We start from the raw sequence: 130,986 nt of genomic DNA, 5'->3' as shown, positions 1-130,986 counted from the left end.
GTTTCCTCTGCTCATGTGCACGCTCCATTGTCCCAAAGGACCTTACTTAAACAACACAAGTTGAAAGATGAAATGGTTAAGAATTTCAAGATGGTGACAGCAGAGTATCCAACCAAGTGAAGGGCCCTCTGGATGTAGGGTTCTGTTTGACTGATCAGGCTGCATGCCTCTGTAGCCGGATGTGCCTCAAGGAGACATGGTACTTTACACCAAGACAATACTGTCTCTGGGAGGTCAGTACAGGGACCAAGCCTTATTCTCATGGATTCCCCAGCCCCTCATATGTTTGTATACATCAAAACTCAGTCCAGCAATTTTTAGTATTTCAAAAAAGAAAAAGATAGGGCCCCTGGATGGCTCAGTCGCTTAAGTGTCTACTTTCAGCTCAGGTAATGGTCCCGGGGTCCTGAGATCAAGCCCTGGGTTAAGCTCTTGCTCAATGGGGAGCCTGCTTCTCCCTCTCCCTCTTCTGCTCCCCCAGGGCTTCCGCTCTCTCTCTCAAATAAATAAAATATTTAAAACAAACAAAAAAAAGACAACAGGCTCCCAAATGGAGTCACTTGTGCTAAGCCCATGTTGCCAAACCGGTACTTAATAATTAACTTAATTACAGTTTCAATCTCTTCTAGGTTGAACCAATCAATCTGGAATTACCAGATTACCTCATTACTAGTGAGGTAATCTGCCTGACAGAACTCTGCTGTCCCCTAAAGGAAAGTGACCTTGCCTGAGATATCCACTTTTTGCTAGTAACTTTTGTCCTGCTCTCTTCTGCTTATGAAAGTCCCCCATTTCATATAGCTCTTCACAGCTCCTTTGTATCTGCAGATGGGATGCCGCCTGACTCCTGAATAAGGCCAATAAGAGCTTTAAAATGTACTCGGTGGAATTTTTTTTTTTAAAGATTTTATTTATTTATTTGACACAGAGAGATCACAAGTAGGCAGAGAGGCAGGCAGAGGTGGGCAAGGGGACGGGGAACAGGCTCCCTGCTGAGCAGAGAGACTGATGCAGGGCTCTATCCCAGGACCCCCAAGACCATGACCTGAGCCAAAGGCAGAGGCTTAACCCACCAAGCCACCCAGGCACCTCTGTAAGGACCTATTTAGAAACTGCCCCTGCTCCCCTTCCCCCAGGGGATTTACTTGGAAACAAGTCCCGGAAACCAGCTCCAGGTAACGAAGCCCAGATACAAGGGTGGGTCAGGCTAGGTGGAAAATTCAATCAGTGGGGGGGGGGAATACACACTGTCTCCCTGGTTACCAAGGAGTATGGGCCCCACCCTTTGGGAGCCTTTGGGCACCAATCCCAATCAAGGTGTAATAGGCTAGTTCAAATGTCTACTAGGATAAATTGTAACTCAATTGGTCACCTAGCATCACTGTGGAGTTTTCTGTGTGTGTTACAATCTCATTGGCCACCTGTGCTTGGCTAGGCCTGACCGCATGGCCTTTGCCCTTAAAAGCTAGTCTGTGAAACAGAGAAGGGTCGCCCTCTCTTGTAAGAGGTGCGTCCCCGAACGTTCGGTTAGATTCTTGATGCTTGGTGTGAAATACAGCTTTGCTTGACCTTCGCTTTATATCAGTCTCGCTTCTTTAATCACGGACCCATTATTGGGGCCTAACACCCCTCAGTGGAATTTTTAAAAAACATTTCATTTTTTATTTAGAGCCTGCAGGAGCAGGGGGAGGGGTCAAAGGAGAGGGAGAGAAAGAATCTCCAGCAGACTCCTCACTGAGCACAGTGCCCAATGGGGGCCTCAATTCTATGACCGACCCTGAGATCATGACCTGAGCCAAAATCAGGAGTTGGACACCCAACCAACTGAGCCACCCAGGTTCATGAAAGAGCCATTTGTCTTTGTGCAAAGATACTCCAGCATTTGCCCCCAGTTCTTACTGTGCATGGCCTCCTGAGAAGTTCTCAGGAGGACATCTTGGCGGTGGTCCTTTTCAGGACGCTCTGCTGAGCTCTGCAGCACCGCCCTCTGCTGGCAGCCAGCTTCAGTAAAACGTAAAGCTGGGGATGAGGTCAGGGCTATGAAAACTTTCACTTTAACTGCAGCAAATCTGGTTAAAATACAGACCCAGTCAGTAGGTCTTAGGTGAGGACTGAGACTTTGCATTTTAAACAAGGTTCTAGGAGATACTGTTGCCCTTGTCCACAGACTATTTTTTTTAGCAGGAAGGTGCAAGATGTCCCTGAGCTCCCTGGTTCTGGGCCTGTTTTCTCCCACTTCCTGCCCTGCTCTGCTCCTGGACACCACCCTCCTTCCCTTCTCAACTTAAAATGTCCAGTGGGACATTTGGTCCAATGGTTCCAGCCGGGTTCCCACAATCCCCAGGTGCACCACTATGGCACCAGCTTGTCCCAGAAGGCCGCCCAAAGTGACACATAGAAGGTTTGCAAGACAAAGAGCTCCTGAGAAGTGAGAGAATGCAGCCTTCATATCCTGGTGGTGGGAACTGGGCCACTAAATTAGACCTGGACCCTATGACCTATGAGCTCATTCATTCCCCACCCATATTTCCCCAGCGCTGGGCCCTAGTGGGTACTGGGAGCTGCTTAATGAGAGCTAACGTTGACTGACATCATCAATGTGCCTGGCTCTGTGCTGAGCAGTTTACCTGAATGTGCTCTTTTAAGGAATGGCTATGGGTATTGGAAGAAGAAATGTTTCCAAGCCCCCCCCCCTTTTTAAAAGATTTTATTTATTTATTAGAGACAGAGCACAAGCAGGGGGAGACAGGCAGGTGGAGAGGGAGAAGCAGCCCTTCCCTCCCCTGCCAAGCATAGAGCCCCATGCATGGCTAGATCCCAGGACCCTGGGATCATGACCTGGGCCAAAGGCAGACACCCAACCGACTGAGCCACCCAGGCACCTAGGGATTTGGAGTTAAGATTTTATTTATTTGAGAGAGAGAGAGGGAGAGTGTGTGCGCGTGCACAAGCAGTGGGGAGGGGCAGAGGGAGAAGCAGATTCCCCGCTGAGCAGGGACTCTAAAGTTGGGCTCAATCCCAGGGCCTTGAGATCACAACCTGAGCCCTACACTTAACAACTGAGCTACCCAGGTGCCCCAGGGATTTGGATTTAAATGACTTCCTTGACCCTGTTAATTCTACACAATTCTTACCAAGACCAAAGCAATCTTAGAAAAATCCCATCCCCCATCCTTACTTCTTACCCGAGGAGTAAGTATCAACCTCCTGCAGTGCCTTGGAGCTAAGTTCAAGGGCACTGGTTCAAGTGGCAGTCTCTCTACCCAGAGAGAGGTGCTTTCCCCTCCCCCTACCTGCTGCTCTGGCCGCCCCCATCCCTCAGAAGACTGCATGAGGGGGGAGGGGACAGATTTAGTCCAGAGCCACCTGTGTCAGCTGCAGAGTGGTAACCACAGGCCCCTATTCTCGTTCAGCAGCTGCCCTGCCTCTCTCCCCCCACTCCCCACCCCGGGGTCCAGCTGAGCCCGCTGTGGCCCGTCGCCTTGGGCAGTCTCCTCCCTGACTTCAGCTCCTAGTCTCTTCTCCTCTCCTCCCCCATCTTCTCCCTTTCCAAAATTCTGTCACCTCACTTTCTGTTCCCATCATCTTCCCATCTCTCATTTTTTCATCCTTCTGGTCCACATTATCCTGGGGATTGTTTCTGTCATTCCTTTTGCTCTTCACCCGGACGTTCCTGCCTCTGATGTCCCATCTGCCCAGGAGGGTCTGCACAGCCCTGCCAGGTGATGCCTTGCCTGGTTTCTTTCCTATTTCCTATTTGTGAAATAGGAAGTGTGGTCCCCCCAGTAAATGCCTTCTAGTGCTGTGACTTCTGTGCCTGGGGTCCAGCTCAGGCAGAGCTCCCTTTGGAACAGACAGCACCGCAAACACACTGGCTCATTCTCTCAACAGATATTTTAATGTTATTCCAATGCGACTTTCATGCCTCACATTCAGAGCTAGGACAAAGAGACCTCACTTCTAAAGAAAGCTACAAATAATCATGGGTGGTACCACCTCCAGGGGGCACTGAACGGATTTTGCTACCCAGGCAACCGTCCAGCACTTCTCCTCTCCACTCTGATGTGGGACACAGAGGCAGAAGAAAATCATTAAAATTCCTTACCTACTGACAAGCCCTTGAAACAGACAGAGTGGCTTTCCCCTGAGGACTTAAGTGCCCTCACCTTGAGGTTTTGCTAAGGACAATCCTAGCCTGACCAAGCCCCTACCCCAACAGGTCCCACGAGGACCCTGTAAGTCTACTTTCTACTTTAACAATTCCTTTAGGAAACTTTATCTCTAAACCTCCAAGATAGTATCGAGAATCATTCCCAAGCGTAGGGCCCACTGATACACATCTAAAGGGTCTCATGAGAAGATTTTTATTACTGGTAATAAATAACCTTTCTCCCAACAATACCTAGCCCCTCAAGGTCCTGGAAACCTTGCTTCCAAAAATCCTTGGAGACTTACATCATCCATAATCCCCTTTATCCTCACCCACTGCCGAGTCCACCCCTACTCTGCCTTTAAAAACTCTGTAATCTGGTTCGGGGTCCAAGTCCCCACTCCACTGTGTTGGGTATACTTGGGCCCAAGCTTAAGCTTGTCAAATAAACCCTCGTGTGATTGTATCAGTGTGGGCTCCTTGGTGGTCTCTCGGACACAAAAACTCCATAACAACTCCATCTAAACAGAGGACTGGGGAGGGAATAGAGAAAGGGAACCATCAGCATCGCAACTGTTGCATTTGGGAGAGACCTGTGACTTTTCCCTCTCCTCCTCACAAATGAGGTGCCCTTCTCATGATGTCCATTGAAAGGGGCCTCTGCAAGCGCCACTTGGGAGATTCAACATATGCCAAAGACGTGGATACTAATGTCTCACTTCCTGGCCAGGCAGTGGGTCTGCTGATCTTCCCTACGGTGAAAGTGTGGCATTGGATGGGAGCACATCCTTGACTGGAATGGCAAGGATGTTGTTTTCCCAGAGGACGCTGCAGACAGCAGCCAGGCTTCACAAGGTAGGTGGATTCCAGTGGCAAGAGGGAGCTGCATCACCAGTGGGAGCTGAGTGGAGAAGAGAGGACCAAGAGAGGCCAAATCAGAGAACCTCTCCCATAGCAACACCGTCTTCAGTGAAGAGCTCCCCACCCCCACAAACCTTGCTGGGCCCCTTAAAGCACTTACAGGTGCTTCACAAAAAATCATATTCAGGTACATCTGCAGTGGGTCAGTATCCACCAGAGAAATAGAAATGACCGACAGCCGCCAGGCAACAGTTGGGCTCTCTCCTCCCCGCCCTGAGCCACTTGAGAAGCTGGAACTGGATGAGGTAAAATGGGAGGGTAGGGAGCTTAGGTCATACTTCCCTCCCTAGTACAGAGTTTCTGGACCATGAGATAAGCCTGTGCTGGAGTGACAGGAAGAGGTTAAAAGGGAGTTTTACATCGAACTGTACTATTAAATTACTAGAAGTGATAAAAATGAAACCGAGGGATTTTCCCAAAACATCCTTAAGTGACAGAAGGCCAATTTGACATAGACTTGATACTGGAAGGAGCAAAAAGATCATTCTTTGATGTTAGCTCCCAACCGAGTTCAGAATATTTTTGAAAATGTGGTTGTATTTTGGATGTGTGTGTGTGTTCATAAAGCGCTGCTATGAGTCAAACACAATCTTCGATTTAGTGCTCAGAAAGAGAGACATGGTTCTTGCCTTCATGCAGATGATATTCTAGTCTGGAAGACTGCCCTAAGGAAAGTTAGTAATTTAATTTCAGTTAAGACAGTGCTACAGGAATTAGATATGACAACTTCCAGACAGAAGAGCCAGTAAGGACCGAGCTGAATCAGGAAGATGGGATCTAGTTTTGAGGGTCAGGGAGAAATTCCCTTTGGAATAATCAGAGACTGAGAAAATGAGCAGGCATTAGATTAGTCAGGGGAGTGTGTGTGGAAGAGGAGCCCTCGAGATGGAAGAAAGGAGCATGAGACAGGGATACTCTGGAATTAAAAAATAACCTGGTTGCTGGAGAGATTTGAAAAAAAAAAATCCGAAGAAAGCTATATTTCTTTTTCTTTCTTTCTTTCTTTTTGGGAGGGGTGGTCAAGATGCTTTTTTTTTTCCCCCTCAGTGTTCCAAGATTCATTGTTTATGCACCATCATATTTCTAGATGCCAATAGAGAGCCATCTTGGGTGGTGGTCCTAGAAAAATAAACAAGTTCTCAAAGAATTGGATGTTCCTTAGCATAATAATCCTGGGACTTTCATTTCACAAGAGTCAGGGTCATATCAAAGAAAATCTTCGTTTTCCTGATAGGACTGAGCCTGTTTATTTCCTAGGAAAACTAGTGAGAAAATTAGCTGCAAAATTTCACTGGCATGGAGACTTGATTTGTGGTCTCATCCTTTAGACTACCGTTTACTTTTCCTTACTCCCAAACCAACTTTGATTCAGCAAAGGAGAACTGCAGTCACATCAGGCTAAAGCCAGAGCCTCTGTACTTGCAAAAGGCAAGGGGTGTGTGTGTGTGTGTGTGTGTGTGTGTGTGTGCAAGATACCCAAACAAAAGAGAATTTCATTGAAGGGTTTGGGAGTAACCGGGAGAATTGAGGGGAAAGTAAACCCTGGTGTCTAGGTAGCAAGATTTAGTGGGCAAATTTTTAGGGTTCCCCATCAAGATGAATCAGCTGTAATTATTTTCCAGACTTGTGACACTGCTTTGTGTGCAAATTCCTATAACTAAGCACTGTTTCTTCTAAAGTTCCCTGGGCTTTCAAGATCTACTAGGCGATTCAATAAAGAACTTTATTTGCATCCATGGTAGAGAGGGCATTATTTCTCTAAGAAAAACAGGAAATACAGGAGTTACTCTGGAAAAGGCCAGTAATCCTTTCCAATCTCTTGTGAGGGGACTGGGAGAAGTAAGGTTGGAGGAGAATCAGCACCCTCCTCCTTGTGAATCTCCAAGTAATTAACAAAGATAGTTATTGGTAACAGATCCATAAGCCAGGACCTACAGAGACACTGCCCTAATTCCCACTTCCCACCTCTCCGGCTTTGCACCAGCAGATAAAAAACTGAATTCAGGAAAGCCTAACTCAGGAAAAGGAGGGAAGCTTTGCCACTCCTGAGATATAGGCTGAGATCAGTGGGTCTGGGAAGGCTGGAGAAAGCGTGGTAGGAGATGAGACTGATGGGACTGTAGTCATACAGGGTCTTGGGAATTTTATCCCAAGAACATTGACAGGCAAATGATGGGCTTTCAGCAGGGAAGGTGCATAGCCAGATTAACAGTTTGTAAATGGGGGAGCCTGGGTGGCTCAGTGGGTTGAGTGTTTGCCTTCAGCACAGGTCATGATCCTGAGGTCCTGGGATCTGCCCTGATCCAGCTCCCTGCTTCCTGGGGAGCCTGCTTCTTTCTCTCCCTCTGCAGCTCCTCCTGCTTGTGGTCTCCCATACATGCGTGCGCTCTCTCTCTCTCTCTCTCTCAAACAAATAAATAAAATCTTTAAAAAAAAACCTGTCATCTCTTTTTTTCTCAAACCAACAAACATGATATTTAGTTGGCCATGTTGCCATTCATCTAAAGGTTGCATTTCTCAATTCCTTTACATGTAGATAAATTTTAGCCATGTCTATACAAGCAGAAATAGTGTGGGATTTCTGGGAATGGATAGGAAGATATTTTCCATTCTTTTTTCATCCTGTTTTTTGGGACAACAATGCATGGACGGAGTTTCAATAACCATTTTGAACCAGAGCATAAGGGCCATGATAGAACCACCATATCCTAGAGATATCCCAGATATCCTAGAAATATACAAAATATTGTTATACTGAACTAAACTGCCTACCTCTTTTTTTGGTTGTTGTTGGGAGAGCAATAAACGTGCATCTTGTTTAAGGAGCTCTTTTTCATTTCTCTTTAACTCATCTAGTCTCAATCCTAACTAGTTTTCATGTGGACTTTCAAGTAGATTTACCCACTCCCCAAAAGGAAACAACTAAAAGTTATAGCTAACTCTTGCACATAGAAATCATGCCATCCATACAGTCTTCTCTGAGTTCTGTCAACTAAACGATGGTTATTTTCCCTTGAGTTCTCTTTTTTTTTAAAATTTATTTATTTATTTATTTTTTTAGATTTTATTTCATTTATTTGAGAGAGAGAGACAGTGAGAGAGAGAATGAGCGAGGAGAAGGTCAGAGAGCGAAGCAGACTCCCCATGGAGCTGGGAGCCTGATGTGGGACTCGATCCCGGGACTCCAGGATCACGCCCTGAGCCGGAGGCAGTTGTCCAACCAACTGCGCCACCCAGGCGTCCCTAGTTCTCTTTTTTACAGGTCAATCTTACTTTTGAATAGAAATTCCAAATAAAATATTACCAAATTGAATTCATCAACATAGTAAGATATGCTATAGGACTTATTCCAGGAAAGCTAAGATAGTTTAACTTTTTAAAAAATCTGTTTATGCCATAAGTGACTCTTGATCTCACAAAACAAACTGAGGGTTGCTGGGGAGAGGGGGGTGGGGTTATGGACATTGGGGAGAATATGTGCTATGGTAAGTGCTGTGAAGTGTGTGAACCTGGAGATTCACAGACTTGTACCCCTGGGGATAAAAATATATGTTTATATAAAAAAAATCTGTTTATGTAATTAACCACATTGGCTAATTAAAGGGGGGAAAGCAGAAATCACTTCAATAAATGAAGAAAAAAGGTGAAATATTTATGACAATTTAAAAAAATCAACCTGTAGCTGAGAATTCTCTTAACCTGATAGAATTTCACACATGCACACATACCCACACATGGTACACACACATGGTATGTGTTAGCAAAAAAATGGCAGAGGAAGGGCCTCCAAAAGCTCTCTCATCAATAAAATCAATGAGAAAAGAGGGATAAAAGAATCAGAACCAACTTTTTCAAAATTCTAGAAATGAATCAAAGGCTTATAGAAATTCAGAGAATCTTTATTCAAGAAGAATGGCTGAATCCCAGTAAGAATAGTGAGTTTGTGGTATTTTAACTTGCCCTACACCCATCCTACTCTGTCTAGCCTCTCTCTTGCCTTTAAAACCAACTACCCACAATTATGGTGAAAGCCAACAGTATGGCAGCCACTGGCAGGGCCAAAAGGGGTTGGACCTCCTTTGAAACTTCACTCTCAGAGAATTGTCATTGTTTGATCTATCTGGTGGTTCCTTGAAAGACCCACTTGTGGGGCTGTCTTTATTGGACATGACTGGGAAATGGCAGTGTAAAAGCCTTTATCCTGGGGGTGTTTGTCAAACACAATTAGAGGCAACTGATTAACTTTGCAGCTCTCTCAGGTATTGGATAATAGTTCTCTTATTCTTATTTTTCTGTGGAATCGAAAAAAAGAGAAGAAAGCTTCCATGAATAACAGCTAGGTAGGGGTTATAGGTTGGCTATAATTCAGCGGGGCTCTGCCCCACAAATGTCTTTCCATTTCAGTTCCCAGGCAACAGGAGCAGCTTCTTTCTCTGTTGGGCTATTCTCTGATAGAGGGTATGAATACAGAGTAGAAGGGTCTTTTCTTAAAACTCAAGTTTGGCTGTGACATTTTCATGATTAAAATCTTCAAGGATAGGTGCCTGAAGGTGACTATTAATCCCTACATGACTTGGCTTCTGTGAATTTCTTCTGTCTAATTTCTAGCCTGGCCCCTCCTTTGCATCAATGCTGCAAGCTTCCTGAACTACTTGTAGTTCCTCAAATTCACGCAGCTTTTGCTCAAGCTTTTGTATTTCTTGGAATCTCCCCTCCCCCACCCTCCTTCCTTGCCCAAAAACTCCTACTCATTTTTCAAGATTCAAACCAATTGTTGCTTCTCCAAAACCCCAAAACCACTTCTTAGGGATGACACTCTCTCCTCCCCCATACATTACTTCTTTATATCCCCTGTGAGATGGAGATGATTATTACGGAGAAGACTTGGAAATCATCAGTAGGGAAACCCATAAAATTTGTATTTCCCCGTATTTTCTTCAGTCTTGAAAGACAAAGAGAGGGAAGTGAAATGCCCAAGGCCATATAACAAGTTACCTGCTGAGTTGAAGCTGGAAGTCAAAGATGTTTTCTCCTTCTTTTGGGATTTGCTGATACCCACTTGGGCACTCTGTAGGACTTGACATATTTTCTCTCCTATGTTCATATAGGTATCCTGGGATTCTCTCAAATCCAGGACCACTGAATCTTGCAAGACTTGCTAAGATGGCAACTTTGGAACACTTGTTGTTACCTCAAGAAAGCCCTGAAATGAGTTCCACTTTTAGGCTTATACCTGACGTCTAGAACCACAGTGGAAACCTCTGGAAGGCTGCATGATGTGAGGGAAAGAGTGTAAACTCTGGAGCCAGACATCTTATGTTTGAATTCCAACACCCACCAATTGTCAGTTTTAGAACCCCAGGAAAAGTAAACTTTCTAGACTCAGTTTCCTCTGTGAAAAATTGGATGCTCTTTTCATCTGGATTAAATGGGTTAAGAGTAGATAGATCTTGGTAGATCATTCAGCACAAGCTCTGGCATACAGTAAGTACTTAGTATTAGTTGCCTTCTTTTGTCTCATGCTGCTCCCTCCTCTTTCCCAGGCATAAGACTTTAATTTGACTGAATGAAAACAAGATCTCTTGGCCTCACTTTTTGCAGGTGTATAATAAGAAGGAATTGATTATGTGCTTTCTGTACCCCAAATAATATCTCTTTTCTATTTTTCTTACTTTTGACAATCTTTCCTTCAGGTCTGTGGACACGGCAAAAAGCCTGCCCATGGGTGTGACTTACATGACAGAAGTTTTGCTCTCAGAGGAAGTAGAGGGGAGTTGGGAGGTACCTGGGGAAATGCAAATTTGTGGCTAAGTAGGAGTTCCCTGGGTCTGATGATTTCCAAGATGCTGCTGAGGTATAATTCCAGTGATGACTGGAGAGGAGAGGCCAGTCCTGCCTCAAACAATGGTTGTAATTAGCGTGTCTATTCCATAGATATTTTTAACACCTACTGTATGTAGAGTATTGTTAGATTGGGGAAATATGCATATAAATAGAGCAAAATGAAACTTGGGGGTGGGGTGGGGTGGGTAGATTGACCTAAACTAAGAGACCTGGTTTCTGGTCATTGCTTTATAAAAACTGGCCATGTTGCTTCTGGCAAGTCCCTCAGTAGTAAGTGTTAACCTCTAAAACACGGCTTTCTGATAGTGAGATGAAGGATATGGAAAAATAGCTTCTAAGGTTTTGTGTGTGTGTGTGTTTCCACAGATTTATAACTTCTCTGAAATTGAGCTCTGTATATTCAAGTACTCTCTAGAAATTTCTATCTGGAAGAACCATAAACACTTCAACTGAACATATCCCAAGCCGACAAACTAATCTTATACTCTTGCTCCCAATTTTTTTTTTTAAAGATTTTATTTATTTATTTGACAGACTGAGATCACAAGCAGACAGAGAGGCAGGCAGAGAGAGGGAGAGGAGGAAGCAGGCTCCCTGCAGAGCAGAGAGCCCGATGCGGGACTCGATCCCAGGACCCTGAGATCATGACCTGAGCCGAAGGCAGTGGCTTAACCCACTGAGCCACCCAGGCACCCTCTTGCTCCCAATTTTGACCCAAAGTTATCTTTACCTCCTATAGAGACTGATAGTGTTATACTCTTGAAGACTATACCACAAATCTAAAGGTCATTGTATATGGGTTCTTCTCTGTCACACCTCATGTTCAATCAGTTGCCAAACTTTACCAAATCCACCTATGAAATGAGTCTCCAATGGACCTCCTCCCCTACCTCACTGCCACTTCTTTGATGGAGATTATTATCTCTTCTAATCATCTTCCTATCTGTAGTTTTACCTAAATCTCTCCCATACTGTGCCTGAAGTGATCTTACTGAAGGAGAAATATGGTTACTCACCTGCTTAAAACTTTTGGTGGTTCCCATCAAGAGGATGAACAACTTTCCAAGAATGTATTTAATTATTTATGTCTGAAAAAGAGTTTTGATTAGGTGGAAGGAGGGACATTATCTGTTGCTGGAAGGTCTCAGTTCCCTTGGTAGAGTATCCTTAGGAATGAATGAAAGACAAAACAATAAGGAAGAGAAGGGAACTAGCAAATATTGATGCCCATGCTCTATCAAATACTGTACATTATATACACGATGTTGTTTTACCCCTTGGAAAATATATGAGACATTTAAGCTCAGGTTCCCTCCGAAGCAGGCTCTGAGATGGAGATTTATGAGCAGTAAGTGCACTGAGGAATACTTGTGAAATCACCTGTGGGAAATGAAGGACAAAGGACTGAGCAGAGGGAGAAGTTGAACTCTGGAAGCAGTTGGAACAAAGGCCTCAGCTGACTATTTGAGGTGTTCCAGAGCCGGAATGGCCCCTAATGGCTGCTCCAAATTGAGGCATGGGGACTAGACTTTTATACCCTTTCAGTGACCAGATGACCAGTTGTTAGATGTAGGTGGTGCTCATGGACGGAACTGCCAGAGGGTGTCTCCCAAGGAGACTTGACTGCAAGCCATCAGGCCCTGATTCTTCTGGCAACTGGGAATGGTTGTTTTGGTTCTCATTCCCGAGCAGCATACCCTAACATCCATTACATGAATAAACTTGTAGTGCACTATTTTATAGATGGGAAAACTTAGTGTCATCAAGAATGTGACTTATGCCAGATCATGCAAGTAGTGAATGAAATCCCTGTAGTTACACTTCACATTTTTCTGACCCCATGCTCCTTTGACTACAAATATTTCTGCAATTAGAAAAGCCTTCATTGGCATCGGGTCAAACCTGAACCCTTAGGGACTTTGTATGGCACCATAAGCTATCACACACATTAATCATTAGAGGAAGAATTAGAGCCAACCCATAGTGGAGCCAAGTATTTAAGGACTTAGAGATTTCTGAGAACAGACAGTGTAAGTTTCAAGATCTGTGGGACCTCCAGGTGAAAGCCAGGACACGCAGAGCAGGACCATGCTTATGGAAGGCCCAGCATGGGTCTTTGTAGAGGACTGGTAGCTGGAAGAGCCATCAAGGCAGCAATCACAGACGTGGGAGCTGGTGGACAGAAGTGAATGGCAAGCTAGAGAGCACAAAAGACTGATGATAGTGGGACCAAGGGGAGGGTGGAAAGGGCAATGGAGGCAGTTCCTAGAAGACAGAAAGTACCAAAGAAGTAAAGGGTCATAGATACTTAATGATAAATACATTGGGATATGGTGTGCAGAACTCAGAAAGAATGATGAAGGCTTTGCTAAGCAACATGTCTCCCAGGCCAGTGTGGCAGGAGGTGATGGAGCTTATATCCAAGTGCTATTCCTGTTCCTTATTTACTGTGGGACCTCAGACAAGTTATTAGCTGTCTATGACTGTGTTTCCTCATCTGTGAATTGGGGGTAGTAAGGTCTAGATCCAGGGTGAGCTCATGGGAAAGAGAAGCTGTTTCTGTTGTGGAATTCTCATATTCTTCCATGCCCATGACATAGCATACTTATGTGAACAAGCCAACTTTAGAACCCAGGCTCTTAAAGTAAATTCTTGTATTTTGAAAAGTTCCGTAAGCAACATAGGAAGCACTGTGATTGCCCCTCTTTCTCCCAGCTTCTATCTCAGTGTGGAATGGTGGATACTCTGGGATGTGGGTACACATTGGCAAAAGCCCCCATGGGAGGTACTAGCTGGAAGGAAAGCTGAGAAGGACAGCCAGGTATCAGGGTACCACCTGAGCCTGCAGGGTTTTATATTCCAGCTGCTTGCATCCAGACAAGATCAGAATTTAGCATTTTAATGGCCTTAACCCTGGTTCTATTATCAGAACAGGGAGCTGGGAGCCATCCTTCTTAAAGGCTATACAACAGAAACAGAAGCCTGCTCTCAACTGACTTATTCCTTCCTAGAAAAGAATCTCAGGCTGGAACCCAGGGCTTGCCGTTTTAACTCTGTTATGTTGCTTAACAACGCAAACAGTTAAACTAAGGAAAGAAGCCTTTGTGTCCAGGTATGGTCTATACTGTCACCCCATGGAACACCTTCTACAGTTTAATGTTTTGAACAATTTTGGCAGTATCGTAGCCAATGAGGTTTATCCGAGGCGCGATTATTGCTAATTGAACAATTTCATGATCTTCTTTTACTCTCTTTTCAAGGCAAGATAATTATTCATACAATATTCTTGAAGAAATCCTTGTTCATTAAACTAGGAAATAGCATATAATCATACATTTTTATGTATTATGTTAAATAACAAAGAACACAAAAGTGTGTGCAGAACTGTGATTTTAGTTACAAACATGCTTGTGGAAGGGGTAGCCTACTGAGGCAAGAGGGAAACTCATGCCAGCCGTTGCTCAGGAGGGATCATGGCTTCCACGCCGGGCTCCAGCGTTTTGACCATGACTGTTACTTACAACGATCCCAACTACCAGGTGTTTACTTAGGATGACCCCCAAGAGGCATTTTTTACTTGAAACTTCATAATACAGCAGAATAAATTGAGGTGTCCAACCCATCTCACAGAGAACTCTACAGGTATTTTTATAGTCACGGTTAAATTAAACAATAACTAATTACTATGGCGTGTAATTTTGATCTCAACTTCAAATCCTTCCACACGTAGATTTTGCGAAACTGAATCAGGTGTGGCTAATGGCTCAGTTCACATTTTCATTCTGTTTCACATTTTCTCTTCTGATTTTTGTGTAATGGTACAATTCCTGTTAGGCTTTACATGCTGATGTTTTTCTTTATGAAATGTGATTTTCTGTACCGAGATGTTCAATTCCTTTATAACAGAGTTTTTAAATACTTGTTGCAGAAAATTCACCTCTCTGCCTTAAATTGCTAAAAGTTTTTAATGGCCTATAACGTGCTTCGTCTCTAATTTATGCCACAAAGCTACTGTTGTCTCTCATGGGGAAGCCCAGGAACGACATCCATTACCAGAGTGCCCATAGCATTCTGGTCCAGTCTCTGAGGATTGTCCCTGATCTTGACCATAAGGTAGTACTTCCTGTGCATCACCTGCTGCAGCTACATGGGGTTCATCATCGAATCACTCATCCCCACTTTCAGGAAATGATGAAACCGAGAGATACCAAATTCAAAATGGCCGCCACATGTCAAGCTCCGAGCTGAGTGCCTTACTTGCACTGATGTCATTTAGTTTCCCACAACCCTGTGAGGTGTTTCCTTATCTTGATGTCACTGATGAGGAAAGAAAGGTTCAGAGAGATTGTGCAACTTGCCCAAGGTCACCCGACTTATAATTAACAGATTGGGTACTTGAACCCAAATGTCTCTGACCACAAGTGGAGTTCTGAGCCAGACTACTCTAGGGCCTCCTAAACAAGGAGTTGGAGATATACAAACTTGAAAGCAGTTGTAAAAAAGGTAGAAGATTATAGAAGATTTTACTTACTTTCTCCTTTAAAAAAAATATTTATTTTAGATAGAGAGCAGGGTGAGGAGGAGGGGGAGAGGGAGAGAGAAAACCTCCAGAAGACCCTCTGAAGAGTGCAGAGCCTGACCCGGGGCTCCACCCCAGGACCCTGAGATCATGACCTGAGCAGAAATAGAGAGTCAGATGCTTAACTGACTGAGCCACCCAGGTGCCCCTCTTTCTTCTTTTTAAAATGTTCAATATGGTATTATATTCGCAATTTTAAAAAGAAGAGACAGAACCCTAATTTTAAAAAATCCCATTTCCTACATTTCCCACTCTTAACTAGAAATATTATTTGATAAATTTATTCAGGTGGTTGATAACTAAATGTGTAAGTCCTTGTTATGCTTCCCTCAGTAAGGGATGTTGAGAATCATTATATTTAAAACTGACAGAATGTTTTCCTCATGGTTAGCATGGGGTCAGGCAAGTGCATGGAGAAGAGGAAGATATTGGACTTCCTTGCTGTGTGTCATCCCAGGGTATCCCCATACTGTCCCTCTCTTCAGTTATGCCAACTAGAGTTCTTCACTCGAGTCCCCTAGTCTACAGCTCCATTTTCCAAGCTGCTCAAGTGTCCTAGCTTTTCCTTCTTCCCTGGACTTATTTCAGGTCAGCCTACATCATTGGCATGTCAGTGCAGGAATCCCACTACATTCATGGCTTGTGAGCATCTCAGAAGTTCATTCAGTGACCCATGGGGCATTCAGTCCTCCTCCCCATCTGTCTTTGTCTCTCAGGAATGTGATCACTGGTTAGGGACTGGGACTACTCAGAAAAGAATGAATCCTTTTCTTTGACAAGCTTTGCAAGATGAGTGCTCAGTGGACTTGACAAAGAGCCTTCTAGAACTGCCAACGACGAGCCCTTAGTTTGAGCTTTGTATGAAGGAAAGAAGAAGGCTGACCACAGTCATCCAGGATTTGTAGCATACTTTGCAAGTTATTGTCATTTTATAACTCTATCTAAGAAGGGAGATCAGAGCTATGGGAGGCAGCTTTTGGCACACAGAAAAAGTTTGAGGTTGGTGACTCAACAGCACTGTTGCTGGTTCCTAAACTCGGTTCCTTCCTAGAAGGAGTGGAATTGCGTGGGCATTTCCCTCTCTGTAACAGCTTATGCCAGTAGAAAGCAGGCCAGAAAACTATATGGCTGTCATGTAGGATAATTTGGGGGATACTAGGAAGGACCCCCAACCCTACCAAGAATGTGTCTCAAAGAGCTTTGGGGACTGTGGGACAAGAGAGACTTAGTCTGTCCAGGGCAGGCCCAGAAGGAAGAGATCCCCACATATTGACTATGGGGTCTGGAAGGAGGGCAGGAGCATCAGTGGAAGTGACAAGAGTTTGGGGAGGTAACCTCAGATTACAGATGCCCATGGATATCTCTCCTCAACCTCTAGATTCTAGTATTCTGACCTGGATCTGAACCCTGGAGAAGGTGCTGATGTAGGAAACATGTAGAAGACCTCAAGGAGAGCAATTTCAGCCTTACAGGCTAGGAAAAGGCCAGAAGGCACTTCCAGTGGCATCTTCACAAGCCACACTGGGCCACGTCCCCAGCTTCCCTTTCTGAGCCTTGGTCACTCAGTACATCCATTTGCTCAGGCGGGTGGCTACTGGCATGAACATGTTGGGCAAAACCTGGGTCTTGGTCTGGGATAAAGCCACCGCATAACCTGGTTTCCCCACTCCCCCAACCCCCAATGCCCTTCAACCCCTACAGGCCCTACCCAGGAGGGCTGTCTGCTCCACTGGTCTGCTCAGTCTCTGTAACAGACACCTGTCCCATGGGCTTCCTCATCTCACCCAACAGAGCTGAGCTACGGTGCTTTTTCCAGTGATTTCCCCGGGCTGATTTTAGACTTTGCAATCAGGTCTCCTAGGAGATGTTTCAGAATTTGGGGGAATTTTGTATTTTCATTTTGGTTTTGTGGGGTTTTTATTGTTTTTTAATTGCTTTATTTATTTATTTATTTATTTAGAATTTTTCTTATTCCAATGGAGATTCTTATTATGGGCTCCAAGAAGCCAGGTAGTGTGCTCTGCCCCTGTGAGATCCCTCCTTGTGTTGCTGGCTCATGTTATAGGGACCTCTTTGGCCAGAGGTCTTGATGAGCACAGTCTTAAGCTGGGAAGCCAAGATGTTCAGGGGCAGCCCAGACACAGGCACTTTCAGGCAGGTCACTCTGCAACCCTTGCCATAAAGGGTCATGAGGGAAAGTAGCAAATCTTAGGGGGATGTTACACCCTTCTGTTTAGGAGATAATCTCAATGTGCAGCCTACCTTAGATCGGGGAAAGGCTCTTTTCTATAGACATATGGTCTTCCTCAATCTCAGAAAGGGGTTCCATAAAGCCAAAGGGAAGGAAGTGCTGCTTTGTCACCAGTGATGGAAGTCAGGGGGAGGAAATACTGGACAGGGTTCTCCTGTCGCCCATACCTTCATTTGTGCCAAATGTTCCATGGATAACAGGCAATTGCCTAACATGAGCCCAAGGATTAGTTAAGGTTCTTGCCAAGTGTAATGGAAGTAGTATGGTGAATGGAGAGAGCAGAGACTCTGGAGTCAGGTAATGCAGGATTTGAATCTAGTTCTTCCATTTTGGGCACTCTGAGCCATTAGACAAGTTATTTAGCAGGTCTGTACCTCAACTTGTAAAATAGTGATAATTATACCTGCTTTTTCCTATTATAAAAACTAACAAAATAACATAGGTGGAGGCTACAGGCACCCAGGGAGTTTAATTAGGAGGATTTCCTTCCTCCTTACTTTCTTGAGTATTCATGGGGATAATGAGTATACTCCAGAGAAAGAGAAAGAGGTTTTGACCTGGAGACAGGGTTTCCAAGTTTTGTCCAGTCCCTGCTTTCCATCACCACCAGATCTGCTTCCTTGATAGAGCTGTTACAAACATCAAATAAGGTAGTGAATATGAAGAATTTTGAAAATGGACTTATGAGTGTGAGGCTTTATCACTTGTACCTCTTTAGTTGTGAGTTTGTCCAAATCCGCTCTTTATAGCTGATGGAAACATCTTGGTGTACCAGATACAGTACAGGATAGACTGATTTTTGAATGTTGAACCAGCCTTGCATGCCTAGGATACGTTCCACGTCGTTGAAACATAACACTTTTTATACATTATTGAATTCAATTGGACAATACTTTGTTGAGGATTTGTGTACCTATGCTCATGAGAGATATTGGCCTCTGGTTTTTTTCTTGTGATATTTTTGTCCAGTTTTGATATCAGAATAAGTTAGATATTGAATAGAATAAGCTAGAAAGATAGGATAGAATGAGTGAGTTAGTATGCATTCTGATTTGGAAGGTTATTTAATTGTTGGTTCAATTTGTTAATAGAAATAGACTTATTTAGATTGTCTATTTCATCTGTGAGTTCTGGCAAATTATGTCTTTCAAGGATTGATCCGTTTTACCGATGTTATCAAATTTGTGGGCTTGAAGTTGTTTGTAGTATTCTTTTATTGTCCTTTTTTTGTCCATGGGTTTGGTAGTGATGCCCCCTCTTACGTTTCTGATATTAGTAATCTGTGTCTTCTTTTTTTTTTTTTTTTTAATTTATTTAGCCCGGCTAGAGGTTTACCAATTTTCTGGTCTTTGCAAAGAACAAGCTTTTGCTTTCATTGATTTTTCCCTATTAATATTTTGTTTTCAATTTCATTGCTTTCTACTCTAGTTTTTATTATTTCTTTTCTTCTGCTTACTCTGCACTTAATTTGCTCCTTTTTTTTTTAAGATTCTATTTATTTATTTGACAGACAGAACTCACAAGTAGGCATAGAGGCAGGCAGAGAGAGAGGAGGAAGCAGGGTCCCTTCCAAGCAGAAAGCCTGATGCAAGGCTCGATCCCAAGACCCTGGGATCATGACCTGAGCCGAGGGTGAGGTTTTAACACACTGAGCCACCCAGGCGCCCCTAACTTGCTCTTCTTTTTCTAGTTTCCTAAAGTGAAGGCTTATATTGATTTTAGGTCTTTTTTCTTTTCTATTATATGCATTCAATGCTATCCATTTTCCTTTAGGCATCACCTTTTTTTTTTCCTGAATCCTACAAATTTTGATAAGTTGTGTTTTCATTTTCATTTTGTTCAAAATACTTAAAAATTTCTCTTGAGATTTCTTCTTTGGCCCATGTGTTATTTGGAAGTGAATTGTTTAATCTCCACATGTTTTGGGATTTTCCAGTTGTTGTTTTTTTCGTTGGTGTTATGGACTTCTATTTTAATCTCTCTGTGGCCTGAGAGCAGACAATGTATGATTTCCATTTTTCCAAATGTATTAAGATGTGTCTTACAGCCCAGAAGGTGGATTATCTTGGTGAATGTTCCATACGAGCTTGAGAAGAATGTGTATTCTGCTGTTACTGGGTGAAGTAGTCTATAGGTGGTGGTGTGAATTTAGTGGTGTCCTGATTTTCTGCCTGTTGGATCTGTCCATTTCTGATAGAGGGATGTTCAAGTCTCCAATGATGATAGCAGATTTATCTATTTCTCATCATAGTTCTATCAGTCTTTGCCTTATATAAGGCAAGCTCTGTTGTTAGGCACATATACGTTAAAGATTGTTATGTCTTCTTGGAGAATTGACCCCTTTGTCATTATATAATAATTTTGCTCTGTCTGAAATTAATATGGCAACTTCTGCTTTCTTTTAATTAATGTTAGCATGTTTTCTCTTTATCCATTTACTTTTAATCTTTATGTGTCTTTATACTTAAAGTAGGTTTTTTATAGATGACATAGTTGGGTTTTATTTTTGTTTTGCTTTGTTTTTTTTGAATAATATTTCAATTTATTGTCATAGTTAGTCTGTGAATAAGACATGTATTTAGGGCAGATAGTTTCCAATCTGCCCTAACATGTGCCCACATATCTTCACCTGGAAAATGCAGCATTTCAAGCTTCAGTCAGAGTAGATTATTCCTTTTTCACTTTCACAACTTTTTTTTTGCTGCTGCCGGAAGTCTTCTTGTCATTTGTTTCGAATTCTGTAGTCAATGCATCTCTCACTGCTTTTGCACAGATCTGGGAGTTTCAAATGTAGCTGAGTCCAGTCTGTCACCAGTACACCATCATGATGTCTCAAGAGTGTGTGCCTCTGGCCAACTTGTAAGGACATATCCATGGGGAGCATTGTGGGCAGCCCAGCTACAGGAAAATCAGGCCTGAGCAGCAGAAAGGACAAGGCTCTGGACCTGCCAATCCTGCCACTTCTTGCCCTGGTCTACCTCTCTAATGGCCCCTGCTGTCCACCAAAAGCCAATAGGATCTTGTTTTTTGATCCATTCTGACAATCTCTGTGTTTTAATTGGTTCATTTAGACCATTAACATTCAAAATGTTTCTTGATATTGTTAGAATAACATTTACCATATCTGTTACTCTTTTCTATTTGTTGCCCTTGTTCTTTGTTTCTATTATTGCCTTTCACTCTTTTTCTGCCCTTGGTGGTTTAATTGAGGATTTCATTTTCTCTCCTTAGTACATAATCATACCTTTTTTTTTTTTTACTTTTTTTTAGTGGTTGCTCTAGATTTTGCAATATACATTTACAACCAATCCAAGCACATTTTCAAATAACACTATACTTTTCATGGGTAGTGTGGGATCCTATGTAAGAAAATAATCCTAATTATTCTTTCCTATCCCTTGTATCATTGTCATTCATTTCACTTATATATAAGCATTCAGAAGCACATATATACATAAGAAATATACATAAGCACACATAATTGAATACATTGTTATTGTTATTATTATTTTGAACAATGTATTATCTCTTAGATCGATTAAGAGTAATAAAAATAAGCTTTTATTTTTATCTTCACTTATTCCTTGTCTCATGCTCTTTCTTTCCTTATGTATATCTGAGTTTCTGACATATATAATTTTCTTTCTCCCTAAAGAACTTCTTTGACTATCTCTAACAAGGCAGAGCTATTGACAAAACATTCCCTCAACTTCTGTTTGTCCAAGAAAGTCTTTGTTTCTCCTTCACTTTTGAAGGATAATTTCTCAGGATTTGGAATTCTAGGTTGGTGGGGTTTTTTCTTTCTCTCAACTCTTCAAATATCTCACTCTATTCTCTTCTTGCTTCCAGTCACTTTTTTTTTTAGGTTAAAGAAATATGCAACATCAAAGACATATATTGCAACCTCATTTACTGGTCAGTGACATTAGTGACTTTTTGCTGATTAAGATCGTAGTTGTTAAATCCTGGAATACTACTTCCTCAAATTCTGTGTTCTATTCACAACATCGAGGCTACAGTCATGATATACTTTTAAGTTTGATCTGAATTATCACCTTTTCTTTATCATTTTCTTACACCCAGAAAACCAACATAACATTCAACCAGAGCTGGTATGATAAATTCTATCATCTGCCAGTAGGCTCCCACCCTGGCTGATTTCAAGCTACGAACATGCTGTCATTGAAAGTAATACAGAGCCCATATGATACCTGGTATTTTATTTCCACCATAGAGATACAATAGGTGTAAATGTCCTCAAGACCATAGATAATAATAAAATGTTGTGAACTAATTAGGAAGTAATTCGTTTGAGTTTTCCCCTTAGTTATTATTCCCTCATCTACAATTAAATAAATATAGTAAATTCATATAAATCGAATTCTTAATAATGGTAATATTTATCAATCACCCAGCTTGTAAGATTCCTGAAAATTTAACAATCAGCTCTCAGTAGTTGGTACATACTGGCTCCCACACCCCACCAGGTAGTATTTGGGAAGGATGCTTGGGTGTTAGATGAGGGAAGGAGAAAAGCAATGAAGATAAAGGTTAAGTTCCCATATATCGCCAGGTCTTGTAACCTTAATTTCCTCAGGAAGGCCCATTGGAGAGTGCCTCTGATCTGTTAAAAAATGGTGGTTTGTTTTTTTTTTTTAGTTTTTTTTTTCATTTATTCATTTGAGAGAGGGAGAGACAGAGACAGCACAAGCTGGGGGAGGAGCAGAGGGAGAAGCAGACTCCCTGTTGAGCCAGGAGCCAGATGTGGGGCTCAATTCTAGATATGGAGATCATGACCTGAGCCAAAGACAGATGTTCAACCATCTGAGCCAACCAGGTATCCCTAAAATGGACTTTAAAAACAAGAAGCTGACCTCTCAAAATCTCTTCCTGAACACTGGTAAAAGTATCTTTCCAGTATTTTCATTTTTACAACTTAACTTGTGGAAAAGTATGTCTTTCTTCTGCCTGCTTTAGTCCCTTCCCCTCTACAAAAAGTTAGACACAAGCTCTGAAATGAGGGTACCCCCTCTAACACAACCCAGAGCTCACTAAATTCTACCACACTGCACCATCTGGGAAGTTGGATTTCTGCCAGCTGACCCGCCCTTGCCTTCCCCATGTCTCTGGGGCTTTGACATCAGGACCCGACTGCGTGTGGAGGGGTTCTCTGAAGTTATGGAGCAAATCAGATATGAGACATAAGAACTCTTCAAAGTTAGTCATCCAAGTTCAGCCTTGAACTAACTGACCCAGATCTGACAAGCCTCCATTTCTTCTTTCCATTCTAAGAAGGGTTACCAGACAGAACTACTAGGGAAGGCTAGGGTTGGGGGGGGGGTCAATTTCTGCTCAGGGCTGGGTTTGCTGAACTACTTTCCCGTCTTAGGCAGTCTGAGCATTTGACACGGACTTCTCGGGAACAGCAAAATGATTTGAAGCCTAAAAGGAGATGAGCAATCTCCGACACTCAGGCAGAAAAAGTCCCAGTGATACAGGAAGCCATCTGGTTCCTGATGCATAACTAGGCGGCAGAGGCACCTCTGCCTGACACGGACCTCATTCCGTCGTGGCGTCTGCAAGCAGCTGTAGGGCTTCTCACGGGTTCCCTTCCCTCTCTTCGCCAGCTGATGGATCCCAAGAGGCTTCTCTCCTTGAACCTCCTGCTGTTTCTCTCCCTGGCTTTTGAGCTGAGCTGTGGAACAGGTGAGTGTTCATCTGTTTGAGGACGTGAGTCCCACCATTACCCACCAGGAGTCAGCCAGACCATGGTTGGAGAAAAGTCGCAGGGGCTGGGGGCTGTGGTTTGGCTGCCTCTCTCTCTCAGGGACTGGCTCTGAGTTCCTTCAGACTCTTTCAAAGAGGAAGGAATATTGTGGGTTCCTGGATGCCAAGGCTCAGCCCCACCAATCCTAGTTTCCAAGGAAACCAGGAGCCCTCAGCCAAAGGCACAGGTAACATTGCAGACCAGGGTCTCAGAATGGGACATTCTGGTCAAGGTTCTGGTTGAGTGGTTGTTTTTGCATCCGGCAAATACCCAGCCTAAGGGGCTGAGGTGGACCGATGGAGCTTGGGAGACGATGACTCCTACTTCCCTGCCCTTGAAGGGGATCCTCACACATGTGAGTAGCCCAGCCAGAACCACGGTCCAACAACAAGGAAGGGCTGTAGTGTAGAACTGAAGTGAAAACCTCAGGCATCAGTTGAGATCAGACAGTGGCTCCAGTGTGGTCATGCTGGCGGCGACTTTCCTGGAAGAGAACCTCCCAAGGCAGTGAGATGGGGGAGAGGCCAGGATTTCTGGAAATGCAAATTGGGAACTCTCAAGGGTCTGGGGAGCTCTGGAAGTGGGGCCAGACACACAACACAGGGTTTGGGGCTGAGCTCTGCTCTTGTCTTTCTGGTTTGTGTCCCTCCTGGAGGTGAGCTGAGGTGCTCTGTAGTAGTATCAGGGCTATGAGAAAAAGTATTTGAGAAAGAAAAACCATACAAGAAGTGGACTTTGGGCTCACTGGGAATGTTTCAGAGCCTGGAGGTTGGTTAGACTAGGGGAGGCAGTCCGGAGTGGAAGCGGTATTAGGGAAGGGGGGAAATCCTGAGGCTCTGGGTGTTTTGCACTTGGGGTTTTCAAGACCGCAAATCCATTAAGGACTTTTACAGGAAAAGTCCAGAGATACTCTATGGATGTCGGAGAGGCTGTGCATGGGATCTATCTTTTACTAGACTCCTAGATAAAGAGGACCTTTCTCGACCCCCATTTCCCTCAGAATCAGGCAGACCTAGAGCTCTTGCTTTCTGAGGTCTAGGGAAGGAGTGATTGAGCTCAAGGTTCAGAAAGCCAGACTGAACCACTTTAAGCCACCACAGAGAAAGCCAAACCTTCCCAGATGCACTTCATATGTGGCTACCACTTGGGGATATTTCTTAGTGACTATCAGGAGTGATGGGGTTGAACAGTGGGTTGGACTTTTTAAATCTCTGTGTTTACTTGCCAGCTAGCCAGCCTGGCCCACGGTGCTCCCATGGCACCAGGTGCTGGCAGCTGCTCTGCTGGAGGCTTGGCGGTCCCTGGTCAGCAAGAAGCAGCCCAGCTCCGTGGGGTGTGTCTACCCGACCTGCGGTGCCTGTCTTCCTTGCATTCTGTTTTCTCTGAAACACACACAAAATTTTTAGTGTTTTTATTTTTAAATACACACTCTTTTATGAAACCCCAATTAAACACAGATGGAAATGCTTTGCAAGTGGGACAGGTCAACCATGACAGTTACTCAACCAAGAAGTGCAATTCTTGTAAAATCAGGAGCCACTTTCCTTCTCATCTCTACTCAGCTTGCCTCCCAATTCCCTGTCAGAATTGTAGAATCAAAAGTCCACATGTCCCTTCCCCCAATAAAGCGATTTTTCCATTCCCTCAATGGCATTAAAAAAAAAATAGATTTTATTTTTGGAGAAATTTGGGGTTCACAGCAAAAATGAGCAGAAGGTACCAAGATTTCCCCCACTCCCCCACATACATACTTCCCTATTATGAGCATACCCCACCAGAGCGACGCGTCTCTTACAACTGATGAATTGCCCCAAGGGGATGTTGTATTCCTCCAGGTGGGTCCACCTCATTCACACACATGAAGGATAAGTGTGTGGGCTCCAGACTTGGCCCATCTTTGCTCACTGGGCCATTCTATCCCAAGGTGCTGATCGAAGCTTCTCAAAAGATTTAATACTGGATACTTTTTTCCTCAAAAGATTTAATACTGGGCTATAAAGCCATAACCTTCGCATCTCCAGCACCAGACTGGAAACCATGTCAGGGCTGATTGGTTTTATCCATGGATTAAGTTTAGACAATCCCATTGAGTAACTATCTATTAAGGACCCCTGATGCGGCAGGCATGGTGCGAGGGGTGGGGGAAGCACAATGAGCATCCACAGCCTCTGCCCAGGACCTGACCCAGTATCTGGTATATCAGAGTCCTTCCCCAAATGATTGTTGAATGAATAATAATAGTATGCAAAGCCTTGTTTGCTATATTCCAGGCACTGTCTAAGTGCTATGTGTATTATTCACTTAATTCTCACAACAACCCTAGGGGATATGTTATTATTGTTACCGTTACAATTTTATAGAAGAAGGAATGAGAGCCACAGAGACGTTTAGCAGTTTCTCTGTAGTTACACGGCCTGACTTCAGAGACCTCAGTAAATGAGCCTGGATAAACTTGTGTTTGGTGGGGGTGGGAGGGATGTTAAAATTTGTCTCCAGGTCCCATGGTAAAAATTAGAATATGCTATCTGTAATTGGAGCATGTAAGTTGATTTTAATTGAATTGAAATGAAGTGTAGGAATATTCAAAAGGTGAGGGAAGCTGATAAAACTATAGAAGGAAGTACAGGGCACATGGAAGTATTTGATCTGGATAGAAACTCCTTTCATCACCTAAGTTTTCATTTAGTTTTTTTGTTACCTAGTTAGTTTATTGCAAGAGTATCACACATACGTCTATTTAAAACTTCAGCAGTACAGAAGGGGATGCGATGGAGACAGGACAGCAGCTATTACCAGTTCCTTGTGTGTCTTCCCAAATATATACACTGGATTTTTTATAAGACTTGATAAGAGTATTCCTGATGAAGATATCAGTGTAGAAGTGAGGTGTTGCGAGGGTTCAGGGGGATGGCAAGTGGTCTGCTGAGCTTGAAGCCTGGGCTCCATAGCCAAGCGTTTTCATCTGCTCCCCTGGCAAGCGGGGAGAAGGGTCCCCATCATTTCCCAGCCACACTGTACTTCTCAGGGACGTTAGAACGACGAAACAGAGTACATTCTGATTTTGGAGAGAAGGGTTCTGAGGTTCTGTGTTGCCATTTGCTCACTCATTAAGTTTTTCATTCTCTTGAGCAGCATGGTTTTACTGAGTTTTTACTGTGTCCCAGGTGGGTGTAAGGACTCTAAGTGGACAAACAGACACAGTCTCTACTCACAGAAGCTTATTCTTGAGTAAGGGTGACAGGCAAAGAATCAGAGTTAAAAGGGCAAGGAGTGATATGAAGGGGACATAGTAAGGCACTGGAGGCACAAAGCAGGGAGGCCTAGAGGAGGCTAGGGTTCAGAGGCAGAGACGGGACGGAAGGAGTTAGTCAGGGAAATAGAGGGCAGTAACTGGCAGTCAGCCTGGGGCATGCAGATACAAGTCCTCTGACTCAGAAAGACTCAGTACGATCAAGGAAAGGGGGTGGGGAGAGAATGGCTCTTGGGAGTGCAGGTTAAAGAACAAATGTCTCTTCTGGGGCCTCGCTATGCTGTAAGAAGTGTGAGTCCTGGTAAGACCTGCCCGCGTCCTCTCCCTGAAAGCTACGGCAAGATGGCGTGAGCCCATGTGAGCGGGGCATGACCTGGCAGTGTAAGTGGGTGGTTCTCATTAGGTAGAATCCCATCTTGAGAAGAGTTGGCCACATGGGGCTCATTTCAGGAAAATATCCATGGGCCCATGTGAATCACCCTACTTTCTAAGTAGAATTAGCCTTGAAGAAAATGAGTTGGTGGAAATGGCTACAAATGTTTCCTCCAGACTCTTGAGCAAACAGGGTTGACTGAATCACGGCCCCGCTGGAAAAGTCGCATCAGGCCGTAGGATGTTTCAGGAGTGGGGACTCCACTTGAAGGGCTCTCTGAACCACTTTAAAGTCCCCACTTGTTTTCCACTTGTGCTTAGCTGGTACTGGTTTCTAGTACCCCTTCCAGAGCCAGCCACTCACACGCACTCAGTTGTGAGATCACCATTCTTCATGTGGGTTGCGGGGTGTGAGGGTTTCTTGCTGACCGAGTTTCAATCCCACTCCCTGTGCGTGAGTGTGCAGATACCACTCAGCCTGCCCTCTCATCTGTTCCTTCTTTTCTTTTTTCTCTTTCCCTTCCTATTTTATTTCATTGGTTTCTTTGGTGGTGGTGGTGGTGGTATGGGGGCCCCTCCCGATGCCATATTATATCCTCCCTTCCCCTCACTTCTCTTCATCGTTATGAGTCTCCACCAATCTCACCCTAATTTCACCCAAGTGAATTAGGCACCCAAGTGCCTATTATTTTCTCCCCATTTCTGGATCTCTAGCCTGATACTAGCTGGGCCCTTTATGGGCCTGTGTTGGGATTTCAGAGCATTTTGATATCAAGAACATCTGGACCAGTTTGTCCAGTTCTCCAACAACCCACGTGAGGCACAAGTCAGTGGTGTCCTTTCTAGGCAGTTGCACTATTCAAGCAGGTGATTTTGTTTTACTTCTCTGGCTTCCTTATCAACTAAAGCAATCTATGTTCTCTGAGTCATGGGTTCCATTTATGAGATTTAGCTTATGGGTAAGTTCAGTTACATATTGGGCAAAGCTAAATAAGAGAGATTTGAGTCAGGTAATATAGCTTTCTGCACTTATATTTTGAGCAGATATTTATTAAAAGTCTACCATACACCAAGTATTGTTGTAGGTCCTAGACACGAAATTACGAACAGAATGAAATTCTTCCTTCTGAAGAATTTGCAGCCTAGCCAGGGACACAAAAATAAAATAGAATAATACACGATGTATCTTCAGACAGGGGTAAGTGTGGAATCAGAAGGGGCGCTTATTTTGTATAAGATGGTGAGAACAAGTTTCTCAGAGGAGATAACTTCTTGAGCAGAAATCTAAAATAAAGTGAGGGAGTGAGCTACCCAGATATATAAAGAAAAAGATGTCCAGAGAACAGCAGAAGCAGAAGCTCTGATGTGGGGATGTTCTTGATGAGGTGTCTGAGCCAGTATGACTATAGCGCAGTGAGTGGAGAGAGAGGGCAGTAGAAGGGTCAGGGAAGGGACGGGGTTACTCAGAGTCTTTGAAGCCATAACAAGGCCTGTGGCTATTTCTTCTATGGTTGCTAGAAATCCCTGGAAGTTTCAAAGCAGGAGAGAGACAAAATCTGGCATAGGTTTGAAAGATGAGTCGGTCTACTGTACAAATGCCAGAAGATTGGTTGGAAGCCAATGGCCGTGCCAGGCTGTGACGACAGTGGCAGAAATGAAGGAGGTTGGAGGTGTTAGGATTGCAGACATATCGTGAAGGTAGAGCCAACAGGAGTTGTTGATAGACGCGATATGGCATATGAGAGAAGGAAAGGAGTCAAGGATGATTCCAAACATTTTGGTCTCAGAATCTGGGGGAGTTGTAATGTTGTTGGTGGGAGGGACTATGGAGCCAAGAGTTCCTTTGCTAAGTTTGCAATGCCCTTTTGACCTCCAAATACGGATCCATGTGGGCAGTTTGGGTGCGAGGTCCATCTCTGCAGGCATTCCAGAAGCATGTTAACCCACGCACCTGGATGAGCACGGCTGGGAGAGCAGGGCTCTGAGTACTGAGTCCCAGGATGCGCCCGTATTTAGAGATCTTTAAGAGCAGCAGGTTCCAGTCAGGGAGACTGAGAAGGAGTAGCCAATGAAATAGGAAGGAAACCAGGAGAGTGGTATTCCAGGGGTTGAGCGAAGGCAGTGCTTCAAAGAGGCAGTGACGAACCATGTCAGGGGCTCCTGAGAAAGAAAGACGAGGATGGAGGATAGACTCGCACTACGGCGCACACAGTGACCTTGATGAGGATGATTCCAGTGAGCGGTAGGGAAGAGCACCTGCTAACGTGGGTGCAGGAAAAATGAGTCAGGAAACAGAAACAGAAAATATAAACACACATTAAAGGACTTTGCAATAAGGGAAAAGAGAGAAATGAGGCAGCCGCTAGGGATGAACCTGGGGTCAGGGGAGGGGGTTGTACGGGGAAGGAAGTTATAGGTTGGTATGTTGTGTGTTGATGGAAATAACCCACAACATTCTACACCAGTAATAAAGCTGATGGTGCAAAGGGTGGGGGCTATTGCAAGAGCAAAGGCCTGAGGTGGGTGAGTGCTCCATGACGGAAGAGGCTAACCTTAATGGGGGCATAGACCATCCAGCTGGGTCGGTAGGAAGTTCTCTTCTCATTTCTTCTGCATTTCCAGTTCAGTGAGAAGCAGAGTCATCAGCGGAGGCCATGGGTTGGAGGAGAGAGGAGGTGTTAAATAGTCAGCAGTAGGATCCCTTACAGTGATCTGAAAGGGTGGGGTTTTGTGTGTGTGTGTGGTTTTGCGTTGTTGTGGTGGTTGTGGTTGTTGTTGTTGGCTCAGCTCTTTTGAAAAAGAGAAATAAAATAATTTCTCACCCTTGATATTAGGAACTATCTTATGGTCTTTTTGAGAGCAAGAGTTCCACAGTTTGAACACTGGGCTCACCATGCTCCTAGGTCCACGTCCCTCAGACTTTTTCTTCTTTTTCTGAAATGATGCTCTGTAGCCTTGGTCTCCTAGGCTCGCGAGCTCAGGATCTGTTCCAGTTGCTCTCTGACCTTCATACTAGGTACCCAGCGGTGGTAAGAAGTCTGGTCAAGGAATGGGCAGACCTGGCTTCTAGTCCAGTTACTGGTTATGTGATTTCAGGGATGTCATTTAACTTCTCTACATCTTAACTTCTCCGTGCCTTTACTATAAATCTGAGTTGATAGAATTCTCTCCCAGTTCAAAGAACCCCAGTGTCCTAATTAGTCTGTACATCTCCTTTGTAAGCAATTTTAAGATTTCCATGGGGATTTTTCAAACATTAAGAATATAGTAGGATTGTTATGACCATTCCTGTAGGCTACTAGGGACCTGGCAACCCCAGGGAGAGCCTGAGAGGAAGAGCGAGCACCTTTAATCTGTCACTCCTGATGCACAGAGAGGATGAGATTCTCAAAGAGCTCTGCAATCACAGACTTTCTTCTCCTTCCTCGCACAGGTGAGAGTTTGCTGAACTGCCCAAAGATGCCTGGGCAGTTGGGAAGCAGTGTACTGCTGCCCTTGGCATCCGGAGGCATAAGTAAGAGCGTGAACAAGAGCGTCCACGTCCTTGTCACCAGAGCAGAATCACCAGGAAACAGTGTCAAGAAGAAAATAGTTTCCCTGGATCTGCCTGAAGGGGGGTCTCCGCGCTATCTGGAAAATGGCTATACCTTTCATCTGGAAAACCTGAGTCTGGGGATCCTGGAAAGCAAGAAGGAAAATGAGGGCTGGTACTTCATGACCCTGGAGGAGAACTTTTCAGTTCGACATTTTTGTCTGCAGCTGAAGCTCTATGGTAATATTGGGGCTTCCGCAGTCTGCACGGGGAGGGGGGCACCCGAGATCATTCCTTACCTAAGATTTGGGCATCTCTCAGAAGCAAGGGTATCCAAGGTTGGGTGCAACTTGAAAGATCACCTAGTCCAGGGTCTTTAAACTGTGCTTTAGGAAGGGGTTTCAGAGATTCAAAAGTCTTTTTCATCCAAATCGCTCACTGATGGTCGTTGATTAGCACTAGTTAGCCCTACCCCATTTCCCAAAGACAAGGAACCCAGCTGCCTATGGACTACAGGGTCTGTGGCCCCAAGAGTCTCAATTTGCAAATAAGACTTGGTTTGAAAATAAGTTTTTCCCCCCCAATTTTTAAAATGTTTGAATACCACAGACTGAATCCCATCTCTTTTCTGTTGATAAGGACACTGAAATCCAGGGAGAAGTGGTTGGCTTGTGTTTTCAAGAGTCCTCGTGGGTGGTTCCCCACATGGGGGCTCAGGAAGAGGAGAGCTGAACCAACCCATGCACTGCCCGCACACCCCATGCGACCGCATCTACCTGGTGAAAAAGCACCTTATTCTCATTGAAACAGAGGCTCTAGTTATAAGGTCACTTAACTGCAGAGCTTAAACCAGAATCTAGGTACATCTGAACCCAAGGTCAGTACTTTTATGAGCCTCTTTAGCTGCCAGCCCTTCTGGAATGCACCCAGATTTTGTATCTCTTAGACCCAGAGACTCTTTGAATTTCCAGGAATCCTGACAACAGCCATGTGGGTTGTCCTGATTTCTCACAGAGAGACTTCCTTATCTTAGAGCTGGTACAGAGAGCCCCACCTACCCAGCATTTCTTTGAAATACTCAGGTGCCTACAGGAAAGATGGCAATACCCCCCTCACTCTTCCCCTAGTCCCAGCATCCCCTTCCTCCACATAGTTTATGCAGACTCCCCTCAGCCCTCTGCCAGGTACAGAGAGTTCTGACTACTCCAATAGTGGCCCTAGGGTTGACACATCATGCGTTTTCTAGAACAGCTCACTGCCTTTGTCACATCTTGTCACATAAACTCTTACCTTGGAAGATACAGTCTCTGCAACCATGATATTCTTCTCAAGTCCAAGAAAGAGGAGAGCCAGACAGCCTTGGGTTCTGATCTCAGCTTAAGTGATATTATATGAGACACTCCACCTCTCTGGGACCCCGTTTCCTCACCTGTAAAATGAGAGTACTTATAACTAAGGTTATAATTGTTGAGAAAGTTGTTGAGAAGATTAAAGACTATGATAAATGAAAAATTCCAGAATCATGCCCATCGTACAGTAGTTGTTAAATAAGTACAACTTCCTTACTTGCCTTGGCTATTTCATAGATTAGAGTGAGATCTCCCCTAGTCCCCTCCGCATACCCACACAGACCCACACAGACACACATACACACCTACACACACACAGACACATAGACATACACTCAGACACATACCCACCTACCCACACACTCCAGGTAAAACCCCACCACTATGTCATTCTTTCAGGTCTAGAGGTAATACTTTAGCCAATGACAATTAAACCATACAGATTAGTTTGCAGAAAATGCCACAGGTAAAAAACAGAAGATTGGGAGCATCACCAAGAACAAGTGGATTCCTTAACAATAGTGGTGGGAGGGAACCAGAAGATAAATGATTTTTCCCTATTTTGTCCTGAGGTCATACTGGGAAAGAGTATAGTAGAGAGAGAGGGATTTGGGGGAACCAGCAGATCGCCACAGCAAATAAATCACACTGCACACCCACAGGGAGGGGAAAATAGCATTAGGCTGTATTTTCTTCTAACAAGAAGGTCAAGTTAGAATCCCAGGGGGTTCACTTTGGTGATGGCTTCCTTCCTCCCCCTCTTGACAGAGCAGGTCTCCACTCCGGAAATTAAGGTGTTGAACTTGACCCGGGGGAATGGGAACTGCAGCTTGACACTGGCCTGTGACGTGGAGAAGGGGGACTATGTGGTTTACAACTGGAGTGAGGAAGTGGCTACTGACCCACTGACCCCAGCCAACAACAGTACTCACCTCCTGCATCTCAACCTTGGCCCTCAGAATGTCAACAATGTCTACATCTGCACTGTGAGCAACCCCATCAGCAGCCGCTCACGGACCTTCACCCCGAAGTCCCAGTGCAGACTAGAATCTTTCGGTGAGTGCCCTGGTGGGGGTGGGCGTGGCACATTGAGGATATGGGCTCAGTCCTCACCTGGATTAAATGATCTGCTCCCATAGCCATGGCCTTCACCTCGGTAAAACACTTTCCGTTTTCTCTATAGTTGATAAAAGCCTCCTCATGTGCATTCAGTGAATGTCCTCTGCTTATAACCACCAGGTTGGCATTGTGCTTGGTTCACACTTGAGGACAATGATAAGAAATAATGGAGCCAGATCCAGAATGCAGGCCTCCCAGTTGTGATTCTTCCTCTCCGCTCCTGTCTTGACTCCAAGCCCCACGGATAGCTGGGTGAGAGAGTGTAGGTGGCAGGTCCCAACTCCCTTGTCCATACTCCTCTAATGGTGGGACAGGTCTGCAACATCAATAAGTACTGTTGACCACCCATGCACAGAAATGGGGCAGGGATGTGATACATGATCTCTGCATTCCAGCAACACGTTCTAAAGATAAAACTTGAAACATTTGCTCAATAATGAAAAGTAGGATATAATGAAGGGCCACATTTTATGGAATGGACTGTGACTCTCATAGCAAGTCAGAAGGCCAGGGGAGTCAGCTCTTGGACTGAGACCTGGACTGTGAAGTTTGGGGATAATAACAAATCATATAGTACTCTGTTATTGGCCGAGCACTTTCTATGCTATGATCTCTTTTGATCCTCACAATAGCCATACCATATACGTTTTATCATCATCTTCACTGTTCAGATGAGGAACTTGAATGTCGTAGCATTTAAGTACCTGCTCAAGTTTCTTCAAATTATAAGCAGTAGAATCAGCACCTGAACCTAGACCTTCTGACTGCTCATTCTCTGGGAAGAACATCATTATTCTGCTATCAGAAGGAACAGAAGGCTGATTAAGTAACCATCTGAGGTTGGGAGCAAGATAGACCACTGACTCTTTTCAATAACAGATCCTGTGTCCGTTCCTAAAGTGGGTTCAGGGACATAAGGACCTGGGTTCTAGGCTTCAAAGTATTACTTATGCCCTGACATTCTCCTTCCTGCATCCACTACAGGGAACAGGAATCCTTCCAAGGAGACTTAAGCCCAGTGTAGACCTGGTGTCCATGGAGGAGGCTTTGTAGAGTTTTAGAAGGTGGCCTCCAGGAACTCTGACGCAATGCTGCTCTGTTTACTTACAAGGATAAGGTCACTTAACCTGTCTAAGACTTAGATTCTTTATCTAAAATAGTAACAACTGACAAATCTTAATGATTTACTAAGTTCCACTTAGGTAGCAACTCATTTAATCCTTACAGCAGCCAAATAGTATGAGTATTACCACTTTATAGCTGAGGAGAGAAAGATATCAAAAAGGCTCACATAGAGCAGGTAAGAGAGCTGAGCTGTCTGACCCTGGAATCCTCATAGGGGCTAGTGGAAGAGATAATACACAAAAATCATAGGGTTTTTTCTTGGGGGCACAGTCTTCTGTGATTATAGCAACCGTCTTAGAGCAAAGAAAGGTCATCCAGTGTTTTAGCCTGGCCTATCTCAAAAAAAGAACTCTCTTCAGCTTCTCAGTGTGGTTTAAGAAGAATTTAATTAGTGCATTCCAAAGTCTTGATAGGTCATGAAGCTTCACCAGGGGCACTTGGCTCAGGACAGTCTAAAGAAATGTGGAGATGCTCTTACTTACCGAGGCTACATGAAGGACAAAGTACACACAGCATGACCAGATTTATTGAGTATGGAGCAGGCTCCTACGAGGCGTGAAGGAACACGAAGAATAGAAACATGGTCCTATGATAAACCCCATCAGGATCTCCTGCCAGTCGTTAGGAGAAAGTATCTGACATGAGGCAGCCTTTTCACTGTCTTGGGCCCCTGTTCCGTCGTCTGTAAAATGAAGAGGGTGACCTAGGGAAGTTCTGTCCAGAGTCCATATTCTATGACTCAGTTTGTACTACATGCATAAGAAGTGCTAACCAAAGGTTACAATGAGTATTAGCCTGCTGGGGCTGCTGGGTCAAAGCATCATAAATGGGGAGGCTGAAACACCCAAAACTTATGGTCTCACAGTCTGGAGGCCAGAAGTCCAAAATCAAGGTGTTGGCAGGGCTGGTTCCTTCTGAAGCTGTGAGGGAGGGGTCTGTGTAGGCCCCTCTCTGGGGCTGGCAGGTGGCGGTCTCCTGTCTCTTCACTCTGTTTTCTCTTGAAGCATATCTCTGTTCAAATTCCCCCTTCTTATAAGAACATGGATCATATTGGATTAGGGCCCCCTCTAACTAGGGCAGCTATAACAGAGTATGGCAGACTAGATGCTTGAATAACAGAAATTTATTTTCTCACAGTTCTGGAGGCTGGAAGTCCAAGATCAAGTGTTGGCAGGGCTGGTTGGTTTTTGTTTTTTGTTTTTCCCCTTCCCCTGAGGCTTCTCTCTTTGGCTTGCAGAAGGCTGCCTTCTTGCTGTGTCTCTCCATGGTGTGTCCTCTGTGCATACGCATCCTGGTGCCTCCTTGTGTGTCCAGATTTCCTCTTCTTATAGGGACACTGTAAGATTGAATTAGGACCTACTCTAATGGCTTCATTTTAACTTAATCACATATTTTAAGATCCTATCTTCACATTCTGAGGTACTAAGGGTTAGGGCTTCCACATACGAATTTGGGAGGGATATAGGACAGCTCATAGCACCACCCTGCTGACGTCATTTTAACTTGATTACGTCTCTAAAGACTCTGCTTCCAAATAAGGTCACGTTCTAAGGACTTCAACGTATGAATTTTGGGAGGAACATAATTCAATCCATGAAACAAATAGAGATCCCTCTTCCCTGCCTGCAAGGACGAGAGACCACAGCACATCAGAAATCACATAGCTGGTCTGTGGCATGTCATTCCCAGTACACCAGGTTGCCTAAAGACAGAAAGCCGAGTTTTATTAGTTTATTGATTTGTGTTTGAAAATGAATATTACTAACTCTTAAAATACTGTGCTTAGTTTGACAAAACTCTTACTGAGCTTCTCCCGCATTCCCACATTGTGCTAGGGGCTGAGTCCACTAAGACCAAAAAAGACAGGATCCTTGCCCTGAAGGAAAAAGATAGTTTCTGTAAATAAATGATCTGAAATTGTGTGGTGTGATGGGCAAAATGGAAGTAAAAAGAAGGAACAATGATGGACACTATCTGGAGGAATCAGAGAGAACAGCACAGAGGATGTGACATAAACTGGACTTTGGAGAATAAACAGAAATTACCCAAGCAGGTAAAAGAAAGCCATTCCAGACAGAGGGGAAAGCAGAGGCAGCTGGGCCTTGTCCTGTATTATCCTATAGGCAGGAAGTAATAAAGCCTTTTAGGTAGAGGAGTAACATGATCAGCTTTGCTTTCAGAGAGAAAATTCAGGGGTGCAGACAATAGGTTGGGGCAGGGCAGAGGCAGAAGAAAGAGAAACTAGTTGTGGGGAAGAACCCCCATTGCAGGGATCTATCAAGAGACGACAAGGCCTGGACCAAAGCGGTGACCATGAGTTTAGTGAAGACTTCATACAAGGGACTTTCCTGCCTTGGGATGAAGTGGTGGGGTCTGAGGGTTTATTAAGGCTCTCCTCGCCGCGCCATTTTTCTAATGACACTTGCCCAGGCTCTCAGTCATAGATTCGTCCTTCTTCCAGCTGGCACGTCATTATTCTACAGTAAGAAACTTCCTCATGTCTGTTGCTATGAAGCATCTTTGTTGCAACGTCCAAGTCTTGGTTTCTACAGAGCGCCCCGGGGAGTCATGAGAAGCATGTTCACGTGGGTCAGTCGTGTATGACCTGCTGCCGTCCTTCATGACCATCTTCTGAAATAGTTGTATCTACGCCAGAATGAATAATACAAAACCTTAGGTAATTCAGCTGAAAGGGAATGCCCCTGGAAGCTCATCTTGAAAAGAGGGCCCTTTTCAGTAGATTAGCAGAAAGTTGGCTCAGCAAGTCTGGGTTAGCTCAGAGGAAGAGACAACTGACACCTACTAGTGAGTCCCAGGGGTTCCCCCTTTCTAACAAGGCCTTTCTAATAATGGGAGCACCCACTGATACAGAGTCACCCAGATGTTCCACACACAGAGGCAGGGCCCTCTTCATGGTACTCCCAGTCCGGGAAGCAACACAATAGTGGTAGGAGGATGGAGCCTGGTACCTCTCAGGAGCCTTGTCACAGGGCCACAGCTGCTGCGAGAGAAACTGAGATGAGTAATCCTTAGCTGGACAGCCATGTGGCTGGACAAGGTTTGCACTGCTGCTGAAGCATGGGGGTAAAATAGGCCACTGCTGGTAGCCTGTGTCCTACAGCATTGGGTGGGACAGGCAGGTGGAAGGGGTTTTCTGGGAACTGTGACCTCTGTGAAAGTGTGTGCTTGGATGGTCCCAGATCTTAAATTAGTGCATGGTTTGTGTGAGCATCTTTCCCCGCCCCCAACTCTGAGTGGAAGCCATCATCAACAAGAAGGTGTTCTTTTTTGAAGATGGCTGGCTTCTTCAGGTAGTGCCTTGCAGACCGCCTTGCTGACAAAACCACATGAAAGGCAGGAAAGAGATCGGCATTCTCAGACCGTTATGGTCGCATCTCGGATCTCCTGGGAACAAACTTTGTTTCTCAAACTTTTCTGTTTACTTCTTTATCTCCTTAAAGAATAAGTTTTGGGGACTTGAGGAGGAAGAGAAGTTTTTGTGTTTCTGTGGCAGTAGACACTTAGAGAGAAAACAGGCCCTCCAGTATTTTTCTTGGAGGCATGGCTACTTGTCAAGTTGTCACGGTTTAAACCACAGCCAAGAGGACTTAGGACCAAAGGGTGGGGACTCCTCGTAAATGGCACTGGAGTTCTCAGTCAGCCTCCTTGGTGCTTCTGGGAGGCTCCAGTGGGGGAAAAGGCCCCAATCTCATGCATAGGAATATTCAGATTGGGTTTCTTTGTGTGTGAACAATGGGGCCCATGGGCCCCAGGAGGACATTTCTCCGATTGCTGAGCAGCAGCATTCTGAGAGTCCTCAGTGAGGAAGAAGAGGGAGAGCTGGAGTCTTCTGTCACAGGAAACGGTGGTTTGAAAATGGGAACGCAGGTGGGGCTGAGGGCACAGGCGCTCCCTCTCTTCCTGGTTCCATTTCATTGTTATGAAGCATAGGCTAAGTAGGTCATCACTCATTCCCTTCCATTCCTGCTTTGGGCCTTTCAGAAGTGACCCTGCATTCCTTCTGAGACCTCCTGATGCTCAGCGCTGTGATCCTTCTTAACCGAAGGATAGAGGATACAGGATAGTCTTCCCCCTGGCTTTGTTCTGCGACTTCTAATTTAATTTACCTTCCTTCATCATGTGTTTATTAAGTGCCCCCTAACCCTACCTCATATCAGGTTGGGGGGGGGTGGTGGCAGAGGAAAAAAACCATAAGGAACAGGGTCTACCTTCAAGCATTTACAATCTAGGTGTGACTTCTATACCTTATTAGGTAGAAAAATATCATCATCTTAAGAAACGTCTACTAGAATTCTTCTTGCAAGGAACAGGGTACCTTACTTTAAATGTTAGAGGGCAGAAGGTGAGACCCTCCCCAAGGAATCCAGCCATGGGTTAGATGATTCTGTATGAGAAAGCGGACAGATGTGGCTTGTGCAGGTGTAGGAAGAGAAAAAGAGGGTCTGAGCATGTCAGACTGTGGACACCTGCCCAGTTCACCATGGAATCTGCTCCCTGTGACCTTCCAGCTTTTCAGTAGCGGATTCATACCCACAACATTTGTAGTGTCGGTGTTTGGCTCTTTTGTGTGGAAAGTGATGAAGGCACTGAGCCTTGCACCCAGGATAGCCCGGACTATGGCAAGCAGAGCCGCGCAAGCAAAAACTTGGAGGACCGCAAGGACGCTGTTACCAGAAATTGCAGGGATCGTGGGCAGCCTAACCCCAGCAAGCCATAAAGTACCATTTTGTCCATATTTATCCAATTTGTTAAGGGCATAGAGTTTCTGACATTCAGTTTCCATATGAACATTCTTATCCCTAGATACTAGTACCAAACAGATGAGCCAGACCACCCGGATCCACTAGATAGGGAAACGGAGTCATAAGCAAACAAGATGGGGCTGCAGTGTCCCTGAACACCAGTGAGGGGCCTCTCTGGATGTGAGATCAGACCTATCTTCGATCCTTCCTGTACTGTGCGCCACGTCCTAAGACAGCCACAGAAGACATAGCGGTGTGGCCTCTGGCCTCTGAGGGGCTAGCGGCTAGGTGGGGGAGTTGAGGCTGGTGGAAGGAGCCGGCATTTCTGCACCACGTTTGTCCTCCAAGCATTGCTCTGGGCACGTCCCATCATTACTTCCTTGGCTCCCTATTTTTTTTTTTTAAGATTTTATTTATTTATTTGAGAGAGAAAGAGAGAGAGTAAGAGAGCATGAGAGGGGAAAGGGTCAGAGGGAGAAGCAGCCTCCCCATCGAGCTGGGACCCCGGTGCGGAACTTGATCCTGGGACTCCTGGAACATGACCTCAGCCAAACACAGTCATTTAACCAACTGAGCCACCCAGGCACCCACTTTCTTTGCTCTTTAGAAAGACTCTGTGATCTAAATATTGTTGGGCTCCTTTTGCAATCAAGACTGAGGCCCCAGAGGTTATGAGCAGTCTGTCTGAGGTCACAGAGCTATCAAGTGGTGGGTTCAGAATCTGAATCCACCTATCTGGTTCCAAATGACCTCGCTGAAAATGGTCTACACAGCATCAGTAGCGTCGCAAGTCGGGTTCTAAGGCACATGACGTAAACCAAGGTGCTGCAGAGTCCCAGGGCGAGGGAAGAATGAGAGCTGGAATGGTCAGGGGAAACTGACACAGAGCAGATAAGGTTGGCCTGGGGTCAGCACTGGACAGGCCTGGTGGGCAGCGGAGGGTTGAGGAAGGGGAGGGGGCACAGCACAGAGGACAAGAACGGGCAGGCGTTGTAGGGAGGACGTCGATGGCATGGGCACCTCCCAGGGCTTTCCTTGCGGGGGTCCATCGCCATAGGCAAAAACCCAAATGTTGAGTCTACAGTTCTCATTCTGCTCAGTTCTGCCATCGGCTTTTCTGTGACTCTGGGGACACCTTTGAATCTCAGTTTCCTCAACAAAAAATTAGTGAGTAGGGTGAGAAAGCGCAATAGCTCCTTTAACAATTAAAAGCCTCTGTGGAGGTATTACTTAAATCTTGAACAGATTCATACTACTTTGTGTCCAAAGACTAGGAGAAACATTAGGGTTTATGAACTATGTCTCAGGACAAAGGCCAGCTTGCCTCTCAGGTTCAGCTGACAGGCAGAAGCTGGGTATTTATGTTACAGGACAAGGGTAGCCGATGGCTTTCATCCTCCTGACTCCCTGGAAACGACAGAGGGCTGCAGCACAGTCATTTTTAGTCCATGTGAGTGGGTGAGCCTGTAGCTTTGGTCCACTCTGTGAATATCTTGAGTCTGCAAGGACTCTGTTCTTCTGTAAATCACCTATTCCTTTTAGCTTCTCTCTCAGAAACCCACCCCATGTTTCCCAACAAGCAGGCTGATTCCACAATCATCCTTATAAACGATCCTGACACATTAATGTTAACACCTGCTATCATGCTACAGTTGACCCTTGAACACACGGGTTTGAATTGGGCAAGTCCATTTATACACAGATTTTTTGGGACAAAGAAAGTATAGTAATGGAAATGTATTTTTTCTTCCTTGTGGCTCTTTAACATTTTCTTTTCTCTAGCGTACTTTATTGTAAGAATACTGTGTATAATCATATAACATACAAAATATGTGTTAATCAACTATTTATGTTATCAGGAAGGTTTCTGGCTAATAGTAGGTTATTAACAGTTAAGTTTTAAGGAAATCAAAAGTTATATATGGGTTTTTAACTGTGTTAGGGGGCTCTGTACTCCTAACCCCTGTGACATTCAAGGGTCAACTGTAGTTAGATCCTTAATGCTATTACTTTACTTAGAATCCTGGTGCTTCAGGCTGACCCCACTGTTCATTACCCTGGGGTAACTCACCCTAAGCCCATAAGCCTTGATGACTCTCCAAGAATTCTGTCTTCAGCATTCAGCCACGTTTCTACCCACAGACCAAGCTCTAGTATGTCAAGGTCTCCGTGCCTGCTTCCTTTGCACAAAATCGGAGCAATAGGAGTAACTACCGTGTAGGATTATCAGGAGGATTAAAACCATTATCATACACAATGCACTAAAAATAAAACGTGGGCCACTGATGATGCTCCGGTAGTTGTCAGTTATTCACTCAGTGAGCCGAATGTCTTGTCTGCTGGAGCATTAGTTCTCATTCACTATTTTCCAAAGTACTGCTCCTGGCTTGGAAGGATTCAGTGAACTGCGCATAGGAGAGAAAGAAAAAAAAAAGTGGCTCCATGACTTTGCGCCTGACTGACTGCTGCTCTAGGACCTGTATTAAGCACCGGAATCCGAGAGGAAAACATACATGCTTTTCTTCCGGTTCAGGCTCAGTGGTTTCAGTACAGTTATTTGCATGGGAGGACAATAATAGCACGATTATGTTTATTTTTAAAAAACAAAAGTCAGTTGTTCTTCCTCCCAGCATCGCATGAGCGTGGTGTGGGAGTGTGGGGACAGCAGATGGAAGTGGCATGTTCTCTCTACCAAAACGGATGCAGGACCGCCCAGAGACTTAGAACCAGGGAGACAGGCAAGAGATGTTGACCTGAGACAGACAAAGATGAGTCTGATTTGGGGTATGTGGTCATCCAGGAGCAAATCAAACATTTGAATAGAAAAACCCCTATGGAAGCTAGGACAGTCCCATAGGCAATTAGGAAAGTCAACACGGTGAGAGAAATTAGGATAAGAGAAGGGGCAGGAAATCATCAGTGGTCTGCAGCTGCTGTCTGAAACCATCAGCATGGATGTGTCCCCTGAGACAATACAGACAGAGAGCACGGGGCTTGGTCTCTCCACTTCCGTGAAGGATGTTTTTAAACTTACAGTACTGTTGAGTTTGCCCTTTGACTTTTTTTTTTTTTTTTTTCAGAATCAACACAATGGGGACTTTATGCTGGGCTGTTCATAGGGGGCATTGTTGGTGTCATCTTGATTCTCGAGGTGGTAATATTGCTGTTGAGAAGAAGAGGTACGTGTCTGACAATAAAGAGATTCGTATCAGACTCTGCGGTAAATGGGGAACCTCTCCGCACAGGCAAAGATTTGCTTGCCCCATTCTGGCTCTCTGCCGGAAACATCTTTGCAATAACACTAAATGCACATACCTGGGACCTTGCTCAGTTCAGTCTAATTCAGTATGTCCTGAGCCTAATTAGGCCTTGGAGTTGGAAAGAGGATTGAGCCCCAGGGGTTGAATATGGGAGACATGACACAGGTCATTCACATTCACTATCACTAGCACTGCACGGGGGAAGGTACAGGATGCTGAAGGGGTCCGGCGAGACAACCTGATAATGTTCACCAGACATAGAATCCAGGGGACCCTTGGATCTCGTTCAAGAAAAGTTATAATTACGGACCTAAAGAAAGACGTTACAATAAGATGTTTTCATCCAAGGGTTGAAACCTTTCTACAATCTCTTTTTATTCTTCTACTATCCTTTTGAGAAGAGTAAGTTAGTTGTTTCTATGTGAGTTAGCAGTGGTAACGGAGGCACAGAGAAGCCACATGACTTGTGCAAGATCACCCAGCTTGAGATAGGAGAACCAGAACTGTAACTATGTCTCCCAAGAACCAGACCACGTGCCACCTGCAAGGCTCACGTGCCCCTGGGAAGACCCACAGCAGAGGGAACGCTCTTTACCAAGATTTTTGCACAAATTCTGACTCATCTTGGGAAACTGTACAAGTTGTGAGGTTGCTTAAGGTCAAACTAAAAAGTATGAAAGATCACCCGCGGGGTTGCCGTTAAGGCCCAGTTTTCCCCTTGCAGTGCCTCAGGGTATGTCTCCTGGCCTCTCCTCCAAGATGTCCCCTGATTCCACATCACAGGGCAATATGCTCAGCCACACTTACATCACCCACGACACCAGAGTCAGAAGGTCCTGCCCCCAGGCTAGGACAGGTCCCCGGCCTGGGTGTCCCCTCTCAGGGTGAGGACAGGACTTGGTCCTTACACCACCAACCTGATGGCTGATCTTATTCTCAAGTAGATCAGAGTTCTCACGTGTAACCTTCTCAAAAAAGCGCTTACCACAGCACTCTCACTGGGTTTGCTTGTGTAAGAAAGTCTAGATCACAGCACAGCCTACTTTTATCTCATTTCCTCCAACTAAGAGTTAGATGGGGAGGTGTGGGGGAAGGGTGATTCAGACAGAAACCATGATAAGAGCCTAAGGCAGTGGGGGCAGGGCACCCACATTTGGCTTGGAAAATAAGGAAACAGGGAGATACCAGGATCAAGAAAACAGAGATTAACGCAGCCTTGCTAACCCATCGAGTGTGGGTGCGGGTCTCCTAACTCACACTCTTTCCTCAACCACATTCTGCCCTTCACATGGTTGTGCTCTGAAGGGAATGGTGCCCTCCATCTCCACACAAATCCCCGTCACCCTCCTCTGCACACATAGCCATTCTTGTCTCCAGCCGCCCTGTATTCCTTGTAAACCAGGAACAGGAAAGCCTTGCCTCAAACCTGAGAGAAAACCTGTATTAATTGCTGTGCCCTCTGCAAGACTTTGCTCAAGAGGTTCTGTTGACACCTTCTAATGCTGTCCCCTCCAAAGTGCTGCCTGGCTCCGAAGGTTTTCAGATGGTCTCCCTGGCAGTTTCATATCCAGAATACAGTCCTTAAAACATAGGGTTTGGCATCAGACAAACATACATTCAAATGCAGACTTTGCCCTGACAAGCTGTGTGACTCAGTGAATGAGCTCTTCTCTGCTAAATGGGGATGGTATTATGGACTACATGGTGTTGTGGGGACGCATGAGTCCATACACAGAAAATACCCAATACAGTGGCGTCCATGGTTAGATGACGGGTCATGAACAGGTGTGTGAGGGACGGATGGATGAATGGACACAACACCCAAATCTTTTAATGGAGTGAAGGAACACGTCAATGTTTAAGCCCTATGGCCAGCAGGGGGCGGCACTAGGAGCAGCTGGGAATAGTCGTTAGGGCAGACGTCAATACATGACGTCCTGCTAACAAAGGATAACTTCGTGCTTCAGGACACAGTCCTGTGCACAGTCTACATCTTTTACGGTTGTGGTAAGAGGTCATCAAGGGCCCCAGAAACAGAGGGGTGAGAAAGCCGAGTGAGGCAATGCACGATAAGCGGGAGAGTACAAAAGGATAATGAGCCCTATCTCAGAGAACTCTGAATCCTATTAGGAGACAAGATATGCACATTAAACAGTAGAGATCAAAATAATTGGATGGCATTCCAATCGCATGTAACACATGCAGGGAATTTACTACGTGGCAGGCACTGTTCTAAACATTTTACAAATAGTATCTCCTGTGATCACCACAGCAACCCTGGGGGGGCAGGTACTTCAGTCCCATTTCACAGATGGAGAAGTTGAAGTAGAGAGATAGAGTAACTAACCTAAGGTCATGTGACACATATGGAGGTGGGGCCAGGTTGGGACTTGGCATTCGTTCCTTTGGGATTGCTTGGGGAAGGTGGGAATGTGGAGGGGGGTATAGACCACACAGGTCCAAGCAGAGTTTGCGGGCAGGTCAGGCAGAGATAAACACTGTGGTTTCTTTTCCTCAGGTAAAGCAAATCAATACCAGCCAACAATGGAAGCAAAAAGCCTTACTATTTATGCCCAAGTCCAGAAATCAGGGGTAAGTTCTATATTTTCTTTTGTGGGGTGGGCCCGTCCTGTTTCCCGTGGGATTCCTGGCCAGTCCACCTTGCAAAATGCATTAAACTTCAGTGCCAGATGGGACTATTTGTTACTTGAAATAGTGGAAATCACGGGGTAATCTTCTGGTCATCCTTGTCTTCATAAGGGAAAAATGAGGAAGCAAGAAGCACATGACCCATGACTCCTCCAGCCCTGGCGTTCCAAGTGTCTGTGGTTCTCTGTTACCAACCTCTCTCCTCTCTAGAGACAGGGGTGGAGGCTTGAGGGCAGAGGGAAGGTCCAGAAAGACTGCTGTCCGATGTGCTGGTCTGGAAGTGTAGGAGTTTGCAAAGCACCATGGAGACAGAGGACTTTGGCTGGGGAAATGGAGGTGTTATACAGGTGGAGAAGAAAAAGGCAAAGCTTGACTGAAAGCGACTGGACCAGGGGAGAGGGATGAAAAACTAGCCATGGTGAAGCTGAGGAACAGAGCTGTTAGAGGAAGAGGGAGGCTAAAGGAATATGGTTAGATGGGAAGATATTCCAGTTCTTCAGACACAAAGGCAACTCTAGGTAACCGTACAGGCCAGAATATGGCCATTCAGAAGACTCTAGGACAAATCTCTTATTTCTGCTGCCCCCTAGTGGCTTGGAGGATTTAATGCCTAGGCCATCACCACCTCCGAGAACCAAGCTCCATTTAAATACAGGAGTCCCAAGAGCGAACTCCACCTTTGCAATTACACATTTAGGTAACCAGTTTCAACTTTAGCATAATGCCTTCCCTATCTACTCTATCCCATGTTGTTCTTTTTACTGTAAACTATGACATATATCCCAGCAGTGCACCAGGTATAAATGTCAACTCAATGAATTACCCTATCGTGTTATCTACTAAAGCAGATCTTCCAACCTTGTTTTTCTCCAACACTTTTCATCTTGTTCCTTTATACTTCTGTACATATTTCAGAATCAGCTTCTTAAGTATAAGAAAAGGGAAAAATTCCTATTAAGATTGCATGGAATCTATAGATTTAGTTGAGGAGAAATTACCTCTTTTGGTACTGTGTACCCTAATACCATAGAAGTACCACCCAGATCAAGGAACAGAACATTGACAGCAACCCCCACAAGACCTCCTGTGCCCACCCCTTCATCTCTATTCTATCTCTCCTCACCAGACATATCACTATCTTGACTTCTAAAAATATATTTTAGTGCATGCTCTCTCTCTCTCTCTCTCTTAACTTTATAAAAATGGGATTCTATAGTATTTTTCCTCTTGGGTCTGTTTTTTCCCCTCCTCAATAGTACTTTCATGAGATTCATATGTCTTTGTGCTTGGATATAATGCATTCATTTTCACTGCTTTATAGAACATCAGTGCATGAATATACTGGAGTTCACTTATGTAGTTGACTATTGATGGACATTTGGGTTATTTCCAGTTTGAGACTATTATAAAAATTCCAACTATGAACATTCACATGTGTGTCTCTTGGTAGATACGTGCACTATTTTGTTGGGTATGTACCTAGAAGTAGAATTGTTGAATCACAGTGTGCATATTCTCAAATTAGCTAGATAAGGCCAAACTGCTTTTCAAAGTGAGCACACCAATTTGCTTTTAGGCCAGCTACACATTCTAATCAAAACTAGGTGTTATCAGCCTTTTAAATTTTAGTCATTCTGTGGGATGTGTCTTTTTTTTTTAAGATTTTATTTATTCATTTGATAGATATCACAAGTAGGCAGAGAGGCAGGCAGAGAAAGAAGAAGGGAAGCAGGCTCCCCACTGAGCAGAGAGCCCGACGTGGGGCTTGATCCTAGGACCTTGGGATCACGACCTGAGCCGAAGACAGAGGCTTTAAACCACTGAGCCACCCAGGTGCCCCGGGATGTGTCTTTTTATAGTTTTATTTTGCATTCCCCTAATTATTAAGGAAGTTGGATAATGCTTCTTTTATTTATTGGTCATCTTAATATCCTCTGTCTTCAAGTGCCTGTTCAATCTTTTGCCCATTTTCCTTTGGATTTCATGCTTTAAAAAAAAAAAAAGATCTTATTTATTTATTTGATAGAGATCACAAGTAGGCAGAGAGACAGGTAGAGAGAGAGGAGGAAGCAGGCTCCCTGCTAAGCAGAAAGCTGACATGGGGCTCGATCCCAGGACCCTGAGATCACGACCTGAGCTGAAGGCAGAGACTTTTTTTTTTTTAAAGAAAGAAGTAACTTCCTTCACTTTATTTTTTTTAAAAGATTTTATTTATTTATTTGACAGAGAGAGATCACAAGTAGGCAGAGAGGCAGGCAGAGAGAGGAAGGGAAGCAGGCCCCCTGCTGAGCAGATAGTCTGATGCGGGACTCGATCCCAGGACCCTGAGATCATGACCTGAGCCGAAGGCAGCGGCTTAACCCACTGAGCCACCCAGGTGCCCTGAATTTCAGGCTTTTTAAAAAGTGATTAGTATGAATTCTTTAAGTATTTTTAGCTTTTTGGCAGTTACATTTTGTTTTCTTTTTTAATTAAAAAAATTTTTTTGGCAGTTACATTTTAGCAGAGACCTTCACCCATTCTGTGATTTTGCAATTTGTCAGTGACACCTGATAAAGAACGGTTCTTAACTGCAGTGTAGAGCAATTCAGTAATCTCTTCCTTTACAGATAATGCTTTTTGTGTCCTGTTTGAGAAATCGTTCTGTACTGCTGGGTAATGATGATATCTTATCATTTTCTAAAAGCTGTGCTGTTTATCTTTCACATTTGTATCTGTGATGTACCTGAAATGACTTTTGGAGTAGGGTGTGAGATGGGTCAGGTTTCATTTTTCTTCATATGGTTGTCCTATCAGCCACATATTGAATAGATACCCCTTGCCCCTGTCAGTGCTGCCTTCATCACAAACCAAGGGTCCGTATACGTGAGGATCTCTGTATTGTTTGGTTCTCCATCCTGCACCCTTTGCCTGTGTGTTTGCGCTTGTGCTGGTGCCACGCAGCCTTTACAAATCCATCGTAGATTAGATTCATCACAAGTTTGATGTCCGGAAAAATGTCTTCTCATTTGTTCTTGTTCTTCATCAAGAGTTCTTGGCCATTTTCAGTCTTTTGCATTTCATATATATTTTAGATTCAGTTTGTCGAGTTCCACCTAAAAATCCTGCTGGCATTTTAATCAGAACTGCACTGATCACTTTGAGAAGACTATAATTACTTACAGTAATGAGCCTTTCCATTCACAGAAAAAGACATCTTTTCCTTCATGTCGGTCTTCTTAAATTCTCTAAATGATGTTTTATAGTTTTTTGCATAAGAGGACTTGTCCATCATAATTTATTACTTGGAATTTGAGCATTTGAGATTTCTGGAATACTATCATCAACATTATCTTTTTAAAAATCTTGAGTTTCTATATGTTACTGATACATAGAAATACAATTAATTTTTGTATTTTAACCTTATATTTGCAACATTGCTAAACTCACTTATAAATTCTAGTCATTTATCTAGAGATGGCTTAGATTTTCTCTGCACACAATCGTATCATCTGTAAAAAAAAATTACAGTACATTTCTTCATTTTCAAGTCACATAACTTCTCTTCCTGTTTTTACTGGCTGAGATTCTCTACCCAGTGCTGAATGGAAGTGTTAAAAGAGGCATCCTTGGATGGTTCCAAACCCAAAAGGGAAAATTTCAACATCTGACCATCAAGTATGGTTTTTTGCTGAAGGCTTTTATAGCTACATTTTCACCTGACTGAGAACATTCTCTTCTATTCCTAGTTTGCTAAGGAATAGATGTTGAATTTTATCAACACTCTCTCTGCATCTGTTGATATAATCTTCTGGATTTTTTATATTGATCTTTTTTATTTATCCGCGGAACCACAGTGATCTACAAAGACTACACCGCATTCACATTCCTGGAACAGCAATGATGTAGTCTGGCCCTTTTTAAATATTGCTGGGTCCTATTTTATTAATACTTGGTTGAGACGATGCTGTTACTGACCATTTGGTTTTCAAGTGCAACTGGCCTACCGTTTGGTTTTCAAGTGCAACTGGCCTACAATTTTCCTCTCCTGTGATGCCCCAGGGAGGTTTTGAACCAAGATTATGCTAACCTGACAAAATGAGTAGACGTGCAGGTTCATTTCCTAGTGCTACTATAACAAACATCTGCAGACATAATAAAGTCATTCTCTAACAGTCGTGGAGGCCACAAGTCCGAGAGAGAGGTGTGGGCAGGGCCATGCTCCCTCTGAAAGTGTTGCTTTGCCTCTCGCAGCGTCGGATGGTTCCAGGCACCCTTTGACACCCGTCGGCTGTAGCTACAGAACTTCTGCTTCCACCTCCACATACATTTCTTGTCCCTGTTTCTGTGGGTCTTCTCCCTGCCTGTCTCTTACAAGAACCCTTACAGCTCTTCCTGTCTCTTACAAGAACCCTTACAATCCTTACAAGAAATCACTGGATTTAATCCAGTGGGACCTGAGTTTGCAATCCTTACCTTAATTACATCTGCAAAGACCCTCTTCCAAGTAAGGTCACATTTATAGATTCTGGATGGATCTATCTTTGGGGGATCACAGTTCAACCTCCTACAGGGTATATTTCCTTTGGGCAGGATTGATGTTATTTTTTCCCTTAAATATTTGGTAGGATTCATGGGTGAAGCTATCTGAGTCAGGGGTTCCTCTGAGGGAGGAATCTTTTAAATTACACTTTTATTATCCCATTCTCCTCCCTTTTGTTAGTTAAGCAACCTTTTTTCCTGTTTTTTTTTGGTTGCTAACCTGGAAATTATAAAATGCGTCTTTGACTCACCAAAGTCTAATATTTAGTCTCTTCCTGGACAATACGTCATGTTCCCTTTAACTTCACCCTCTGATTTGTGTACATTTTTTGGTCATTATTTTAATGTATGTTTTCAATGTGGGAGACATGGTTGTTATTGTTTTACACATCAATATGCGTTTACACTTGCCTACGTTTTTACAGTTCTCTTTGTTCGAAAAGAACAAAGAGAAAAAGCTGTTTGCAAAGCTCTATGTTATGATATAAAGACTAATAACGTGGATGATAATAAAATGTTAATATTTCCCTTGTTCTTATTCATAATGGTGGTATCATAAAGACTAGGGTAACAGGGGAATTATGTGACACACATTTGCTGTCCGCTAGAGAACTCTCATAGGTCTTACCAGGACTGTTGCCTTGTACGACTCTGGGGGACACTGCTTATGAGGAATGTGTGAGAGGAACACCCCTGGGGCTTCTTGTAAGTCATGCTCCCTGGACCCGTGCCCTGACTGAAGACACCGGCATAAAAAATGTACTAAGTTATTACAACTGTGTTTAAGAGAATTTCCTAAGTTCTGGTTAAAATCCAGAAGGGAGCACTAACCACGTGCTAACCATGTTGTGTTGAAGTGGAAAGACTATAAGTGGTTTCCTTTATGCTTTCTTCCTCCTTTCCAAAACTTCTTAACTAAATATTAAAAGGATAAGTTATTAACTTCTCCCCCGGGCCCCTAAGTCAGGTCATACCAAAGTCCTTGCAGGCAGGAAGACAGGCAGGGGTGGATAAAGGTCTCTAAATTAAATTGTTTCACGTTGTCTTCATCTATCTCATTATTAAAAGTACTTCTCCCTTAAATTCATTTTTTTTCTCCAAAATATGGCATCTATGAGCTGTATGGGATCTTGAAAGTCATCTATTTGAATCACTCAATTGCTGCTTGAGTTATCTTCTCATTATTACTTCCAAAGTGTTGGCTAGCTTCTTTTTACTAAAATACAGTTTGTGAACAAGCAGCATGAGCATCACCTGGGACCTTATTAGAGATGCAGAAGCTCAGGGCTTACCCCAAGTCTTCTGAAAGAGAACCAGCCTTCTAACAAGACAGCCAGGTAATGCATATGCACATTCAAGTGTGAGAAGTCCTGGCCTACCCCAGGCACTTCTGGTAATGGGGAATTCTCTGCCTCCCAAGGCAATCCACTCCACGTCTGAGCATCTCTTAGTATTAGAAAGAGCTTCACTATGTTGAAACAAAATGTTTCTTCCAAATCCCAGTCTTGGCTTAAACCTGAAGGACTCTACAGAACAAATCTAATTCCTTTTCTTCAAGACAGACAATCCAGCAAATATATAAAGAGAAAGATCATGTCCCACCTTGAATCCTCTTTCCTCCAATAAACTTTTTCAATTCCATAATTCTGAGCTTTCTCATGTTAAGACCCATGTTTAGTTTCTGGTCTTGCTCTACATCCAGGAGAAGTGGGGGGCAGCACTATGCTAGACCAGAGTCCTGAAGCGTGTTGAAAGGATGACTTCCCTGAGATAAGTCTTGTTGCCTCTGTCTTACAGCGATGTCACCTCAATTTACCCCTACATTGACTTCATCCTGGTATTATGGATTGTAAGTCATTTAAAGTAACATCAACTGATTTTTTAAAAATGTGCCAGGCACTACTTTTGTGGGGAATGGGAAGAAATATGGGAATAATCTGTTTGAAAAAACATGTAAATAAGTGAGAGTGTTTTAAATATCATACAGTTACATGCCAGACTTTAAATATCTGGGAATCCAGGTAGAGGAGAGGTCATTACAAGTTGGGGTAAGCACAGAAGAATAGCCTAATGAGAAAACCAGGCACTTAAAGCTGATGGGCCTCTGGGGACTCCTGGCTTTGATACTTCTTACACATGCACATAGGAAAGTACTAAGTCTTTCGGAGCCTTCGCTTGTCCATCTGGGACAATGGGATTTAATGTGCAGAATTGGCGGGAGACAAATTTGGCACCTGTGGAAAACACTGTAAACACTCAGAAATGTATACTTACTATGAAGTTCATCACTGGGGCAGGAGAGAGACGTCACGGGAAACCATGTCAGAGTCCAGAACAGTGGGAGCGGCAGCGTGTGCTGGGATGAACTTGGTGTGTTGTAGGTGACAGGAGCCAGACAAATGTTAGGAAGATCCTGTTCCCTTCCACTGCGCTGGAGACAGCCACACCAGTTCTGGTTCACTTCAAGGAAGACTTAAAACATCTGGGGAGTGTTCCTGGTGCAGTGGGCTGCCTCTCGAGGCTGTGAGCTCCACGATGCCACTTGGGGAGTCCAAGCAAAACCCTGGGAATTGAATTCTGGGGAGTCTGCAGGAGCATTTCCACATGAGAAGGAGGCTGGGCCCGTTGACTCGGAGGGGCTTTCAGCTCCAAGTTTCTGCATCTTGTGGTTCTCCGTGGGAAGACTCGGATGGAAACGACTCTGCTCAGCTGATTTCCTCCTCTTTGCTTCTCTTATAGTCTGTTCAGAAGAAACCCGATCCCCTGCCAGCTCAGGACCCCTGCACCACCATTTACGTCGCTGCTGCAGAACCTGTCCCAGACCCTGTCCAGGTGAGGGATCCCTCGGAGCCTCCTCTCCGCCGGGAGGGAAGAGGTGGAGGGAGGGAGGGGTGGGACCTGGGTAGAGCCAAGATCAAACAGTCCTGAAGTGGAGAAGGCAGGCCCTAGCAAGTGGGTCACAGGGATCCTCCGTGGCCTTGGCTGGGGGACTTCCGGGAGCCCCTCCTGTCTGCTCACACTGGGACACAGCTCTCTGTTCGCTAGCGTTTCTCTGAGAGCTGTCCAAAAAGCTGTCATTAGAATCAGCTGGCATATTTGCTAAAAATAAAGATTTCTGGAACTTTCTCCCAGGATTCTGTTCAGTCAGAATGTCCATGGTGAGCAACCAGGCAGCTACACATTAAAAAGCACCTCCCCGGGGCGCCTGGGTGGCTCAGTGGGTTAAGCTTCTGCCTTCGGCTCAGGTCATGATCCCAGGGTCCTGGAATCGAGCCCCGCATTGGGTTCTCTGCTCAGCAGGGAGCCTGCTTCCCCCTCTCTCCCTGCCTGCCTCTCTGCCTGCTTGTGATCTCTGTCTGTCAAATAAATAAATAAAATCTTTAAAAAAAAAAAAAAGCACGTCCCCAAGGGGTCCCAGAGCACGTTTACCTTTGTGATGTGCATCTTGATTCCAAGAGCTCCTGACTTCAGCTGCATAACAGCATCGCAGGACAGCTTTGTACAAAGGGCTCATGCGGGGGCTCATCCAGCCCAGCCACATCGGAGTCTGTAGGAGTGGAGCGGAGCCTGGCATAGCCCGAAGACAGTGTGGTGCGCGGCCGGGCGGAGCCTTGCCATCTACCCCCACTGCAAGATCAGCATGGGTCCGGTTTCCGACAGCAACTGTTCCTTTTCCTAAAGGGACAGACGTAAATTTGGGGCTGCTATCTTGGCTCCAGTGGGGTTCTGTTAAATAAAGCATTTTAGAAGATAATTGAGGGTCAAAAGTCCACAGAAATGCCTACATGGACCCCTCCGCCTGAAAGCGCTTCCTGGACAGACGCCTGGGAATGCCTGGAGAGGATGCCTGTCTGCATCTGGAGGTCTGTCTCAGAGCACCGTCCTCTCCTATGGGGAAGTAAACAGGTGAATCCAGCTTTAAAAAACTTTAAGAAATAATGCAGATTTTTAATGATGTTTTCTTCATCAAAAAGCAGCCTGTTGTATTTCACATTTCACAGCAAAACCTCCTGAATTCCTCCATTCCCGTCTTTCTCTGACTCTTGAATCTACTCTACCTAGAAGACACCTTTGCCTGCAGTCCTGTCTCTCCCCCCTCCCTCTCTGCTCCAATTCTTCCTTCTCTCTTTGGGTCTCACTATCCCTTTCCAAAGCTCAGCGAATTAGGATTCTCTTGGCTTCCCCAACTGTGCCCCATGCCCAGTAGCAAAACAAACGGTTTCCCTTATAAGGCAAGGTCAGGGAAGAAAGCAAAGAGAAACATCTCCCGGGTCTCCATGACTGACAGGGAGTGATGGGGTGCACACACCTGAACGGGATCTGGAGCCCTGGGGTGTGCCTCCCAGCAGGTCACTGCACCCCCTGAAATCTGAGACTCTTTCCCTTTACTCAGCAGCACAGTTCCCATCTGTAGCCTGTGAAGGTGGTGCCTCTCCTCACAGACTTCTGTTTTGCCCCCAGGAATCAAATTCCATGACAGTCTATGCCAGTGTGACACTTCCTGAGAGCTGACACCACAGACTCAGCGAAGGGACTTTCTGAAGGAATCTGGAGGGACCACAAAAAACACTGAACTTGGCTCCAGGTCCCAAGCTCCCCGTGACTCTCGGCACACCTGTACTCTTCTCAGATCGACTCCTCGGTGATGCTTCGTCCGCAGCCACCTGTGGGATGGACAAGGGACGGAGGCTTTCCGAGCCTTCAGCCTGCGCCTCGGGAAGAGAGAGCTGTGGGGTCACTTGCCAGCTCTGCGGTGTAGCCGACGGAATGAGTAACGTGGGTCCAGGGAGCCCAGACCTCCAGGTTCTTGCTCCTTGCTGGGACTGGACAATAAGAGCCAAAGGCAGGAAGCTGGGACCTCCAGGACCTCTGACAGCTGACCCACCAGCCGCAACATCTGGAACATTTTCCGTCTCGGCTGCCTGTGCTCGGTCCCGGGAGCTGACCCTGCTCCACACAGACCTGACCAGGGCTCTGTGGCTTGCTCTCTCTCCGGACGGGCAGTGAAGGGTGAACTCCTCCTCACAGGCGGAGCGCTCTCAGATTCTACTATGAAAGAAGCTAATAGAGTCAGTATTTTATTTGTGAAATCCGGAAGCTGAAGGGTCAATAAACTGACAATGTGACCGTGAAGTCTTTGAGTTCTGAATAATGGAAACAAAATCACCCAAGATGCTTAAAAAATTCTAGAATATTTAAGTTTAATATTATATAACACATATACTTACATATGTTATATTTAAGGATTTAACAATACGTAAAGGTATTCCCCTGAGGCTTAAAGGGATGTGACAAGCGTTTGGGGGCACGACAAGCGTTTGGGGGCGCTGTGGCCAAGGAACGTGGCACCTTCAGGACTTGTCCCAGGCTGACCTTGTATTTCTCAAAGTGATCTTTCAATCCCCACTTCTCTGTTTACTCTGTTGAACAGCGCCTGCGGAAGCTCCGCTAAGATGCTCTCACCACGCTCGGAATCCGCTCACACCCACGGCCTCGCCGTCCTCCGGGTCTTTACCAGGGCACCTGCCCTTCCCTTCTCACACGAAATGGAACCTGATCTAGAAAATTAACATATTGCGACCCAACAGCATCCGATAATTGCGTGCCGGATAACTTAAACTGCAGGCTGCAGACAGAAAGAGCCTCTTTTGGCAAAGTCCTCTTTTTTTCCCCTATTCTCTGCTCTCAGGCAAGCCCGCTTCAAGGTAAGCTCTTCGTGAAACTTGTTAAGTCGGTTCTTGGAAGACCTTGGTGAACCCTGGTTCGGAAATCACCAGCCATGTCGCAGCCGTGTGAGGGCATCAACTTGCCAGCGCAAGGACGCCGGCCCCAGCTGCTTGACTGTCGCCTTCCTGGATCCAGACCCCGGCTCCTCCACCCCTACCCTGCCTCCTCTGGACCTGGAAACTCCGGGTCGCTGGCGCACTGTCTGCGCCAGAGTGACGTCTCCCCGCGTCCCTTCATCTCCTGTTTTCTAGTTTCTAATTCGGACTCTGGGACTGAGCGGCCAGGGCGAGGTCACGCAACCACGTTCTGCCTCCAAGGGAGGCTGGGAATTGAAGATCTGACATGTTCCCCTTTCACTGTGGTTGGTGAGATCTGCCTTTTACATTGAGGGAATTCCACAAACACAAGCAAGTGAGACGGAATGCTGAGCAGGCGAAAAAAAAAAATCACTGTATGTCGTATAAACGTAGGCTCACAGTCTGTTCTCAGAAACCGAGGAAGCTACTACCGAGGGTCTGTAAGCCTTCGGGTGATGAGCCCTCAGACCCTTACCACAGCTCGGATTGTTCTAGCCCATTAGTTCTCACCCTTGGCTTTTCCTTGTGGCCGAATTCTGCCCAATGGAAGGAAAGAAAGGAAGGAGGAGAGAGGAAGCTCTCCCCTCAAAATTCCCCAGCAGAGGCTCAAGACCTCACTGAGGAGGAGGGCTGCGTCTTGTGGACTTTCAGACTGTCCTTCCAATGACGTTTGATGTCAGGTTCTGCACCATCAGCTCCAGGGTCACGTGGGAAAGCACGCACCCCTCGGCTCACACCATTCCCCCCCAAGACACTGCTGGTGGGGCCGGAGTGTTCCTTTTCCTCAGGCCTAAAATATGAAACAGATACTATAGAGTCCAGCTTCCCCATGTTTCTTTTCTAATGTCTTCTTTTGATTGAGCATTTCTGAATTTTAGAGAACTCAAGAGGAACAGGCCATTCCCGGTATTAAGGGGCTGGGCTCCAAAATGCAGCTGGGCGTAGTCACTCCTGAGGACACTTCTCTGGTCCTACGAACCCCTGTGATTGGTCAACGGGGCCTAGGCACGCTGGAGAACCCCTGATGACAGTAAGCTACATCTCTTCCTGAGTTTTTGTTTCTACCTCCTGGAAATGAATAAAATTTGGACAATCGATCAAGGAATTTGCCCTTTTGTCTTGTGTTACCTAGAAGTTTCCTAAGATGGCAATACGACAAAGACACGTCCCACTGCCTGGTGTCTCTGCAGCTGTGAAACCCAGAGGGTGGCTGATTGGGTCTGATGAGCTGTGACGCTGTCCCTTTCCTAGGGTGTGGGCAAGGGTTAGCTCTGTGCCCCCAAGTCACCAAAGTTGGGAGCCACTCTCCCCCAGAGAAGAGAGCTGTGTATACGCCAATATTCCCAAGGTGATATAAATAGTAGAGTTTCCAGGGTACCTTTAAAATAAACACTGATGCCCAAACCCTACCTCCAACCCGAACGAAATCTGGGTGGACGTCTTCAGAACCAGGCCCCTAAAAGCAGCCCCGAGAGCCAGAGAGGGTTTTGTGACGCTCCCTGCGGCAGTCGCTAGAGGGAGATGGAGCGATGCGGTCCACCCCGCGCCAGCATCACTAGCGCCGCTTCTCGGTCGGGACCCGCAGGGCTGAGTCCAGACTCAGGCAAGCGGCGGCTGGACTCGCATCAGCTCCGCGCCGACCGGCTGAGGAGAGCGGACGTTCTAGCATTCCTAGATGCTCAGGAAGCAGCTGGGACGTGCGTCGAACTCTGGCCTCGGGAAGGAGGAGAGCAGGTTTACTTTACGCAAGAAGTTGGAAGTAACAATGGAAATGAAGTAGAACGTTCCCAGCCAAAGATAAGACCCTGCAGCTCAGAATTAACAAAAAAAAAAAAAAAGATTGAACCAAGATAACATTTACTTTTACTGCAGTCACGCTTCCGACCTGAGAATAGGAGGAGGGGAGGGGGGAAAAGTGAGGCATAATTTATGTAAATATCTATGCAAACATTTATGCAAATATTCAACTCTCTAAATGTATGCAATTGTTCTGCAAAATTTATACTCCTGCTGACAGTACATTAGAGCTCCTCCTTGAGCCATTCCTCAATAGCACTTGGTATTAGCTGATTTTCTTGGCCAATCAAGTATGAGATGTAGCACAGTTATTTTGTTTTTCACTAAAATTATGTCCAATTTTTTGACATAAATTTATGTCTATTTGTAGACAAAATTTTTAAAAAATATTTTATGAAACTCTTTTTCCAGTTCACCATTATAATAAAAATCAATTTGTCATCCCATATATTAATATTTCAGAAAACCAAATAGTATTAATTAGGTAAGTGCCCTTTTAAATCTCAAACATCCTTTGGTTTGGATGATAAATTATGTGATTATTCTAGAAAGAGGAGAACAAGGAATTGACCCATAGAGTTCACAATGTGATCATTCCAGCCTACCGAGAGAAGTAAATGCTAATTCAGTTTGTTAGGAGGTAGGGATATCAATACTAATTAATTCTTATTACTGGTAGAAAAATACAGACTTGTATATGTTTCTTTTTTTAAAAAATTTTATTTATTTATTTGACAGACAGAGATCACAAGTAGGCAGAGTCAGGCAGAGAGAGAGAGAGGAGGAAGCAGGCTCCCCGCTGAGCAGAGAGCCCGATGAGGGGCTCGATCCCAGGACCTTGGGATCATGACCCGAGCTGAAGGCAGAGACTTTAACCCACTGAGCCACCCAGGCGCCCCGACTTATATATGTTTCTTAACATGTAATGTGTAATCACTAATAGAATGGATCGGTTTCCAGATGTAGGCCAGTCAATTAAGGCATTATGACATATTGGCGAGAGAGGGAACGAGGCCATAGGAAAAGTGGCTTCTGGTGGACCTGTTTGTGGGGGTAATGCCCCACCAAGAAGGAATCAGAAGGACACACCACAGTGAGCGGGCCCTCGGGCATCATCATGAAAATGTCAAGGGGCCGGTCAATTTGAATAAAAAGAAACATGGCCATCCTTCTGAAAAATTCTAATTGTGTTTCAAGCAATTTTTGTTTCGTGAATGTAAATGCTATGCTGTTAGGTGCCTGCAAGTTTTATGAACACTACGTCCTTTAAGCAGATTGCGCCTCCCTTTTATCATGACGCACGCTCTCACTCGAAGCACACCTACAATGTGCTTAGTGCACAGAGCTCACATGAAAAGGAAATTCAGGAATTATGTGGGAGGCTTGATGGCGTCAGGTGTATCGACTGGTTGATAGAAGCTCAAGGACTAGGACTCACTAGATGACACACTAGTGATCCACCATTTTCCAAGGACAGGTGACACCAATTACATAAAATGTCTAACAGTAATATTGAGAGTCTGACATTTGGGGATATTCGGTCAATCTGCAACATTGCAACCAAAATTGAACACAGTGTAAATTGAGTTCCAGGTTCCCAGAGCGCTCTCTACTCAAGAAAACATGTGTGGGGAACTCCAAAATATGCTTAAATGTGTGTATGTATATTTTAAAATATATTCATATTTATATACATATTTTAAAATATGTGTATATATATATATATATGTATCTATATACTGCAAAACAACTACTGTACCCAAAATAATGAGCACATCCATCACTGCTAAAAGTTATTTTGTGCCTTTTGTGATCCTACTCGCCTGTCCCCCAACCAGGTAAATTTGATGTGCTTTCTGTCCCTATAGATTGGTTTGCATTTTCTAAAATTTTTTTCTAGCTGGAACTCAGAGTATACTTTGTATCTGGCTTCTTTCCCTTGGCATGGTTACGCTGCGATTCCCGATTCCCGCATGCCGGCATGTGCGTTAGTAGACCACTCTGTTTCACTACTGAGTGGTCTTCTCTTGGAACAATATGACACCATTCGTTTATCCATTCACCTATTGATTGCATTTGAGTTTTTTCTAGTTCTTGGCTATACCAGATAAAGTTGCGACGAACATTCGGGTACAAGTCTTTGTACGGACACATCCTGTCATTTCTTTTTAGTAAATGTCTAGAAGTAGAAGAGCTGAATTATGTGGTAGGTTAAGTTAAACTTGTTAAGAAATTGTCACTGGTTTCTACAGTGTTTGTAATATTGTCTTAGTCCATTCAGACTGCTATGACAAAAGAGTAAGTGGCTTATAAGCAACAGAAATTTATAAGCCAAGTGGCTTATAAGCAACAGAAATTTATCTGTCACGATTCTGAAGGTTAGAAAGTGCAAGGTCATGGTGTCAGCAGATTCAGTGCCAGCATGACCCAGTTCCTGGTTTGTCAATGGCTGTCTGCATGCTGTGTCTTCAGATGGTGGAAAGAAGAAGCTCTCTGCACTTTTTTTTAAATATTTTTTATTTTTTAAAGATTTTTATTTATTTGACAGAGATCACAAGTAGGCAGAGAGGCAGGCAGAGAGAGAGGGGGAAGCAGGCTCCCCCCTGAGCAGAGAGCCTGATGCGGGGCTCAATCCCAGGACCCTGAGATCATGACCTGAGCCGAAGGCAGAGGCTTAACCCACTGAGCCACCCAGGTGCCCCTCTGCACCCTTTTTATAAGGGCATTAATCCCATTCAGGAAGGCTCCATTCTCATGATCAAACCACTTTACAAAGCCCCCACCCCCTGATACCATCACATTGAGGGTTAGGTTTCAACATACAAATTTTAGAGGGACACAAACATTCAGTCTACAGAAATCATTTTAGGAACATATATACAGCAGTGTGTAAGAGTTCCAGTTCCTCCACAACCTTGCCAACATTTGCTACAGGGACCCAGATTTCTCCCAAGAAACAGAACCAATTGGCTATCTCCCTGGGTAGCTAGAAAGAGGTTTATTATAAGGAATTGGCTCATGATGTTGATGGAGCTGAAAGTCCTACAGTCTGCCGTCTGCAAGCCAGAGGACCTGGACGGCTGGTGGTGTGACTTCCAGTCAGAGTTCAAAGGTCTGAGAACCCAGAGCATAGACTGTGTAATTCCCAGCCAAAGGGCAAAGATGATGTCTCAGCCTGGGCAGTCAGGCACAGAGAGCCAACTCAACCTTCCTCTGATTTACTCAGTGCATCAGTTCAAATGCTAACCTCTTCTAGAAACACCCTCACAACACACTCAGAAATAATGTTTTAACAACTCTCTGGGTATTCTTCAGCTTGGTCAAGTTAACATATAAAAGTAACCAGCCCAGTGAGTCTTTTTAGTTTTATCTATTTTAAAGGATGTGTAGAAGTACCTCGTTGTGGCTCTAATTTGATTTCCTAATGGCTAATGATGTTGAGCATCTTTTCATATACCTGTTGTCCATCTGTATGTCTTCTTTAGAAAAATGTTCATACAGATCTTCTGCCCATTTTTTAATTGAATTTTTTTTTTGCTATGGAGTTGTATGAGTTCTTTATATATTTTGGATATTAGCACCTTATCAGATGTATAATTTGTAAATATTTTCTCCATTCAATCAGTTGCTTTTACATTTTGCTGATGGTTTCCTTTGCTGCACAGAAGCTTTTTAGTTTAATGTGGTCCCATTTGTTTTTGTTTTTGTTGCTTTTGATTTTGGTGCCGGATTAAAAAAAAATAAATAACACCACCAAGACTTATGTCAAGAAGCTCACTGCCTTTGTTTTTTTTCTGCCCATCTTGTGGTTTCGGGTTTAATATTTAAATCTTAAATATATTTTGAGTTAGTCTGTCTCTGGTGTATAATAGAGGTCTGTTTCAGTTTTTGCATGTGAATATTCAGTTTTCATAGCACCATTTATTGAAGAGACTGTCTTTCCCCATTGTAGATTCTTGGCTCCTTTGTTATAAGTTATGTGACCATCTATGTGTAGGTTTATTTCCGATTTTATTTATTTGACCCCTCTCTCTTTTTTTTTGATTGGCGAGAGTCTTTTCAGTTCTGTTTATCTTTTCAAAGAACCAGCTCTTAGTTGATCTTCTTCTCTTAGTTGATCTTCTTCTCTTAGTTGATCTTCTTCTCTATTTTCTTCTCTATTTTCTTTTTCATCCCTATTTCACTTATTTCTGTTCTAGACTTTAGAACTTCCTTCTACTAACCTTAGGCATCACTTGTTCTTCTTTTTCGAGTTCCTTGGGGTAGAACGTTATTTATCTGCTTTTTTGAGATAGACATTTATGGTTAGAACTGCTTTTGCTGCATCCCACAAATTTTGGTATAGTTTCCTACCATTGTGATCAGAAAAGATGCTTGATACAAATTCGATTCTCTTTAATTTATTAAGACTTGTTTTGTGGCCTAACATATGACCTATCCTGGAAAATATTCCATGTGTACTTGGGAAGAATGTATGTTCTATTGTTTTGGGATGGAATGTTCTGTGTATCTGTCTATGAAACTCCATTTGGTCTAGTGGGTCATTTAAGGCTGATGTCTCCTAATCGTTTTCTGTCTGGATGGTCTATGCGTTGATGTAAATGGGGCACTAGAGGTCCCTATTATTGCCTTGTTGTCAGTTTCTCCCTTTTGTGTCTATTCACATTTGCTTTATGTTTTTATGTGCTCCTATGTTGGGTACATAAATATTTACAATGTTACATCCTCCTGTCAGATTGACCCCCTTATCATTATGTAATTGAGTGTACATAACTTTAGATGTAAGGACACACACAGACTGAGGGGAAGGGAAGGAAAAAGATATTCCATACAAATGGAAACCAGAAGAAAGCTGAATTAGCTATACTTATATCAGACAAAATAGAATTGGAAACAAAGGAGAATAGGTATTCAAGTATAATACTTTTTATTCTGCTTTGCTTTATTTATTTTCTTGGGCATGTAACCCTTCCCTCTGCATGGCTGTTTGAGGGAGAAGCTGATCATTAATATTTTCCTGAGAATGAAACTGAGCTGGAATAGGGTCACGGTGTTAGATTAAATTCATCTGTAATTAACCTAACCCATTACTTCCTTCACCATCAGTGCCTTTTAGATCTTGCTACTGTTTGAGGTGGGACAGTGTTGGGCTGTAGTTTCAGTATTTTTTGATCTTCTTTTATATTAAAACTCTAGAATCCAACTATTATGAAATCTGTGGTACCTTACAATGGGTCTCTGATTTCCAGTGCCTCCTCAGTGCCACTTTCTCAGCAAAATTCTGGAGGGGATGGGAATTGCTGGGCAAAATGATTTGGCTTTGCATCGGAGGCTTTCAAATTCCATCCTTTCTTGCCAGTGCACATTGTCATTTAAGTTTCATCCAAACTTGTCCTTCTTCTCAAAGTCTCTTCTCTCTGGCAGGCTTGCTTTTCTGGCCTGGACCCCAGACCAGCCTCCTGCCCCAATTCTTGAGCTATTTAGGTCTTTGCTCAATTAGAAAGGGCACATTTTTTTACTGGAATTCAATACATCAAGGGTTTTTTGCATGGACTACTCATTGCAGGTCCCATAGAAAAGTATGATTTTTGTTTTGTTTTTGTGTTACTATGAAATGGGAGGACTTGTTTTAAACTTTTTTTCTTGTAGACTTTATTTATTTATTTGACAGACACAGATCACAAGTAGGCAGAGCAGCAGGCAGAGAGAGAAGGGGAAGCAGGCTCCCTGCTGAGCAGAGAGCCTGATGCGGGGCTTGATCCCAGAACCCTGGGTTCATGACCTGAGCCGAAGGCAGAGGCTTTAACCCACTGAGCCACCCAGGTGCCCCCTGTGAGGACTTTTTTTATCTTTTTGCATTGTATTAAAAGAAGAGGTGTCAAAAATTAGTAACGTCTTGATAAAAACTTACTAGTTGGGTCTGGTGATCTAAGGCCGAAAGACAGACATAAGACACTGGTCCGGGTTCAACAGGAGGTATGTCTTTGAGTAAGATACCAATCTAGAATTTCTGAAGACATAGACATGAGACCCAGCAACACTTGTAAATGGCCAGAGAGGATTAAACATTCCTACAGAGAAAGAAAAAGGAAGAGAGAGAATACAAAGTTGGGTTTTCAGCAGCTCTTGGCAACTTCATATTCTTTCTTCTTTCTCTGGGCAATGACTAGATGGTAGATGTATGGTTTTACACCCGTAGCAATTACACATTTCAGGAAGACATCTTGCTAGAAGTATGAAAGTAATATGGTTCAATCTTATGAAATGAATGAATTAATTTGGGAAATTTCATTTCTATTTCCAGTGTTTCTTTGGTCCCGAACAGATGCCTATGTCACCCGTATACTACCTTTATATAGATAAATGTATTCCTCTACTCAATTTTGAGCAAGTATACAAGAAGAATGATGAGCACAATAGTTTCATGAATGACTCTGGAGGCCAAGGAGCTGGCAAAGGACACTCCTCAGGGGGAAAACCTTTACACAGTCTTACTACCGTTAGGTCTCAGGAGCCATGTCCTCAGCTTCTTCCAGCGCTTCCTGAAACAGCTGGGTTCAAATGTAAACTGCTTGGCTTATGGGCCCAGATATTTATTCACATCACCTCTGACACCCCTCCCCCACCCGTACAAGGCCCCTGTCTTTCTTCTAACAGGGAGTGCAGGCCTCTACTAGAGAACGTTCCTGTATTACATGTAGTTTAATCATAATATAATTGTATTCATTATGTTATATAGCATATGCATACCCATAATATGTAATTTATATAATCAATATAATCACATAATACAATTATGTATAGTAGAATTATATGTAATATAATTATATAACTGTAATTCCATAATGTGAGTCGCTACCATTTATTGGGTGCATATTGTGTCAACACATTCTTCTTATACCCTGTCCCCTCACCTTTCACCTAATAATGCTAACTTGCTCTTCAAGTCTGTCTCGGCTGGGCTGTCAGTTCCTTCAGAAAGGCTTCCCCACGCTCTCCGTGCCTGGGTTAGAGTCCCCTGCTGCTCTCCCAGTTCCCAGTATTTTTCTTTCTTGCAACACTTAGCAGACATATGGGAATTGTCTATTCAATTGCAATTAAATTAAAAGCAAGAACATGAGCTCCATGAAAGGAGAGGGAAGAGTCGTCCTGTTGCTCTGTCTAGTGTCCATTTGCAGATGAGTGCTTGGTGTGCAGGATGCGTTCAACAAATAGTTCCCGAATAAATAATTAATTAATGCTGAGCATTTTGTATTATATAATAGGAAAAAAATTATCATCGTAATACATAGACCAATGTTTCTCCAATCGGCTCGCTCACACTTCCTTTCTTAGTGGTTGCTATAAACTGAGCAGGGAAGCTTACTTGCAACGGGCTTTTTGTTGGAGGAACGTCTTCTTGTTCACCCAGGATTACAGTCTAGAAGGACATGGCTCAGCGCTACCTGTGGATCTTGCTCCTTTGCCTGCAAACCTGTGAGTTCTGACCCTTGTTGATGGTCTCCTAGTTTCCTGTTAAGATTTAGAAATTGCCCGTAAGGAAGACATTGAAATGCCCTCTTCATGTGCTTTAACCAGTACACCCTAGGTCTCAAAAAGTGTTCAACGGTCTGGGGAGAGACAGGATCCAAACCTAACTGTTTTTCAGCTTTCCAGTTTGTTTCTGAATTTGTCTGTGTCCAGTCTGCAAACCCTGTCCAGGATAGTCCGCACTTGGGAGGCCCACCCAGAAAGCCCAGCAAAAGAATGTATCATCTAAAACTATGAATAACTTAAAATCATTTCTTTTTGGTGTATAGTTTTTGACAGGGATACGCCCTTCCAAATTATATTTCATTACTCTATCAGGTTAGAGTAATGCTTACCTTTAATTATCATTGTAAGATCTTCATCTCTCTAAGCCCCCTTTATTTTCAAAGCACATTCAGAGTTATTACTCTGCTTCTATTCTTCAGAAACTCCCCAAAGTAAATGAGGAAGAGACTGTTATCTCCATTTTATAAGTAAGTTAGCTCTCAAAAAAGAAATGAACTTGAAATTTTGTTTTTCTTAGAGCTGAACAGTAAACTATAAGGACACATGGATATTGGTTGTTGTTGGTATGAAGAAAACTGTATAACATCAACACAGATCTAGGAGGGGTTTGCCTTTGCAGTTTCTCGTTAAATCCAAACAATTATATTCTCTATATAAAAGTTGACTATGCTTGACATTTCTTTTTTTTTTAGATTTTATTTATTTATTTATAGTTGGTTCTTTTTAAGGTTTTATTTATTCATTTGACAGACACAGAGAGCGCACAAGCAGGGGGAGTAACAGGCAGAGGGAAAGGGAGAAGCAGTCTCCCCAACGAGCACGGAGCCTGATGTGGGGCTCGATCCCAGAACCCCAAGATCATGACCAGAGCCAAAAGCCAGCACTTAACTGATTGAGCCACCCAGGCACCGCTATGCTTGGCATTTCTAAATCTACTTATAGTCTCTCCTATCCATTCTGAAAAACTCACTAGCAAATTCCTGGAATGTGTTAGAACACAGAGAATCTAGTGGGTTGGGATTTCCTAAAAAGGTAGAATCAATACACCTTTGTCTCTCTGGTTCCCTTGACTATTTAATTAATAGTCACATGTGACTATTTGATTAATTAAGTCTCATTAATTCATTAATTGGACTATTTAATTTGACTCATTAATAGTTGACTATTTCATTGACTTGACTATTTAATTAATAGTCACATGTGACTAATTAAGTCCCACGACTGTGACTCCTTTAATTTGAGGTTCTTGGAGATTGCACCAACTATGCATGACAGCTTTCTGGATCTTGTGCTGACCACCCTGATGTGACGGACAAAAATGCAAGTAGATGGGGAAGAGAGTTGGACAGAAGCTAAGTGAAAATCTAAGGATGTCCCCAGTCTTCCAGAGAACGGCTGGAGGGTGACATTTGATGCCCCTTAATTTGCAAAGCATTCTGCAACTTTTATGCCTATATTCTTACGTGAGCCACACTAAGACCATTGAAGTGAGCAAAAATAGATAATACTAATCCCGTTATACACAGAAAAAGTATGAACTAAGACTCAAGTTAAACAATTCACCTGAAGTTTCACAACCTGATATTTGTATGGCTGGAAATTTGTATGGTTCCTGTGATGCCAAGGGTAGAACTCTTTCTGCTCCACCCTTCCTGCCCTCCTCTCATTAGGTTTTCAGTTTCTTGATGCTCTGCAGAATGCTAGCACATGCAGATCTAATGTGATTCCTATTAAAATAGCAATGGCATTTTTTCCACCAAACTAGAACAAACAATCCTAAAATTTATATGGAACCACAAAAGACCCCAAATAAAGAAAGCAGTCTTAAAAAAGAAAAAGAAAACTGGAGACATCCCAATCCCAGACTTCAAGTTATACTACAAAGCTAGAGTAATCAAAACAGTATGGCAAGGGCACAAAAATAGACACATAGATCAGTGGAACAGAATAGAGCACCCAGAAATAAACCCGGGGTTATATGGCCAATTAATCTTCAACAAAGGAGGCAAGAATATGCAATGGGAAAAAGACTGTCTCTTCACCAAATGGTGTTGGGGAAACTGGACAGCTCTGAGCAAAACAATGAAACTGGACCATTTTCTTACACCATACACAAAAATAGACTCAAAATGGGTCAAAGACCTAAAAGCGAGACATGAAACCATAGAAACCCTAGAAGAGAGCAGAGGCAATAATCTGTCTATAACATTGGCCCTACCAACATTGTTTTAGATGTGTCTCCTGAGACATAGGCAACAAAAAACAAAATAAACTATTGGGACTACATCAGAATAAAAGGCTTCTGCACAGTGAAGGAAAGAGTCCATAAAACTAAATGACAACCAGCTGAATGGGAGAAGATATTTGCAAGAGACATATCCAATGGAATTCCTCTGAAATCACTGAGATAAGAGAAGTCTGGGTACTCAAACCCATGACTCTTCCACATTGGAAAAGTTTTCTCAAAGAACCAAGACTCACAGTCATACGCTTCAAATTCTGCTTTCTTATCCTGACTTGTGATTATGATTCTGACTGCCTCTGCAAGGGCCAAGCCACCCACCCTCTAGGGTGAAAGACGGAAGAATCCACCACTTTTGTTCCATGCCCATTCTATATGTTCTTTCTCACACTCTTTTAATTCTTCCTTTTCTCTATGCTTTTCTTGCTTCGGTTTCTTCAACCCTTCACCTGGGTCCTGTTTCCTCTCCCCCAGCAATAATGGTAATAACCAACCATTTATGAAGCGATGATGACATGTTTGGCATTACTCTAAGTAGTCATATTTATTATTTACCTTACTCCTCACAATATCATAGGAAATGAGCACTACCAAGACCCCAGTTTAACAGATGAAACACAGAAAACTAGAGGTCAATTAGCCAAAAAGTGGAGGAGATAAGATTTGAATGCCAATGCCTTTAGACTTAACCACTGAACAAAGCTGCCTTTGCCTTTGCTGTCTTTGATGCTGAAATGGAATAAAAATACTGCCCCTGCTATCAAACATGATCACATTTAGAGATTTGTCACTGGATTTATTATTTATTTATTTATTTATTTATTCCCATAAAGACAGGATTATTCAGATAGAGAATGGGACTTGTGGGCAGGTCTTTGCCAATAATAGAAGTTTAAGAGGCCCCCAAAGAAGAATATCCAAGAAAAGGAGCATATCCAGATATAGTTCAAGTACCCCATCATATCAGTATGATGTGGGTTGACTTGAATTAGCTTCTTCAAAATAAGCAAAGGTCCAATATCAACAAGGTCTTGGTATCCTGTTGAATGTGTAGCACAGTAGAAGCATTCTGGAAGTTGATAATCAGAAGTCCAAGAGGTGAGTAGGCCCACATGGATGTCTGTCCATGGATAGGTAAGTCCTGACCTGGGCGTTAGACACAGGATTTCATGGCTGTAAGGGTCCTGGTGAGATCCAATTTGCCACTAGTCCAAAGTCTTTGTAAAGAGGAGCCTTTGAGATAAAGATAAAGCCTTTGTTCTAGAAAGAGGTTTGAGAAGACTATTACCACAGATATTCAGAAAGGTCTCCAAAGCAGAAGCCCAGTTATAGAAATGGAAAAATACATTATGTATGGGGGAAACTGGATATCAAGACATCAGCTCAAAAATCCAGTTTCCAAATAGAGTGTAGGAAGGAGCATCAGTGTGCTAACACAAGACTCATAGGAGGCAGGAGAGACACACCTCGTCAGCTTGGTGCACTGAAGCTTCTCTGGAGGTCAGCATGGTGATTGACCAAGTGGACAGCATGCCTTCAAAGGGGCTTCAAGATTCTGTGGTGGATATAGGCTGTTCAAGTGCTTCCTGAATCAAATCTTTCTTGTCTTGAACCTTGGAGAGGAATGAACCTGCAAGTTTGGGGTTACTAAGCTTACCTGTGTGGAAGCTGGAAAAGAAAAAGGTATGAGCAATCGGTTGGGAGACTGATGTTGGTGGCGCTATGTACCCATATTTTCTTTGTTATACTCAATTTTTTATCATATAACAGTAGAAGGAAATAGTAATAGAACAGTGGATGGCCAGGATCCCATCTTGGTTTTGAGAACTTGTGTGTTTCTTTTTGTTTTGAAGAAACAGACTGAAGTCAACTCAGATCTCAAAAATGGTGATAAAAGTTGGGGCGCCTTGGTGGCTGAGTCAGTTAAATAGCTAACTGTTGATTTCGGCTCAGGGTCCTGGGATGGAGCCCCACACTGTGCTCTGCACTCAGCGGGGAATCTGCTTCAGGATTGTCTCTCTTATCTCTGCCCCTCTTCTCCAAATAAATAAATAAATCTTTAGGGAAAAAAAAAGAAAGCAAAAAAATCTAGTAGATAATAGTGTACTATTGTGTGGGGTGGTAGGTTCCTTTTCTTAAAAACTCATGACAAAGGACTTTACACCCTCATGGAGAACGACACAAAACTGGCTGCGCAACTCTTTGCTTCCTCTTTGCTCTTAACTCCCTTTCACTCAGTATAACGTGCTGTAACCCATTCTACCCTGAGGAGTGCAGGATGCAATCATCTCCATCCGCCCTTCCGCGCCTGCCGTATTTGGGGAGGTTCTCCCCCCACTTACTGATCTAGGAAGCAGTGGGTGGAAGGAGAGGAGGAATGGTTAGCTAGTGTCCCCAAAGCACAAGAAATGCTTACTTGAAGGATCCTAAGGAAGCTGGGGGAGGGGAGTGGTCAGGTGGCTGTAATTAGCAACACATTCTTCCTCATCTCTGCTCTGTTCCAGCTCCCTGCTCTGGACTCCAGTGCTCTGACTCTCCTTTTTTCCCAGAGTTGACTGGGGTATTATTTTCATCTCTCTAACCATGGGTCTTGTTTTATATAGCACACACGTACAAGTGCCTAGTATACGCCAGGCATCATTCTAAGAAATTTATAAATATTAACGCCTTTAACTCTTATAATACGTCTATGAGGTAAGTGCCACTATTAACTTCCTTTTAAAACTGATAAAACTGAGCACAGAGAGGTTGCTAACTTTCCTAAGGTCTCAAGCTCATGCAGTTAGGTTCTTCTTCACTAAGTGAACCCAAACCCACACCCTGGGGTGCCAGCCCTTTCTTGCCTTTACTTCTCCTCTAGTGTTGTCTTTTTCACCGCTCCCTTCTCTGGTCTGGTATATGAAGTCGGGAAATCACAGTCACTGGGAGATGTGGTAGAAGTGGGTCACGTCTTCCTCAACCTCTTCTTCCCCTTAGTCGATATCTTGTTGACTCCCTAGGATGTTCCTTACAGAGGCATTTCCTCAAAATTTTTACATGCATCAAAATAATAACAAGGACTAACATGTATATGTGCCAGGCGTTGTGTTAACTGCACAGCCTCATAATTGAATTTTAATAATTATCCGCATTTGAGAGGTGAGGAACCTGAGAATCAGAGAATTTCAATAATTTTCTCAAAATAGCACAGCTGGATTCAAAGATACCTGGGTTCAACACGTGTGCTCCTCAACCTTCTGCTTCCTACCTCACCCCACGCTCATCCCTTGACTCTTAGCAGAGCTTCACCTTCTGCATTACTGAGCAGATACAGGTCATCAAGCATGACTGTCTTCTATCTCATTCCCTCTACTCCAAAATATCCATTGCGTATTAAGCACCTCAAGATGCCCTCAAACATTCCTGTGGGGTGGGTATTATTACATCTCATCTTGTAGTAAAGTAAGACAAGGACCTCAGTAAATGTCAGGGGTTGAACTTGAACATAGGCCCACCTGGCTCAAACCTGTGTTGCCTCACCTCAGAAAGCAGCCTTTCTTCTATCCCCAGCCCCAACAATACCTAAAAATACTCTGTCCTTTTGCTCATCATCTCATTTTCCCCTTCCACCTCAGACAAGGCATGAACATCTTCTGATTGAAAACCTATGCCTTCCACTGCCTGCCTCTATCTTTTGTTCCATGACAAGCATTGGTGGTCTGTGTTCCTGCACTGTTCTGGGTCTGGGGATTGAAAGGTATAGACCCTGGACTCAAGTCACTCACGGTATCTGGAAACAGACACAGGGGTTCATGACCACCACATAACATCGCAAGTACCGTGAAGGAAAAACAGAGTTCCAGAGATCCAATGAGTAAGAGCACCTAACCTAGAGTAGGGCTGATCAGGGAAATTTCTACATGGTCTTCTTCCCTACCACCTACCCCAACTAACCTCTTCCCTCTCTCTCTCAGGTAAAACTGGTATATAACAGTATTTAAGTTGCAGGTGTACAACACTATTATTTGACATCTGTATACCCTACAAAGTGATCACCAACAAAAGTCTAGTTACTGTACATCACCATATGGTTGACCTTTACCCATTTTGCCCACCCACCCTCTAACCCCTTCTGGTAACCATCAATCTGTTCTCTGTATTTATGAGTTTGTTTTTGTAGTATTTGTTTGTTTGTATTCCAGATATGAGTGAAATCATACAGTATTTGTCTTCCTCTGACGTATTTCAATCAGCATAATAGCCTGAAGGCCCATCTGCTGCAAATGACAAGATTTCATTCTTCTTTATGGCTGAATAGTATTCCATTATATATACTATATTATAAATTATATATATACATATTCCTCTGTGTGTGTGTGTGTGTGTACCATGTCCACTTATCCATTCATCTATTGATGAACAATTAGATTATTTCCTTATCTTGGCTATTGTAAATAATGTTGCAATGAACATAGGGATATATATATATCTTTTTGAACTAGTGTTTTCATATTCTTCAGTTAATTACCCACAATAGCTGGATCATATGGTAGTTCTAGTCTTAATTTTTTGAGGATTCTCCATACTATTTTCAATAGTGACTGCACCAATTTACATTCCCACCAGCGGTATAAGAGGGTTCCCTTTTCTTCACTTCTTCTTCAATACATATGATTGCCTTTTTGATAATAGTTGTTCCAGCAGGTATAAAATGATATCTTATTGTGGTTTTGATTTACTTTTTCCTGATGATTAGTGATATTGAACATCTTTTCATGTGTTTATGGCCATTTATATGTCTTCTTTGGAAAATAAGATCTTCTGACCATTTTTTAGTCAGGTCATTTGTTTTCTCATTGTTGAGTTGTATGAGTTCTTTTGTATATACCAGATACCAACTCCTTATCAAATATATGATTTGTAAATTCTTCTCCCATTCAGTGTGTTCCCTTTTTGTTTTGTGAAGCTTTCTTTCACTGTGCAGAAGCTTTTTAATTTGATGTTGTCCCACTTGTTTATTTTTCCTTTTGTTTCCTTTCTCTTTAGTGTTGATCTACAAATACATCACTCAGATTAATGTCATGGAACTTGCCACCTATGTTTTCTTCCAGGAGTTTTATGGTTTCAGGTCTTACATTCAAGTCATCAATCCATTTTTAATTCATCTTTGTTTACAGTATGAAATAACGGCCTAGTTTCATTCTTTGGCATGTGGCTATCCAGTTTTTCTAGAACTATTTTTTGAAGAGACTGTCCTTTACCCATTAGATGTCCTTGGTTTCTCTGTCATAAATTAATTGCTCATAGATATGCAGGCAATCTCTTCTGTTTTAAGACAAAAATAAAATAGTTTTGCCAGCTTCTCTAGCTACCATTCTATTTCATCCCCTTTCTTTCACTGTCAGGAGTTTCCACTTACTTAGCACTTGTTCTATTCTCAATCCTCTAGACTCTGGCCTCCACTGAAATCGTCTCACTTGCACCATATTCTCATGGGTCATCAATAACCACCTAATGAACAAACCTAGGGTCCATTTTCAGTCTTTATTCCACTTGAACACTGGGAATCACTAAACATCTGTGACAATCTCCTTCTCGAGACTCTTTCTCATCTTGGGTCCCAGGATATTGTCCACTACTGGTGCCTCTCTTGCCACTTGTTCTATTTCGTTTCTTTTGATAATGCCTCCCTGTGACTGTTCACAAAGAAGCCTTGGACTTTAGCCTTAAGCTTCCTGAATAACTCATCTCTCCTTCCATCACCTCTTCTCTGCGGAGGGAGGATTCATAATCTACTTGGATTTCAGTTCAAAGGCAAGCGACAGTTCTCAAAAATGAGAATAGCCTAAAGAAGAAGAAGAACTCTTGCCCGTGTGAAGAAGTCTGGAGTCGGCAGTTCCATTGATTGAATAGTTGACAAGGCAGTGAGAGATACATACCTTTTTCTGTCTTTCGGTTCCACCATTTTCAGTATTGGCTTCCTCTTCTTGATCCAAAATGTGTGTCTGAGATCTAGCTGTCATAGCATTTCAGCCTGCAAGAAGCAAGAAAGAAATGAAGAAAGCAAAGTACCCTCTTCTTAAAGACACAGTAGTCATATGCAACACTTTTGCTTTCATCCCATTGACCTGAATCTAGTCATATAACCAAAGTTAGCTAGCAAAGAGCTGGACAATGTAGTCTTTATCCTGGGTGACCATATGCCTTGCTAAAAATTAGGCATTCTCTTACCAAGAATAAAGGAGAGAACAAACATTGGAAAATAACCGACAGATTTTGCTGCAACCCCCAAGCAATATTTTCAGACCATTCTCTTTCCTTATCTTCCATCCTTCCAACTACTTACCAGGATGGTCCAACATAATCTTAAAATCAGTATTTCTTTTTTTACACTGGAGACGGAGAGGAGAGAGAAAATCTTAAGCAGGCTCTGTGCCCAGCACAGATCCTGATGTGGGGCTCAATCTCACAACCCTGAGATCACGACCTGAGCCCCAAATCACAAGTTGGACCCCTAACCAGCTGAGCCACCTAGGCGCCCCTCAAATTCAATATTTCTAACACTAAACCTATTTTCTCCTTGGGACTTTTTTTCAGCATAATCTTAGCCAGTTTTCCAGTATCTATCAGTTTTCACTGACACAAAGTAGATGCTCAAAATATATTGTTGAACAACTGAATTCTATCAGGTTCCTCCTTACTCCCTCTCTTTCTTTATACTGTGTCTCAAATTCAGCACTTCCATTCTATTCATCTTATCATCCTCTGGTTCATGCCCAGATGCCTATAGAAGCTTCCAAAATGGTCTCTCAAGCTCAGTTTCTCTTTTTTTATTCTTCCTACACAACATTACTTTATTACTATGACTCTAAAATATCATTTTAATCTTCATCCTCAAGAACTTCAATAGCTCCCCTCTGCCTGTGATGTAGATCTCAAACTCAAGGCTGTCTCAGACCTAAACCAGATTTGTATCTCCACCTTATCTTTTTCTATTCCGTTATGCAAATCTATATTTATTCAACCCACATCGCATGTTCTCCTGCTTCTAAATTTTTACTCAGGACCTGAGGACCTGAGACACTCATCCTTTCCCTTTCTCTTCAGTAAAATTCTATTCACTCTTTCAAAATCCTCCTCAAATTCTACTTTCTTTAAGAAGTTTCCCAAGGGTGCCTAGGTGGCTCAGTGGGTTAAAGCCTCTGCCTTTGGCTCAGGTCATGATCCCAGAGTCCTTGGTTTGAGCCCCGCATCGGGCTCTCTGCTCAGCAGGGAGCCTGCTTCCTTTCCTCTCTCTACCTGCCTCTCTGCCTGCTTGTGATCTCTCTGTCAAATAAATAAAATCTTTAAAAAAAAAAAAAAGAAGTTTCCCCTAACCACTATAGTTCAAAGTGATCTCTCCTTTCTTCGTATTTGTACTGTAACTACTGTCTCTACCATTACATGAATTTACCACTTACTACCTCATTTTTCAAAGAAGAGTTATGTGTATGTGTGTGTATCTTATTTCCTAAGCAATTAGGAAATTCCTAAAAAATGTCAGAGAACTGGTTTGGTCATACACTTGCCTAGTCCATTATGTGTTAAGTCCTCAAGACATTTTTGTGCTACAAGTTCTCTCTGAAGATGGGTTTTCCTTAGGTTCCTTCCAATATTAATATAATGTTTACATTTATATTATATTACTGGATTTTATGGATTATATTACTCTTATGTTATATATTATTATATATAATTAATATAATACACAAATATAAAACATATAAACTAATACATAATATATATTATGTCATTAGTATATTATATATACCCTGTACCTACATTTTATTACAGCACTTGCATTATATTACAGCACCTAGAAAAATAAATATTGAGGTAGCTCAATATGGAGATTCTCTTTTAAAACCTGAAGTTTTAAGCATAAAGTCCATCAAGTGGAGTGGTACCTAAAACTATCTCTCTAGGCTTTACTTGAATTAGCCCTTAATAATGGCCCTTTATACATTCTTCAGTATGGTCCTGCTACCCCCCAGCCCCACCCCGGGCCATCATGGGGGTGGCCTAGGAAGCCTTCAAAGGCATGTAGCAGTTATGAGGATGATGATGAGGCAAATGATGAAGATGAGAGTCATTGTCATCATCAACTCCAGAAACAACTGACATGCATGGTGCCTTAATGGCTGCAAGACATTCCACTCCTATTGTATGATTTTCTGGTTACTACTTAGGTAGAACAAACTTTATGGTTATTATTTCCATTCTATGGATGGAGCCACTGAGACTCAGGAAGGTTTTGTAGCTTTATGAAGGTAGTCAGCTTCTAATCAGAAGTGCTATCACCCACACCTCCAGGCTCCTTGTCTTCCCAGCCACCTGACTCAGACCACAGTCAGAGGGTCTGGAGGTGACCAAGGCTGCATCTGGTGCATGGGTGATCCCTAGCCTTTCCTCAGCAAGCCCAGGATTCTCACCAACAATGCAAGCAGCAAGAGGGACTGCAGGACTTCCCCCAGTCCAACCTACCTGCCAGTGCTCCTGTCCCCTCGCCCTTTGATGCACCACATCACTCCCTGAAAGACTTGCTATGGGGGATAAGTCACAACAACACGACACACACTCTGCCTTGTGGCCACCCAACTGCCATGAACCCTAAGAAGTTCTGTTTTCACAACTCGCCTACACACTTCCTGGGGCTTGAGGAGAGAACCCACATCCTCTTCACATATTTAACTTTTATCTACAGAACAGAATGGCAGTTAGGTGCCAGGGTCTGATTTTAAAAAGTTCCGCAAGACACAGGCTACCTGGCACCAGGATCAGCTGTGTAATTTGCAGAAGCCATGGCAACATGAAAATGGGCGGGGGGGTTGGGAGAAGTCCTTGTCCAAACAATAGTAAGTCTTTCAAGGTGGCACAGCAGCCTTAAAGCCACCTCAGAGTCCTTCCGAGCCTGCCCAGGTGGCATGCCCATGTCTGAGAGGGACTCAGGCTGGCACACACCAAGGGCACCTCTACCACACCCCATAGCCCAATGGAACAGTTTATCTGGAGAGAATTAATGTTCAAGAAGCTGGATTTTTGTTAACTATGACTCTTGCCCTGAAGGCAGCCTTAGTCTCTTCTTTGGTTCCCCAGTGGTTTGTTTCTTTTGCTTTTACCATTTAGCACTCATCAGATTGTGTTATTTTTTACTTGCATACACATTTGTCTTATTCTCCAGGGTGTGAGCTCCTCAGCACCGCAGCCACATCCTATTCTTCCCTGAGTCTCTAGCATAGCATATGACACATAGTTAGCACCTAATAAATGTTTGTAGGTGCAGGTCCTTAGTCTCTCCCTCCCCCAGGATCCCGTTACATCTTCTTCTGTACTTAACCCACCCCAACTAAGTCATCATGCATGACCTGGGATGTCCTCCTAAGGCAAAATCTTGGTTGGTCTGAAAGGAAAGAGATTTTTATTAGCAATCTCTAGTCTCATTCAGGAGCTACTGGGCTGGAGGGCAAGGGTGGCCATTTTATAATTATATTGCCTTTCATTTTACAAACTAAGTATCAAGTCAGTTTATCTTCATAAGGTGAAAGAGGAGAAGAGAGGAAGAATAAACTTCTCATTCCCCCCACATTGGATTTTAAAAGCATTCATCCTTCAGCTTTTACTAGAAAGTAACAGGTCAAGTCTCCTTGCTATTGTCTCTCAAAGCACCATAATACTTACACAGTTGACCTTGAACGATGCAGGGGTTGAGGGTACTGACCCCTCATGCACTTGAAAATCCATGTATAACTTCAGGCTCCCCTAAAACTTCACTTACAGCCTACTCTGGACCTTCAGAAGCCTTACTGATAATAGTCAGTTAACACATATTTTGTATGCTTTATTGTGTTACAGACCTCATTCTTACAATAAAGTAAACTAGAGAAAAGAAAATGTTATTAAGAAAATCATAAAGAAGAGAAAACACATTGACAATATTGCATTGTATTTACAGGAAAATTTCATGTATAAGTGGACCCAGGCAGTTCAAGTCTGTGTTGTTCAAGAGTCAACTATATATATCATATCTGTACATCGGTGATGATCTGCTCACTATTGATCTCTTCCTTTAACTGTGAAGTTCCAAAGAGCAGGAAATTTGTATCAATTTTCACTCACCTCTGTATCCCACAGCTCCTTGCATTGCACTTAAAAGAGTAGATGTTCAGCAAACATTTGTATTGGAAATTTGATTAATAATTACCTGCTGTAGTATCTGGGACAAGGCTGACCTTGAAAAAAATTCATGCATTCATTCATAAATGTACAAATGAATAAATGAATTTTGCTTACATCAGAAGCAGTTCCAAGAGATTCTAGGCAATACGTAAGTGAATTCCATTTATTAATTCATTCCACAAATATTTATTAAGCAACCACTACATGTCATGGACTAGTCTAGAGGCTGGAGATAGAGTAGGGAACAAAAAAGACCTCCCCAAATCACCAACTTGGGAAATACTTACTCGAGAACCTCCAAAGCACTATAGGCCTGTATCTTCCGGAAATAAAGGTATAAAAGTAGCTTTCTTTTTGCAGAGACCACAGCAGCCAGTCTCTTGTTTCAGCTCTTCCGTCGCTTGGCAATATGATCTTGGGAAAGAAAGACCCTTAATTCTCAAACCTTCTGGAGGTGTATGGTCTTTGTCCCCCCAATCTCGTAGACCCTTCGGTCTGTAAGTCCAGATAAATGTTTTTAATGAAATAGACCCCTTGAAATTCACTGGAAATTTCTTTTTTTTTTTAAATGAGAATCCCTTAGAAAATTTAGCCATCATCACATATTATATGTAGAGTATAATACCAAAAACAAAAAACGAAACGAAACAAAACAAAACCCAAAAAACAAACAGAAAAACCCCACAAAAATACAAAAGAAAAACAAAAAACCCCTCCAGAGGTTGGATGAGCTGCATCTGGGCAGCTTTTCAGGGAGACTCAAGCCTGGGAGACAGGAGACTCTAAAAAGTGCAACAGGGAAATGGCAATGGTTTTCTATTTATGTCCCCAGGTCTGGAAGCAGACAGAAGTGACACAGATGTCGTCACATTGATTGGGATACTGGGGGAGCAGGTCACTTTCCCCTTAAATATCGAAAAATCACAGCTAGTTGTCAACATCGTTTGGACCTCTGAGACATCTGTTGCTTTCATAACGCCAGGAGATGCAGGAGCAGCACCCAAAGTTACTGTGACCCACCAGAATTATAATGACCGAATAAATGTCTCCTGTCAGAACTACAACCTGGAGATCAGTAATCTGAGGATGGAAGATTCCGGCATCTACAAAGCTGACATAAATACAAAGACCTTTGAAGGGGTGTTCACCACCACCACCAGGCGCTTCAACCTTCAGGTCTTCCGTAAGTAGTGTGAGGATAAAGGGCTTGCATTGTTTTGCAAATTTGCTATCTACAGGACGCCTTTATTTCTTTGTTGATGTCCCTAATTCTTTCTGTACCTGTAAATCCATACGTAAATACATCAATACTAATGAAGAGCTTGTGATTTCGCTTGTTTTTAGCAATGTAACCTTCAGTCAGCAGGTTGTTCCATGTGTCTGGTTTTTCTTTTCTATAAAATGTGAATAATCAATCACTTCCCTTGGTCACTGAGAGATAGTGTATGGAAAGCACTTCTTTAAAAAAAAAACAAAAAAGGTTTTATTTTAAAATAAGTGTAGATGCATAGAGAGGTGTAAAAAGCCAGGCAGGGAGGGGCGTCTGGGTGCCTCAGTCGGTTAAGCGTCTGCTTTGGGCTCAGGTCAGGATCCTGGAGTCCAGGGATGGAGCCCCATGTCGGGCTCCTTGCTTAGTGGGGAATCTGCTTCTCCCTCTCTCTCTCCCCCTCACTCTGCTCATGCTCTCTCTCTGTCTCTCTCTCTCATACATAAATAAGATCTTTAAAAAAAAGAAGAGGTTCTGTGTGCACGTTCTCCAGTCCCCCCAGTTGTGGCATCTTGTGTAACTATAGGACAGTATCAAAGCCAGGAAGCCTGCATGGGCATCCCTAGGAAGCTGATTCAGACGTCAGCAGTTGTACGGGCTCTCCTCTATGTGTAAGTGTACGTGTAGCTTGCAGAGTTTACTCACCTGCGTGCCTTCATGTGTCATGACTGCGATCAAGGTCCTGAACCACAGCACCACTGCCGCAAGAGTCCCTCAGCCGTTCAGAGCCACCGTCTCCCTCCCCAGCTCCTGGAAGACCTTACTCCGTTCTTCACACCCATCATTACGTTATTTCACACGTGTCACATATATGGACTCATGCATATGCATATGCTTTTGAGACTGGCTCTTCTCACACAGCATAATTTCAGAGTCATCCTAATTATTGCAAGTATCAGTAGTTTTTATCTTTTTATGGCTGGATAGTATTCCATGGCGTAGATGGACCAGTCTGTTTAACCATTCACTGATGAGGGGATATTTTAGTTAGTTCCAGCTTGAGGGTATTACAAATAAAGCTGCTATGCACATTCATGTACAAGCTTCTGCATGAAATGACTTTTGTTTCTCCAGGATAAAAGCCCAAGAAGGAAAACACGTGGTAAATTCATTTTTTTGTTTATTTGTTTAAAAATTTTTATTGTGGTAAAAATATATGTAACACAACATTAAACACTTTAACCATTTTTTAAAAGATTTATTTATTTATTTTAGAGAGAGTGCATGTGAGCAGGGTGGGGAGGGGCAGAAAGAGAGGAAAAGAGAGAGAGAGAGAAGCAGACTTCCTGCTGAGCATAGAGCTCCCACATGGGGCTCAATCCTAGGACTCCAGCATCATGACCCACGCTGAAATCAAGAGTGGAATGCTTCGCCAACTGAGCCACACAGGCGCCCCTGCTTTCATCCCTTTATATGTTCAGTTTTACCCACTCAGTCTCTGGGAGGTGTTATACCATTTGCAGGTAGAGCAGACCGCCGGAAAGTCTCAGAGAAAGCCAGATTGCCTACCTAACACAATCTGTACCTTTGGGGGAGTTAGTGGAGAAGATAATGAGACAGAACTGACACTTATTGAACTCTGTGTGTCTGCCATTTTACCACCTAATTTTAAAAAATATGTAGAGATCACATACATTTAGGCCACACATGCACAGAGTCCAAGACAATACACAGTGCCCTGCAGCTCTCCCTTCTCAGAGGCAGTCCCTGTCACTGGCTTGTTTTGTCTTTCCCATAGATAATTAATATGTCTAGACAGATGATAGGCAGATGGACGGAGAAGGGTATTAGGTGCTCTTTAAACACAACCGCTCATTTAGTCCTCACAACAACCCTAGGAGGAGAAAATTCTATCAGTGCTTAAGGGGTGGAGCTAAGCCTCAGTGAGGCCGCGTGCGTCCCCTTTCTGGAAAGCAGCAGAGCCTGGTCGGACCCAGGTCTCCAGTGGCTTCCCCACTCTCAGCCACAGCCCTGACCTTCTCTGTCCAGTAGCCTGATGCAGGTAACATCTCTGTTCCTGCTGAGAAGAATGAGACGGGATCCTATCTTTCCCACTATCCCCCACCTTGACACTCTGCAAAAGAGTTTCTCTAAAAGTAAGTAAATATCAAGCAGAGACTTGAATATTCCTGTAAGTCCAGTTTCTAAAGAAAAGCGTGCGCACACGCGTGCGCGCACACACACACACACACACTTTGGCTGGTTTTTGCTGTAGATGTTCTGTATTGATCACTGTTGCAGCACATCAAGGTCACTCCAAACTTCTTTGGGAGTATTTTCACAAGTCACCACTAATTCTGGTCCAGAGTAGATCCCTCCAAGAGACTCACAGGACCAGGGTTTCTGGTGCGGTTGGAATGAAAAACAATTATAGATTCTTCCTTACCATATTCTACTTCCTTGCAGGCACAGACAACTTTAAAAATACTACATGAACCAGAAAGCCACATGCCCCCTCCTTCTGAGCCCTCCCCACGTGGCTAGGATAGAGGGAACAAAGCCCAGCACAGCAGCCTGGCCAAGAATTAACTAAATTTACCAACTCGGAACATGGGCACTTTCTTATCTGCCAGTAAAGGGAAGAACTTCCCTTTCCTTCTGCCGGCCCCAGATAGCTCTTAACTTCAACCTAAATATAATTGCTCTTCCGTAATTGCTCAGCCTACCATTTGGACAGTTAACCTTTTGATTGCTTTTGTAAAAACATCTTTTAAAATGAACTTTTGAAGGGATTTTAACTTTTTACCTGTGGCACTTTAGAACAACACAAAACAACTCGATGAAAACACACCAGAAAACACAGCCAAAACATTTTTCGTAGAGACTTTCATGCAGCGGTGCACTGGTTCTTGATGGCCTGGGTGACCCCAAGGGCGTGCGGCACATGACTTCATAAATGGTTGTAAATATACACCAGTCTTTATTCCATAGAGCTAGCCATATGCATTTTCATTTTCATTGAGTTTTGCTGAACGTTTCTCCTTCCCAGGCTTCAGGTGTCGAAGAAGAAGCCAACGGGGATCCTGGCGGATAGTTTTGTGAACTGAGCTAATAAGGAAAAAGTAACCCAGCAAACATATACTTCAGACCTGACCTTGCAAGTCAATGCAAGAGACTTCTTTGCTGAATCGGATAATGGTTTTCAAACACTGGAAGAATATTTCCTAGTTTCTTTGGCGCTGTTCACAATGTAATGGCCGCAGACAGGAGGCAGACTGAAATTTAATTGACTTTAACCATCTTTAATGTTCTTAAGGTTTCTTCATCTTCAATGTTTCTTCTTGTTTTCTTCAGTCTAGAGTGACAATCTGTAGACCAGTGAACCCAGCCCAAGTCTGAGCATTTGCCAATTTCTTTTATTTGAGAGGAGGGTAAAGGGGGACAGAGGGAGAAGGAGGGAATCCCAAGCAGGCTCCATGCCCAGTGCGGAGCCCACGCGAGGCTCGATCTCATGACCCTGAGATCAGGAACTGAGCCGAAATCTAGAGTCGGACGCTTCACCGACAGAACCGCCCAAGAACCCCCTGATTTGTCCATTTCTGTGGTGTAAAGACTCCCACTATGTTTTAAAGCTTGCAGAACTGGGAAGACTTTGTGTATCATTACACAAGACAGATCTGAGAGATGTAAATAACTTTTAGAGCCTAGGTAACAGCAAACTGGCCAAAAAAATAGAAGGCAGTGAATTTTGAGTCCGTATTAGCTTTTTTAAAATGTGATTTATTTTATTGTAAGTTGCTATCATTTCATTTTTCATGATGGCTGCACTTAACAACCCTCTTGAAAGAATTTCTGAGAACCCAACAGCTGGCTCTCCTGAGAGAGGTTAGCTCTCGCTCAGCCTGGACACCTGTGTCTCCCTGTCCTAGGTCGGCTTGGGAAGCCACAAATCACGCAGAGTTTAATGACGTCTCTGAACAGCACCTGCTATGTCACCTTGACGTGCTCCGTGGACAAAGAAGAAGAGAACGTCACATACAGTTGGAGTCCTCTGGGGGAGACGGGGAATGTAATTCGGATCTCCCGGACCCCCGACAGCCAGGAGCTGACTTACACGTGCACAGCCCAGAACCCCATCAGCAACAGCTCGGACTCCATCTCTGCCCAGCAGCTCTGTGCAGGTGACCGGCACCGTCCGGCTCCCCTGCAGTCTCCAAGACCCACTCGCAAGAGCGGCCTCAACTGGGCCTTGTTTCCTTGTTTCCCCGGGGGGTGCCCCTCCCTTAGGCCAGGCCTGGTCCGCAGGGGCATCTCCTCCCAGGAGGGCCTGGAAAAGAGGCCAGAGCTGTCAGAGATAGGCCGGGTGTTTGCGGTGTTCTGAGGCAGCCCCTGCTTGGCCCTCTGACTGTTTCTAACGCTGACTTTGAATACCAGAAAGTCCAGTTTCCCTTGGAGCTGTGGCACTCCCCCGGCGGGCACCCCTTTTGACAGTGTCCCTGAGTGTGGCCAAGTCTCACTGTCTCTTCCGTTTCCAGACACTGCAACAGGCCTCCGTTCTCGCCACACCGGGCTGCTGAGCGGGCTGGCCGGGCTCTTTCTGTTTATACTCATCGTGCCCTTGGTGCTTTTGTTCCTTTTGCGCCGACGAGGAGAAGGTAGGATTTCTCCAGAAGGTAAAATGTGGAAATACACCTTCCTTCTTCCCGGGACGGGAGTCATCTATCCAAGGTGGGGTAGAGAGGTGCCTTGTTCTGGGGAGTCTGCCTTCCTCCAATCCGCACTCCCGCACCCACTCCGGAGTGCTGACCCCTGGACGCCAGTGCTCTGAGTGGGCTCCGGAATCCACTCCTGCTGCCATCAGTATCTGGTGGGCCCAGAACGTGGGTGTGAGTTCACTACTGCCACGGAGGAGCTGTGCTTCATGACTGTGTCTTTCCTTCTCTAGCTCAGTGCTCTCACATGTAAAATGAGATTCTAACTAGAGGGTATCCTGAGTCACTTCCAATTCCTCCACATTTTGACTTTGGAGAGTCCCTGACGGACATGTACTAACTTTTCATTCCATGGACGTCACTAGATCCCTCTGGTTCCCTCTGGATCCTTCTGTAATTGTGCTATTTGCAATGCAGAAAACCTAATCTTGGGCCCCCCCGAGGATCATTATGCCCTCCTATTCCTCCCACCCCCGTGATCTCCCCAAATCTTCCTTTCCCCCCAGTCACAGTAACAAGCCTGGGTGTAGAGAGCTCCACCTCTGTTTCCATGTTCCTGACCTCTCCTTTGGGTCTGATTCCTCAGGTTCCTTCTTGAAGTCCTTCAGTAAGAACTCTGGTAAGTTCTCAGCCACGAGTCTCCACAGATGACAACTAAGAGCGATGAGTTCACGGCAGATGGGTTAAGACTCAGCTTCTGTTTCGTGGCGGTCTGGGCCGAAGGTCCGAGCTTGACCGTTTATCTGCTATGAGTGATCTGTCACCACAAGCCTCAGTTTTGTCGGTGGTAAAACAGATATACATACGTATTAATGGGATTAAATGGAATTACCCACATTAAGTACTTGGCCTGGAGCCTGGTGCATAGTAAGAACTCAATAAATATCAGCACGATGCGTACAACTGACCATCCAGCCTTGGCACGGAAGGAAGCTTTCTGGGGCAGAGAATTTAACTCAAATGGGAGCGATGGGGAGAAGTCCTGTAACTTGACTCAGGCCATAAGAGACCTCTGTCTCCAATCCCTCACGGTCTCTTGGGAAGGAAGAAGTGCTACTTTTTTCATCTACCAATGAGATGACAGAGGGTGCCCGGGCTGACTCTCTTGGCGAGTCGGAGGTAGGGTCTGGGACAGGACTTACCTCTGTGTGCCACTCAGCTCGCTGCTATTTGTGGATATGTTGGTGCCCTGAAAGAGCTCTTTTTTACTTTGCCCGAAAATGTTGCATGTTAGAAGCAGAAAGAGGGGGGCACACTGGGACGGATGCCTTTACCAGCCCAGGAATTCTTTTTTTTTTTTTTAAGATTTTATCTATTTATTTGACAGAGAGAGAGAGAGATAACGGGGAGGGAACACAAGCAGGGGGAGAGGGAGAGGGAGAAGCAGACTTCCTGCTGAGCAGGGAGCCCGATGCAGGACTTGATCCTGGGACACCTGAGATCATGACCTGAGTCGAAGGCAGATGCTTAACCGACTGAGCCACCCAGCTGCCTCAGCCCAGGAATTCTTTTTTTTAACATATAAAGTATTATTTGCCCCAGGGGTACAGGTCTGTGAATCATCAGACTTACACATTTCACAGCACTTGCCATAGCACATACCCTCCCCAGTGTCCATCACCCAGCCACCCTATCCCAACCCCCACCCCCAGCAAGCCTCAGTTTGTTTCCTGAGATTAAGAGTCTCCCTGGTCCCGTCTTGTTTCATTTTTTCCTTCCCTACCCCCCAAGACCTCCTACTCTGCTCTCAAATTCTCATAACAGAGAGATCATGTGATAATTGTCTTTCTCTGATGGACTTATTTTGCTTAGCCTAATACCCTCTAGTTCCTTCCACATTGTTGCAAATGGCAAGATTTGGGGTTTTGATGGCTGCATAATATTCCACGGTGTGTGTGTGTGTGTGTGTGTGTGTGTGTGTGTATACCACATCTTCTTTATCCATTCATCTGCTGATGGACATCTAGGTTCTTTCCATAGTTTGGCTATTGTCAGCCCAGGAACTCCTCAGAGTAGGGACTTGTCTCTGTGGTCTTTGCCTCCCATGGAGCCTGGGGCACAGAGGAAGCCTCTCATCAGTGTTTTACCATGTGGCTCCATCGAGCAGACAACGAATGTCTGTAGAGTATCTGTTCTGTGCTTCTCCCTGGAGATAGTCACAGGAAGGTACGGAGCAAAGGAGTCTGACACAGTGTGTAACTAGAGAGAATCAACCTCGCGGAAAAACCAAGACCCTCACATGAGAAGACCATGAGCCCAGGGGAGGCAGTCAGCTCCATGTGCCAGAGGTGCCATGCGAGACCCTGCGAGGCGGGGCTGCCTCTGACTGGCCGCCCGGGCCGGGACAGCCTCGTCAGCCTCCTGCGGATTCTGGAGTAGAGCCCTGGGAGAGCCAGGCTGAGCTCAGGCCTCCCACACCGCGTGAAACCCCGACAAGAGGGAGAGGCCGTCCCAGGACCCGAGCATCCGTCTCAGACGATGTTAGCCCTCTGACCTTTTAGGGCTTCGTTTCTTTACCTTAAAAAGAGAACCTCAGAAGAAGTCATCTCTAAAACCCATCCACCTCTCACACGCTGTGTTTCCATGTTTCTGTGTGACGCAGATGCCGCCTCGAAGAAAACAATATACACCTACGTCATGGTGACCAGAGCTGCCCCCCCAGCAGAGGGCAGAATCTACGATGAAATCCCCCCGTCCAAGGTGAGCTAATGCCACTCACGGGTCCTCAGACCACCCCCAGGGGCAGGGAGTCGGGGGCAGCAGGCCAGGGATCCAGAGGGTCCAAGCAAGCACCGTCATGTCAGGGAAATGATGCCATGAGCCCCCCTGTGGGGACAGGAGCATGGCCAGTCGTCCCTGCACAGCGACCTCCAGGGGCCGTCAGCTTCCACACGGGGGTCTGGTTCTGGGTGACGTGAGAGGCCTGACTAGGTAGGAGTGGGGTGCCTTCCACGAGGGACCAACAGCAGGGGGGCTGTTTAGGTGTGAGGTGAGGGCTGCTGGGTGGCCACAAACATGGGAACAGAACTGAGAGAGATTCCCCTCCTTTTTTAAGATTTAGTTTATTTGAGAGAGAGCACCAACAGAGTGGAGAGGCAGAGGGAGAAGCTCCCCACTGAGCAGGGAGCCCGATGCGGGGCTCGATCCCAGGACCCTGAGATCATGACCTGAGCCATAGGCGGACGCTTATTGACTGAGCCACCCAGGAGCCCCAAGAGAGGTCCCCTTGAACTTCCTGGTCTGGCGGCGACACCCCCCTCCTCCCACCTGCCCCGCACCTGCTTGTCCTGCCCTCATCTCCACCCGGAACCACTTTCCTCTGTGCTCCCAGGCCCTGGCCTGCTCCCCCGAAGTCGACAGGAGTGGAAGGGCAACGGAGGTCCACCTGGCCCAGCCAGCACTGAGCTTGTGCTGATGGGCGACTAGGTGTCCAGAGCCAAAATCTTCAGTGGGCAAGACCCAGCGTGAACCACGCAAACCCCTCCTCTTGGCTCTTGAGGGTTTTACCCAATTGCTACCCACTCCTCCCAGCCCACACCCTGCCCTGGGCCTCTCGAGGCTGGATGGAACCAGAGCGGAGGCGGGGAGAGGAGGTGACCTGGAGGGAGTGGGAGCAGGGGGCAGCAGGCCAGGCAGAGGCGGGAAGGGGCCTCACGAGGTTTTGCCTGGGCCCCTCACTGAAGGGAAGACGGGTGTTTTACAGGAACTCCCTGCCAACGAGGACCCAGACAGGGTTTACGCCACATTGCAGATGGATAAGGTAAATCCTTTTGATTTTTTATCCCAGCCTGTCTGTTCCAGCCATTCTGCTGTGCCCTGTCCATCCGAGCAGGGACCAGCTGGTTCTCTTGATGCTTCTTTCTGTCCCTCTCAGGACTAACTGCTAAAGGCCTTGGCCCACAGTGTTCCACCCCTGCACAGAACCTAGCTCCAGGTCTGTGGCCATCCAAAAGCTGGCTCACTTGGGGTGTTGAGCCTGCCTCTAAATGCAGGAGCCCCAGGGCCTCTGAACTGTGGGGTTCCAACTCTAGCCTCTCAAGCAGCTGGGGCCATGTGGGCTCACAGAATAAAATCAGACAACCAGGTGCCCCCCTCTGGACAGACACAGGCCCACACCAGGTCCCCAGCCCGGGGAAGTAGAGAACACAGGCTGAATTTCAGTTCCCACTTCTCCGCCAGCTAACTTGCACAGTGTGCAACCTGCACCACAATTTGAAATGGAGCAGCGACACGCACAGTTCCCTGTGCCTCAATGTCCTGCTCTGGACTATGCATAGAGGGCAGGTGAGACTTTCCGTTTGGGGCATCGCTCACTGTCTGTGAGGATCCTCATTTTTGCTGCAGTCAGAAGGACAGCTTTGGGGTGTCTTGGGGAATCAAATGTTTTGTCAGTGTTCCTGTGTGATAGCTGAGCAAAATCATTGTGAAAGATAAACAGGAACCCGGAGGTCTGGGGGAAGGGAAAGTCGAGAGAACAGATGAAGAGCGGGAGGGGACATTAGGAAATGGGCCGCTGATGGGTGGGGAATGAGAATTAAGAGCTGGTTCGGTAGAGGGCATCTGTGAGTTGCAGAAGCAGGAGGCTTGCAAGAGAACTCGTGCTCCGGTGGTTGGGGTGTGGGGCTAAGCCCGTGTCCTGGAGCACAAGACAGAAGGGCCTTCGCTCCCTCAGTGCTCAGGAGAGGGAAGGAGGGAGAAGGAAACAGAGGGACAACGGACAGGCGAAGGGGAAGGAAGAAGGGAGGGGGCCGCATGTGTGAGCGGGGATCTGCAGGGTGGGGAAGGACACAGGAGGAGACCTTGGTGAGGACTCGATGGGAGGGATTGCGGCATCTCAAAGCACATCCTCTAGATGAGGTGGGTAGCAATTACTGATTGCTCATTAGGTGATTTGAGAAAAATTTTTTCCCTGGCCTGTCGGGTCCACTTTGCTTGGGAGTGGGGTGTGGGGAGGGCTCTAGGTCTGTCCGCATAACTAGAACACAGGACACGGGTGGGGGTAGCTCCCAAGTATGTGGGGTGCCCTTGTGGGGGTTCAGAAGGAGCTGAGGCTCAGCCAGGAGCAAGGAAGGTGGGTGGATTGAGCCTGGGGTTGCCCAAGCCCGTCGTCAAATCAATGCAAACACCCCCATTCCCTCCTGCTGCCTTTTTCCTGGGCTCCACTGCTGATTCCCCAAGCGTTTGCAAGTGGGCGACCGGAGCATCTCCCCGGGCCGGGCCGTCTCTCTGTCCTGGTACCGCCCGGGGCCGGGCTTCCCATGCAGCATCTCTCAATTAACCTGCCGCTCCAACTCCCTCTTGTGCACAGATGGGGAAAACCAGCACTCAGGACGGCAAACCTCCTGGGATTTCAGCCTATGAAAATGTGGTCTAGGCTCCCAGGCAGCCTTCTCCCTGTGGACAGAGCTTCAGCCACCATCGATAGCCCAGCAGATGCCCCGGACCCAGACTTTCTCTGCGCATGTCTTACATGGAGACTGAAGCCATCACACCCCGATAGGTGACTTTTTGTGACTGGAGGTGATGACCCTTCCCAGCAACCCCCTATGTAAGAAGGATTGATACTTTGCACACCTGTGCTACGTGGTGGCAAACCACCTGAGATGCTCTTATCACACTCAATGTCTGTGAGGAGCCCTGATGCAGAGCCTCCAAACTCTACACAGCCCCAGCGACAAATGAGACAAAAGCACCCTTTCCCTGAGGCAGATGCAGCTCCTCCCAAGCACATGGCTTGAAAAATGGAGTGTGGGCTGCATTTCAGCCTCTCTGTGCCCCTTTGCCCAGGAACTTTTGTGCAGGGGACAGCTGGCTGGACCAGCCCTCCCGTGCATGATGGGGTCACATGGGAAGCCATTGGTGGTGTGGCTCTCAGCTGTGAGGACACACTCTCCAAATGGAGCGTTGGAAAATGCTCTTTCCATAGGGACTAGACAGCTGGGGCATTTTTCTTCAGGCTCTACTTCAGAAGCCTCGTAAGATTCTCATAAAAAAATCATGGACTTCACGCTCTGGTTAGATGTCCATGCCCCTCCTACCAGCGCTGAGGAGGAATCGCCTGCGGCTGAGCAGAACTTTCAAGTGATCATATGAAGAACTGTTTCCCATATGTGTGAGCCCCCACGGCCAGCTAAATCCCAAATCCCCATCAACGATCCCAGGCTGGGCAGCAGAAATGAGCTGCATGTAGGCAGAAGGGAGGTGTTAGTCCCAATGAATGGGTCCATAGCACCGTCTAGCCCTGACCACCATTAGCACTGTGTTGGGGGCTGCAAGACCCCCAAAGTATCAGATGAGCATAATGTCCGCTCTGGTCTAGCTGCTCTGTGCAAGCCAAGCATGGGCACTCGTGTTCAATGCTGAATTATACGTTTCAGGGAGTGGCGGGAGCTAGCAAAATCAGGGAAAGCTTCCTGAAGGAGGTGGGGCTTGGAGGGTTGGAGGTGGGTTGAAACTGGGCTCTGGAGGAAGAGTAGGGTTTGGCCAAGAATGAAGTGGACAGGTGGCATCCCACTGAGGAAAGCCCAAGAAAGAAGCGCAGGCTGGATCTGTGTGATGTGCTCAGGGCACTGTCCCAGATGCACGGGGCACGCTCACTGTCCCTTGTCTATGACGGCAGAGTGCCTCTGCTTCAGTGTGTGCCCCCAGCCCCGGCCCTTTGTGCACACATCAATGCTCAGCTCAAATGTCGCCTCCTCTGTGAAGATCTCCCTGGCATCATGGGTCAAATTAATTATGGCTTTTTTGCCCTCCTTTCCCCCCCTTTGTCCTTATATCACTGCAACTCATTTCCTTCTGCCTCACAGTAGAGGGGCTATTTGCATCCCTCCACACTGTGCATGCTGAAGGGCAAGGTCCGTGACTTCAAACCCATCGAGACTGACCCTGAACGATGAGAGTTTTGTTCCCCTGTGCACCCACCACCAGCCAACGTCGTGCCCTGCACCAGGCTTGTGAGCAATAAATTCTTTGAATAGAATTGAAAATGACCAGCCAGCTCAAACAGAAGGTCTATGTTTCAAGCGCTGATAGACAGACGCATAGCGGAATCCCGTACGGCAAGCCTTCAATGTCAGAACGCAGACGTCAGCGTAAGGGCACTTCGGAGGGAAAAGACTTTCAGAGTTAAGACCGGCGGAGACATCACCGGGAGCAATGAACCAGCTGTGAGTGAAAGGCAGTCACCCAGGGAGGAACACGAGGGAAGAAACAAAGAGACACATCATAAGGATGGAGAAGCTCCAAAGGGACTCTGAACAGGCTGGGTTTCCCCTTAAAAACATGGTTCCTCACCTTCATGTGAGCTGAGGGACCACTCCTGAACATGGTCTTTCTCTAGCCTGCCCCTACTCCTTCCTGGTGCGCTCACCCAGTCAGACTGCTAGTTTCCTACAGTCGCAATGGCAAGTGGAGAAGGAATAGAACCAGAAGCAAGTGCTCCTTGGGTCTTGCAGGAGAACAAACCTGGAAGAGAACCAGTGCCCAGGAATTCTTCATGTGGCCTTTGGGACTTGGGACCACCAAGCTCCCATCTCTCACTTTCTTTCTTCCCTAGTCTTCTGATTTCATGAAGATATAAGCTACTCACCCCATCCCCTAAGGGCTTGGTTCTCAGATTCTCCTTCTGCAAAATGGGTGTGATCTTATGGACCACACCAAGATGGGCCATTTTTTTACCAAGGTTCATTGAAATTGCAATCCCGGGGGCAGGGCCCTCTAGTGGCAAGTGCCGGTAAGGCAGCACAAGCCCGGCACCTGCAGGGGCACGTGAGCTTTCCACGGAGAACAGGGAGCAGAGAACGGGAGGATCCGTGCAGCAAATGCCTCTCAGAAAAAGAAAGCGAAGCTGAATTAAAATGTGATGCTTTTTGAAAAGCTATAGAACGCTCTAAAGTGCACAGCCCACAAGAGAGGAGCTTGTCTGGGCCACTCTGGAAACCGGGCAAAGGAAGGAAGGAGCCTGATTGGTCTGGTGGGTGTGGTGGGGTTTTTTTTCTTTTTTTAAAGATCTTATTATTTGAGAATGAGTGAGAGAGAGAGAGAGAGAGAGCGCGCAAGGAGGGGGCCGGGGTCGGGGTGTGTGGGAGAAACAGACTCTCTGCTGAGAAGGGAGCCTACGTGGGCCTCCATCCCAGGACCCTTAGATTATGACCTGAGCTAAAGGCAGGCACTTAACCCACTGAGCCACCCAGGCGCCCCTAAGGCATTAACAACAACATACCAGCAAACCAAATTCAGCAGCGCATTAAAATGACTATATATCATGACCAATTTGGATTTACTCCTGGGAGGCAAAGATGGTTCAACATTTAAAAAAAAAAAATGAATGCAATAGAACAGATTAATAGAATGAAGGGTGAAAAAAAATCCCCATATGATCATCTCAACTGATGCAAAAAAATTTTTTGACCAAATTCAATACCCTTGTCATGATTTAAAAACAGTGAACAGAATAGAAATACAAGGAAATTTCCTTCACATGTATTAGTTTGCCAAAGGTTGCCATAACAAGGTACAACAGGCTGGGTGGTTTAAATAAGAGAAATGTATTTACTCACAATCCTAGAAGCTAGAACTCTGCAATTAAGATGTCAGCAAGGTCCGTTTATTGTGAGGCCTCGCTCACTGGCTTGCAGGTTGCTTTCTTCTCCCTGTGTCTTCCCATGGTCTCTCTGTGCATGTCTGTGTTCTAATCTCTTCTTCTTATAAAGACATCAAGCTTATTGAATTAGGGCCAACCCATATGACCTTATTTTAACTTAGTTACCTCTTTAAATACCTTATCTCTAAATACAGTCACATTCTGAGATACTGGGGGTTAGGACTTCAACATATAGATTTTGGAAAGACACATTTCAACCTATAACATTCTGCCTTCTGCATCCCCCAAATCCATGTCCTTTTAACAAGTGAAATGTGTTTACTCTGTCCCAATAGCCCCAAAGTCTTAACCCATTCCAATATCAATTCTTAATCCAAAATCTCATTTAAATATCATCTAAATCAGGTAGGTGGGAATCTCAAGGTATGATTTATCCTGAGAGAATATTTAACTCCAGTCGTGAATCTGTAAAACTGGACAAGCTATGTGCTTTCCCAATATAATGGTGAGACAAGCAAAGGATAGATACGCCGACTCCCAAGGGAGAAAGAGAAAAAAGGAGTCACATTTTTTGTTTTGTTTTTTTAATTTCCATACATAAGCGAAATCACATGGAGTTTGTCTTTCTGTCTAACTTATTTCATTTAGCATAACGCCTTCAAGGACCAATGATGTCGCTATGATTTCCCTTATATGTGGAATCTAAAACACAACAAACAAACAATCAAATTATGATGATAACAAACTTTCAAATTATGACAATACTCATGGATATAGATAACAGACTAGTGGTTGTTGGGGTTGGGGTGGGGGCATGAGGAGAGCGTGAAGTGGGAGAAGCTCAAAAGATAAAAACTTCCAGTTACAAAATAAAGAAGTCATGGGCATGTACTTAGGGAAACTGTAGTTAATAATACTGTATTGCATATTTGAAAGTTGCTAAGAATAAATCTTAAAAGTTCTCAACACAAGAAAAAAATTGTAGCTGTGTATGGTGACCAATAACTAGACTTGTTGTGGCAATTATTTCCCATTATATACAAATACGGAGTCATGTTGTATACCTGAAGCTAATATAATTATATGTCAATTACACCTCAATAGAAAAAAGAAAAGGGGTCACAAGTCCCAAGCAAGTCTAAAACATAGCAAGGCAGATTTTATTAGATTTTAAGCCATGGGAGTAATCTTCTTTGGCTCTATGCTCTGCTCTTTGGTCCCCCTGGGTGGCCCTGCCTTCTGGGACAACGAGGTTCATCCTCTCCACCTTCACCAATGGTCCCACCCCTCTGTAACTGAAAGCAGTCCTGACCCCTGAGCTGTGCCCTAGGGCCCATAGTGGTAGTATCAGTCCTGCCCTTTTTCTCTTTTCTGGAAGGATAACACACTTTTGTCACTGGATAACTTCATTGGTCTGTCCTGTAGAATTCCAGAAATACCGTGGCCGTCCTTCATCTAGTTCTGTCTCTGTCTCCTTCAGTCCAAGCTGACAGCATTTCTGCTGGTACAAAATCCCCCAAAGCCTTGCCAGTCTCCCATGCAATTCACAGAGGTCTATGCCATTCAGAGAAGAGAGTCCTCCCCAGGTCATTCCTGGATAACTCCATGTCTATTATTGGCTTCCACCGAAATGACTAATTGTATCCCTAAGTCACACACCTGTAATTCAGCCCCATAATAGGCCATATATGAAAAAGTCACAGCTAATATTATGCTCAAAGTTAAAAGACTAAAAGCTTTTGCCCTAAGGTAAGGAAGAAGTCAAGGATGTTGGTTTTTACCATTTCTGTTCAACATAGTATTTGAAGTTCTAGCCAGAGCAATTAGGCAAGAAAAAGAAATAAAAGGCATCCAAATTGGAAAAGAAGAAGTGAAATGATCTCTGTTCATAGATGACATGATCTTATATATAGAAAACCCTAAAGATCACACATACACACACACACACACACACACACACACACACACCAGTAGAGGGTGCCTGGGTGGCTTAGTGGGTTAAAGCGTTTGCCTTCAACTCAGATCATGATCTCAGGGTTCTGGAATCGAGCCCTGATGAGCAGAGAGCCTGCTTCCCCCTGCCCTGCCTGCCTCTCTGCCTACTTGTGATCTCTGTCTGTCAAATAAATAAATAAAATCTTAATAAAAAACTACTAGGGGCACCTGGGTGGCTCAGTGGGTTAAACCTCTGCCTTCAGCTCAGGTCATGGTCTCAGGGTCCTGGGATCAAGCCCCGCACTGGGCTCTCTGCTCAGCAGGGAGCCTGCTTCCCCCTCTCCCTCTACCTGCCTCTCTGCCTACTTGTGATCTCTCTCTCTGTCAAATAAAGAAATCAAAATCTTTTTAAAAAAACTATTAGAGCTAATAAATGAGTTAAGCAAAATAACAATATACAAAATGAGCACACAAAACAGAGTTGTTTTCATACACTAACAATACAATTCCATTTACAATAACATTAAAAAGAATTAAATACTTAGGAATAAAATTAGCCAGGAGGCAAAAAATCTTAAACACAGAAAATTATAAAACATTACTGAATGAAATTATAGAGAACTCCTACAACTCAATAGCAACCACTATAAAACCCAAACAAACAAATTTTAGAAGGGGCAAAGGACTTGAATAGGTATTTCTCCAAAGAAGATAAACAAATGACCCATAAGCACATGAAAAGATGCTCAACATCACTAATCATTAAAGAAATGCAAATCAAAACCACCAATGAGATGCTACTTAACATCGATGAGGATGACTATTATCAAAAGAAAAAAAATGACAAATGTTGCTATCAAATTTTTTGTTATCAAAAAAAAAAAGAAAAGACAGATGTACAGAACCTGGAATGTTCACACATTGCTGGTACAAATGTAAAATGGTGCAGTCACAATGGGGAATCGTTTAGTGGGTCCTCAAAAAGCTAACCACAGAATTTCATATGACCCAGCAATTCCAATCCTAGGTATCTATCCAAGGGAATCAAAAGCAAGGCCTCAAACAGATACATGTGCTCCAATGTTCATTGTAAAATTATTCACAATATGCAAAAAGTGGAAACACTCCAGAGTCCACATATAGATGAATGAATAAAGAAAACGTGTTATATAAAAACAATGGAATATTATTTAGCCATAAAAAATAGAGTGAAATTCTGATACATCCTATAATATGCATATACCTTGAAAACATTATGCTATTTGAAATAAGACAGAAACTAAAGGGCAAATATGGTATAATTCCACTTATAAGAGGTATCTAGAATTTGCAAAGTCAGAGAGAGAGAGAGAGTAGGTTTGGTTATTAGGGGCTGAAGGAAAGGATAAGTAGGGATACATTGGTTAATGGTTATAGAGAGTCTCTTGGGATAATAAAAGGTTCTCCACCCAATCCCATTGTGTGCTCTGGTAGGGGGTGGGTATCCAAACAAACAAGGAATTTTCCAATGCCAGTTGGGTGTCCTATAATTCAACTCAATTCTGACACCATCTACCTGGAGATAACATCAGGTTCTATAAGTTAAGTGTTTAGTCCAAGTCTGCCCTGCACCCCCATTCCAGATGCCAGTCACAAATGCAGGTCATCGTGAGGCCTTCAGGCCCACAGGCTATAGACTGAAAGTTGCTACACCTCCTTAGGCTCAATTACTTTGCTAGAGCAGCCCGCAGAATTCAAGGAAACTCTTCATTTACTAGAGTACCAGTTTATTATAAAAGGGGGTAACTCAGGAACAGCCAAATGGAAGCGATGCACAGGTCAAGGTATGGGAAAGGGCAAGGAGCTTCCATGTCCTCTCTGAGGTCACCGTTCTCCCAAATCTCCACATGGTCACCAACCCAGAAGTTCTCTGAACCCTCTTTTGTGTTTTCATGGAGATTTTGTTATGTAGGCATGACTGAAAAATTCACTGACCATTGGCAACTGATTCAACCCCTAGCCCCCTCCCCTCCCAGAAGGTCAGGAAGTGGAATTAAAATTTCCAACCCTCTAATCACATGGTTGGCTCCCCTGGCAACCGGCCTTCATCTTAAGGTGAAGTCCAAAAGCCACTCATTAACATAAATCCGTTGTGATTGAAAAGGTTTATTATGAACAAGACACCCATTTCTCTTTTAAGGCTCTGAAGAGATTTTTAGGAACTGAGGACAAGAGACCAAATATTATAACAAAAGATATTCCCATGAATATCAAAGCACTGAGGAAATTCCAAGGGTCGTGGAAGCTGTAAGACAGAAACCCTGGACAAAGACCAAATATATATAAGAAATGAGTGACCAAATATATATTTCTCATGAATCACAGTATCACAGGTAATGAAATAATTTTGGAAATAGATACGGGCATATCTCAGAGACATTGTAAGTGTACCTCCAGAGCACTGCAATAAAGTAAATATCGCAATAAAGCAAGTCAAGTGAATTTTTTTGGTTTCCAAGTGCATATAAACGTTATGTTTATAGTGGGGCACCATATGGTGGGTCAGTCAGTTAAGCGTCTGACTCTTGATTTCAGCTCAGGTCATGATCTCAGGGTCATGGGACTGAGCCCTGAGTTGGGCTCCCTGTTCAGCGGGGAATCTGCTGAAGATTCTCTTTCTCCCACTCTCTCAGCCCCTCCCCACCTTCACACACATGCACTCCCTCTTTCTCTCAAACAAATAAATAAATTTTTTTAAAGTTATGTTTATACCAAATTGTAGTCTATTAAGTGTGCAATGGCAATATGTCTCAAAAACACACACCTTCATTTAAAAATACTCTGTAACAAAATAAAGAGCTCATAACACTCTATACCTCCCCCCAAAAAATCAATCCAATTTAAAAATGAGACGAGGGGCGCCTAGGTGGCTCAGTGGGTTAAAGCCTCTGCTTTCAGCTCCTGGGATCGAGCCCCGCATTGGGCTCTCTGCTCAGCGGGGAGCCTGCTTCCCTCTCTCTCTCTGCCTGCCTCTCTGCCTACTTGTGATCTCTGTCTGTCAAATAAATTTAAAAAATATATATTAAAAATGAGACGAGAACCCAACTAGACATTTCTTTGAAGAAGACATACAGATAGCCATTGGACACATGAAGAGATGTTCAACATCACTAATTAGCAGGGAAAAGCAAATCAAAACCACAATAGATGTCGCCTTACATCAGTCAGAGTGGCTAGTATCAAAAAGACAAGAAATAGCAAGTATTGGTGAGGATGCGGAGAAAAGGGAACCCTCATGACTTGGTGGGAGTGTGGACTGGTGCAGCCACCGTGGAAAACAGTACGGAGTTCCTCAAAAAATTGAGAAGAGAACTACCATATGATCAGGATGTTCCACTTCTGGATATTGATCCAAAGGAAATGAAAACACTAATTTTACAAGATATATGCACTTCTACACTTATTGCAGAATTACTTACAATATCCAGGATACAGAAGTGAGCATCCACTGACAGATGAATGGATAAAAAATACGAGAGATATAATGGACTATGACTCCACCATAAAGACGAAGGAAATCTTGCCATTTGCAAGAACATGGATAACCAAGAGGGTATTAGGCTCAGTGAACTAAGTCAGGCAGGGAGGGATAAATACTAGATGACTTCACTTACACACGGACTCTAAAAAACAAACAAAAACACGCTCATAAATACAGAGAACAAACTGGTGGTTGCCAGAGGGAAGGAGATAGGGGCGTGAGTGAAATAGGGGAAGGGACCAAGACATACAAACTTCCAGTTACAAAACAAGTCATGGGGTGAAAAGTACAGCACAAGAAATATCCGTGGGACGTCCGTGTGGCTCAGCCAGCAGAGCGTCCGACTCTCGATTTTGGCTCAGGTTATCGTCTCAGCGTCGTGGGATCAAGCCCTGCCTCCGGCTCTGCACTCAGTGGGAAGTTCGCCTCTCTCCTTCTCCCTCTCCCTCTGCTCCTTTCTCACTTGTGCTCTCTCTCTCTCTCTCTCTCTCTCTCTCAAATACACTTTAAAAAGAAGAAATATCGTCCATAAATTGTGGTAACCTTGTACGATGACAGGCAGTAACTATACTTATAGTGGTGAGCATTTCAAAATGCCTATAAATGTTGAATCATTGTGTTTTACACCTGAAACTAATAATACTAGTTTGATTTTTTTTAAGATTATTTATTTATTTGAGGGGCACCTGGGTGGCTCAGTGGGTTAAGCCTCTGCCTTCAGCTCAGATCATGATCTCAGGGTCCTGGGATCGAGCCCCGCATCGGGCTCTCTGCTTGGCAGGGAGCCTGCTTCCCCCTCTCTCTCTGCCTGCCTCTGCCTGCTTGTGATTTCTGTCTGTCAAATAAATAAATAAATAAAATCTTTAAAAATTCCAGAGCTGGGGAGTGGCCAGTAATGTCACTTACCAAATTCTAGGTAAGTGGGGAACAGGACTGCCATGGCTTACATCTGTGGGGAGTTCATGAGTGTGTCTTTCAAGCATGGGGGACATTTATACCCAGAGACAAATGACATCATTCCAGGAGCACTCTCTCTCTCTCTCTCTACTCCTTGACTCTCGTTATCTCTGCTCCTCTGTGAGTGGAGACCTAATTCTTTTCTCCTGCAAACACCCTTATGCCAGCATCTTTAAATCTGAGCAATGGAAATATGAAATCCTATCTCTTTATCTCTTAACACTCATATATCAGATACAATAAGACTCTTAAGATGTTTTACTGCTAAAAAAGGCTGAGTTCTCAGAAAGTAGCAATCTTTTTTGCTGGTGGGGGGTCTTGCCTCAATGTTGGGGACTGCTGACTGATCAGGGCAGTGGTGACTGAAGCTTGGGTGCGGTTGTGGGAATTTCTCAAAAGAAGACCGTACTAAAGTTTGCCACAGGAATGGTTTCTCTGTATTAGGTGATGCCCTTTGATAACATTTTACCCAACTATGTCTACGTCATATTCTAGACCCTTTGCTGCCATTTCGACAATCTTCACGGCACCCTCACCAGGCATAGAATCCATCTCCAAAAGAAAAGGTTTTTTCCTCTGCTCATCCGTAAGGAGCAACCCCTCATTTGTTAAAAAGTTTTCCCAAGAGGGGCGCCTGGGTGGCTCAGTGGGTTAAAGCCTCTACCTTCGGCTCAGGTCATGATCTCAGGGTCCTGGGATCAAGCCCCACATCAGGCTCTCTGCTTAGCAGGCAGCCTGCTTCCTCCTCTCTCTCTGCCTGTCTCTCTGCCTACTTGTGATCGCTCTCTGTCAAATAAATAAATAAAATCTTTAAAAAAAAAAAAGTTTTGCCAAGAGAGTACAACCATTCAGTCCCATATTCAGGTCCCACTTCTGATTCTGATCCTCTTAACTGTTTCAACCAAATCTGAAGTTCAAGAAGTAACCTGAACATCCATGAGAGCTCAGTCGGTTAAGCATCTGCCTTCAGCTCAGGTCATGATCCCGGGGTCCTGAGATCAAGCCCCCGAGTAGGGCTCCCTGCTCAGCAGGGATCCTGCTTCTCCCTCTGCCTCTCCCCCCTTTCATGTTCTCTCTCTCTCAAATAAATAACTAAAAATCTTTAAAAAATAGTGACATCAAAGATCAGTAATCACAGATCCGCATAAAAATATAATAATAAAAAAACTTGAAATATTGCGAGAAGTGCCAAAACATGGCACAAAGCAAGTAAGTGTTGGGAAAATGGCGCCAGTAGACTTGCTCCACCCAGGGTTCCTAAAAACTTCAACTTGTAAAAGGCACCATGTCTGCAACACTCCGTAAAGTGGAGTGCAATGAAACAAGGTATGATTGTGATGTTGGTGGTTACACAACACTGTGAGTGTAATTAACACCCCTGAATTGAACGGTTAAAGCAGTAACTTTTTTTTTTTTTTGAGATTTTATTTATTCATTTGAGAGAGAGAGAGAGAAAGAGAATGAGCATGGCAGGGGTCAGGGGACAGGCAGACTCCCGACGTGGGGCTCGACCCCAGGACCCGGAGATCCTGACCTGAGAGCCAAAGACAGACACTCAACCATCTGAGCCACGCAGGTGTCCCTACAACAGTAACTTTCAGCTTACAACCTCACCACATGTCACTTGGGCCATTTCACCACCATTTTTAAAAAAATACCGAAAAACGAAAAAAGGATCTAGATGAAACATGAAAATGCCAATTTACATTTCATTCTTCAGATCTTTGCCCTTTGCTCAGAAGAAAAAGTGAGTAGAATAGCAATAAAATCGGGAATGCAGTATGCAGGAAGAGGGCTTACCACACCTCTCAGAGGAAGGGGAAGTCTTCGTGAGAACCAATTTCAATCTGTGACAGAGCACTGAAGGGCAGATGCCAGGCACCGGAGGCCACCGGCACAGCCCCTGCCGCCGACAGCATGTTCTGGCTGCTCCCGCCGCTCGTGCTTGTCTTCTCCAGCCCAGGTAAATGCCACAGGGGACTGGCGTAGCCACGGACGGACTCCCGGGTTCTGTGCTGCTTGCTCAAGCTGAATCACTTATGCATATTGTGTGTCTGTCTGTCTGTCTGCTGTGGACGGGGTGGGGAGGTTCTCGGTGGTGCCCAAGAAAGTGCCACCTCCTCTCAACTTGGCACACTAAGTGCCCAAGTTCCTTCAGAGTTCACGGCTTCACCTGCGTGGGGCTGTGAGGGGGGTCTCTGCGGAGCACGGGAGGTGAGCTGCTTCTAAGACCAGACAATGTGGCGTTTACAACCATCGTGCTCTGGAAGAAAGAGTATTGAGATGAGGAGAGTGAGTTCTCCCCCCAGATTAGCTGCTGTCTTGCTCTGGAACCTTAGGAAGGTTACTGAGTGTGCCTGACCTCACTGTCCTCATCAAAAAGACTGAAAACCTACGGCTCCATGTAGCCAGAATTTCTGGGCATAATGAAGACCTAGAAATAGTCCTATTCATTTCTGCTCACTGTAAAAAAAGACATCTCCCTTCCTCTGATGCAAATCAGGGTCTAGGCAGCCCAGTAGGACTGTACGTGCCACAGAGAAAGGAACAGGAGCTGGTCCTGCCTCCTGGTTCCCTGCTGTCCACTACTTGGAAAACATGAAGGGATTCTGTTCCAAGCCCTGGGCTAAGTGCGGCACACACAATATATGCATAAGCCCCAGGACAGGTCTGTGAGTTGGAACTGTGTTGACCCACTTTGAGGAGCCAAGATGATTTAAATAACTTGTCCAAATTTCATTAGCCAGCAGGTGGCAAACTCTTGAAATAGTTGCAAAAGTTTTGAGAAACAGTGACAACCAAAAGACAGAAGTGAGAGCATCACTACAGATGTAGAATGAACTGGAGTGACTGGCAGCAGGAGTGAGGGGGACGCGCTGGTTTTCCACGTTCTGGGGACGTACCATGATCAAAGCAGGCAAAACCTTCCCTCCTTGTGGAGTTCACATTTGAGCAGGGGAAACAAATGAGTGAAATGGCATATTGCACGGAGAGAAATGACAACTAAGTCGAGCAGAGAAAGAGGGTATGAAGTATCGTGGAAGGGGCAGGGAAATTTCAGACAGAGTAACCAACTGTGGCGAAGTTGGGTGACAAAGGGGAGCAGAGGAGGGAGCCGCCATGGAGAAGGGGAGCCTAGTTCAGGACCTACTGATTTTAAGACATCAGTGTGATATCCATGAGAAGATTTCTGAAGAGCAGCTGGAAATTGAGGACTAGGGGCTGGAGGCTTGGAAGTCATGGCACGGAACTGATAAACCAAGCTAAGGAGAAAGCACAATAGGACAGAACCCTGGGCAGTATGTGTAAGACGCAGAAAAGAGGGAGAATTTGTTTGCATAGTCAAGAGCCGCTCCCTGGCCTGAGAGCAAAGCCCTGCATCTTTGCTGCACTTTTCCCTCCTTGCAAAATTGAACCTACCCTAAAATGCAATATGCTGAGTGTCCTCAGGTTAAAATTCCCCTGCTCCTCTCCATTTCCATCAATACCTCTTGTACAGACCCTGTGAAATAGATCCAGGGAGGAGGAAAGCAGGCACAGGACCCTTAAGTAACTTACTCTGGGTCACACGGTTATGGGCTGGGGTGGCACCGTGGGCCCTGTAGAAAAAGAAACACCTGTGAATGCACTTGCTGGTGTTCTGGAGCCCAGGAGAGGAGCGAAGGTTGCCAAGGTCGGATGTCAGGGAGCCCTGCTCCAGAGTCCGTGCTCAGAATCACCTGGCTGTGCTACTCGGTTTACGTGCAGCTATAATGTATATAAAATGTGACACTGGGAAGAAAATCAGCAGGTTACCATGAAACAGAAAAACAGGGGTATCTACTTTGCGTGGGGCCAGAAGTGTGCAAAAGCCCGCTGCTGGGAAAAGTTTGAGGAAGGGAAAGAAATCTGCTGTGGCAAAGATCTGGCACAAATCAAGTCAATTTTGAAAAGAAGCGTGAAGGAAGTTGACTCATACCATCAACCTACTTTCCAGTTGGTCAGACACTGTGACTTGCTATTTTTTTTTTAAAGTTCACTGAAAAGATAAACCATGTTGAGAAATAATCCCAGTAGGTATAACTAAAATCGGGCATCTTCGTGCCCTCGAGAAAATGAATTTCACTTGTTTCTCCATTTTATTCTTTCTACATGGGAACTTATCAAACATTGATAGGCATACAGGTTCCTAGGGAATCGTATAATACTGATTCTGAATGCAGACAAACACTCTGCATTTATATGAGGTTCTCTGGTAACCCCAATGAGGCTCCGTGGGCTGCACCATGAGTAGCAAGACTCTAGATTTCATGGGACTTTAGTCATGTTGGGGCTGAAGGGAGGGAGAAATAGGGACTGAGTCTTTGCTTATGTTTGCCAGAAGCAGATACAGGTGTGCCGATGTTCAGGACAGAAGTGGTTGCTGGCGTAGGTAGAGCCAGTACATGGGAGCTGGCCCTGTGATTCTGAGGTCCTGAGTCCAAAACTTGAAGACTTTTCTGCTCAGAGATTACACCCGATGGCTCCCAGCTCTTGAGCAACTTCTCTTACCAGCCGTGCACAGCTGCCAGGAATTATCATTGCTCATTGTCATTGCTCACCACGGGCAAGGAGTTGTTTTGCATTTTGACATTATCCTCAAGGACAGCCGTGCCTTTCCAGCTCTCCGAGTCCGCCGTCGGTCCCCATGTGACCTCCAGCCTCCCAGGCTCCATCTAGCCTCAGCGGGGTCTCCGTCGGCAGGCAGCTTTTCTTTCTTTCTTCCGTGAAGGTAAAAGTCACAAAACATACAATAACTGTAAAGTGTATAATTCAGTAGCATTTGGTACGTTCACGGTGGTGTGCAACCTCCTTTATCATCCCCAAACATTGTAACGCCTCGAAAGATGACTGTATGTCCATTAAGCAGTGATTTCCCGCTTGCCCCTCCCCCCAAGCCCCAAGCGCCCCTGGCAAATACCAACTAGTTTTTTGTCTCTGTGGGTTTACCTATACTGGACATTTCATATCAGTGAAATAGTAAGATATGTGATCTTTCTGTCTGACTTCTTCCACGTAGTATAATGTTTACAAGGTTCATTCATATTGTACCATGTACCAGCCCTTCATTTCTTCTTACTGTTCAGTAACATTCCATTGTATACATGTAGCACATTTTATTGACCCACTCATCTATATAGATGAGCACTTGGGTGTTTCCACCTTTTGGCCCTTGTAAATGAGGATTTTCATGCAGGTATTTGCTTGAGCACCTGTTTTCAATTGTGATTTGATTCTGGATCATACGATAATTCTAGGATTAATCTGAGGAATCACTAAAAAATTTTCTACAGTGGCTGGTCCAGTTTGCATTCCGACCAGCAATATATGAGGGTTCTACTTTCTCCAGCCCTTATTTTATTAATAATTATTTATCTTACTAATTCTTTTTTTAAAGATTTTATTTGTATATTTGAGAGAGGGAGAGAATGAGAGTGAGCGAGCAAGAGAGGGGGAAGGTCAGAAGGAGAAGCAGACTCCCAGCGGAGCAGGGAGTCCAATGCAGGACTCCAACCCGGGACTCCAGGATCATGACCTGAGCTGAAGGCAGTCGCTCAACCAACTGAGCCACCCAGGCATCCTATCTTATGAATTCTTAAGAGCACTTACTTTCTGATGATACTGATGGCGATGGTCACTGTCCTGGAGTTGGTATTCAAAAGGTTTCTTTTCCTGTTCCAGCAATTAATTAATTAGTTTCTAAAAGATAAAATTCACAGTTGGGCAGAAGCTTCTAGAAGTTTCCTGAGTCTAGGATGTCTCACTGGTGACAAAATCCCTCCTCCAGCTTCTCATTCTTGAGGTGAATGCGACAAGGGATCGTCTTTTGTAGCTACTTCCTGCTGGATGTGGGCATCCTCTGGGGGCTCAGTGGAGGGGCAGAACCTCTTTCCAGCTAGTCTGAGATTTGTGGGTCACTGGGCTCAGCTCTGAGCTCTTCATACCCTTGTGTTATCACCATCTGCAACTGTATGGCTTCCACATGCTCGGTCACAAACTGTACCAAACTGGTGGGTATGCAGGTCCAAGGAGTAATGAGTGGCAGGATTATTAGTGGCCGCAGGAAAGAGAGGAAATCTGTGATACTGGGTTATGCCGTTTGATAGTTGGTCAGTCTTAACTGGGAGATCTTTCTCTGGTTGAAGGTACGCAGTCAAGCCTCCTGATCAGAGTTTTTTAATATTCACTTCTACTTCACCTGTGGCATTATTAATCCAGGTACAACAAGACGTATTAGTTTCTACACAGATGCCCCCTCCTTCTGCTAACAAGTAGTTCAGAGCTGGTCTATTATCACACACTACATTAGCTAAGGAGTCAAGGACAATTTTTAAATTCTTGAGGACACTGCCTGTATTTCTAGCCAATGTTTCTGTTGTGCCAATTCTTTAGGGTGGTTTCATGATATAAAACCTCCCAAAGGGGCGGTTAATCTGATGGTCAGTCCAATGGTGGCCAGAATCAGTCCCAGGGCTCTCTTTTCCCAATGAAGGTTGAGTAGGACTATGGAAGGTCATTCACACGGGACTCACGAAGCCTACAGTACATTGCCCAGTGAGCTGGTCATCGTCAACAGACACATGAGCAACAGCGAGACATGGGGAGATAAGAATCCCAACTGGAGAGGAGTCCTTGGGAGCCGGTGGTGAGGTGACCCACAAATAAAAGCACATCCTGGATGCGCAGGCTCAGGGAGCTGCACTGAGTTAAACCAGTGAAGCAGTTCGGGGCCCCAGCTGGGGGACGCCATTGCATGCAGGAGACAACAAAGGTCCGCTCCACAAGACTGTGTAATGGCTTGGACCTGAGGCTGCCTTTCCAGGGGCCTGATTACATAAATAGGTCTGTCTCCAGCACCCTTAGGCTTGGTCAGTCTTGTCCTTGCCTTACATTGACTTTCCCATGTCCTTGTAGTGCTGTCGCAGCCCTTCAATGGACACCAATGAGCTTCTCTTGGACAGCCATCCTCAGTGACCTTGACAGTAAGAGGGGCTGTGGCTGTTTCAGGGGTATACCCACAGCAGGGCTCTGGTGCTGAGATGCGACGTAGGTATCACACCCCTCTTCTCCCGGTATCATTAACAATGAGGGTAAGATTTACACAGAGAATTTCTCACTGGGAATGACTCAGCCATACAACTAGGGAAGGAAATTTTTTATTTTCCTTTATTTTTAAAAATTTATGTATTTATTTGAAAGAGTGCAGCCATGAATGCGAGGGGCAGAGGGAGAGGAAGAGAAAATCTCAAGCAGTCTCTCTACTGAGCACAGAGCCTGACTCTGGGCTCAATCCCACAATCCTGAGATCAGGACCTGAACTGAAACCTAATTCAACTGAATTAGCTGAATTCAACTGAATTCAGCTGAAACCGATTCAACCAGAATCATCCCAAATTGCATCTTATTTTTCATTCCAGTTTTCCAATTAATTCTTTTTGCTCATTCTTAATCAGGTTCATCAGTAGACGCTGTTATTTGTAAGAACGGTGATTCCAGCAAGTGAGGAAAACTGATGCCCTTTTTGCAGTTCTGAATAAAAGCATTTACAATTTCTAAATTATTGTTTTGTAAAATTCTTACAGCCTATTTCACCTCATCACAGGTGGATTTAATATTGTTTTGTGTAAAAACAGTGCTTTCCTCATTGTGTCATCAGTTCCTAAAATGCATTACAAAAAAATAACCAAGTTGACTTTCACACCTTATATAATCACTGCTGTGATTATACAAACACAAACTGGGGAGACAGCGTCCTAGAAAGATATACTATTTCTCACATATGCCCTTACTGAGAAAATAATATACCAATGAGCACGGCCATGTCAACTTGTGCTTCAAACTGAAATCTTTAAGATCATAAAATTACTAAGTCAGATCAGGGATTTACAACCGTGGTTTCGGTAATGCCTTTAGGCAGCCTTTCCAGAGTAAATCCTGGGCCCTATTGGTGTTTATGCTCCTTTTGACATATATTGCCTTTTCATTTTATCCATTTCCTGGAAAACCATCTTCAGTAAATTTTCCCTAGTCTCTTTAGGTGTGCGGCTAGTAGTCATGGGAACGAGACATAAGGGAGGCCAGAAGTTGGGTTGAGATCGAAAGAGACTACTTTGCACTTTAATGAAGTCATACTTGATAATAAGTGTATAAGTTACTAATATATGAATTGGTGTTAAATGTATCTTCCATTTGAATTCCCATCGGGTAAAGTTGTTTCTTGAAGTGACAAAAATTACATTCGGGTCCCTCTGGACTGGATGGTATAGAAGCCGTCCAGTTTCAGTCTGTAGGCACTGGTGACAAATCCACCAGCTTTTGGTTTAGCTCCTTCTGCTATGAGTTTACTTAGTTTCCCTTGGGAGTTCCAATCCCAAGGTGCCCTAGTGTGTCTGTAGCCTGAGATGTTCCTAGAACCTCTATGACAATAAACAATATCAGGAAAGTGTTCACACTAAGATCTTAAGGGCTAAAACATGGTACCCGGCCTCTGGAGCCTGGTGAGCAGGGCCAAGAGGACTTGAAAACCATCCATTTTCACCATGTATTAGCAATGAGCAGCGGCATGTCTTACTGAACAGTCATAGGGGAAATGGGTTAAGCTCTCAAAGGCAGCAAAGCTGCACAGCAGTTAGCACGGTGTGGACTGAAATCACTGTAGTTCAGATCTGAGCATCCTGCCCACTGGGGTTTTGCTTTTCTGCATGTCCCTGGAACAGAAGTCTCAGGCCAGAGAGTGGCTCACGGGTGTGCTTGTTGTCATCTGTTGCTTGGAGCACCTCGTCTCTTGAGTGCCGGTGACCTTTCCACTCCAGAGTCGGGGATCCAAGGCACCACTCCTTTCCGTTTTACAGGGGAATGCGTGGCCAACAGCACTAGGTGGGTCCCTGTGCTTATTGGGTGTGCTTAATCCTGGAGTGACCCACCTTTCCAAGTTTGGAGGTACACCCAGTGCCAGGTTGGTGGGGTGAAGCCTGATTTCAGTAGGTAGGCGAAGGGGAAAGTCCCAAGGATCGTGTTGGAGATTAATTGGATGCTTAATTATTAATTATTATTATAAATTATAATAAATTATTAATGCTATTAATTATATATTTAATGGCCAGAGAAACCTCTGGGTTTGGTGGTGAGGAGGAGTGAGAGACTTTAGGAAAGAGCTTCCCATAAGTTGTTTTGAATGGGCCTGATTTTGGTTTACCCTTTGGGGCAGTTCTTACCTTGGTAGAAGCTATCAGTAATAATTTTAAACAGTTTTGCTGTGTTTCTGGACACAACTTCACCGTATCTTTCCCAAGGGGTTCTTTTCGTTTCCCCTGACTTTCTAGAGGACTGAGGTCTCCAGGCACAGAGTACAGCCTCCATTTGATGTCCAAAGCTCTGGCTACCCCAGAAATAACCTTTGAGATGAAAGCCGACCCATTATCACTTATTTGTCTGACAGTAGACACACCGGTTTGCTATTCATTTAATAACCTTTCTCATCCCCAGAATGTCTGTAATCTTTGCTAAAGCTTACATAGGCATAAAGCTTCTTGGCCGGAAGGAGTTGGATCACGCGCACTCTTAGGACCCCACCCCCACCCCATACAGTTTGCCAGGTGCCCGGAATTTCCCACTGCTCTTTTGTCATTCAGTCTCTGATTATCAGGGACTACAGGGAGCCCATTTTTGCTGCCTCCTTTGTTTCATCACAGGAGTAGGTTGGAATGGACTGATAAAGTGGCAAGGAAGGGATTAATGGCCTCAGCAAATTCTCCCCTGATCTAGGCCTTTCCAAACAACCTCCCTGTATCACTTCTGAATTTCCTTCCTGGTGGCCCTTACAGTGAATGACCCACTGCCACCTTTGGTGGCTTGTGCCCTGCTTCTAACAGCCTGTTTGGATTTCTTTGCCGTATCTGATTTCTTTATTTCCAGCATTTAAGAACCCTCTTTCTTTCCATATGGCTCCATGAGCGTGGGTTACAGAGAAGGTGTATTTAGAATCAGTGTGAATAGGTAGCACTCGATCTTGACCCAATTCTAAAGCTCTGCTTAGCACAATCACGTCTGCCCGGGGCCAGCCTCTGAGCCTCCACGAGAGTGTTGAGGGACACAACCACACAACATGCCTGTCCTGCCCATTCTCTATGAAACAGCCACGGTCTACAAACCAGCCTTCCTGGCCACTGGACAGGGCTACTCCTTGGAGATCTCTGGGACTAGGGCATACTTGATCCTTTACTTCTGGGCGACTGTGGGGTGTGCGTGGATGAAGATCAGGAAGTAGGGTGGCTGGGTTGGAAGTGTGCCATGGTTTCAGCTGTCACCGAGGGGGGCTTCTAGCAGCATGGCCGTCGCAGTAGTCTCCGTTAGGACAGCCCCAGAGGCCTCTCGGCTTCCAAGAGACCAGAGGCCGGGTGTGGGGTCCAGACTAATAGGCTGACTCGTAGTTTTTCTCTGCCTCTTTGATCAAAAGGCATGTGGCCGCCACAGCCCTCAGGCAGGGAGTCCGACCGCTGCCCACCACGTCCAGCTGTTCTCTCCAGGGGCCGCGGCATTTGGGTCAACACCCCCGCAGCCACTTCTCGTCACCACTTCTTCTTATCACCCTTCTGAAAGAGGGACTTTAAGTCTAGTGAAATCTTGATCACATGCTTTATCCCGCTCAGACAGGTTGGTCTCATGTCCCTGAAGCTGATCATAAAGGCGTTTCACGGTTAGCCCAAAGTTAGGAACACAGATGTGCAAAACCCAGCCATTCCCCAAATCCCACAAAATCGCTTGTGGGTTCTTGGTGGAGCTGGCGGTCATACTGCTTTTTCTCTCTTGAGGAAAACCTTGTTGCCACCCGCTCCGCCGCCTTGGAAATAATGAGCCCCAAGCATTTTACAGTTTCTTTAGAAATTTGAGCTTTTTCTTTTGATACCTTATACCCCGTGCTAAATAGGACATTTAACAGGAACATAGTATTTTTGTCAGAATATCTTGAGTGAGGCTAGCTATTGGAATACATTCATGCATGGTCTGAGAGCTCTCTTCTAGAGTTAGCTCATTTAAAGCTTGTTCTAGGATTTTTACAGAGATAGTGGGGGAATTTTTTTAAATCCCCGAGGTAAACCAGTCCGGCAGTATTGTTTTCTTGGGGTGGGGGGGGCGAGGTCTTCCCACTCAAAGGCAAATAATTCTTGGGATTCAGAATCTAGTGGGAAGTAGAAAAAGGCCTTCTTTAAATCTAACACAGTGTACTATTTACTATCACTTGGCAAATTGGCCGATAGGGTATATAGATCGGGTATTACAGGATATAAGTCTCGAATAAACTCATCAACAGCTTGGAGACCTTGAACAAATCTGTTTCTTGGTCCCTGCCTTTATTTTTTTTTTTAAGATTTTATTTATTTATTTGTCAGAAAGAGAGAGAGAAAGCACACAAGTAGGCAGAGAGGCAGGCAGAGGCGAAGAGAGAGGCAGGCTCCCCGCTGAGTAAGGAGTCCGATGCAGGACTCGATCCCAGGACCCTGGGATCATGACCTGAGCTGAAGGCAGCAGCTTAACCCACTGAGCCACCCAGGCGTCCCTGGTCCCTGGCTTTTTAACAGGTAAACTGCAGTATTGCGTGGGGATCTACATGGCCTGATCAATGTTTGCTCTGAGAATCTATTACCCAAATCTTCCCTTGTATAGCTTCTGGTTTTAAAGGGTGTTGCCTTCCCCCTGGCCAATGATCGATCTGTCTTCTTTTATTTTTCAAGATCTTATCTATTTATATAAAAGAAAGAGAGAGAAAGAGCCCAAGCAGCGGAAAAGGCAGAGGGAGAAGCAAGTTCCCTGCTGAGCAGGGAGCCCGATGTGGGACTTGATCCCAGGACTTTGGGGTCATGACATGAGCTGAAGGCAGATGCTCAACTGATTGAACCACCCAGGTGCCCAATCCATCTGTTTCAATTCCATCATCACGAGTGTGGCATTGTGGGCACATCTCACTCATCCTTGTGCCCAGACCTCTGGGTTAACCTGGCTTAAAACAGTCTGTGCAGGCTTCTCTCCGGCAGACGCTAGCAGACCACGTGGTAGAGCCGCGGCGTTAGCTCCCTGGGACCTGGACACTTGGATCTCTCTCCTGCCCTGCTCCTAACCAAGTAAGGCTCTCAATAAGGATAAAATGTCTCCTCCTAAAAGAGGAATAGGACGTTCTGGTGCATAAAGAAAAGAGTGTTTTAGTCATCTTGACCCTATGCTGCTGGTCAGAGTCTCCAGAAATCCTTCAGTTTCTCCTCCCGAGACTCCTTTTATACTACATTTTGTGTTAGAAAAGCTATTCTTTGGGGTGCTCAACACAGAGAAACTGGCTCCAGTATTGGGCAAAAATTCAACCCACTCTCCTCCCCACTGAGAGGTTCACTCAGGGCTCCTCATGGGAAGGGAGGATCTGGTTATTTGAAGCTGGCCAGGGAGCCCCGTGGCCCCGTCACATCCCATCCTCACTGAGGGGCAGCTGGGAGGACTCCGTTTTGCCCATCCTCCTTTTGGGGGTGGTGTGAGCACTTCTGTTTCCATTGCCCTTCCTGTTTACAGGAGGCTCCCTGACCGTAACCCAACTCTGTCAGCCGCCTCTTGATCCCACGGGTGGGGCGCAGGTTGCCAGAGGGGCCTGGGACAGTCACCCACAACGTCTTCCTTCCTGACCCTGGGTTACCTCAAGTGGCCTGGAGCACCACCGTCAGAAGGCAGCTCGTTTTTCAGCTTTCTTGACCTCTCTCCCGCTAACTCCCCCCACCCCGCCCGCATCCGCACTGAACACCCCAAAGGCTGCTTCTGCTAGCTGGGCGGAGTCAGTTTTGGGACCATGGTCAGTTTTTGAAGTTTTCTACAGATTTCTGGAGTGCTTTTGAGATATGAAATAGGTATTAAGGACCACTTTGGCTACGTTGTGCCTTGAGGGCCCAATTTGTAGGTTATCTCAGACTAATTCTGGAGCCTGAGAAGGCTGGTGGGTTTGCATTTTTTGCCTGGTGAATCTCCCTCAGTTTGGATGATTTATAGGAGGTCTACCCACTTCTTGCATATATTTCAAAAGCAGGCTCCAGAAAAGCCATATAAATCCTCTCTCCCATCTAAGGAGTCAGGATCCCACTGTGGGACAACTCCTGGCACTCCCTCTTCACTCTCTCTGGGACCACGACTCAGGCCAATAGTCTCTTTCAGCCCCTTCTCTGGCTTTTGTCACTCCCACAGACTGTTCTTCTGGCTTTAGGAGGATGGTTAGTAAAGCTTGGATGTCCGCCCAGACGGGGCTGTGCATAGAAAATATGCAGTCAATTTATGAATTCAACTAGATGAGCTCATAGTCCCCAGGTGTGTCTTCCAGTCGCACAGGTGTGATGTTGAAAAGAGGACATTAATGAGATGCCTGTGACCATTAGGAACCTGTCCAAATGGAATATTCTGGAAGTGGGTCCTTAATCTAGTAGTCCTATCTAGTAAGGGAAGAGATATTGGGGCCTGCTTGGGGGGGGCAGTTAATGGGAAACCAGGGGTTGGCACTAATGGGGTTGGCAGAACTGGGGTCTAGGTATCACTAAGGATCTGGGTACCAGGGAAATAAGGCAGAGGTTTATTACGACTTCATGGCTGACTTGGAAATGTAGAAGGGATTTGAGGCTAACTGTTTCTAGCTTTTATGTCCTCTGACTTAAAGGACTAGTTCTTCATCAGATTTAATATGGGAAGTATTTTTGAGGTTTTAGGTTCCACCTTAATCTTACAAATTTTACATTTCCTTTGTAAACCTTCATTTCAATATAGTGGCATAAAGCGTTGAACATATAGGATCCCTTCCCATTTTCTTACCTTTCTACAAAATACTTTTAATTGCAATGTGTTATTGAAATTTAAAGTTCCATTCCCTGGTCATTTTTCTCAGTCCTCTACAGTATGTTGTGGTCAGGCTATGTTGCAAAAGGAGATCACTTGCTTTTAAGTCCAGGGGGAGTATCCAAACACCTTCCAGTCCTGGAGGCTACAGTCCACAGTCATTCCCTCAGAATGGAACTTGTCCCACGTTCTGGGAATTTTCCTTAGAGTCTCCTTCTAACCTACAAAGGTAACTGACAGTGAGTAGTGGTGATGCGAATGCCACACCATCTTGCTCACGGAATATCTAAGACTCCAGTGGCTTGTCCTTAAGAGAAAAGCTAGAGAAAGAAAGGTGCCCCAGTGGCTTCTTAAAAGATGTTGGGAGACTGCCAAGGAGTCTGAGATTTCTATCTTATCAGTTAGTAAAAAGGGAAATAAACCAGAGAACAGGGGACCTCTACTTACAGATTGCCGGTAAAGAAAGAGAAAGGAAGGACAAGGTACGCAAAGGCCACGCCCCAGGGGAGTGAGCCCAACAGTCAGCAATGGTCTATTGACTAAATATGACACAGATATTAGGTCAGCCAGGGCAGAGAGGTCTGGAAATCTCCCAGACCCTAAGCACCAGATATTAGAACATAGCATCCAGAGTCCTTGACAAAGGGACCACCCAAATTTACCCTGTGGACTGGTCTTTAAAGAGAAGCTCTGGTTTCTCAAGGCTGGGACGTCCAAGCCTCTTGAAGAGCCAGGTTATACCAGCTTCCTGTTTTTACCGATTTACCCAGACTTTGTGAGGTAATTCTAATTTATCCCTAAAGCCTGTGCTGTCGCCCCAGCTTATGCCAGCAGAGATCATTTTGAATAAACACACTGAGTGTGGCCACTGGATTTCAGGGGCGGTCCCAACACTGGTGGCAGTTATAAGCACCGAGGAGGGAAAGCCTCTTGAGGAATCCAAGCCTGGCCCGTCCCCAGGAGCTTGAATGGGTTAGCCCAGGACGAGCTGCCACTGTCCTCTGCTCCACGCATCAGAAACCAGGGAACTAGAGGGCAGAACCACCGAAGGACAAGAATCCATCTGGGTCATCAGACTTTGTTACTGGCCCCGTGTGGGTCAGCCCCATGGTGAGTTATAGAGACTACACTAGCTGGAGATGCCTTATGAAGTCTTCTTTATCTGCAGCAAATAAAGAGAACATGGAGAATTTCCAAAGCTGTGACTCCCCAAACAGGAGTAAGCAGCCTCCTTCTTTCCTTTCTTTTAATGCAATCTTTTAAAATTCCAGTATAATTAACATACAGTGTTATATTCGTTCCAGGTGTATAATGTAGCGTTTCAACAATTGCACACATCACTCAGTGTGCAGCAGGTTAAGTGTATTCTTAATCCCCTTCGCCTACGTTACACCTCCCCGCAACCTACCTCCCCTCGGGTAACCAGCACTGTGTTCTCTAGAGTTAGGAGTCTGCTTTTCAGTTTGTTTCTTTTTTAATTTGTTTTGCTCTTTAAATTCCACATGTGAGTGAGACCATACGGTATTTATATTTCTCTGCTTGACCCATTTCACTTAGCATTATACCCTTTAGATCCATCTCTGTTGTTGCAGATGGTAAGATTTCATTCTTTTTTACAGCTGAATAATACTCCATTGTGTGCATACGCCACATCTGAATCCCTTCATCTGTGGATGGGCACTTGGGTTGCTTCTGTGTCATGGCTATGGTGAATAATGCTGCAATAACAGATAGAGTGGTGCCTATATCTTTAAGACTTAGTATTTTTATTTTCTCTATGTAAATATCCAGTAGTGAAATGACTGAGTCATATGATAATTTTATTTTTAATTTTCTGAGGAACTGAAATATCCATACTGTTTTCCACAGCGGGTACACCAGTTTGCATTCCCACCAATAGAGCAGGAGAGCTCTTTTTTCTCCACAATCTTAGCAACACTTGTTTCTCGTGCCTTTGATTTTAGCCCTTCTGACAAATGTGAGGTGATATCTCATTGTTTTGATTTGCATTTCCCTGATGGCGAGTGACTTTGAGCATTTTTTCATGTGTCTGTTGGCCATTTGGATGTCTTCTCTGGAGAAATGTCTGTTCATGTCTTCTGCCCATTTTTAAATTGGATTATTTGTTTTGGAGCTGTTGAGTTGTATAAGTTCTTTATAGATTTTGGACACTAATCTTTTATCAGATATGTCATTTGCAAATATCTTCTCCCATTCAGTAGGTGGTCGTTTTGTTTTGTTGATGGTGTCCTTCACTGTGCAAAAGCTTTTTGTTTTGGTATAGCCCCAATCATTTAATTTTACTTGCCAAAGGAAACATACTTAGAAAAATGTTTCTATGGCTGGTGTCAAAGACATTACTGCTTGTGTTTTCTTCTAGGAATTTTATGGTGTCAGGTCTCACATTTAGGTCTTTAATCCATTTTGGGTTTATTTTTGTGTATGGTATAAGAAAGTGGTCCAGTGTCATTGTTTTGCATGTAACTGTCCAGTTTTCCCAACACTACTTGTTGAAGAAACTGTCTTTTCCCCATTGTATATTCTTATTTCCTTTGTTGAAGATTAACTGATCATATAACCTGGTTTTATTTCTGGGCTCTCTCTTCTGTTCCATTGATCTATGTGTCTGTTTTGGGCCAGTGTCATACTGTTTTGATGATGACAGCTTTGTAGTGTATCTTGAAATCTGGAATTGTGATTCTCCAGCTTTGTTCTTCTTTTTCAGAATTGCTTTGGCTCCTCAGGGATTTTTGTGGTTCCATACAAATTCTAGGATTTTTTTGTTCTAGTTCTATGAAAAACGCTGTTGGCATTTTGACAGTGATTGCATTAAATTTGTAGATAAGCAGAATCCTCTCATTGGGGTCTGGGATGAATATTCGGGGGGAGTTGCTCCTCATCACACGTCATGGGCAGACATAGAGTTGCGCACGCATACTCAGAAAACATGCCTATACATACAGTGCATGTTATGCTCACGAGGCTTATGCTCTCCCAGGCCAGGGATTTTTAACACTGTGATGAATCCGAGTTAACGGTTAGGCGCGTTATGAATCATCTGTCCAGGCCTGCCCTTGGGCGGGGGCCAGAAGGGATCCTACTCAAAACGTTTCTTTTCCTGTTCCAACAATTCTTTAGCTAGTTTCTAAAAGACACAATTGATAGCTAGGCAGAAGCTTTGAAGATTTTTTTGAGTTGTGGGGTTCACTGGGGACAAAATCACCTGGGCCCTGAAGAATCTTCTCTCCTTGTGTCCAAAGCCTCACAGAAGGGTTTTGGGACATTTTTTTCCAGAATTTTTGTCCTTCACCTTCCCCAAGCAAAGTGCCTCCAGCCTTTTTCTTTATTTGTAGACCTTCAGGGACCTCTATCTTCCCTTTCTCCACCTTCTCCCGCTTTGTCTCTTCTTCTGTTATGGACTCCTTTCTCATTACCTTGTACCCAAGCAAACTCTCCACAAATATAAGCAGAGGCAAACAGATATTTGAGCTCATCCTTGAAGAAATAACTAGGAACTCACCAGGTGGAAAAGGCAAAGAAGGACATTTCAGACAAAAGGAATAACAGAGCAGAGAAAGAGTAGGAAGGGCATTCTTGGAAGAATCACAAATAATTAAGCTCTGGGAACCTCTTGTTTTTATTCAAACCCTGCCACAATGTTATCTCCGCTGTGAAGTGTTCCCTGACAACCCCCAACTCTCCCAGCCCCTGATGCTCACTTCTTTGCCCCACAGAGCACGGCATTTATTGAGCTAGAAAGTGTGCTATGTGCCAGGGATAGAGAGAATAAGCACAGTCCCTATTCTCAAGATTCTGGAAAAGAGAGGAAAACAATTTCATAATAACAACAAAAAGAAAGAAGGATTTGGTACTGAGTGTACCCGGTACCAGGCAGTGTAGAGGTCAGCCCATCCTAGCTCAGGGGCTAGCTCACTGCACCAAAACTACTCCCCTACCTACCGGGCTCCTCTTCCACATAGTAAGCCCAGAAGACCAACATTTTCTATTCACATTCCCAATCTTTAGCCCCAAAATTGGTCCATAAAAGGAATCTAATACATATTGTCTGAATGCCATGATTTCTAAGGCTTCATTCACTGAGTTACCATAGAACTAAGCAAATAGTAGAAGAATGTCTTGTTAAATGCATAATTGCGATCAATTTTTTAAAAAGGAGATTTCAAGGAATATGCTAGGCAGAGAGGCAACAGTTCCTGGGGAGTCCTCGGGCCCCAGGGTACTCCCATACTCCTTACAAATACTCATTGAATGAGTCATCTGTACCTACAATGTGCCAAATATTGTTCCAGAGTGATCACAACAATGAAAAACACACAAAAATCTTTGCTCTCATAGACCTTACATTCTAGTGGAAGGGAGAGAGAATTTTTTTAAAAATGGAAATTATAAAGGATGCTAAATGGTAAGCATTATGGAGAAAATAAATTCAAGGGCAGCTGAATGTATAAGGGTGGGAATGCAAGCTGGTGCAGCCGCTCTGGAAAAGCAGCATGGAGGTTCCTCGAAAATGTTAAAAATAGAGCTACCCTACAAACCAGCAATTCCACTACTGGGCATTTACCCCAAAGAATATAAACATAGTGATTCGAAGGGACACAGCACCCCAATGTTTATAGCAGCAATGTCCACAATAGCCAAAGTATGGAAAGAGCCCAGATGTCCTTTGACAGATGAATGGATACAGAAGATGTGATATAAATGTGCAGTGGAATATTACTCAGCCATCAAAAACAATGACATCTTGCCATTTGCAGTGATATGGATAGAACTAGAAGGTATTATCCTAAGGGAAATAAGTCACTTAGAGAAAGACAAATACCACATGATTTCACTCATATGTGGAATTTAAGAAACAAAGCAGATGAATATAGCAGGAAGAAAGGAGAAATAAAATCAGATGAAAACAGAGCGGGTGACAAAACATTAGAGAGTTAACTCTGAGAAACAAACAGGGTCACTGGAGGGGAGGTGGGTGGGGGGAATAGGCGTTAAGAAGGGGGCGCTCGATGTTATGAGCATTGAGTGTTATATGCAATCTATGAATCATAAATTCTACCCCTGAAACCAATGATACAGTGTATGGTAATGAAACTGAATTTAAATATCAAGAAAGGGCAGCTGAATGCAGAAGGGCAGCTGGTGATGAGGGAAGAGTGGTCCTCTTTGGAAGGGAATGTGAGCATTAAATACCTTTCTGAGGTGAAAAAGGGAGCCCCGTGCACCCCTGGCGGGAGGGCTTCCAGACGGGGGGAACTGCACATGTATGAGCCCTAGTCTATTCAAGGATAGCCAGGCCCATAGAGTTGGAGCAAAGTGAACCAGTCTGGGGAGAGGGATAGGAAGTTAGTTCAGAAAGATAAAAATGAGCAAATTATTTTGGTCCTTGTAGACCATTGTAACTCTTTTGGTTTGATTTTTTTGTTGTTGTTGTTCTAACATTTTTAACTGAAATACAGCACACAGTGACTCCTTCCATAGTTTGGCTATTATGGACGTTGCTGCTATAAACACTGGGGTGCAGCTGCCCCTTCAGATCACTATGTTTGTATCCTTTGGGTAAATATCTACTGGTGCAATTGCTGGGTCGTAGGGTAGCTCTATTTTCAACTTTCTGAGGACCCTCCATACTGTTTTCCAGAGTGGCTGCACCAGCTTGTGTTCCCACCAATAATGTCGGAGGGTTCCCCTTTCTCCACATCCTTGCCAACACCTGTCGTTTCCTGACTGGTTAATTTTAGCCTTTCAGACTGGTGTGAGGTGGTATCTCACTGTGGTTTTGATTTGAATTTCCCTGATGGCAAGTCACGTTGAATATTTTTTCATGTGTCTGTTGGCCATTTGGATGTCTTCTTTGGAGAAATGTCTATTCACATCTTCTGCCCATTTCTTGACTAGATTATTTGGGTTTTTGGGGTGTTGAGTTTGTTAAGTTCTTTATAGATCTTGGATACTAGCCCTTTTTCAGATAAAACACTTGCAAGTATCTTTTCTCATTCTGTGGGTTGCCTTTTAGTTTTATCAACTGTTTCCTTTGCTGTGCAACTATCTTGATGAACCCCCAGTAGTTCATTTTTGCTTTCATTTCCCTTGTCTTTGGAGACGGGTCTAGTAAGAAGTTGCTGCAGCTGAGGTCAAAGAGGTTGCTGCCTATGTTCTCCTCTAGGATTTTGATGGATTCTTGTCTCACATTTAGGTCTTTCGTTCATTTTGAGTTTATTTTTGTGTGTGGTGTGAGAAAATGGTCCAATTTCATTCTCCTACAAGATACCCATCAACAGATGAGTGGATAAATATGTGAGTATAGATATATATGTATATCTCACAACGGAATATTACTCAGCCTTCAAAAACAATGAATTCTTGCCATTTGCAATGACGTGGATAAAACTAGAGGATATTATGTTAAGGGAAATAAGTCAATCAGAGAAAAACAATTATATGATTTCACGCATATGTGGAATTTAAGAAACAAAGCAGAGGGACACAGGGAAAGGGAACGAAAAATAAAATAAGACAAAATCAGAGAGGGAGACAAACCATAAGAAACTCTTTTTTTTATAGTTTGCATTTTTTAAAGATTTTATGTATTTATTTGACAGAGAGAAATCACAAGTAGATGGAGAGGCAGGCAGAGAGAGGGAAGCAGGCTCCCTGCTGAGCAGAGAGCCCGATGCGGGACTCGATCCCAGGACCCTGAGATCATGACCTGAGCCGAAGGCAGCGGCTTAACCCACTGAGCCACCCAGGCACCCCAGAAACTCTTAACTCTAGGAAACAAACTGAGGGTTACTGAGGGGAGGTGGGGGGGTTGGGCTAACTGGGTGATGGGCATTAAGGAGGCCACTTGATGTAATGAGCATTGAGTGTTAAATGCAGCTGGTGAATCACGATACCTCTGAAACTAGTAAGACATTATATGTTAGTTAATTGAATTTAGATTTTAAAAAATAAAAGAAATATAACACACTGTGAGAAAACTATACAAATCCTAAGTGTGAACTCAATGAATTGTCATAAAATGAATAAATCTGTGTATCAAGTCACAGGTCAAGAAATAGAACATTAGCAGCAGCCCAGAATTCCCTGTTTACACTCCCTCCTACCAGATCTCTCCTTCGTCCTCAAAGGGGACCACTGTCCTGACTTCTAGCAGCAGATTTGTTTTGCCCATTTTTAAACTTTCAATAAATGAAATCAATAATAAAAATAAAAGCAAAATAAATCTTTGCTCGAGATTTTGCTTGTGATACTTACCCATGTGGTTACTAGAGGGTAGAAGGGCTAAGACAACTGATATGAGCCCATTGAGCTCCTGACGGGAAAGATGTGGTGAAGAGGGGGCCGTGTGTGTGCGCCCAGCTTCCACAGGACAGTCCGGGAGGGAGAGAGGAAGCGAGAGCTCACCCAGAGGCTGAGTGTCAGGATCGCAAGAGCTATCTCCTCCTTGTTCAGATCTTCTCCTGAGAAGGAAGAGATCTAGAGAGGGTTGGGTCATGGTTGTAGTTAATTCTTCACTGATTCACTCAAATATTTCCAGATCCTACTTCATGTCGGGCACAGTGCTGAGATACAAGGATAATTCAGGCACGGTCAGTTAGACAAATGAGTCAGTTGGACGACAAAATGGTGTGGGAGGGCTTAGTATTCGCAAAGCATGCTAAGGAAGCAACTTTAAGAATCGTTGTGACTATTTCACCTTTTTTGCTCAAACATTAATGCCTCTGAGATAAGCACATGAGAATATGGCCTTTATCTCTTCCTTTGAAATTATATTTATTACTTTTTTTAAAAATGGTTTATTTATTTATTTTAGCTATAGTGTGTGTGTGTGTGTGTGTGTGTGTGTGTGAATGTGTGTGAGCAGTGGGAAAGCCAGAAGCAGAGGGAGAGAATCTTCAAGCAGACCGCCCCCAGAGCACGGAGCCCGATGTGGGGTTCGATCCCCACACCCTAAGTTCATGACCTGAGCCAAGATCAACAGTCAGACACTTACCAACTGAACCACCCAGGAGCTCCTTATATATATTACTTTGATCTTTATCAGTTTTATCTCCTCAATTACACTATAATCTTTTTGAGAATAGAAAAGGTATCTTCTGGTATCATAAAAAGAGCACAAAGTCGTGCAGTCAGAATAGTTAGGTTTGAATTCTGACTCATATTCTTTATCTGGACAACTCACTGGGGAAATGAGTTAAACTCTTCATGCCTTGGTTCCTTTATCTATAAATGGGGATAGTAATATCCATCTGACCTGCCTCCCAGACTTGTACCAGCATCAAAGGAAATAATGGATAAGAAGAGCTGTAAATTCTCATGATCAGTCCTCTAAGCCGCACAAACATACTACGTTGAGCAGAGTAGGTAATCGATAAGGGTTGAGCTTTTGTTAAACTTCATCAGCAAACACTTGTGGTTTCTAGAGCCCATGCCAGGGCGTAGATGAAGTTCCGTGTCCCCGTCCGCCTCATGCCCAGAGAACTGAGAAGCTGGAGTCAGATATCGTGGTCATGACCCAGGAGTGACCGGCTCGTGAGGGAGGGTGGACCGGGCCAGAACCATCTGGGCCAACTGTCCATGATCCAGGAACGCCACACATTTTGTTGGGGGTAGAACCTCTGTGATTGTCCGTTTCAGCACTTCTCCTAACCCCTGTCTGTCTACCTCCCATCTCTGGGCTTGGGTATCAGAAGGCTCTCACAGGTGGGTAGAATTAGGGGAAAGGGTGTGGGGAGCAGGGGTAGGCAGAGGGGGATGGTCATAGCCGTTTCCCTTCTTTGCTTACAGGGAACACAGCTTCGCAAGACAGCTCAAAGCCACTGACAGTGAATGGGGTCTTGGGGGAGGCGGTAACTCTTTCCCTGAAGCCTCCTGTGCCGAAGGGTATTCAGTCCACCACCTGGCTTCACAATGGAAACTCCATCGCCTTCATATTGCCGAAAGCTGCCTCAGATTCGAACTTCTTCGTGACTGACCCAGAATGGAAAGATCGACTGCAACCGGCGGAGAACTACTCCCTACGACTCAGCAACCTGACCGCGGAAGACGCAGGACGTTACTGCGCCCAGATGACCATTCAGACCTCTAAAGAGTTCTCCTGTTACACTCTGCAAGTCTTCAGTGAGTCAAAGCGTGGGGTTTAATTGTGTATGGGCTGAAAGATACTACGGAGGTCAGATCCTGTGGGACCGCAAGGACACACTGTAGCCTAGTGGTAAAGGGCATGGCTTTGTGGTCAAACTGAGGTCTGGCAGAAAAGCAAGCCCACCAGTTCGTGGCAGAGTGGAGAAGAGAACGTAAGTCTTGTAACTCCTGGCTTCAGATGCCATCACTCTCGCTCACACCGTAAAACAGTTCCTCTTGACCAGCAAGTCTCTGGAAGTAGCAGAAGTGAAGTCACTATGACTCTTACTTTGTGCATTACTTGTATCTCTAGTTTATTCTTCACAACAGCACCATGAGGCAGGTGCCACCCTTGCACCTGAGGCCTCGAGTCAGTGCCAGCAACCTGCCAGCAGTCATGGAGACAGTAAGTGGGAGAGTACCTGACATGATGCCTCCTTTTACACGAAGGCCGCTCTGACCCCTCAGAGTGATCAGTGTAGAGAATAGTGCCCTATAAAGATGAGGGGTTAATAAGAAAGATATTTTCTATCAAGGTTGTTTAACTTTTTTTTAAGATTTTTATTTATTTATTAGTCAGAGAGAGAAAGAGCACAAGCGGTGGGAGCAGCAGGCAGAGGGAGAAGCAGACTCTCCACTTAGCAAGGAACCCGATGTGGGACTTGATCCCAGGACGCTTTGATCATGATCTGAGCTGAAGGGAGATGCTTAACCAACTGAGCCACTCAGGCATCTCAAGGTTATTTAATTTCTAACAATATTTCCCCCAGATGGTTCAGGTGCTCAACATAAAGTTACAAAAACTATAAGACAGCTCATGAATCAGGTTGGGGTAGGGGAAAACCTCCTTTTGGCAATCAATGCTGTTCAGAGATGTCATGAAGGCTTTAAGACAGTAACTTGGTGGGGATGTTGTACAGGAGATCCAAGCATTAAGTTGGCAACTTGAAAGGCCACCAAGATTCTATAATTCTTATCTCCTCCAGAATCCATGGTATCTAAAATTCACCCAGAGTCCTTTGTGTTAAGACATGGAATCCAAAAAAAGCACTTTACTAAATAAAATGTCACCACAAATAGGTGAACCTTTAGAATTCCCCACATGGATTTACCATTTTAGATTGGTCAAAGTCGTGTCCCTAAAAGAATAGGATGCAGAACATGTAAATATGATGGGAAAGAGAGATGTCTAGAAAGGTCTACAACAGGAATTCCAACCAAAGGGGCAAAATCACCCTGGGACAGTGTACCCGTTTTTTGAGGCTGCCAAAACAAAACGCCACAAATATGGTGGCTTAAAACAACAGAAATTTTATTCTCTCACAATTCCAGAGGCCTTATGTGCAAAATCAAGGTGTGGGCAGGGCCACACATTCCCTCTGGAGGCCCTAGAGGGCAATCCGTTCTTTGCTTCTTCCAGCTTCTGGGTATTGTTGGCATTCCTTGCTGTTTGTTGGTCTGTGACAGCATCACGCCAGTCTCTGCGTCCTCCTTTCCCTGTGTGATCTCCTCTTCTGTCTCAAATATCTCTGTTTTCCACTTACAAGAACCCTTGCCATTGGATTTAGGGCCCATCCAGATAATCCAGAATCATCTCCTCATCTCACTTAATTACATCTGCAAAGACCCTTTTCCAAAGAAGATTTTGGGAATTAGGACAAGGGGATATCTTTGGCCGAGGGATGGGGAAGGGAGGGTGTCATCATTCAACCCACTACAAGCAGAATCACTCAGAGTGACCAGGACCATCAAGGCAGAGCTAGGACCCTGGAGAGAATAGAGACATCCAGTTAAAAATCTGAGAATAGACCCCATATTGGGCTCCACTATACTTGTTGAGACAATGTTCTTCTGCCATTCTTCAGAAGACCAAGCATGACTTCCTCTGCAATAACCATACTCCCCACGTTCAATGCCAATCCTTTCTCAGAGCCTCTTGGCATCAGGAGTGTCAGAGAACAGGGGTGATTTCTAAATGGGGTGATCATAACAGGCCTCTGAGTAAATAGCTTTTGAGCCAAGACCTGTTGGAGGTGGAAAAGTGAGCCATGTAGATGTTTGAATGAAGAGCCATTTAGCATAGGCATTCCCTGTGCCCAGCATGCTCAAAGAACACTAAGGAGGGCCAACACCAAGGAGCAGAGCAAGGGGAGAGTAACAGGAAACAAGATCACTAAAGAAATAGGGGCCATGTCTGCGAAGGCTCTGAGAACCATCACAGATACTTTGCCTTCTACTCTGTGAGGCTGAGGACCATCAGAGCATTTTGAAGAGCAGTAATATGATTTGGCTTACTTGTTTAATGTATCCCTTTGACTGCTCCCTTAAGAATAGGCTCCAGGGGACAGCAGTAGAGCCAACTACCAATTAGGCCACTGTGACAAGCCAAGCAAGAGTTGCCGGTGCTTTGCGCCAGGGTGGTAGCAGTGGAGGTAAGGAGAAGGGGCTGGACTCTGGATATATTTAGGAGGTAAAGCCACAAGGATGTCCTGATATGGTATCAGAGGAAGGGGTGAATCAGCTCCGGGGCTTTTGGCAACCGGAAAGGCGATTACCAACAAGGGTGCTGAAGGCTATGGACTGAGCAGGCTTGGGAGAGAAAAACCGGAATGCTTTTGAACGTGCTGGGTTTGAGACACACATTATATCCAAGTGGAAATGCCATGTGGGCAATTTTATATTCATTAATTGGAAAAAGGTAACAAGATAGATTGAGGTCAGCCGCGGACACAAGTTGAGGGAAATGTGGCATTCATGCCAAGTATTTGCCATTGCTGTGCTAGGCACAGTCTCAATTAATCCTCATAATTCCCTACGGAGTTGGTATTATTGCCCAGTTTTACAGATAAGGAAACTGAGGTTCGGAGAGATTAAAAACGTATCCGTGGTCGTGTAACCAGTAAGCGACAAAGCCATGAGTCTAACCTAGGTCTTCCTAACTCCAAATCCGACACTTGCCATTACACAAAATCTCCTTCCTCTCGAAATATGTCCCACCTCCTGCTCCATTAGCAAAGCTTGGAACATCCTTCAATCTCTTCCTACCAGATCCGGTGGGGGCGGGGGGGTCATTACATTCTCCTCTGGGTCACCATTACCCTCCGGCCAAGTCCATGTCGGTGGCCTTTTCTGTACTTTCCCATTTCCCTGTTGATTAACAGCTACTGACATCTTAATAGCCAATATTTTCTGGCCTCTGCTCTCAGAAATTTCCACAGCAGATGTTCTCTCACGTGTCTGAATGTACTTCTTGCTCCCTAGAGTTGCTCGCTCATTCAGTTTCACTCCTTTCCCTGGTTTCTCGATTCTCAACATTTCCCTTTGTGACTTGCTGGTGTTCCACACCAGAGTCTCTTTGCCATCGTTGGAGCCAGCACCCGATGCAATGAGGGATTCCTGCAGATTTGTGAGAAATACAGTTCCGCAAGGACGTTAAGCTTTTATTTCCCATCCCAACTGGGGAAGGGAATTGTGATGGTTGAGGAAACAGGGTTCTTGAGTCTGGTCTCCTGGCTTCTGCCCTGGCTCAAGTACAGTCGACCCTCAGCAGAGTTCCCAAATGTCTTTACACGAGCCTATGTGCAAGGCTAGAAAGGACACCAGGAATAAACCGGGCCCAGAAAGTAAATCAAGCAGCCCAAATCATCTAACTAGTTGGTGGCTGCCCTGGTGTGTCTCTACCCACTTCTCCCTCTGGCTGCTCTGTCTCCTGCAGAAGCCCTTCATCATTTGGTCACCCCAGACCTTGGTGTCATCAATTAAGCAATAGAAGCCAACTGACTTACAGGGTGCACAGCCCATAACTTGGAGTGTCGAGTGGAATGCAGAATCATTCCGTGGCGGGAAGGGTATTTTCCACAGAGGGCTGAAGGGAAGGATATTTTCCACAGAGGTTGAAGCAAGCCATTTGTTCTTAGCTCCGGTCTTCTCTCTGCTCGCAGGACGGCTGAGGAACGTACAAACTGCCAGTCACACTTGGCTGTCTGAGACCGGGACCTGTGAGATCCACCTGACCTGCTTTGTGGAGAACTCAAAGGACACCTTCGTAAGGTGGCAGGTTGTAGGAAACACATCTGTAAATGAAGCAAACCTCTCCATCTCCTGGGACTCCAGGAATTCCGGGGAACAGGAGTTCACCTGCATAGCTGAGAATCCTGTCAGCAGTATCTCCCTCTCTGTCTCCACGCAGAGACTCTGCGAAGGTAACAGTCTGTCTCCGGTGCCCTTGGGAGCTTTGAGCAGCTGTGGGGTGGGGTGTGTCCCTCCTGCCCAAGGTGACTCCCCAGAACAGTGGCCCAGTGGGAGGCAGCCGAACACTGCTGGGAGAGTTCAGACACTCCTGCCGCTCTGCGCCTCTCACTACCTCCAGAGGCTTCTCCTTCCTCCCTCCCTCCCCCAACCCCACCTCCAGCTCTCTCAAAGCCCAGGAGCAAGGTCCCTGGGGAGTCAGAACCGCTCCCCAGGCTCTACCAGGCTCCTGTCCTGTCTGCCACAAGGACTCCCACTCTCAGAAAATCTACCCAGAGCCAGAGCCTAGCCAGCCCCCAAAAGGGGGCCTAAAAGAGGCTCAGCAGAGGCTCTGAGGAAAACACTCCCTGTGTCTCAAATGCAACTTCCTTTTTCCTTTTTCAGGTGTTTTGAGTACAAAAAATCAGCCTGATACCAAGTGGATTGTAACTGTGGTTGTGGTTACTTTGATGTGCACAGCCATCGCTGTGGGGTTATTTGTTTGGAGGAAAAAAGATTGTTTGTGGAGGACAGGTAAAAGGAGGGAGGCTGGTCCACTGGGACACCCCAGGGATGTGACCAAACACCTGCTAAGTTCCTACGGGGAGAGGGTCCTACCGACAAAGCCCAACCAAGCTTCAAGGTCTAGCTGCACTTCCCCTGCAGCCCACCTCCCCCACATCCTCTAGAGAGACACCTGTGGGCATGGGGCAGGGGGTGGCAGGCTCTCTCACTACACTCACAAATTTCAATTTACCTGATTTTATTTTTCAGGCATCTTTCATTTCTCTACTCCACAAACCCAGAGTCCTGGTGAGCTTGCAGAATCTTAGCTCCCAATCATAGAACAGATGGGGAGAGCCTAATGGAGGAGGAACAGGGCTAGTCAGAGGGCTGGATAATGAGAGAGGAGGGAGTCGGAATGTCATGATTGAGATGGACCAGATGGTGCAAAAGGATATGACCTGTAACTACGCGTGTCTCTCCCCTCTGGGACCTAAAGGACCCCTTACAAGCATGCAAAACAGTCACTCACTCAGTTTCTTTGAGCGGGATTAGGGTCATTCCCCGCCCTGCTGATGAGAAACCAGGTGCCAGTGAAATGTTCATGGCCTGTCCATTACCAACCAACAAGCCCAGGGCAGGGACAAGGTTAGAGCATCAAAGGTCCAAAGACAAACTGCTTGACCCATCACTCTTTCAGCCAAGGTTTGAACACTGAGTAGACGCAGTCCAAAAAGAAAGTATGATATAGAGTCAGGAACACAGGTTCTGGCTTCAGATTGGCTGTGAGTCTCATTTCCTGGCTGAGAGAGATGACCCTGTGTGTAGAGGACAAACATGAGGTTCACAGTCAGAAGGCAGGCAGCACTTTCTGTTCCATCACTTCCTGTTGGACTTTGTGCCAAGTTAATTGAACTTTCTGAGCCTCCAGTTTCTATAATAGAATATAATATAAATAATAGAGTATAATACAGTCCTCTAGAGTATAATCACTTACAATATAACCTGAGAAGTTTAACAATATTATGTATGTGACCTAATCTGGCTCCATTAAAGGAGCCAAGGAGGTTCTCTAGCCCTTGTATAGGCTATTTGGTCCAGGAGCTCCCTGGCCCAGTGCAAACCCAGAGGTAGACTCCGAAGCTTTAGGGTACCTCTACAGCACATTCCTCTAAGAGATAAGGTCAGAAATAGAACACATGGCTTGGAAGGTTCTGGTTCAACCCAGAACTTCAAAGACTGTCAAAAATGAATGAACCCTTGGGAAGGGCATTGCCTTGAGCAACTGCCTCTTTAGAGCCAAAAAGCACCCTGGTATAGGCAAAGGTGCCAGGAGAGCAGGATACTGACTGCACCTTCCTATGTTAACAGCAGAGACCGTAAGGAACATAGACTATGTCTCCGTCTCTCCAGGGAATACCGTGTACGCTCATGTCACACATCCAAACAGGGTGAGTCTTTTCAGCTTTATACTCCATCATTGCCATGGTTTTTATAGCCTTTATTCACAAACTTGTCACCACAGTCATCTGACTAATCCAATGACGCACACCGTGGAGGAGAGGAGAGGCAGTGGCAGGAGCCATGGCATTGTATGGGGGACCTAGCTAGCCCCCAGGGCTCAACCCCATGGTGTGTTTGCTCATACCCTGCTTCACATGGTCCTCTAACTGCTGATGCATCAGTAAGTCTTGTCCCTTTTCAGCTTAATTACAAGCTACCTGAAGTGAAAATTACATCTTCCTCTCTCTTCCCGGAGCACAATGCATAGTAAATACTTGCTGAATGGATCAGAGTTCACTTAAGTCTGAGAGTTTCCAGAGCAGACAATTCGGTCGCAGGGGATTTCTCACCCTGGATGCAGTGGAAATAGGGGAACTCAGAAGCAGTCTCTCAAGAGAGGAAGTGGGGCAAGGATTTACAACAGTAGAAGATGGTAAGGCCTGAGCAGCCTTCAACCCTCTCCCCCCCGCTGCAACATAACGGATGGCCTTGGTCAGTCACCAGGAACTCTCCTGCCACACATCAGCAATTTCCGCCTCCCCCCCGCCACACCCAAGTGAAGCACCTGGAGGTGAATATTTCTGAATAATACCATATGTCTTCTGGAAAGTAAGCCAAGATACCTCAGCATTCACCAACTCATGGGAGCAATGGTCCAGCTAAAAACCTTAGATTCCCCAAGTGAGTGTCAAATGTCACACAGCCCCTCACCGTTACTTGCAAGGTAGGCTCCTTGAAGACAGGTAACAAGAAGGGGTACTCTCGCTTATTCAGACATTCCTTTCAAGGTCATGCTGAAGACAAGATGAATCGCCCTCAACAAACCAATACGTGAATCTCCAGCAAATTTTCTAACTTCTTCTTTAGCAATAATTATACTTTGGAGTGTCCCAGAGGTTTTAATAAATATCTTAAATATTCCTTAACTAGTTTTAAATGTCAAAACGTGTGAGCACAGGCACGTCTGCTGTTACTGCTGTGTTCGTATTCCAAGCAGACCATTCTTCGGACTGGGGGTTACTCCTACTTTTCCGTTCCCCGGGCTTGAGGAGAACCCAACGGCATGAGGACAAGGCAATTCGAGTCAAGGGACACACTAGAGCAGGCAATACCTCCAGTTGTAGCGAGCAAAGATCTAAGACAAAAGACCCAATATTTTTGTACACCTCAGCTATAGAATCCGTTCTTAAAATGGAGGAAGGAGAGCAGAGTTGGAGGCAGGAAAGAATCCTTCCTTTTGTTCACACCACCTACCAACAAGGTCACCCTTCTGTGCCTTTCTGGCTCTTGAGCTACTGGTTTGCTGGGCTGTTGTGCTTCGTGTGGGCCTCAGGAAGTGTCAGTAAACTTCTCAGGTTGGAGAGCTCATGGTGTTTGGTTTCCAGCTCCTCTGGCCACACAGTCGCTAGCCTTTTCCTCCTGAAGAACTTCAACATCATGCCTCTATATCACATTGTCTTCCCCCGGAATGCATCTGTGCATGAATATCTCTTCGTCTGTGTGAGACAAATGTGTGTGGTTATTTTTTGCAGCAAATAAATAGCCCAACACCTGTGAAAAGCAGTGATTTCTCCACTATTTACTCCACAGTTCATCAGTCCAAAGAGGTAAGCCCATGATTGCCCCCTGTTCTCACATCTTATCTCTCTCCCAGACTTGTAAGTTTACAGACAAAGGACAAGTAAAGGGGTCATTCTATAAATGCAAAAATACCAGCAGGGTATAGAAAGCCTCAGGACATCACCAAAAAACGTATCCAAGAAGTTATCTTGTATTTCAGGATCTCCACCCATAAGTAGGTTTTCAACGTACCTGAATTTAATGAGTTTTTTTAATTCAAATTTTAATTTAACTTTGCCTTAGCTATCAATATCCCTATCTGCCAGTTAGTGTTCTCCAGACCTTCTCTACAGCCATGAGAGGTAGCCTGGGAGGCTCTGGTCTCTACTAACCTACTTCATTTTCCTTTTTTCCATTAGAGTAAACCTATTTCTTCCAGGACAACTGCCCTCAACAATGTCATTTAAGTTGCTGAGAGGTCTCAAAAGGAACTCAGCTTCTTCTCAGACTCAGAGTGACACAGCTTCTCCTGATCCCATCGGGGAGAACACAGCTTGGTTTCTGCCTGGCAACAGAATTTAGGATTATCCCTTCCAGTTCCTCGGACTAGAACCTGCTCAAGTACGTCAAACATCTTGGGAATAACGTCATTTCCAGCGTGTGATCCAAATAACATGTTCTAATCTGCTCCAGGCCAAAACATGCTTCCGTGAACAAGCCTGGACGTTGACTTTCTCTTTGGGAACTGACAGAGTTGTGTTTGACAGAGAGTTATAATTCAGGGGACAACCCCTCCTCCCCTTTTAGAAAGCTGGATTGTGATTCACTGGGAGGGAGTACAGTGGATTTGTTATGTATGTTGTCTCTGGAACTGGCTGGGCCTATTTCCAAACCCGCACATGTGGTTTATAGACATACCTCCTGGGACATGTTCTGCAACCTCTTGAGCTCTGGTCTCCTAGACTGAAAAATGCGGATCAGCCTGTTACTCAGACCAGGAACCAGAGTTAGCCTTGACTTCAGCTGTTCCATCACCAGGCCCAAATATGTACTGCAGACTGACCCAGTTCTCTCCAAACCTTATCCACCACCCTGCATTAACCCATGATCATCTCCAACATGAAATGTGACAGTAAGCTCTGAACAAATTTCCCCAATTTTTGCTCTTATTTTCCTCTGATCCATTCTCTACAAGACAGCTGGAGAAATATTTTTAATATAAACCAGATCCTTCACTTGTCTGCTTAAAATTGGCCTTGCAAGACTTCCCAGGCACTCAGAAAGAAACCGAGTCTCCGTAGCTCTGGATGGCTTGGCCCACCTGCAGCCTCAGCCATCACGCCTCCCTCCCTGCCCCGCTCTGATCTGGCTTCTCTGATTCTCTTTCAGCCCCTCCATCAGAGGAGAGAGTTTCCTCACATCTGCCTCAAGACCCTTTCTGCCTGCCTCCTTACTCTACAGGTCTCAATATATACAGGTTACCCTCCAAGAAAGACCTTCAGGCCACTGGACCTAACCCTAAACCCTGTTATGCTGCCACACCTTATGTGTCATTTATCATATGCCATTAAATATTTATTTTTATTTAATGACTATTTCTCCTACTCTACTGTACCCTCTCCAGGAAAGGGACCATGATGATTTTATCTCTGTATCCAGAGCCTCTGGCACATAGAAAATGTTCAACAGATACTTTTTAATAAATAAATGAATGTGTGGTAGAGTTTTGTGAGAATTAAAGGCAAGCTACTTGCAGCTCCCTGTGTTGGGGCTTAGCACACGGAAGAGCTCGGTGAGTGTGAGCATCTCTTCTGCTGCTGTTGTTTCCGTTATGAAACTGCATCCCTCCTAAGCTGACAGAACCTTCCCACAAACTCCCAGTGCAAGAGAGGAGATAGGATACATCCTCCGTGTCCTGGTTCCACATCATTTCCTACCTTTTTCCTCTGATCAGATTTTAAAATTTCATTCTTTCATCTCTAGGGAAGAATTTTCTAATTTTTTGTGTGAGTTTGAAATTTTTTTTTTTTAGATTTTATTTATTTATTTGACACAGAGAGACAGAGCAAGAGAGGGAGCATAAGCAGGGGGAGTGGGAGAGGGAGAAGCAGGCTTCCCGCTGAGCAGGGAGCTTGATTCGGAGCTGGGATCCCAGGACCCTGGGATCATGAACTGAGCCAAAGGCAGATGCCCAACAACTGAGCCACCCAGGCACCCC

The 130,986-nt window shown here is 44.6% G+C and overlaps 3 protein-coding genes and 2 pseudogenes across 6 annotated transcripts; 4 read left to right on the top strand and 1 right to left on the bottom strand.

The window, feature by feature from the left end:
- Positions 1 to 14,083: 14,083 nt before the first annotated feature.
- LOC122918899 lies at positions 14,084 to 14,207 on the top strand (annotated as a pseudogene).
- Positions 14,208 to 20,412: 6,205 nt separating this feature from the next.
- Positions 20,413 to 20,571, bottom strand: LOC122918075 (annotated as a pseudogene).
- A 2,718-nt stretch (positions 20,572 to 23,289) lies between these two features.
- On the top strand, positions 23,290 to 54,145 carry SLAMF1 (signaling lymphocytic activation molecule family member 1). The gene is made up of 7 exons (XM_044266231.1): positions 23,290 to 23,451; positions 30,568 to 30,906; positions 32,784 to 33,071; positions 42,103 to 42,201; positions 44,801 to 44,874; positions 52,192 to 52,284; positions 53,914 to 54,145. The coding sequence occupies exons 1-7, from the start codon at positions 23,376 to 23,378 to the stop codon at positions 53,962 to 53,964; spliced, it is 1,020 nt and encodes a 339-aa protein (XP_044122166.1). The 5' UTR covers positions 23,290 to 23,375; the 3' UTR covers positions 53,965 to 54,145.
- A 10,226-nt stretch (positions 54,146 to 64,371) lies between these two features.
- On the top strand, positions 64,372 to 91,089 carry CD84 (CD84 molecule). Of its 4 annotated transcripts, none has more exons than XM_044266688.1 (8): positions 64,372 to 64,529; positions 78,082 to 78,208; positions 82,162 to 82,413; positions 82,768 to 82,905; positions 83,531 to 83,563; positions 85,547 to 85,644; positions 86,648 to 86,704; positions 88,253 to 91,089. In XM_044266688.1, the coding sequence occupies exons 2-8, from the start codon at positions 78,112 to 78,114 to the stop codon at positions 88,316 to 88,318; spliced, it is 741 nt and encodes a 246-aa protein (XP_044122623.1). In that variant the 5' UTR covers positions 64,372 to 64,529; positions 78,082 to 78,111; the 3' UTR covers positions 88,319 to 91,089. The 4 variants fall into 4 exon arrangements, with proteins under 4 accessions (XP_044122623.1, XP_044122622.1, XP_044122621.1 ...); XM_044266687.1 differs by having other exon boundaries at positions 77,858 to 78,208; positions 82,768 to 82,887; XM_044266686.1 differs by having other exon boundaries at positions 77,858 to 78,208.
- Positions 91,090 to 99,875: 8,786 nt separating this feature from the next.
- Positions 99,876 to 130,246, top strand: SLAMF6 (SLAM family member 6). Its single transcript, XM_044267806.1, has 8 exons — positions 99,876 to 99,921; positions 120,639 to 120,971; positions 124,916 to 125,176; positions 125,607 to 125,735; positions 125,976 to 126,014; positions 127,077 to 127,156; positions 128,741 to 128,815; positions 129,188 to 130,246. The coding sequence occupies exons 1-8, from the start codon at positions 99,876 to 99,878 to the stop codon at positions 129,233 to 129,235; spliced, it is 1,011 nt and encodes a 336-aa protein (XP_044123741.1). The 3' UTR covers positions 129,236 to 130,246.
- Positions 130,247 to 130,986: the final 740 nt, after the last annotated feature.

The sequence above is a fragment of the Neovison vison genome, chromosome 10 (genome assembly GCF_020171115.1).
Source record: "Neovison vison isolate M4711 chromosome 10, ASM_NN_V1, whole genome shotgun sequence".
Taxonomy (NCBI): domain Eukaryota; kingdom Metazoa; phylum Chordata; class Mammalia; order Carnivora; family Mustelidae; genus Neogale; species Neogale vison.
This window is presented reverse-complemented; position numbering and strand designations above follow the sequence as displayed.

Bases quoted from the DNA above. Each gene is read 5' to 3' on its own strand.
- CD84 (XM_044266686.1), top strand. From the start codon at position 64,484: ATGGCTCAGCGCTACCTGTGGATCTTGCTCCTTTGCCTGCAAACCT. The intron at 85,645-86,647 runs GTGAGCTAATGC...GGTGTTTTACAG, and splicing joins ATGAAATCCCCCCGTCCAAG to GAACTCCCTGCCAACGAGGA. The intron at 86,705-88,252 runs GTAAATCCTTTT...TCTTGTGCACAG, and splicing joins CCACATTGCAGATGGATAAG to ATGGGGAAAACCAGCACTCA.
- SLAMF6 (XM_044267806.1), top strand. From the start codon at position 99,876: ATGTTCTGGCTGCTCCCGCCGCTCGTGCTTGTCTTCTCCAGCCCAG. The intron at 125,736-125,975 runs GTAAAAGGAGGG...TTTATTTTTCAG, and splicing joins AGATTGTTTGTGGAGGACAG to GCATCTTTCATTTCTCTACT. The intron at 128,816-129,187 runs GTAAGCCCATGA...TTTTTCCATTAG, and splicing joins CAGTTCATCAGTCCAAAGAG to AGTAAACCTATTTCTTCCAG.
- SLAMF1 (XM_044266231.1), top strand. From the start codon at position 23,376: ATGGATCCCAAGAGGCTTCTCTCCTTGAACCTCCTGCTGTTTCTCTCC. The intron at 33,072-42,102 runs GTGAGTGCCCTG...TTTTTTTTTCAG, and splicing joins GTGCAGACTAGAATCTTTCG to AATCAACACAATGGGGACTT. The intron at 42,202-44,800 runs GTACGTGTCTGA...TCTTTTCCTCAG, and splicing joins ATTGCTGTTGAGAAGAAGAG to GTAAAGCAAATCAATACCAG.